This window comes from Dendropsophus ebraccatus, chromosome 3 (assembly GCF_027789765.1).
Source record: "Dendropsophus ebraccatus isolate aDenEbr1 chromosome 3, aDenEbr1.pat, whole genome shotgun sequence".
Taxonomy (NCBI): domain Eukaryota; kingdom Metazoa; phylum Chordata; class Amphibia; order Anura; family Hylidae; genus Dendropsophus; species Dendropsophus ebraccatus.
Window position 1 is genome coordinate 9660712 of NC_091456.1, and position 123238 is coordinate 9783949.

The window sequence follows — 123238 nt, forward strand, 5'->3', positions numbered from 1 at the left end:
GGACTCACATATCTGGCTGTAAATCTCTTAATCTGTGCCCGGGTTATTGTGCTAATCACTTTTTAGCTCCCATGACACGGTTTGCTCTTTGCATATGACCTCAGAACATTTATTATTCCTGTATGTTTTATCTATAACCCTTGTGCATAGAGAGGATATATAAAGGACTGGAATAAGGTTGGAATATCCACCAAAATGAAAGAAAAATATAAATATCCAACCAACAAAGTATAAGTATGCAACATTACTTTTATTTAGCATAAATAAAGCAGAATAACAGACTGAGGTGCTAATAGGACAAAGATTTCTGGCTTTGAGAAGTAAAAATATTACGTCTCATACAACTGTGGACAGTGCTTAACGTACATTTCAAGCAATAAATGTTCTATCTAATGGAGCCCAATGTCGGAAAATTTACCTTGGAATTGTCACTGGAATTTAGAATGACCCAAGGTGTAGACATGAAAATCCAAGACACTGCTATAGGTGGCCATTATAACATCCCTGACCTCATCTGGAAAGTTAAGCCGTCATTTGCTGTTGTGTTCTGTAAAGCATAATAAAAAGCTCAAAGTAAGTGATCTCACACCTCCTCTCAAAGACACTGATCTTGCTTCCTTTAAAGGGGAACTATCCCTATTGTGCACAGGGCACAGAGGAGGAAGGTATGTCTCTTACCTCCATCCTCTGTGCTGTTTCTGTGCATTTTAAATGTAGTGTTATGTCCCATCAGGCCATTTGGAGCACTGCCCCGGTGATCGGATTACCAGGGGAGCCGGCCAGCTGGTGGCGGCCCAGATCAGCGCTCTGGGAGAGGTGTGCACTGCTCCAAATGGTCTTATCGGACAGAGTACTACATTAGAACTAGAGATGATCGAACAGCGGAAAATCTTAGGTTCTACAGAACTTGATCCTTGTCAAACCTTCCGCATTTGATTCCTGATGCCTTCCCGGTCCATGGGGAAGGAGGAGACAGCCCGGGTACCGCCTGGAATTCTGGGATACAGCCTATTACCTGGGCTGAAACCTGGAATTCCAGGCGGTACCCAGGCTGTCTCCTCCTTCCCAGCGGACCAGGAAGGCATCGGGAATCAAATGCGGAAGGTTCGACAAGGTTCAAGTTCTGTAGAACCTATGATTTTCCGCTGTTTGATCATCTCTATTAAGGACATAGCCCATGAGAGCAATGCGTTACAAAAGCTGACAGGGCCTAGCCTTATTCCTGGTGGTGAGGCAACGATCCATCAATCATTCATGGGGCCTGGCCAGCAACTGACTGAGCTGTGTGAAGGCTTATTAAAGTGCTGATCTCATAGATTACTCTGCATTCACTGGCCCGTGTAAAAGGCCTTAAACTATGCCCTTTGACTAAGCTCACTTTCTTCTTTGCAGTTCATGAAGGTTGAATATCTGGTTTGTACATCACATACATAGGAAAGAGACTATTAAAGCCTATAAATAAAAGTGGGGGGGGGGGGGTCAAATTTTCCATGTACTATAAAGACACCCTACTACTTTCTTTGACAACTAAATAACTGGTGATGCAGAAGATGGATGGGACACTTGCTGCCTGTAGGAAACCCTTTTACCAGCTCATTGATGGAGGAAAGTTCCTAGTCTAATTACAAGTTGTCACTACAGTGTTCACACATAGATACCTTATTGATCTCTTTATGTCGATCTTTTGTTACAATTTCTTCAAGCACTTCACCATCTCCTTTAATAAGTCTAAAGAAACAGATACAAAGCTGGTCAGTAACTGTATATGTTACTGTTGGAGCATAGATTAAATGTTTATAGTTTGACACACACACACACTGACACACACACACACTGACACACACACACACACTGACACACACACACACTGACACACACACACACACACACAGCTGTGTAAATGTTTCACAGAGATCAAGTACCAGACACATTGTAACATCAACTGATCATAGGAAACTGTGAGAATCAGGCCTTTATGGTTGAATTGCCACAAACAAGCCACTACTGCGAAACAACCAGAAGAAGAAAATTGCTTGGGCCAAGAAACACCAGGAATGGACATTAAATCAATAAAAATCTGTACTTTTGTCTGACGAGTCAAAATTTTTAATGTCTGTTCCAACCGCCATGTTTTTGTGAAAAACAGAAAAAGTGGGAGCATAGCTTCAACATGTCTGGTTCCCACCATGAAGCACAGAGGAAGTGGTGTGATGGTACTTTGATATTGACACTGTTAAAGAGATATTCCAGGAAAAATTCACTTTTCCCCTATCCACAGGATAGGGGAAAAGTAGGAGATCGCAGGAGGTCCGACCGCTTGTCTCCCCCACCAATCTCTGTATCAAGTCCCGCCGGCTTTGTTCTGAATAGAGCTGCAAGTACGGCGTGTGACCTGCGGCTCTATTTATTCCTATGTAGCTTTGGAAAGAGCAGAGTACACCGGAAGAGGGCTGTACTCGGCTCGTTCCGCTGGGTCAATAGGAATGAACAGAGCTGCTGGTCACGCGCCTTACCTGCAGCTCTATTCATAACAAAGCCGGCAGATCCCGATACAGAGATCAGTGGGGGGTACAGAGGTCGGATCCCCGCAATTTCCTATTTTTCCCCTATTCTGGGGAAATTTTCCTGGAATATCTCTTTAATGGTTCCTTCAAAATTCAAAGCACACTTAAACAGTATGGCTACTATAGCATTCTGCTGCAACATAATATCCAATCTGGTTTTGATATTAGTAGAACTATCATTTCTTTTTTAGGGTATAAACCCACACACCGTATACACAGCAAATGTGATGGTGAAGATTTGATGCTGTGTTCAGCTATTTAGATCTAATCTGCTGCGTATTTGCTGCGTATCGCAGTAGTAAATACGCTGCATATACGGTGTGTGGGTTTATACCCTTAAACAGGAAAATAACCCAAACCGAAGATCCAGGCTATGTAAGGACTATGAAGTTCTGTGTCAGATAGCCTTAAAAAAAAAAAATAAACCCATTTGGGAATTGTTTTACAACAGCTAGAGGGCTGCAATTGAGAACCTATGGCCTAAGGGTCACGATCAATACTGTAAAACGAGTGCCGATCTGCTAGAGACGTTTTGCCAGGATATGAAGTTATCAAGTACTGAACCCCAGATATAGTAGGGGAGCTGGTTACATCTATGTATCACTGCTGGGAGCGTAATCAACACAAATGTTCTTGAATTAAATACTATGAATAGAAAAGCTGCTAGAATTATTTTAATAGTTCCAAAAAAAAAAAAAAAAAATTGGGTATGCTGATAAAAGAAGTTACAGTGCTTGGTCACAAGTATTAGTCACCTCATTCTACCGGTCTCTGGATCCACCACTCGGCGGATAACACTCTGACGGGCATCCCACTCTTCCTTGGTCATAGGTTTCATCGCATGAATACGAGTTTTTTGTTCATCTGTCAAAGCTTATGGACAAACAGAAACAATATTATTATGGGGTCTGTTATTGAGATGAACAGAATTTCATATGAACATTCTAGAACTAAATTTACAGAAATTCTCACTAAAAAGTAAGTGAAGCAAAATGACAGACTCTACCAGGGCCAATATTTTCCATAGACTCCTCCTGCCACAGATCTAGAGAGGGTCCCGGATGTAATTCCTCGGTCCTGCTTAGAGTTTCCTGGGGTTCCACTTTGACCAAACCTTTCTTCGTATGTTTTTTGTTTTTCTTTTTAACTTTTTTCTTCTTTTTTATCTTTTTATCTTTTTTCTTTTTCTTCCTGTGATCAGAGCTATCACTTGATTCCTCTGAACTGCTTGATGATGATGATGATGATGATGAGCTGCTAGAAGAAGTACTAGCCTTCCGCTTTTTTCTTTTCTTTTTCTTCTCTGATGGGGAGGAAGATGATGAGGATGAGGATGTGCTCGCCCTTCTCTTTTTCTTCTTTTCTTTCTCTGAAAAAAAAAACATAGCATATTGAGGGTCAAACATTAGGGAAAAAAATACTACCGATTTTGTGAAATATAAGTACAGAATGCACCCAGGTCAAAATTACTGTTACTGGGAACAGATAAGCAAGTTAAAGATGAAATGATCTCCAAATCTCCAACTTTTTAAGCAAAATCACTGTGTTATTTTGGCTTTATCCAATATTAGAGTGAAAAGGGAAAGCACTAGAAATGAGCAAATTTTTCAGAAATTTGTTTTGCCAGTTCACTAATTTTTGGTGCAAACTTGCAAACCAAACCTTAGCGTACCGTATAATAACTTAAAGGGGTATTCCAGGAAAAATCAACTTTTCCCCTATCCACAGGAAGTAGGAGATTGCAGGGTGTCCAACCTCTGATCTCCTATTATGAATAAAGCTGTGGGTACGGCACGTGACCCGTGGCTCTATTCATTCCTATGGAGAGACGGAAAGGATTCATTCATTCCATAGGAATGAAAAGAGCTGTGGGTCTTGTGCCGTACCCGAGGCTCTATTTATTACACAGAAGACAGACTCTGATACGGAAATATGCTGTATGAACTAAATATATAGTAAAATAACTGGCAGCTTCAATGCAAGAGTATCGTGAAACGAAAATATACTACAAATATAAAATATATAAGATTTCATTCATAAATTTACCTGCAATTGCTTTTTCAGTGAATTCTATTGTTAAGAGTTTACTGAAAAGGTAATTGCCAGTAAACATATAAATGAAATATAGAAATGTGAAGAAATCGTAGGGTCTCAAGATCACACTTAGGGTCTGTTCACACATACAGACTCGCTGCGAGTTTCTCGCACATAAATCCGCAGCGATACTGATTGCTATCAGGTCAATGTATGTGTATTCTCGCTGCATGTTTGGTGCGATTTTTACATGTGAGTTTTGATTTTCACAGGCAAGTTCTACACCACAAAAAAACGCAGCTACTTTCATGCGAGTTTGATGCAAGTTCTGTGCGAGTTTTACGCAGCGAATCTGTGCGTGTGAACAGACCCTTAAAAGGATTACTGTAAATCCTTAAAATGTATTGCATAACTTTATAACATACACAGTATAATACAATGTATAGAACAAAGGGACACAGTTTTAGTATTATGTATCTGGTGAGTCTTAAATTAAAATAAAATAGTTTGTCCCAAATATAAATTACACAATGAGCAGATTTGTAAATAGTTCTGTAGAATTTTGTATACTATTTTTGTATACTGTTGCAATCCTGTAATAAAATGCCGGTAATAGACACTCATGTAATATACACCAATATACACTGTATCAGGCAGTGTTCCCACTTTGTAGGACACCGGCCGTTCTGGGACCCCACCCCCTTGTGTCCTCCATAGGCATCTACAGGCTTAGCAGTGGACACTGGGTGGGCAGTGCATGGTCACATGCTTTTCCATGTTGGGCATCTTATGGACAGAATCACTACAGAGCAGGACAGCACAGCCTGGAGAAGGGGAGCCTCATGTTAGTTCTCTGGAGTATACAGGGAGCTGCTGTCAGTATACACACATGGGGAAGCCGGTGCCGCTGTCCGTTTTTCGCACCGCGGCCCGGTTCCCGTATACTGCGTTGCTCTATCCACGGGTACCGAGTTGGGTCTAAAGCATAGGAGGCGGGCAGGGCCGTCCCCAGTGGGCGGAAACCACCGCCCCTCTATGATGCGGCTCCATTGATTTTAATGGAGCCGCATCATAGATGGGAGGGAATTCCCTCCCACTGGGAGCGGCCCGGTCCACCTCCAGTGCTTCAGCCCCGGCCCGGGACCAGTCGATAGAACGGGGCAGCACACGGGAACCAGGCAGCGGCATCGGCTTCCCCATGACATCGCAGTTCTATCCGTGGGTCATATTAAAGAGGATGTACCTGATGGTACATCCTCTTTAAAGATGAGCACACTTGAGTCCGATTGTTCGGCCTTTCAATACAGGTGGCTAAAGAAGTTGGATGCAGCCCTTGGGATCCTGGAAAACATGGATACAACCTAAAAATAATAATAATAATAATAATATTTATTTGTATAGAGCTGACAGATTATGGCTGTTTCTAGGCTTTTCAGGCAGCATCCAATTTCTGCAGCCACCAGTAATCAAATGCCCCACACATCAGACGTACCTGAGCGTGCTCCAGATTGGCTCATCTCTTCTTTAAATACAGCAGGAAGGTGACATCTTTATATGCATTTTAGAGATTGGTTCATCTTCAACTGATCACAATAACAGTCATTTTGACCAGGGGTGCCCGATCTTTTGAATGCCGCTGTAAATGCAGTGCACTATACTCCAATGCACCGCTACTCATTGTTTCAAGCATAGCCACAAGCCAGACACCCCTGCCCTAAGTGCATCAGCCACTCTACACACAGATTATAACGTGACTTTCTTTCACCAAGATGTGGTGTAGCGTGAGGACTGTGTCCCAGGTGTTGCACCACCGACCTTTCCTGCAGGTATCAGCATGATACTTGACATGAGTCGATCTCTTCCGTTGAGGTGAATTGCTGCCGCTGCTGTCTCTATGGCGAGAAGTAGATTTCTTTTTCACAGATTTGTGATGGGACTCCGACCGACTTCTACTACGGTGCTTTCTCTTTGTATGGCTTCTGTCCATGATGGCTCCTCACCGGGGATCACTGCAAACTAAATACATTCTGTTATCAAACGACCGCTAGTAGTAGCTAATAGTCCAGAAAAGCCAGTGATGGCGCATCACTATATTCCATTCAATAGTATTACTCAGCAGGATTGTGGATGGACTGTAATCAAATGCAGCTGCTTAATATCAAGTTAAAGGGGTAGTCCAGCAAAAAAAATTCAATTGGGGCCAGAAAGTTATATAGATTTGTAATTTACTCCTATTTAAAAAAAAAATCTCCAGTCTTCCAGTACTTATCAGCTGCTGTATGTCCTGCAGGAAGTGGTGTATTCGCTCCAGTCTGACACAGTGCTCTCTGCTGCCACCACTGTCCATGGCAGGAACTGTCCAGAGCAGGAAAGGATTACTCTGGGGATTCGCTACAGACAGCTGGGGTGGGGGGGATGCTTAGGGCTCTGAGAGTGGCGTGGCATAGCTACCATGATGGCCGAACACACTTTGCCGGGCCCTGTAGCAGCTGCGTGGTCTGCCTTTACGGTTGCTATTTCACTGACGCCAAGCAATAGCCTGAGCAGCTGCTGGACTATGATCCCTATGGAAACAGTTCCTGTTGTGAACGGTGGCACGCTTTACTGCACTCAGAAATAAATTGGTGCTACACAAATTATTGCCCCCCCCCCCCCCATGTCATGCCCCTCACTGGTAGCACGTCCAGACAATAAAGAGGATTTTAACCCTTTCCTATCCTCTGATTCAGGACACAATGACATAAACCAGGGCTAAATGCCCAGAAACCTTCTAGAAAGCAAAGACTATTAATAATAATAAGAATGCTAATACATTACACAGCTATACCCAGCAGGCAGTGCATAGAGAGTCCCCCCCCCAGCCTCTGCAGCCACCGCCATGTACCTCACACGACGACTCAGGAGTCCTCCCCCCCTCAGCATAAATGTCCCGCCGGCGCGCATGCGCAGTGACACAATCACTTAGGTTATGATGCGCGCTGATTTATAACAATCCAGATAACAGGGCCGCCTCACCCGGAAGGCTGCGGGATGTAACACTGATGGCGCAGACCGCGCACGCGTTGTTTAATACCTTTATTTACCTGACGGACTCTGTGTGCAACAGTCCTAAATGTCCCCGGGTACAGAAAACCTTTACGCACAGTTCCGCCTCACTGACGCGTCTAATAGGAGGATTGCTGCTGATTTCCTACAGCTATAGGGACTCTGTAATGTATCTACATGCAAATCGTACTGCAGTATTTGTCTACAGCAAAGATGGGGAACCTGCAGCCCTCCTGCTGTTACAAAACTACAACTCCCATCATGCCTGGACAGCCAACGCTAAAGCTTTGGCTATCCTGGGCATGATGGGAATTGTAGTTCTGCAGCAGCAGGTAGGCCAAAGGATCCCCATCCCTTGTCTACAGCTCAAATACAAACCTATGTATCTCCATGGTTACAGAGAATATCAGTATGACCCTGCAGTCACATTGACATCTGTCTCCTGCTTCTTCGTTGCCTACCTAATAAGTGACTTATTTATAAAGGGGAACTCCGGGGAAATCTTTGTTTCTTTTAATCAACTGGTTTCAGAAAGTTATATAGATTCGGAATTTACTTCTATTTAAAAAAATCTCATCTTTTAGTACTTATCAGCTGCTGTATGTCCTGCAGGAAATGGTGTATTCTTTCCAGTCTGACACCGTGCTCTCTGCTGCCACCTCTGTCCATGTCAGGAACTGTCCAGAGCAGCAGCAAATCCCCATAGAAAACTCTGGTTGGGAGGAGAATAGTGGCCTACAGAGGGCACAGGCTCATCTGGCATGTACCAGAACTGCCAGATGGCCAGTCCGGCCCTGCAGCCTCTGCCTCTAGTATGTCTTTGTGAACACGTGTGTGCTTTATTAGTATGCATGGTGCAGACACGTGATCTCCATACAGGCCTTAGGGTATGTGCACACTGAGTAATTTAGATGGAAAGTCCGTCGAGTAATCCGTCCCTCGCCCCACTCGCGGATAGCTGCAGGCGCACGTCTCCGCCTTGTGTCATAGACTCCATTCTATGCATGGGCGGATTCCTTCCTCCATCCAAAGAATGATCGAGCAGGCGCGAGGGACGGATTACGCGACGGACTTTCCTTCTAAATTACTCAGTGTGCACATACCCTTAGTGTTGTGAACCAATCCCTGTATGTCTACCATTTATGGTGCGTTTATACAGACAGATTTATCTGACAGGTTTTTGAAGCCAAAGCCAGAAATAGATTTGAAAAGAGGAGAAATTAGAGTCTTTCCTTTATGACCTGTTCCCTGGCTATAGTCTGTTTCTGGCTTTGGCTTCAAAAATCTGTCAGACAAATCTGTCTGTGTAAAGGCACCATTAAAATAGGGAGATAGAAGGCGGCCAAATGCTTTTGCACTTTAGCGGCTCAGTTTACATTGGAAGTGGCAGTGATTAGCAGGGGACTCAGAGACTCTGTAGGTGGACAAGGGGGGAGGGGAGCATTAGGGGCATTTAGTCCTAGAGGTTAGACCAACTGGAGCATGGTTAGATACAGCCCTAGAGAGTCCTGGAAAACATGGATACAGCTTATGGCCTATGGCTGTGTCCATGTTTTCCAGGACTCCCTACCTAAACCATCCTGTAAAGTATAGGCTGTGCCTTGTGCCTGTTACTGTGCTAGTATTAGTGAGTGCAGAGTGAGAAAGCTTGTGGTGTCCTACCTCTGGTGGTGGCAGCTTACGAGTCTGTGGACTGGTCTTGGGGTGCGTGTAACTTATTTGGGCCTTTTGCAATAGGTGGGAGAACCAGGGCTGTGGAGTCGGTAAGCCGCAGCTCCGACTCAGACTCCTGAATTTTATCAGGACCGACTCCGACTCCTGCTCCTTCATAAATGGCCGGTCAGATATCAGGGGAGTTATATATCACACTGGCTCAGCAGCTTCTCCCTAATGTCCTACATGATCCTGGGGCGACTTCTGAGGGAATATATACTGTATATACAGCAGCTTCTCCTGTGTGTGCAGTGGATGCAGCCAGTCTCCAGCCTCCATGTCCTGAACTACTCACAACTAGACTAGAAGGAGCAGGTGGTCTTTTCCTGCTGACAATCTTCTATGTTTCTAACTAATATTCACCATACTTAAAGAAACACTGTTAACACTGCCAGATACCTGTAATATAGAGGTCAGCCATAGTGATATAGAGAGAAGTCACACATAGTAATATAGAAGGTCACTGTGGGGGCACGCAATAGCACGCGCACACACACACAGCCTGCTGCAGCCATAGCGCACACCACACACACACACACACACACACACACACACACACACACACACACACACAGCCTGCTGCGGCCATAGCACACACACACACACACAGCCTGCTGCGGCCATAGCACACACACACAGCCTGCTGCGGCCATAGCACACACACACAGCCTGCTGCGGCCATAGCACACATACACACAGCCTGCTGAAGCCATAGCATACACACACACAGCCTGCTGCAGCCATAGCGCACACCTCACACACAGCCTGCTGCAGCCATAGCACACACACAGCTCGCTGCAGCCATAGCGCACACCTCACACACAGCCTGCTGCAGCCATAGAGCACACCACACACACACACAGCCTGCTGCAGGCATAGCACACACACACAGCTTGCTGCAGCCATAGCGCACACCACACACACACACAGCCTGCTGCGTCCATAGCACACATACACACAGCCTGCTGCAGCCATAGTGTGAACACACCCACACACACCCAGCTTGCTGCAGCCACAGGCACACATACACACAGCCTGCTGCAGCCATAGCGCGCACACACACACAGCCTGCTGCAGCCGTAGCATACACACACAGAGCCTGCTGGAGCTAGAGCACACACACACAGCCTGCTTCAGCCATAGCACACACACATAGCCTGCTGTAGTCATAGCACACATACACACATCCTACTGCAGCCATAGCACACACAGCCTGCTGTAGCCATAGCATACACACACAGCCTACTGCAGCCATAGCACACACACACACACACACATACAGCTGCAGCCATAGAACACTGAAGAAAATCACACAATCTTCTCACAGAGAGAAAACACCACGCTGAGGACAGAGGTTACTGCTACACTACTTATGTCTTCTCCTTCTCCTCCTCTATATTACACAGGATATCTTCATATACCACTGCTGCTTATATACAGTCATCCAGCATCCAGGAAGAGAACATCACAGATCTCCCCCCACACAATGGACTCTTCCAGCTCAGAAACAAACTGCCAAATAGTGACCGACAACTTTTCCATGACCACCCTTATGTAATAGGGCCAGTGTCCTATTACTGGTATATTCCCCGACCACCCTTATGTAATAGGGCCAGTGTCCTATTACTGATATATTCCCCGACCACCCTTATCTAATAGGGCCAGTGTCCTATTACTGATATATTCCCCTGACCACCCTTATGTCATAGGGCCAGTGTCCTATTACTGATATATTCCCCGACCACCCTTATGTCATAGGGCCAGTGTCCTATTACTGATATATTCCCCGACCACCCTTATGTAATAGGGCCAGTATCCTATTACTGATATATTCACCGACCACCCTTATGTCATAGGGCCAGTGTCCTATTACTGATATATTCCCCCGACCCCCCCTTATGTAATAGGGCCAGTGTCCTATTACTGATATATTCCCCGACCACCCTTATGAAATAGGGCCAGTGTCCTATTACTGATATATTCCCCCAACCCCCCCTTATGTAATAGGGCCAGTGTCCTATTACTGATATATTCACCGACCACCCTTATGTAATAGGGCCAGTGTCCTATTACTGATATATTCCCCGATCACCCTTATGTAATAGGGCCAGTGTCCTATTGCTGACATATTCCCCGACCACCCTTATGTAATAGGGCCAGTGTCCTATTACTGATATATTCCCCGATCACCCTTATGTAATAGGGCCAGTGTTCTATTAGAATTTTGCTCACAATATATATTCATGAGCAAAACTTGTAAAATTCATATCAAAATTCAATTCTACATTTTTTGAAGCTGGAGTCGGAACATTTTTTTCCGACTCCAACTCCGACTCCTGCCAAAGCTAGCTCCGACTCAGACTCCACGGCCCTGGGGAGAACAAGACTGCTGAAGGAGCGTTCCGCCTTACAGTCAGACGTCTCGGGCAATGTGAAAAATATGTTCACCTTTTATTTAAAAAAAAAAAAAGAAAAAGCCACATGAGAAATGTTCCTTTTATTAAAACAAATAGTGCATTAAAATTTTTTGTTAGAAAATTTTAGTGTTAAAGAGGTACTCCGGCAAAAAAAACCCCAAAACTTTCAAATCAACTGATGGCAGAAAGTTATACAGATTTGTAAATTATTTCTCAAGTCTTCCAGTACTTATCCGCTGCTGTATGTCCTGCAGGTAGTGGTGTATTCTCTCCAGTCTGACACAGTGCTCTCTGCTGCCACCTCTGTCCATGGCTCTGTCCATGCTGGCTATGGAGCTTCAGGCAGGTCGGTAAGATGGTTGCTTTAGAAGCTGACGGCAGAGCGGCGGGAGTTTTGAAGGTATCCTGCCGCACACCTACCCTTTAACAATGTAGGCCTCCATTGCATATAAGGTGCAAAAATCTAGCAGCACCGATAACTTGTGAACATCGACGGTGCTACAAAAGATGCATTGAAATGCTTGAGGCAGTGGTTCCATATAAATAGTGATGGCCGCCATTTATGGAGCCCCTTTAAATGTGTTCAGATTAAAGTGCAGACATCCACCGTTTCTCTTCCGTCGTCCTGTTCTGTCATTGTAAATCCGTCTCCTTCTCCCACCGTCTCCACTAGTCGGGGTCTCTTGCTGCACATGGGACACTGTTTATTCCGTATGGACGATGCTCTCATCCATATTATAAGATTCCATCTTTCCCCAGAAGTAATAGGAAGCGCTCCATGAACCTGCTGACCTCTGTGAAGAATTCCATGGCCAATGGTATGCTCCACCTCCGCATACCGCCTCTCATTGGATGGCACCTGAGGAATAGGGCACAGATTGGTTGATGTGGTTTTGGATAGTCAAAGGGTTTAAAAGGGTACTCCGGCATCATTTTTTTCTTTCAAATCAACTGGTGTCAGAAAGGCATACGGATTTGTAATGTCTATTTAAAAATCTCCAGTCTTCCAGTACTTATCAGCTGCTGTATGTCCTGCAGGAAGTGGTGTATTCTATCCAGTATGACACAGTGCTCTCTGCTGCCACCTCTGTCCATGTCAGGAACTGTCCAGAGCAGCAGCAAATCCGCATAGAAAACCTCTCCTGCTCTGGACAGTTCCTGACATGGACAGAGGTGGCAGCAGAGAGCACCGTGTCAGACTGGAGAGAATCCACCACTTCCTGCAGGACATACAGCAGCTGATAACTACTGGGTTTTTTTTTAAGTAAATTACAAGCCTGTATAACTTTCTAACACCAGTTGATTTGAAAGAATTCTTTTTGCCGGAGTTCCCCTTTAACAGTCTTATCTATGGCAATCTAGGGCACCTAAGGGTTAATGCATCTATAATTTCATTGTACATAATAAGCAGGTTGTACATTTACCTCCTTCATGTCAGAAAAATACAGGTTCCCATCAGTGAACTCTTTTCCCAGTGAAACATTGAGAGTGACCTCAGAATTGTCATAGTGGCCGCTCAAATCGACGTCCTTCTCCACTGAATATTGTACGACAAAGGCTTTGTGACTATCCAGGCAGCCCCCTCCCCAATCTGGATATAACATAGAGGCAAGGGGGCGTAGATATTTCTCACGGAGCGGAGTGATAAAGGTCTCGTCTAATCCAAGCTCATTCAGAAGGACCTGGACACATAGAACAACAAGTAACATTTATTGTGTGTTAGATTTTTCCTGATGCTGAAGGTTGTGTTCACATTGTACATTGTGTTTCTCTCTTTTTATTGTTTTCTTTTATTTTGGTGAACTCATTAAAGGGGTACTCTGGTGAAAAATCAACTGGTATCAGAAAGTTAAGACAGATTTTTAAATTACTTCTATAAAAAAATCTCCAGTCTTCCAGTACTTATCAGCTGCTGTATGTCCTGCGGGAAGTGGTGTATTCTGTCCAGTCTGACACAGTGCTCTGTGCTGCCACCTCTGTCCATGTCAGGAACTGTCCAGAGCAGCAGCAAATCCCTATAGAAACATCTGCTGCTCTGGACAGTTCCTGATATGAACAGAGGTGGCAGCAGACAGCACTGTGTCAGACTGGACAGAATACACTGCTTCTTGCAGGACATACAGCAGCTGCTAAGTACTGGAAGACTGGAGATTTTTTTATAGAAGTAAATTACAAATCTCTGGCACTTTCTAGCACCAGTTAATTTGAAAGAATTTTCTTTTTTACCGAAGGACCCCTTAAACTTTATCATGTTTACACAGGAAGATGGGCCGGCAATGGTTTTAATGTGCGTACAAAACGTAGTTGGCCGACAGATGAGAGATTTCTTGTTTATTGACTCATCGATGTTCGTGTACGTTGCTGATTATGGTCAATGAACGTTCCTGCCTGGTGATTGGTGTAATAGGACCCTCACGCCGCTCCTGTCTATAACTTCTCATTCACACAGGCTGCTTTGTCTATATTTCGCCCAGCACTACAGACAGATCCATATTTTACATTTTATACCTTATTATTTAGTCCAGGTTTTATTTAATATACTAAACCAGGGATGGGGAACCTTCAGCTAAAGCTTTGGCTGTCCAGGCATGATGGGAATTGTAGTTTTGCAACAGCTGGAGGGCAGAATTGTATTATAATATATATTTAATTTGAGAGAATGAAAAAATAAAAACAATACCCCATAGTTATTCATTGTGTTTGGCCGTCCCTTTTCTAAGTGTGATTTCTCAAAGTTTTCAAGTTCTTCCACAAAGTCCTTACAAAACTGAGGAACAAATACCGGGAAACAATATATCCTTTTACCTAATAACATAAAAAGAGGTAATAAATATATAAACTCACAGAGCCACATAACAGTAGTAGATACACCAGGGCATACTCTACTGTACAATCGTTTAGACCTGTGGTCATCTACGTCAGTGGTATCAAACTCAGACCTTCCAGCTGTTGCCAAACTACAATTCCCATCATGCCTGGACAGCCTGGGAATTGTAGTTGTGTAACAGCTGGAGGGTCTGAGTTTGACACCTGTGATGTACGTACTCCGCCAGCAATAACCTGAGCGTGCCTGTTGTCACTCAGAACCAGCACCGTCCCTTGTAGGGTTTATCTTGGATGCAACAAATACTGACGCAGCTCTCTACCGATCCACACATGATGCTGCCTGTGTTCTCTCTGATACCGCCAGTGTACACACACAGCGGGGACCGGCAGCACTACTCCCTCATTCTAGTGGCTGGTGGTGGTCTGAACAACAAGGGCCTTTTACATGGGCAGATTATCGGGTAGGAGAGCTCCTGCGGCTGATATACTCCCCATGTAAAAGTGACTTTAGAGCAGGCTTTAAAATTTATTGCTATCGGCCGCACATCTCCCTGTGTTAACAAGGAATGTAAGGCCAATAATGATAGAGAGAAACTGATGGCACGGATATGTATATATAGGGGTCATAGAGACAGGTCAAAAGTGTTCAGCCTTGTACCGATCAGGAGATAGAGCGGGGAGGGAACTGTGCTGTAGCATGTCCACTATCTGTTCAGAATATTTTTTTTTTAAATAGTCGGACTTATAATGGGCTCCTATGGAGTGTAACTCTTTTTTCAAAACTCAGAGCGGGGAGAGGAAGTGCTGCAGTTGTGAACTTCTCCTGATCGTACGGGTCTGAACACTTCGAGCTGGACCAATCAAAACTTTTGACATATGTTGAAAAAATTTTTTATAACAACAGCAACACTTCATTGTTTCGCTGCAGGTATGCTGTAACATCTGCTTTATCCCCAAATATTCTATCTGGCTTAAAGGGGTTGTCTTTTTATTTCAAATAAACTGGTGTCAGAAAGTTATATAGATTTGTAATTTGCTTCTATTAAAAAAATCTCAATTCTTCCCATACTTATCAGCTGCTGTATGTCATGCAGGAAATGTTTTATTTTCAGTCTGACACAGTGCTCTCTGCTGCCATCTATGGCCGAGACAGGAACTTGGTCTGGATTTTCTATGAATTCCCATAGAAAACCTCTACTGCTCTGGACAGTTACTGTCTCAGCCAGAGGTGGTAGCAGAGAGCACTGTGCCAGACTGAAAATAAAACATTTCCTGCATGACATACAGCAGATGATAAGTATGGGAAGAATTGAGATTTTTTTTTTAGAAGTAAATTACAAATCTATACTTTCTGACACCAGTTGATTTAAAAGAAACACCTGAACAACACCTTTAATACATAAATACCATACAAAAGCTTATTACCTGGGACTGACTGCAGACGGTTTAAGAGACCTTCCAGACTTGCATCACGTGACTCACAAAAACGAACAGCTTCCAAAAATTCTTCAGCTAAAAAAGACTCCTTGTAATAAAAATGCAACAGAATTCCTGTTACCACCATCATACGTGTAGCTGATAAAAGGGTTTCATGTATTTATTCCAAGAATCCTGCCACATTATGTTATAGGGAATGAGCAAGAGGCTAGAAGCTCTGTCTCCATTGCTGCCGCTACCCTTAAAGGGGCTATCCAGCAAAAATATTTTTCTTTCAAATCAAGTGGTTAAGTAAGTTATATAGATTTGCCATTCACTTCTATTTAAAAATCTCCAGTCTTCCCATACTTATTAGCTGCTGTATGTCCTGCAGGAAATGTTATTTACTTTTCAGTCTGCAGTGCTGTACAGATCACTTTACAGCAGCCTCCTCTTACCACCACAGACACAACAGGAAGTCTCAGCTTAGTTTTAGCCCCAGTGGTGAGAATGAGAACTGCAAGATCTCAGGATTATTTTAAAATATAGATAGAAAAATGGGAAATTAGAAAAATCTGTTTAGACATAAAAACAACATTTACACAATAAGTCATTTTCTGATGGCACATTCCCTTTAAGTTTGTGGCTGCATTCAACAGCCTTTTAGGTAGTTATTTTTAAAGGTTCATTAAATTTTGTTGAAAAAAACGTAAAACGGCCAAAAAAATTGGTCTGTGAACAACTTAAAATAATGCCCATTGTTCTCTAAATAACGTCTGCCAATAAATGTCCTGATTAATTTGGCTATGGCTGTGAACAACGGCCGCTATTGTATGCATCGTGTGAACTAACAGCCGTTGTTTCCATAGACTTCAATGGACATCACTGAAGACTGAAAATAGTGGCTGTTATTTTACTAAAATAAGAGTGTGTGTGAACACGGCCTAGAGATGTTACCTGTAAAACATACAGTTCAGGGTGCAATGGTTTATAGTAGAGGGAAATGTCCGCCTTTCTTTGCATCGATTCTTCAGCCAAAGTCATCCTTCTATGCACCTCTTTCTTAACCTGAAAAGAGTTTTATAAAGATTTTTATGAAACAATAACAGCAGAGTGGGGTGTAAGCAATCTGTTGTGTTGGGCACAACCCATCTGATGCCACCAGCTGCCCCCATGCAGGAGGTAGATGTAAAGTAATGATTATAATGGGCCACCATTGCTTCTCTACTATATAATCAATAGATTGTTATCCCCCTGGTTACTGATCAATACCCCAGACCTGGGCAGAGGGCAACAGACCTCATTCTGACACCGCTCTTGTTTTCTTTGTAGGTCCCGCTATTTTGCAGAACTTTAATCCAAATGAGCTTGTTAGTAGCACTGTGACGAACTGGGCACTGGGGGGGACAAGGAACGCCCCTGGTGCTTCTAATAAGCAAGACCGGCGCAGAAAGATGAGGTAGGCGGCGATCCGCACTAGGACATGTCCTATGTTTTCGCAGTGGGGGTCCTGGCACGGATCATGTGAATGGCTGCATTCATTTGAATGGTTCCTAAAATTGTCCGTGGTCCCGGATCCGCGACCGCGGACAATTTTACAGGATGTGTGAATGCAGCCTGAGAGTCTGTGAAAGTGTCACTGTCGTTTAAATTTTTTTTTTTTCAGAAATTAATAGTCCAGGCGATTTTAAGAAACTTTGTAATTGGGTTTATTAGCCAAATATGCCATTATCTGCTTCAAAAAGACTTTCCCCAGGTCCCCCCCCCTCCCTCCTTTCTCTCTCATTCACTGCTCATTATCAGGAAATCTCAACTCTTTTTCATCAGTCTTGTGTAACCTATGGAGAGGGGAGGGGGGAGGAGGGATATTAGTCGGCAGCAGAACAGCAGAACCTGTGTGAAAGCCGGTATTCAGAGGTCAGAGGAGACTGTCAGAGGAGATAGCGGGTGATGTAGCTGTAAATTAACTCTTTGTTGTCCTGTTTTGGTGCCCCATCTCCCCCCACCCCTCCCCTCTCCATAGAGAACAATGAAGACAGGGGAGAGAGCTTCATACTGCTTTTTCATGATAAAAAATGCATTTTTAGGCTAATAAACCTAATCACAAAGTTTCTGAAAATCGCCTAAACTATTGATTTCTGCAACAAACATTTAAACGACAGTGACACTTTAAGCTTTAATACACAGTATAAAAAAAGACCTGACCTTTTCCAATACGTCTGCAAACTTCTCAGCACTGCGGCATCCTCTGCTCTGTAAAGCCTAAAACATCAGGAAAATGCAGGTTAGTAGCCCCTCTAACCTCATGTGACTGTGCCAGCTCAGCTCTTTATGGAAGAAGGGGACTATCAGCTGAAAGGGAATGTACCAGCGGTATATCGCTTTTTTGTTTTTACCATGAAAAGAACCGATCCGTTAGAATCAATGGGGCGGCGTCATAGAGGGTTTCCTCCCACTGGAGGCTGGCTGGCCCTCCTCCAGTGCTTCAGGCCCGGCCAATGCTCGCTTCAAGGACTGTGGGACCGTCGCCCGGTCTATTCATGGTAAAAACCGAAAGGCGATAAACCACCTGGTACATTCACTTGAAGCATTTTACTTCCTTTCCCCTGTGTTTTAATATGGACAAACCGCACCAGTTGGATATGTACACAGCGAAATCTTCAGATATTGTATCAGTATTTGTAATGTAAAACCAATAAGAGAACAGAAACAGGGAGAAAGTATAATAGAAAGATCTGCACCTCCCATGTATCAGCTCCACATCTACTTTTGGCTTAAAGGGGTTATTCACCCCCAATTTTTTTTCTTTCAAATTAAATGGTGCCAGAAAGTTCTAGAGATTTGTAATTTACTTCATTAAAAAAAAATCTCGTCTTCCTGCACTTATCAGCTGCTGTATGTCCTACAGGAAGTAGTATTTTTCCAGTCAGGAGGGCAGGAGAGGTTTTCTATGGAGATTTGCAGTTCCTGACATGGACAGAGGTGTCAGTAGAGAGCACTTTGTTAAACTGGAGAAAATGCACCACTTCCTGCAGGACATACAGCAGCTGATAAGTATTGGAGATTATTAAATAGAAGTAAATTACAAGTCTATATAATCTTCTGGTACTGGCTGATATGAATAAAACTATTTTTTCGCTGGAGTTCCTCCTTTAACCCCCTTAGATCCTTCGGGGACCATGACAACCAACTGCTGCAAAACTCCAATGAGACCTGACTGCGCCGTAAAGCACACAGTACCCTCTCATAGTCCCTGGAGAACTGCTGCTCGTCTATGAAGCTGACATGCAGCTGGTACTCCTCTATGAAGATGTTATCCGTGAAGAAGCAGGCGCAGCTATACGCGGCCGCCATTACACCCGGCTCTGTAGCCCGACTACCGCCGCCATACTGTAAACACAGCCACTTCCGGATACAACACGTGACCATCCGCCTCCAGGCGCTAAGGGACCGTCTACAAAAATTCTCACGCGGAGATCCGGCCACACATCCCTAATATTACCTGTGCGCCTGATTCAGCGGCTGTATACTTTGACACGGACCCTTACCAGCCAGCCAGTGTCCCAGTAAACGAGGTCCCCCGGAAACATCTGTAGGCGCAGGAAGGTGCCGCGTCTCCTCTCAGTCATTGTAGTCTATAGGCTCAGGTATCACTGTGAGGCGGCCCACGCAGCTGCACACGGGCCGGTGCCGGGCATGGAGCCTCTGCAGGTGGCGGAGGAGGTGGTGGAATCCAGCCCTAACAAGCTGGAGGATATATACCGGCTGCTGGCTGAGGGATCCTTCCCATCATCCTTCTGCTCCATCAAGAAGAAGAACCTGAAGAGATATGCCCGCAAGTTTATCCTGGAAGGTGAGTGAGATGATGTGAGGGCACAGGTGGCATCTGCCATTCTATCTATCCAGCTGGCAGTCATAGCCCCAGTCCATCACTGATGACCCTAGGAGCCCATATCACCCGCTCCTGTGACACTGGATGGTGCGCCATGTGTAGTACTCACCCTCCCCCCCTTCCCCCAAGTCGTGTACGGTCATACAGTGTACAAACCGCCATACCTTATAGTGCCTGGTTATTGGCGTCGTACAGGATGGTTCTCAACCCTGTAATGACACAGCCGCACAGTCATTCAGTTTCCTCGCTCCCGGCATGATATTAGTATATCTAGTATATGGGGAAACACTTGGGTACAGGGATTCCTTCACAGAGCGGATGTGGGTTGTGTGAACGCAGCCTTACACTATTCACAGAAGAGGATTGGCGTTGCCTTGAAGGGGTTGATCTGACAAAGTAATTAAACTTTTACCTGATGTGGTCATAAAGTGAGAATTATGTTCATTCGTTTTACATCCACCAGTAGTACACTAGGCGCGCTCCCTCATGCAGATATCTTATATTTATATGCTGTAATTGTGGCAAAAAAACTGTTTTCACACTGTACTGTTTTTCTGATAAATTTTATATATTGCCCTCACAGGAGGATAGAATAATGGGTTTAGGGTCCTATTACACAGGCCAATGGGGGTCCGATAATTGTAAATGAGCGTCGATCTGCTAGATTACTGGGCCTATTACACAGCCCAATAATCGTTTAACAAGGGCTGCAGGGACATCGTTACCAATGTCCCTGCAGCCCTTGCTTAAACTGTATACATTACCTATCCATGCTGCAGGGCCCCTCTTGCGCTCTGTTTCTCCCTGGGTCCCGGCCAGTGATTGGCTGAGTGGCCTGTCAGCTCAGACAGGCCGCTCTGAAGCTGAAGCGCGGGACCCGGGGAGAAGCAGAGTACAGGAAGAGCCTTGGACTATGGATAAGTAATGTATGCAGTTTGGAAATCGTCAGCCGCGCACAGCTGTTACACGTAGCTTTGTGCGGTTGTCGATAATCGTTCTGTCTAATTGCAGGCAATAATCGAAAAACCGTTCGTATGTCGTTGATCATTGATTTAGATCTAGAGATGAGCGAACCTGGAGCAGCTGGAGTCCATCCGAACCCGAACTTTCAGCATTTGATTAGCGGTGGCTGCTGAAGTTGGATAAAGCCCTAAGGCTATGTGGAAATCATGGATATAGTCATTGGCTGTATCCATGTTTTCCAGACAATCTTACAGCTTTATCCAAGTTTAGCAGCCACCGCTAATCAAATGCCAAAGGTTCGGGTCGGCTCGAACCCGAACCCGGTTCGCTTATCTCTATTTAGATCTGAACCTAAAATTATTGTTAATTGTTCACTGTAATTCCACATTCGTTCGTTCAAGTTCCACATTTGTTCACTAATCGGTCAGTGTAATTGCACATTGTACATTGTTTTGCTGGGATCAGAAGGAATAAACGATCATAGTAACGATCGCAATAACGACTATCGTTTTGTGTAATATGGTGAACAATTTCAGGTTACCGATAAACAATCTAATCGTTAAAAAATCCCTCCATATAATAGGACCCTCACGGTCTTTTGGTGCTTCTTCAGGTGCTTGCCTTTACTACGTTGGACCTAAAAATAAAGAAAAGAGGGAAGTGGTTGTGGACCCAGAAAAAAGACACCACATTTTCTTGGAGAACCATCTCACAGAGTCCGGTCATCATTTGGGACAGAAGAAAACCGTGAACAGGATTCAGAGCCGATATTACTGGCTAGGGGTAGTGAAGGATGTAATAGACTGGGTAAGCCGACACAGAATGATTATTGGGGCTGAATGGGAAAAAAATACTTTAGTGTTAACACTTTATCATTGTGCTGCAGATCAAAGTGTGTGAAACGTGTCAGAATGCCGAATATCACAAATATCCCTCTAAGAAATGCAAACCTGTGAGAGCGGACAGGCCCTGGGAGATCCTCGGTATGGCTCTGCATGGTAAGTAGCTTTCATGCTTACACTGCTGGAGAGCAAATGCAGCTACAGCCAAGTATAAGAGAAGATGTATTTAAAGCGAATGCACATTCAGGTACATCACATTTTGGTTTGTTTGTTTTTAACCCCTTAATCGATTGGCGCCAACACTGGGATGCTGGTGACACAGTTGTTTTTTTTTTAACCAGTTCCCTTGCTCTGCGCCAGTTTTTTATCGAAGCACCGACCTGCCCTGCAACACTGGGAGCAGGCCCACCACCCCCTGTGTGACCATTTCCACTCTGTGAAGCAGCTCTATTGATTATAATGAAGCCGCGTCACAGAGGGGAGGGGATATTGCCACACTGGCGTGCCTCTGGCATCCCCGCACTGGCGCTAAACCGTTAAGGTAAGAAAAAGCACAGCAATGTAACTGATGGTACATTTGCTTTAAATGGTACCTATCAGTGGGGGTCCAGGCACTGAGACCCCCACCACTCACTAGAATGAAGGCGTAGATGCACTCTGTGCGCTCTGCCCCTTTATCTCCGCGCTCACTGCAATACCAGCTGTCCACAGAATTATAATGGAACCTATATATGTTCTGGCAATTCCACCTAAAGGAAGTTCCACAGGCTGCCATTATAACCATAGACACTCGCATTGGCAGTTAAGCTATTTTCCCACAGCGCACACGGTAATGGGGGGTTTGTGACTGTGGTTTGGTACAAAGCACATGAAGTGGGAGGTTATAAGGGTCTGATTCTCTCTGTGCTTCATTACGGTCTGGATCTACTTGTCCAGACCGTAATGCGGGGCGGGGGTGCTGCACCTAAACTCCCACCGATACATACCTCTAAGATGTCACTATGACTTGTCAGAAGTTTGTCTAAAAGATACGTACCCTGTCACGTACAGTACACCTTGTGCTCAGTGTTCATCATATATCTGAAAAAAATATTTTCATTTTTAGTTCTTATGATGGCCCGGGATGTAATCTGACTATTGGAACGGGCCGCATGCATTTTGCCTCTTATGGTGCCTTCACACGGACAGATTTATCTGACAACGATTTTTGAAGCCAAAGCCAGCAACAGACTATAGACAGAGAACAGATCTTAAAGGAAAGACTGAGATTTCTCCTCTTTTTAAATTAATTCCTGGCTTTGGCTTTAAAAATCTGTCCGATAAGTCTGTCTGTGTAAAGGCACCATTACATTCTGCAATTATAACCAGCAGTTTTTTTTTTTATTTCTTAGGGCCGTTTCCTCCAACTTCCCAGCTCAATGCCTATGTAATAACAGTAACCGACTTCTTCACTAAATGGACTGAAGCTGTGTCTGTCCCCACCAGTGATGCACTCAGTGTCGCCAAAGCGCTATCTTCCATTTATTTCAGGTATGCACACTGTTTTTGTTTTGTTTTTTTAAACAAGATTTTTTTTTTATTAACTTTTTTGCACATATATTATATATAGCAATACAGCAACAAAAAACCCCATAAAGAACTTTCTGTTCCATAATGTTACATGTCGGGGAAAAAAGACTGTGGCACTGGAATCCCCGCGAATGCTGTCTATTGATGTAAAAATTTTAAAGCAAACGTACCTTATCGCACGTTCGCTTTAAGGCTAGATTCACACTTAACGGATCCGCAGCCACTGATTGACTGAGCGAGACGTCAAGATGCCGGGAGCCACAGAACAAGCCGGAGCGCAGACCAGGTAATGTATACACCGGGCCACCGCGGGTTTAAGGTGGGGGGTGGGGAGTTTACATACTCACAGCGGGATGAAAATTTCAGTGACAGTACGGGAATCACATCGGATTTAGTGTAAAACTGCCTTATGAGCTTCCATTGATATATATATACACACAACATTACTCATTGTAATTCTATTGTTATGTTCTTGTCAACACAGATTCGGGGCGGCCAAAAACATTTATTTCAATGAAACCTGGGACTTCTGTGAGGAGGTATGAAAATTGGTGACATAGCAAGGAATAAAATTGATGTGGTAAAGTATCATTTGGAAACTCTCAGACTATATAGAATATATAAAAGAAGAAAGAACCACGCCTCTGATTGTCTTTCTAGATGCTACATTTTAAGAACTGGTAATACAATATGTATATATTTCTTTTTTTTTTCTGTTCCTTGAAAGAATGAAAGTGTCTGTCTTAAACCAAATGCTCCCTGCTAGGGTTATAAAATAATAAACTACACTGTACTCACAGGCACAGTCCAGCCCTCTGTCTCCTGATGTTTTATAATGCACAGCAGCCAATCACTGAGGCTGCTTTATGTTTAGCACGCCATCAGCGGAGCAGGGAGAGCATGTCATCAGGGTGAGTAAACAGAGGGCAGGATTGGAGCAGGCAAGGTGAGTACAGTGTAATTATTACTTTATATTCCCAGCTGGCAGTATTTTTCTTTTTTTAAATTCAATGGTAGACCCCTTTAATGTCTGTCTAGAACAAAGGAATAACACCATGCAGAGGTCTCAGAAAAAAAATTACCAAGTAAAGGTATGCCTCTGCTATAGTTAGTGTATATATATATATATATATATATATATATATATAAGCTGTGAGTCAGACTCCTCGCGCCCTCTCGCCACACGCCGACCGACATCAGCTCTGACCGTTTGCATTTTTTTACCATATCAATGTTGGGCATCACAATACTTTAATAGTTTAATACCTAAGACCGCATCCGATTACTACTACTACTACTACTCCTAGCATACAGTTGTGCACACAAGATACGGGGAAGATTCCATTAAGTGAGAAAACTACTCAAACCAATTTCAAGAAAGCTCATGCTTTATCTCCACACAGCCCCCTGAGGAACCCATGCACACCACATAGGGGGAAACATGTTGGGAGTGGAATCCTAATCTGTCTGAAGACTCCTTTATGGAACACTGAGTGTGACTTTATTAACCAGTGTTCTGACAAGCTTTCTCTTATTGAATAGTGATCAGACCGTATGGGGTTATTGTATCTTTCCCCCTACTCACCTTAAATGAGAATTCCGGCCAAACATATATTTAAGTTAATGTTATTGCCCAATAAAAATTCTACAAATTCTCAATATATACTGATTATAGAAATGCACATATAGAGCTTTATCCCTTCAGTTACTACAGCTTGAAGTCTTGTGTTCCTAGCAAAAATGGAGATGTCATAACCGACTGTCTAACATACAGGAGTGTAAAGCAGGGAAACCTCCGGTAGGAGTTCCGATGCGAGAAGAGAGAGACCACTGGGATGATGTAAAATGTGAATCATCATCTCTGTGGTCTCTTTCCCGTCCCTGCACCGGAGCTGTCATTATCTGTATTGTGTGGGTGGTCAGTAGACCTCCTTCATCTGACCTGTCAGCAGTTTTCTATCCAGGCCTACAATACAAATAGTGACATCTCTGGTGCAGGGACAGGAGAGAGACCACCAGGATGATGATGATTCACATGTCACATCATCCCAGTGGTCTCTCCCCCGTCTTGCGCCAGAACTGTTACTGGAGGTTCCCCTGCTTCACACTCCTGTCCCCGTAAAGCCCAGCATGCACCTCTCTATGCTAGTTAGTGGGTCGTGACATCACAATTTTTGCTATGAACAGACGACTCCAAGCTGTAGTAAATGAAGGAATAAAGCTCTGTATGTGCATTTCCTATAATTGGTGTATAGTGAGAATCTGTATAATTTTTGTTGGGCAATAGCTACTTATTTCTTCTCCTACCTCATTCTGACCCTACACTTTAGGGCCCTATTCCACCGGACGATTATCGTTTGCATAATCGTTAATGATTAACGATCTCAAACGACCGCTATTGCGAAAGACCTGAAAACGTTCACTCATTTCCATGGAACGATAATTGTTACTTATGATCGTATTTGCGATAGCTTTTTCTTCGCTATTTCTTCGCTATTACGTTCGTATCTACTAAGAACGACCGAACAATGTCTTATTCAATGCCAATGATTTGCAAATGTTTTGGAGCAATGTTGAACGAGCAACGATAAAATAAGGTCCAGGTCTTATAAAGCGATCAACGATTTCTCGTTCGGTCGTTAATCGTTAACTGCATTTCAACCGAACGATTATTGTTTAGATTTGAACAATTTAACGATAATCTGAACAATAATCGTCCGGTGGAATAGGGTCCTTAGTGGTGGTCTTCCATTGAGGGGATATCTCCCACCTGGTGAGGGGTCCCCTGATGACATAGTCCGGGTCTAACAGGGCAACCTCCTAGACCGTATATTGGCCTTTTGCTAAACTAATTTACAGTTTCTTCTTTAACCATGTTGGACACAGTTAGAGGTACTGTATAACACGACCACTTGATGGAAATTCTCTTCTATTCCTGCTAGGTTAGTCGGCTGCTTTGTGTAAGATGGAACATTTCTCAGACTCTGACTGCAGCGGACACGAGCGAGCACACGGGGCTGGATGATCGGACCTTTGAGGTGCTGCAGACTGCAATAAGGAGAGCTGTGAATGACAACCAGGATAACTGGGATGAGCAACTGGATCCCATTTTATTTCAGTTCCGAACACTGGTTAATCCAGTAACCAAATATACACCATATTTTCTTATGTTTAATAGAAATGTTCAGATTTCTAGCACGGTAGGTCCCTCATTATGTTGTTTTTTGTTACTATTCATTTTTTTTTAACAGGTTTCGAGATATTCAGTATAGCTAAATCCCAGTAGGTTAGAGAGTCCAGTACTGGTGAGATGATATCGCTGCCATGTTTCTCCAAAAATAAGACCTGGCGTCATTTTGCAGGCTTTCTGGGGTAAACTTAAAATAAAATATAAGCCCTATTCCAATAATAAGCCCTATTCCAATAATAAGGCTGACCAGATCCCTAACACTGGGTGCCGAGCATCAGTACAGATGCAGTACGGGACACTTAAGATGGGGGGGGCTAGAGGGTACATGGGCAACTACAGGGGGGGAGGTATAGAGTATGTGGACTACCTGCAGAGGGGGGAGGTATACAGTATGGGGACTACCTGCAGAGAATGGAGGTATAGAGTATGTGGGAACAACTACCGGGGGGGGGGGGGGGTATATAGTATAGGGACTACCTGCAGGGAGGGGACAACTACAGAGGGGAGGGAGCTATACATTATGGGAACTACCTGCAGATCAGGGAGCGGTACAGTATGGGAACTACCTGCAGATCAGGGAGCGGTACTGTATGGGAACTACCTGCAGATCAGGGAGCGGTACAGTATGGGAACTACCTGCAGATCAGGGAGCGGTACTGTATGGGAACTACCTGCAGATCAGGGAGCGGTACTGTATGGGAACTACCTGCAGATCAGGGAGCGGTACAGTATAGGAACTACCTGCAGAGGGTGATGCATACATTGTGGGGGAACAACTACAGACAGGTATACAGTATGGGTACTACCTGCAGAGGTGGGATCTATACAGTACAGGGGGTCTTACTACAAAGGGATAATGTATACAGTATAAGGGAACATCTACAGAGGGAGAAGGGAGGTATACAGTATGGTGGGCCTGGTGGGAAAATGGGTATACGATATGGGGACTACCTGCAGAGAGGGGAGGGATGTATACAGTATTGGGGATTTTCTACAGAGAGGAGAGGGAGGTATACAGTATTGGGGGCCTTACTACTGTATAGAGTGGGGTACAGTGTTGGAGTATACCATGTTTTTCTGAAAATAAACCCTAGCCCTTTTTCAGAGAAAAAAACCCATAAGATGCTGTCTTTTCAGAAAAACACAGGTAATTGATTTGTAAAAGCATCTCAAAGGGTTAATCTTCTGCAATTAAACTTTAACATGTTGCTGCCCTGGCACAGAACATAACAATTGGCCTATTCTTACCTTTTGGTGCTCCCCCGGTGTCCTCCTGCGTCATCTTCAGGTGGTCGCCTCCACTTCAGAGATGGACTTGTCTGTCAGTTATAGCCTGCTCAGCCAATCATGGCTACGGCGCTGTCCTATCTCCGTCAGTGATTGGCTGAGTGGGCTGTCACTGCCGTGTTAGTCTCTGAAGTGGAGACGGGATTGTTTATCCGAGGACCTCAAGATGGTCCAGGAGGACACGGGAAGCGGGAAAAGGGATAGGCCAATTGTTATGTTCTGTATGAGGGCAGCAGCATGTTCAAAGTTTAATTTCAACGGAATACCCCTTTAAGTTGCTTTTTTGTTTATCACTTGCCTTGGATCATAATGTTCACAACTTTAGGAACCAAGAAGAACTGTGTTTCATGTGTTCCAGATTGATTTATTATTCTCTGCCCACAGTCCAAGCTAGAACTAAAGTTAAAGCGTAACTGTCATGTTTTTTTTTTTTATTGCAGAAATCAGTAGTATAAGCGTTTTTAAGAAACTCTGTAATAGGTTTTATCAGCCAAAAAAGCCTCCTTCTGTACTCAAGAAGCAATCTCCCAGCCTCCCCCCCTGACTTCTTATCTGTGCATTATCAGGCAAATCCGTCTTCATTACAGAGAAGCCAGTGAAGACGGGCTCTGCTCTCTCCATTGTAAGCCTATGAAGGGGGGAGGGGCTGAGGGAGATGAGGGAGCAGGAAGAGGTGACATGAAGGTCAGCTGTTTATAGACTCTCTGGGCACCTAAAACGCTAAATTCAGGGGTCAGAAAGGTCAGTGTTTTATCTATGAACTTACTGAGAGAAGATTGCAGGGTGTTGTGCTGTGCAGGACTGCTCCGTGCTCAGTCACTCCTAACAGCCCCTCCCCTCTCCATAGCCACATAATGGAGACAGAAATCCTGCTTCATCTGATGTGAGGGGGGAGGCTGGGAGATTGCTTTTTCACTACAGAAGGAAACTCTTTTAGTACATAAAACCTATTACAGAGTTTCTTAAAATCGCTTGTACTGTTGATATTTAATGTTTTCAGAAAAATGGCCCTGAAATGACAGTTACGTTTTAAAGTTTCCCTGTCGTTTAATTTTTTTTTTTTTAGTACAATAGTAAGAAACGTTATTGGGTTTATTAGCCAAAAAATACATTTTTATTATGAAAAAGCAGTTTGAAGCTCTCCCCCCTGTCTGCATTGTTCTCTATGGAGAGGGGAGGGGTGAAGGGAGATGAGGCTTTCACACAGGTCCAACTGTGTAATCCTTTGTTCTCTGCTGGTGACTAATCTCCCTCCTCCCCTCTCCATAGATTAGACAGGGCCCGACTGATGTAAAAGAGTCGTGATTTCCTGATAATGAGCAGTGATTGAGAGAGAGCAGGGAGGGGGCGGGGACCTGGGAAAAGTCTTTTTGAATGCAGATAATGGCATATTTGCCTAATAAACCCAATTACAAAGTTTCTTAAAATCGCCTGGACTATTGATTTCTGCAAGAAAAAAAAAGTGACACTTTAATCATTCCTTTTTCTCTATACAAAATCTGTATGAATCTTTTGTATCTTGTTCTACTGTTGATCAGAGTGAATCTGCGGAGGACTCCAGTGTTCTTGAAGATCTATGTCCCCAGAATGATGATTTGGCCCAACACACCTCTAGAGTGCAGCTACAGAGGACGGCGGTAACACAGATGGTAGGTGCAGCAAGGGTGCTAGCATTAGCTATGGGAGGATCCAGATGCTTTATCTGCTTTATCTTCTATGGTGATTTGCTACTACTCTGTACAGTTCCTGACATGGACAGAGGTGGCAGCAGAGAGCACTGTGTCAGACTGGAAAGAATACACCACTTCCCGCAGGACATACAGCAGCTCATAAGTATTGGAGTACTGGAGATTTGTACTTTACTTATAATAAAAAAAAATCTCTAGAGCTTTCTGGCACCAGTTGATTTGAAATGAAATCAACAAAAAAAAAAAAAAACACATATATACTCCTATATAATATCAATGCAAAGTACAGCTTATCCCACCAGAAAAGAATCCTTGAAACTAGAATGTTTTTGAATGTAACAACAGGTAAAATGCATTGTCTAGGCCGGCCCTAAAGGGGTTAAAGGACAACTCCGGCCAAAACATATTTTTTATATGTTATTACATAAGGAAAGTTAGACAAATTCCTAATGTACATTAACTATGGGAAATGCACATATACTGCTATTTCCCTTAATTTAGTAGATCAGGCAGGCTTCTAATTCTCAAAAAAAAAAAAAAAAAAAAAAAAGTGATGTCACGAATCAGGTGTAATGCATTATGTGTCCAGCAGGGGGTGCACTATATGTAGAAGTCTATATATTGTATATGGAATTGTATGTAATGTAGTGTTTGTGAGTGGTTACAGTACACTATCACAGGGACACTTGCATCTCCCTCCCTATGCTGCCGATGACCAGGCTCACAATGGGACAGAGGGAGATGGACGGCACCTAGCAGGGAGCGAGAGAGGTGTCCAGGCGTGTGTGGGACAGATACATGCTGTACTACTCCCCCATCATCTGCTCATACTATGAGCACACCTGACCCGTGCTCAGTCCCCAATGTCATCCCCGGCAGCTCTCATAATCTGCCGCCCGCCCCCTAGCGACATGGGGACTGAGCACTGGTCAGGAGCGCTCATAGTATGAGCAGATGATGGGGGAGTAGTACAGCATGTATCTGTCCCACACACCTCTCTCCCGGTGTGAGATGCAAGTGTCCCTGTGATAGTGTACTATAACCACTCACTAACACTACATTACATACAGTTCCATATACAATACAATACTTAGACTTCTACATATAGTGCACCCCCTGCTGGACACTTCATATAAATTACACCTGATTCGTGATGTCACAGTTTTTCTAGAGAATCTGAAGCCTTCCTGATGTACATTAATTATGGGAATTGCACATATACTGCTATTTCCCCTAATTTAGTAGATTAGGAATTTGTCTAACTTTCCTTATGTAAAAAAAATATGTTTTGGCTGGAGTGGCTTCAAGATGGAGCTTTGCTTTAGTATCACCGGTCGGCTGATCAGTATGCAGTAATATCATGTACCGTACCTATGCCTCTATGTTTAGTGCATCTCTGTATGTGAAAGAATTCTCCTGTTTTTTCTGTGTTTTCGTCTGTAGGTTTTGGCAAATTTATCAGCCGTTGACGTCCAACAGAGGAAGACTGCTCCGAAGTCCAGGAGAGGCAACGTGCCTATAACTTTCCAAGCTCAAGAAGACGACTTTGACAGTGTTGCAGACCAGGCTCTGAAAAAGTTTAAGCACAACCACATTGTTTCCTTTAAGTTTGAGACTGTTTTATCCCCAGATGGGAATGCCGGAAAGGAGAGTTAAAGTAGTGATGAGCGAACTTGCTGAACGTTTGGGTATGTCCGAACCCGAATGCTCAGGATTTGACTTCCGGTGTCTGGAGAAGTTTGATGCAGCCCTAGGGATATATGGCCATTGGCTGAATTCATGATTTCTAGGACTCCCTAGTGCAGCATCTAAATTTTTCAGACATTGGGACATTCGCTCATCCACTATGAGGGCCACTTTCAATCTTTGATCACATAAGTACAACATTAAAGGGGTACTCTGGCCAGCATGTTTTATTTTTTTTGTTTTTTTTTTTCAAAATCGCATGGGAGGGTGTGAGCGCTGACACCCGCATCAAGCTGCTGTTGTCCCTCAATCTCTAACCGCTTCCTGGTCTGAGACAGGACTTGAGACGAGAAATTTCGGACCCACTCAGCTATTCAGCAGCGGAGACGGATCCCCACTACAGCCGCTGAATTGCTGAAGCGGGTCTGTCAACTTCACGTTTCAAGTACTGTGTGAGACCAGGAAGTGGCCGGAGATTGGGGGAAAAGAGCAGCTGGATATGGGCGGCACTCACCCTTTCCCTGGTAATTGTGAAGAAAAAAGTGTCCTGGCTGGAGTACCCCTTTATAGGGATAAATATATTAAATGTACTGGCACTGTTACAGGAAACTCTGTGCCATATCAAAAAGTGTCCTGGCTGGAGCACCCCTTTATAAGGATAAATATATTAAGTGGGCACTGTTACAGAAATCAAAAGGTTTTTTTTTTTTTTTTTTTTTTTTTGCTCGCTCAGGGTCCAAACCCTGTTTAAACTCCAACTAATTGACAGAACGAGTCAGGAGAAGAACGTGCTTGGTGCGTTTTCTCCCGTATCAATGTCACATGACTGCATAATGGAAGTCTATGGGGCAGTGACGCTCACATAGACACAAGCAAGGAGAGAGGCGTTCAGAAGTGCATGTGACACCCGACTCCCTGATAAATACTTTTGAGATGTCTCTCTGAAGTCAAAACTTTTTATATGTGACAGGTACACTATACCCATTGCTCTGTCCTTCTACCATTGTCTATTCGGAAAACAGTCCCACCCCATATGGGATTTTACTGTAGGAATGGTGAAATCGTTTTGACCTATTGAACTATTTTGGTTTTATTGATTTTTTTTTTGTATAAATATGCATACACATAGCCTAACATAGACGTAACTTCAAGGCCCAACAGTGGGCCACCTATTGAACTATGAAACACCAAAAAAGAGATATGGGGAACCCCAATGAGAAAAATCAGACCAAACTGATAATTACAAATACCAAAATTCATTTTATTAAATAGTATACAGAAAAAAACACATGCAACATTAAAAACAAGACCTGGGGAGGCGGGGGACCAGATTTCTGGGACTCATTGTAACAGTAACACTCCATCCACATACATACTAATGTAGGGCATATGTAAACATTCATACAGCATAAAGTGCAAAAGGTAAAGTGCTAGTGCTATGTTGCTACAGTATGCTGCTTAGAATAAAACACATGTGTAAACCCAAACAAGGATGCTGGTTACCAATACCAGTAGGTACTATATGTCCCAGTCCACTGGTCACCCACCTCACACTCCAACGCCGTTTCGCACCGCTTCGTCAGGGAGTAATGAGGTGGGGGTCCAGGGATCTTAAATATCTATCCCCATGTGGTGATTGGCTGAATGTAAATTAACACCTGGAACTGTTTAGTACCTGGCGGTGCAGGAGCGCCATAACGCGCGGTGCGGCAAACAGCGCCGTCGGCGCCGGACGTGACGTCAGGCGTGATGACGCCATCCGCCACGCAAGCGCCGCCAGAGCCGGCCGCCGCCCCGCGCATGCGCACCGCACCGCTCACATTCCGGCGGCCATTTTACCTAAGGGAACAGTTAAGGGCACATGTGATGCAGCCATGCAATGAAATACAGAATAGGACCAAGGCTCAAAAAGGGAATAATAAGTAATAATCTATAATACAATGTCATGTAGTCATATACCATCCTAATCATAATGATTTAGATTGTAGTAACGAATATGCATATTGAAACTAATCGAATTCATAACCATACTAAAACAAGCCAAACACCTATTGAACTATTTTGGATATTCTGCACAAGGTTTCCCTCTGCTTACGTTTTAGAAAGCAGCAGTGCATAAGACATGAATTTAAAGGGGAATTCCACTCAAACAGGACTTTTGATATGTTGCTGCCCATGATGAGACTAACAATTCCCTCCATAATTGTTATTATCTATTCAGTCTCCTTCCCCCAGTTCTGAACTGCTGCTTTCTGCTGAAGACACAAAAATCTGTGTGTGAGCTATTTTCTCTATCTCCCACTCCTCCAACGGCTGATGTAAACAAGTCCCTGACTGGCTTTATCTGCAACTTTGTAGCTTCTTAGAAATGCTGAGAGGGTTATTCTGAGGTCAAGTTGCTGATAAACTCACTGTGATTAACCCTTCCAGCATTACAAAGAAGCTATAACGTTGCAGATAAAGCCAGTAAGGGACTTGTTTAAATCAGCCGTCGGAGGAGTGGGAGACAGAGAAAAAAAGCTCACACACAGATTTTTGTGTTTTCAGCAGAAAGCAGCAGCTCCGAACTGAGGGAAGTAGACTGAATAGATAATAACAAGTATGGAAAGAATTTTTAGTCTCACTATGGGCGGCAACATATCAAAAGTTATGTTTGATTGGGGTGTACAGGACGTTATATACTACGACTGATGCACCATACAGTATTACCTCTTCTGTACCTCCGTATGCCTCCGCTATCACACAACAGTACACAGTTTTATGGTAGATTCTGTATAAATCCAACAGAAAAGATATACAAAAAGCTGTATCAGTCTACAATATGGAGGCACCGCGCGTCATCGTACACAGCGCCTGAGGTTCTGCAGCTGACCGTTAGTTTGCCTGCACATTAATGCGCAGATGATACGGCAGCAACTTCCATCAGGTCGTTATAGTGCAGGTAATCCGGGTGAACGGCCATGGTGGGGCCCGGACATATGGGTGTAGATATATATATATATATACCTGTATTATACCTCTTATTTGTGTTTTGCAGAGCACCTCTTTAACATTCTTGTATATCACCTGTTTATGACGGCGTTTCTAAAGTTTGATACTGGCGACAATGTTATCTGATAGAATATTATTACACTGAACTCATCCTGACATGTAGTCTGCACCAGCTTGCTTGCTTCCTAGGAATTTCCATACACATGGAGGTGCAGCCCGATGGTGTAAATAATAATATTCATAGATTTTATAAACTTTTATTATTAGATCAACAGTAATAAAAGTTGTGTTTTTGCAAGTTACTGTTATTTGTCTAGAAGGTTCTATTAAAGGAGAACTCCGGCCAGGGGCAAAAAATCGTTACGGCCAGGTGTCCACTTCTCCTAGTTTCCGGGTACGTCACAGATGGGCGGGATTTAGCCTCCTTAGCCAATCAGTGACAGCAGTGGTGTCCCACCCCAGTCACTGACTGGCTGAACAGGGCATCTGTCAATCGGATCGGGATGTGATAGGAGGGGACTAAGAAAACAGCCGGCTGGTCCAGGAGCAGCGGCACTGCGCCGGCATCTATACATGTGAATAGAACATCGAGAACTAGTTTATTCTTTGAGCGGAGAGAGGAGGCGCACGAGAAATCCCATTGAAGCAATAGGAGAGGTTGAATAACAAGCCAACTCCACGGGGCGGATTCCACTTGGAAATTCCACCCCTTGTGCTCTGTGTGCACAGGCCCTAATAAAGATGTCATACAGGCGCTCTCCTATTAGACTCTATTCACATTAGCCCCATGTGTCTGATCCACCAGGATTATGCCGTCCCATCCTATTCAGCTGTACTACTAGTATAGAGCTGTCATATGACGCTGATATATTTCAAGGAACTTAGAGGTAACTTTCGATATTCTGTATAATAAGGAATACAGTATATATGATAATATGCATCTTACTGGCTCTGGAACCTCTTTCTCTAGACATAGTGGAACTCCCTGTCCGTCTCTGAATGATATACATCAACCAGGACAGAAAACTGTATAATGCGTACTGCAGCTGCTGAAGAACCTCTTTTTAAGGCCAGTTTCATACGTAACGGATCCGCACCAGATTTCACGCTGCACATTCACTGCGGATCCCTTGCCTGTCATTTTCAATGACAATACAGCTGGATTTACATCTAACGATGTCCGTGCAGCCCTTACTGCCCGATTATCGGGCCAAGTAATAGGTCCAGTCAACGAGCACCGATCTAGCAGATCGGCAATCGTTTACTGAGATGATTGGGCCGTAGTCGGCCTGTGTAATAGGACCCCTACCTTCATCCTCATGCGGAATGGGGGGGGTATCAGCAGGTTAGATTAGTCTCCCTTTAAAGGGGTACTCCGGCCCGGAGGTATTTTTAAGGGGGGCGGTTATTGACAATGGCGATCACTTACCTCCCCGGTTCCAGCGCCGGGTCTGGGATTGCGCCGCCCCGTACACCCCATGAGACGTGACGTCTCAAGGCAGCTCAGCCATTCAGCGGCCGAGGCATGACTCCACTACGGCCGCCGAATGGCTGAGCTGCCATGAGACGTCACGTCTCATGCCGCAGCTGACATCAGGAAGCGGCCACGGGGCGGCGCGATCCGGGCAGGTAAGTGATCACCGTCGTCTATAACCACCCCCTCCCTGGCCATTGCTTAAAAATACCCCTGAGCCGGAGTACCCCTTTAAACCATACCCCCTCTTCTGATTCATATACAGATCTGTGCTCAGAAAAGTTGAGAAGCGCACACATAGTGGAGCTGGACAAGCTTTGTTGGTGCCCAAGTAGTTTAAAGGATAAGTCCGGGTCGGCTTTTTTTTTTTTTTTTTTTTTTTAAATGCTGACCCTGGACTTCTCCTTTAAGAATATCCCCCCCCCCCCCCCCCCTTCTCTGAAAACGGCACTAGAGATGAGCAAATCGCTAAGGGCCCTGTTCCACCGGACGATTATCGTTCGCATAATTGTTAACGATTAACGATCTCAAACGACCGCTATTGCGAAAGACCTGAAAACGTTCGCTCATTTCCATGGAACGATAATCGTTACTTATGATCGTATTTGCGATCGTTTTTTCTTCGCTATTGCGTTCGTATCTACTGCAAACGACCGAACGATGTCTTATTCAATGCGAACGTTTTGCGAACGAGCAACGATAAAAATAGGTCCAGGTCCTGTAAAGCGATCAACGATTTCTCGTTCGGACGTTAATCGTTAACGGCATTTCAACCGAACGCTTATCGTTTAGATTCGAACGATTTAACGATAATCTGAACGATAATCGTCCGGTGGAATAGGGCCCTAAGGTCAACGAAGCGCTGAGTTTGATCAGCGTTCCGCTCATAAAGCCCGCAGGAACCTTCAGCCCTCCAGCTGTTGCAAAACTACAACTCCCATCATGCCTGGACAGCCTTCGGCTGTCCAGGCATGATGGGAGTTGTAGTTTTGCACCAGCTGGACGACTGAAAGTTCCCCATCCCTGCTCAGTAACTACATGAGTGATGGGAATTGAAGTTTTGAGTAATCTGGGTGTGCAACACTGAGGGTGGTATTACACGGAACGATTATCGTTCGAAAAATCGTTAAATTGTTCGGATTTGAACGATAATCATTTCGTGTAATAGCAGGCAACGATTAAACGACCAACAAGAAATCGTTGATCGTTTAATAGGATCCGGACCTATTTTTATCGTTTGATCGTTCGCATATCGTTCGGTGGAATAAGAATTCACAGCTGAAATGTACGCAATATCGACGACTAAACGACCGCAAGAACGATCATAAATAACGATCATCGTTTCGTGTACTTGGGCGAACGATTTTGGGTCGTTTGCTTTAGCGGTCGTTTAAGATCGTTTATCGTTAGTCGTCGAAAAATTGCTTGGTGTAATAGTACCCTGACTTACACCCTAGCACATCATCTGCCAGTGCTCACCCTCCCCCATTCCTGTAATATATTTTTAGAGCACGTTCACACGCTGCAGTTTTTGCCCAATACTCTTTATAGGGAATATAAAATGTGCAAATTACGAGCCTATGCAGCAGTTATATACTAGTCCAGCTCATATAGGAAATACACAAGACCTATATGGTGTTTAAAGTCGATAAAAACAATTTATTATTATTAAAAAATAAAAAAATTCTTGACCTGCGCTAGCCGGGACTCGAACCCGGGTCGCAAGAATGGGAATCTTGCATGATACCCCTACACTACTAGCGCCCGTGGGAGCTGCACACACGCGCCCTTTAATAGACGCCGGGCGGGCAGTAGCTATACAGGTCTGTGAGGGGGCGTGGCCTTGTGACGTCACGCCGGGTCCTTGCTGCAGCCGGAGCAGGTTGAGCCGGGTGAGCGGCGTCTGCAGGATAGAGGTGAGTAGCGCTGCGCTGTCTCCGCTCATGGTCACGTGACCCTGCCTCATCACCGCCGGCGGATGCTGATGTAGTGCGGTATCTTGACTGTGCGTTATTACATCTGCGTTGTGCCGCTTCTCCCACAGGGGGGCGCTGCCGGCCGACCAATGATTATAACCAGCTTAGTTTAGGAGCAAAGTTTAAAGGGACAGACCTGGCTGGTGACAGTGTCAGTTATCCTATCTAGGGCTCTGTTCACACCTGTCCGACTTGCACTTGTATGTGATTTGTGTTACAGATGTTCAGCATTAGTGTTATCAGGGGGGAGAGGAGTATTCAGGTTATTTAGGCAGTCTTCCTATAGTATATACTGAAAGCAGAGGGGTGGGATGCAGATTGTCATCCTTATTGGAATTAAAGGGGTACTCCGGCAAAAAAATGAGTTTCTTTCAAATCAGCTGGTTTCATAAAGTTATACAGATTTATAAGTCACTTTTATTAAAACATCTCCAGTCTTTCAGTACTTATCAGCCGCTGTATGTCCTGCAGGAAGTGCTGTTTTCTTTCCAGTCTCTGCAGCCACCTCTGTCCATGTCAGGAACTGTCCAGAACAGGAGAGGTTTTCTATGGGGATTTGCTGCTGCTCTGGACAGTTCCTGACATGAACAGAGGTGGCAGCAGAGACTGGAAAGACAACGCCACTTCGTGCAGGACATACAGCGGCTGATAAGTACTGGAAGACTGGAGATTTTTAAATTGATGTAAATTACAAATTTGTATAGGAAATAAAAAAAAAGCGTTTCACCAGAGTTCCCCTTTAAAAACAGAATTAGAGGATGTTCACTGCTGGCGGCCTCCCCGTATTTCCCCCCATTTGTGCTGGCAGATGAAGTGTTAAGTGCTCGGTGACATCCCGGGGTCAGGTGACAGCTGTCCTCTCTGCCGTATCTCCAGTGTTGAGTTTCCATACTACCCGGAGAGCTGGTGTCCTTAGTGCTGAAGAAATACAGAAAGATTCTTCCAATAAATAATGCATGTCCCTGAGGGTAACCCGACCCCGGAGGAGAGGATGGAAGCGCAGCTGGTCAGTAGTAATGGCAGCCGTGCGTGTTCATCCAGCAACGCATCAGCTCAGCTAAATCGCCAGAGATATGTAATTTACTTCTATATAAAAAAAAAAATCTTCAGTCTTCCAATACTTATCAGCTGCTGTATGTCCTGCAGGAAGTGGGGTATTCTTTCCAGTCTGACAGTGCTCTCTGCTGCCACCTCTGTCCATGTCAGGAACTGTCCAGAGCAGGAGAGGTTTTCTACGGGGACTTGCTGCTGCTCTGGACAGTTCCTGACATGGACAGAGCTGGCAGCAGAGAGCACTGTGTCAGACTGGAGAGAATACACCACTTCCTGCAGGACATACAGCAGCTGATAAGTACAGTAAATTACAAGTCTATATAACTTTCTGACACCAAATGATTGTTTGTTTGATTTTTGCCGGAGTGCTCCCTTAACCTCTTAAGGACATATGACGTACCGGTACGTCATATGTTCTCATTAGCACTTCAAAGCGGGGCCCGGGACCACCGCTATTAGCGGGCACGGTCTGATCGCCGTGCCCGCTAGTTAGCTAAGCCAGAGGCAACCTTTCCCTGGTGTCTAGTGGGGGAGATCGCTCCTCCGGGACATCTCCGTTACTGATGCCGGCCGGGGACCGCTCCAAGATGGCGCCGTCCCCGGCTCGGCACTCGTTTACTTCCGGCTGCAGCAGCCGGAAGTAAACGAGTGCCTATCTCATGGATCTCTGCAGCATATCTATGCTGCAGAGATCTCTATGAGAGATCAAAGTGTATATACTAGAAGTCCCCCAGGGGGGCTTCTAGTATATGTGTAAAAAAAAAAGTGTTGTTTAGGGTGCCTTCACACCTACCGACTCGCAGCGTTAATAACGCTGCAAGTCGGCTAGGTCCTGGCAGATCACTGTCAGTACATACACGCAGCGGTCTGAACGACCGCTGCGTGTATGTAAATCTGCCGGCTGCTTAACCCCTTCTGATGCCGCCCGCCTCCCGCTCAGCTCTGTATACATTACCTCCTCGCTCCACGGGGTCCCGGCGTCCTGCTCTCCCGCCCGGCCAATCAGTGTTTTGCCCTGCCGCAGCCACTGATTGGCCGGGCGGGAGAGCAGGACGCCGGGACCGGTAGGTGTGAAGGCACCCTTATAGTAAAAAGCCCCGTCCCCCAATAAAAGTCTGAATCACCCCCCTTTTCCCAGGTTTTAAATAAAAGTAAACAAATAAATAAACATGTTTGCTATCGCCGCGTGCGTAATCGCCCGAACTATTAATTAATCACATTCCTGATCTCACACGGTAAACGGCGTCAGCGCAAAAAAATCCCAAAGTGCAAAATTTTTGGTCGCATCAAATTCAGAAAAAATTTAATAAAAAGCGATCAAAAAGTCATATATGCGCAATCAAGGTACCGATAGAAAGAACGCATCATGGCGCAAAAACTGACACCTGACACAGCCCCATAGACCAAAGGATAAAAGCGCTATAAGCCTGGGAAGGGAGCGATTTTAAGGAAAGTATATTTGTTAACAATGGTTTGAATTTTTTACAGGCCATCCGATACAATATAAGTTATACATGTTACATATCATTGTAATCGTAACGACTTGTGGAACATGCATAATAAGTCAGTTTTACCCCAGGGCGAATGGCGTAAAAACACAGTTCCCCCAAATAAAAGAAATGTGTTTTCTTTTTTCAATTTCACCACACTTTGAATTTTTTTCTGGTTTCGTAGTGTACTTAATGCAAAAATGCAGTCTGCAGTTGCAAAGTACAATTAGTGACGCAAAAAATAAGGGCTCATGTGGGTCTCTAGGTGGAAAAATGCAAGTGCTATGGCCTTTTATGCACAAGATGGAAAAACCGAAAACGCAAAAACGAAAATGGGCCCGTCCTTAAGGGGTTAAAGTGTACCTGTGTTTTTTTTGGTTTTTTTTTGCAGAAATCAATAGTCCAGGCGATTTTAAGAAACTTTGTATTTGGGTTTATTAGCCCAAAAATGCATTTTGTATCATGAAAAAGCAGTTTGAAGCTCTCCCCCCTGTCTTCATGGTTCTCTTATGGAGAGGGGAGGGGTGGAGGGAGATGAGGCAGCAAAACTGGACAACAAAGAGTTAATTTACAGCTACATCACAGGGCTATCTCCTCTGAAGTCAGCACTGACCTCTCTGACCAGCTTTCACACAGGTCCTGCTGTGTAATCCTTTGTTCACTGCTGGTGACTAATCTCCCTCCTCCCCCCTCCCCTCCCCATAGGTTACACAGGGCCCGACTGATATAAAAGAGTCGAGATTTCCTGATAATGAGCAGTGAATGAGAGAGGAGGGGAGGGGGGACCTGGGGAAAGTCTTTTTACATGCAGATAACGGCAGATTTGCCTAATAAACCCAATTACAGAGTTTCTTAAAATCGCCTGGACTATTGATTTCTGCAAAAAAAACGACAGTGACACTTTAATATTATAAACTGTGTCTTATGTTCCTCTTACAGGAGTATCTCAGAAGATGCGTCTTACAAGGTTCCTATAAGAAGCAGCCACAATGAATCCTTGCCATGTGGTGATTTTCAGCCTCCTATTCACGGCCTGTGACCTGACTGTGTGCACTGTGCTGTACAGGTGGAGCAGTAGGAGGGTGAGTATTATTCAGGACATAGTGCAGTTTGATGTGTTTCATTCGATGCTGGACGTCTGGGCCTCCTCCTTGCTGCGGGCCGCTATATCTCTTGGAGCTGTATTGGGAGTAGCCTGGAATCCGCTGGCCGGTCCCCGCAGACTGCAGGCCTCTCTGACCCCCATGACCCTGCTCTGCTACCTCATCGCCTCCTATACTGTCATTAAGCTCTTGCTGTTCTTTGAGGAGGAGAAGCCGGTGCTGGATCCCTGGTTCTGGAGCCTTCTGGTGTGGACGTGGGTATCGTCAGCCGTCACGCTCCTCACCTGGAGGCAGATGGGTGAGAACGTCCCTGGCCGTCGGGAGGGGAGATCTTATTCTGAAGTGCTGGAGGATCAGGAGGGCGGACAGAAGCCGGAGCCGGAAAGTGAGATATCGGGAGCGACTGTAGGAAGATTATTGGCGTATTCTAAGCAGGACTCCGGATATCTGACCGTGGCGTTTGTATTCCTGGTGCTGTGCACGTTAGGTGAGTGACCGGTGAATCCTACAATGCGCTGTGATTGGTTATTACACTGCTGCACATACTGTCACAATGGGGGCATTTATTAAGACCGGCGTACTCATACTTAAAGTGTCACTGCCGTTTAAATTTTTTTTGCAGAAATCAATAGTACAGGCGTTTTTAAGAAACTTTGTAATTAGGTTTATTAGCCTAAAAATGCATTTTTATCATGAAAAAGCAGCTTGAAGCTCTCCCCCCTGTCTTCATTGTTCTCTATAGAGAAGGGAGGGGTGGAGGGAGATGAGGCACCAAAACAGGACAACAAAGAGTTAATTTACAGCTACATCACCAGGCTATCTCCTCTGAAGTCAGCACTGACCTCTGAATACCGGCTTTCACACAGGTCCCGCTGTGTAATCCTTTGTTCTCTGCTGGCGACTAATCTCCCTCCTCCCCCTCCCCATAGGTTACACAGGGCTTGACTGATGTAAAATAGTCAAGATTTCCTGATAATGAGCAGTGGATGAGAGAGAGGAGACAAGAGCTGTGCTGTCTCTGGAAGAAAGCGGCCATGTTTTTCTTAAGCTGGGGAACTCCTTATTGCATTTGTGTACATCTTTCATATGGAATTGCTGTTTTTTTTTTTAAAAAGTTTTTCCTTGGCCAGGACCACACACGGAAGCGTTGTCAGTTGTCAGATGACATATGCCGTTTTCCTTTATCACAGGAGAAATATTCAGCCCGTATTACACAGGACTGGTCATAGACGGTATTGTGGTCCAGAGAAGTTTGAAGCAGTTTTCTGAGGCGGTTGTAATACTGGCGGTGCTGGCTGTGGGGAGGTAACGTCCTTTATCCTTTCTCTGGTGTGATACGGCCTGATATAACATATATACTATACTACAAGAGCTTTTAGGAGATCCCACCCTGAATCCACAGGCAGTGATACGGAGCTGCTCCTCTTTTGCAGTTGTAATAACGTCCGCTCTTCTGGAGAGACTTTATACAAGATTTCGCACTGTGTCTGTGGAATTTTTTTGTCCGTTCATCCAGAATAGGAGACAGTGATATTGGACAAGAGGGTCTGTTCCAAATTTATTTTCTAGTTCATCCTAGATAAGGTTTAGGTAGGGCCGGCATTAGGGTAGATGACACCCTGTGAGAAATTTACTTTAAGCCCCCTTGTGCAGTCCCCATATAGTGCCAGTTGTGCACCCCAATATAGTGTGAGACCCCTCTCTGCAGCACACAAATAGTATAGACCCCCCTGTGCAACCCCCCCCCCCCCACCTTTGCAGCACCATATAATACATATATCAACTCCCCTTCACTGCAGCCACCATATAGTATTAGTCCCCCCCTGCAGCCCCCATATAGTATCAGTCCCCCCCAGCAGCCAGCTCCCCCTTAAGCCCCCATATAGTTTCAGTCCTCCCCCTCTGCAGCCCCCATATCGAATCAGTTCCTCCCCATTCAGCTCCCATATATGATCACCACCTCTCCTGCAGCCCCCATATATGATCACCACCTCTCCTGCAGCCCCCATGTAGTATCCATTTTCCCCCTGCAGCCACCATTTAGTATCAGCCCATTTCTGCAGTCCCCATTTTGTATCAGCCCCCTCCCCACAGCCCCCTTATATTATTACTCCCCCTGCAGACCCCATTTAGTATCACTTTCCCTCCTGCAGCCCTCATGAGTCTCTATTTATCTAGTCATCATATAGTCAGTCCACCCATTTCCCCCTGCAGCTCACATTTAATATCAGCGACAGATATTGCATATTTGCATACATAAGCTGATGGGCTGGGCAGCTTATCTAGCACTATAGTGCCCAGGCTCAGGCAACCCAGGCTATGCTAGATTTCTATAGTGCTTCCTCTAATCATTACATTGCATTTCCTGAACACTAGAGGGCAGCAGCTAATTTGATGTTCATGTCCCAACAAACCAGTGTCGACAAATTATTGTATATGCATCCTGCAGCCAACTGATCACCGACCCATCTGACATTTGCCGAAACTGCCAGATGGTTTGTCTGACCCTGCATGAAAATGTAAATATGCAAAAAAAGAGTCTGAGGAGCCTTATTTAAGAGTCTTGAAACACAGGACTAGCCAGATATCCCTCTGGGAAGGACCCAGCCAGGGGGATGGCTACTGTAAGAAAGGCAACCGAAACCACCATATTTCGGTCAATATTTAACTCAATTACGAGCACAAGGACATGACAAGGGAAATACCAAAGCCAGGTATCCATCCACAGCCAGCTGTTTCAGAGTGTTGCCCTTCATCAGTGTGGAGTAATATTCTGGCTAAGTGGGAGCAATGCCTAGTATCCCACCTAGTAACATATTCAGAGGAGGATTATAATAGTATACATAAAGAGGCTGCCGTCTGATGGCATTTTCCCCCCAGGTTGGTTTAAAAATGAGTTAGAATTTACACTCACTGTTACTGGGTGACTCTATCCCTCTGTCCGTGTCCTTTTAGTTATTCACATGTCACAACTGTAATACTATATGGATACAAAAGAAAGGTTGCTAATTGCAGCATTAAAGGGGTATTATTCTTAGGTAAAATACATACTGAATCATCCCCCCTCCTGGAGACTAACAATTTGTTTTATACTTGTTGTTACCTTTTCTGTCTCCTTCCCCCAGTTCTGAACTGCTGAACACACAGAAAACGGTGTGTGAGCTTTTATTTCTGTCTCCCCTTGCTCCCTTCTAAAACAGCTGATGTAAACAAGTCTCTGGCCGGCTGTCTCTGCGCTTTGTAATGCCTGGAGGGTTAATCTCAGGTTAAATTGCTGGTGACCTCACTATGAATAATCCTCCTGACAATACAGAGTGCAGAGACAGTTAGCCAGGGAGCTGTTTTTATGAGCCATCTCGAAAGGGGTGTGTGTGGGAACGGAGGGAACCGCTCACACACTGTTTTCTGTGTCTACAGCAGAAAGCAGCAGTTTAGAACTGAGGGAAGGAGACTGAAAAAGTATTAACATATAGGGAAGGAATTGTTAGTCTCCAGGAGGGGGGATGATTCAATATGTATTTTACCTAACTGGAATACCCCTTTAAATGATAGGCAAACCCTGTTACTGTACTGTGTGTCAAGTTCCCGGCTCATCTTTTCTGTTCAACAATAAATGTGAATTTTTCTTCGTGGAAAAATAAGACCTAGCACATGTTTGGGAGCAAAAATTAATATAAGACACTGTCTTATTTTTGGGAAACACGGTACATATTTATGTATAGATAGATAGATATAATGTTATTGTATAATGAGCATGCACTGTTTTATTTGAGGAGTATTTAGTAAATTACCATAATAAAATGTATATGTATAACCCTTCGATACATTTTTCAGCTCCTTTTCTGCCGGAGTGCGGGGCGGCCTTTTTACTTTTACATTTGCAAGATTAAATATCCGAATCCGCAACCTTCTATTCCGCTCCCTGGTTTCGCAGGAGATTGCCTTCTTTGATGAGAATCACACAGGTCAGTATTTTTTATTGTAACATTTTCCAGTCTTTTTGACAGGATAGGCCAAGAATATTAGATCTGCCTGGGTTCCTGAGATCACAAAGGTCCCGTGACTGCTGGAGCCACTTTACAGATGTGTGAATGCAGCCTAAGTAAATGGTCTGTTGGGAATTTAGTTGTGTTGTAGTTACAACAGTCGTCCACTAGGTGGCAGCAAAAGCCTTTCTTTCATCTCTGGTTTCGATTACTGACGAGAACTGTATGTTTTTTATATAAATTAAATAAGTTGCCAAAAAAAAACCCCATCACTGTGTGTTATAGGGTGTAAAAATGAATGACGCGTATATTTTACTTCTAATCCTAGGTGACATCATTTCTCGTTTAACATCTGACACAACCATCGTAAGCGACGTGGTGTCTGAAAACGTCAATGTCTTCCTGCGCAGCGCTGTCAAGGCGGTGGGAGTTATAGTCTTCATGTTCAGCCTGTCCTGGCAGCTTTCATTGCTGACCTTCTTGGGATTCCCCATCATCATGTTGGTTTCCAGGGTATATGGCAAATATTACAAGGTGTGTGGTGTTTATTTCACGGATGACTAAATGAGATCTAAAAAGCTCTATGTGATGCTTGCCTAAGGAGGAGATCCTGTTGAAATGATAAAATAAAAGGGGATTAGTAATTTCTAATAAAAAAAAAAATAAAAAAAAAAAAATCAATACTTATCAGCTGCTGTATGTCCCGCAGGAAGTGTATTATTTCCTGTTTGATACAGTGCTCTCTGCTGCCACCTATGTCCATGTCAGGAACTGTCCAGAGCAGCAGCAAATCCCCATAGAAAACCTCTCCTGCTCTGGACAGTTCCTGACATGGACAGAGGTGGCAGCAGAGAGCACTGTGTCAGACTGGAGAGAATTTTCCTGAAGACTAGACAGGCCAAATCCAAAGGGCCCAATCCTTCCCTGTCCTGACATCATCTTCCATTGTGGGGCTGTTAGGAGGCCGATGAGTCTGACGCTTCTCTAATGTGTATTCATTGCTGTAGCCCTTATTCACACGTCAGACAAACCCTCTGTGCATTAAAAAAAAAAGCTAGAAAGTTGCAGATACAGCCGGACAGGGACTTGTTTACATCTTGGAGAAGGGGGGGGGGATGAAGAGAAAAGCTCACATTTAGTTTTTCTGTGTCTTCAGCAGAAAGCAGCAGCTCAGAACTGGGGGAAGGAGACTGGATAGATAAAATAGGAAGGAATTGTTAGTCTCACTATGGCAGCAACATATCAAAAGTTATGTTTGAGCGGAATTAAGAATGTTCGGGTTCAGAGAAATTGCCAATCCTGGACTTACACTTGAAGTGGTAATTTCTATCAGACCGATCCTTGCTGCTGACAGGTGGCAGCCATGCTGTTAATAGCGGCTCTTCCCGCCATGCTATATACCTGGTGTATATGATGTCAGATATGAGCGGTTCTATTTATTGGCTCTGTTATGGCAGTAATATTGTCTCCTTTTCTTGGATGAATTATCTTCACGATGACACGAGGATGTGGTAAGAAAATGGCCGTCAGGATATGGAGATCTGTGCATGATGAGCTCTATGGTTTCGTTTCATTCACCGGCATTAGATGTAACGTGTGAGCAGCGGCGTCTCTGCGCCTCCCCGCCGGTCGCAGTCTGTGTAATAGCTACCTGGGTGTCGCCACCTTCTTCCTGTTATTAGTCAGCAGCCAAATATAACTTCTGTATTACAGCGTGTAATGTGAGAGGCAGGAGCCGCACCTAGAGAGGGCACACAGGGCCCTCAGCTCTGTCCTCAGCGTGTATATATATATATATATATATATATATATATATATGTCCACCTTATAAACATGAGTTACCGTATACACATAGATATAGGGGGAGATTTATCAAACATGGTGTATAGTGAAACTGGCCCAGTTTCCCCTAGCAACCAATCAGATTCCACCTTTCATTCTTCACAGACTCTTTGGAAAATGAAAGGTGGAATCTGATTGGTTGCTAGGGGCAACTGAGCCAGTTTCACCTTACACCATGTTTGATAAATCTCCCCCATAATGTACAGAAGAAGCCAAGTCATTTACTACATTGCAGTAAAGTCATAAATCTGATATTCAGGAACGATCACTAACGGCCCAATAAACCATCCATAACTGATGGCCGAACCATCATCCAGTTATGTCACCTGCCCGCCAGCCGTCTTCCTCATACCGAAGGATGTTTGCACGGCGAACGTTCTTGTGTTTTCTATTGGGGGGGGGGTAAGCTCATAGTAACATAGTAAATAAGGTTGAAAGAAGAGTCCATCAGGTTCAACCTAGGGAAACCCTACTGTGTTGATCCAGGGGAAGGCAGACGACAACCGCCCCACCCCAGGGAGAAAACTCCCCCCCCCCCCGACTCCAATGGCAACCAGAATAATCCCTGGATCAACGTATCACCGGAAATCTAATGCCCATAACCTGTAATATTATATCTTTCTTTAAGGGGTACTCCAGCGAAGAAAAAAAAAAGTATATCAAATTCAGAAAGTGCCAGAGATTTGTAATTTACTTATATTAAAAAAAATCTCCACTCTTCCAGTACTCATCAGCTGCTGTATGTCCTGCAGGAAGTGGTGTATTCTCTCCAGTCTGACAAAGTGCTCTCTGCTGCCACCTCTGTCCATGTCAGGAACTGTACAGAGCAGTATCAGTATCGGTGGTTGATCGGTTATATAGTCACACTGATCATCATCATACCTGGTGGCTGAGAGCCACAACACCTACTATATGGTTCAGAAGTCACATTCTCTATGCGTTCCTATGAGACTGTCAGAAAGGTGTCAGCAAAGCCAGCGGCTATGAGAATGATTAGCGCGGCGACAACAATGCCTGGAGTGTTACTTTCTGCCCCGCACAGCTCTGCCCATAGGCGGGGGGGGGGGGGGATACCTCATATATGAGTTATTTATAGTAGTAATGATGCAGATATCCGCTCAGTCCCAGTAACCTACAGGTTTAGCTCTGAGATGAATGTGTCTATTGTGCTGGTATATATGTATACATCCTGAAGGGTTGCTGCCTATATGTTGTGATTGCCCTTCAGGGTGTGGACGGCCGTGTTGTCAGGTATCACATTACCTGCCTGTATTCCTGGGACACACTGAGGCTTTGTTTGCTGTAAGCAGTGGAGAATGTCAGGCTGGCGTTCAGCAATGCGGATCTACACCAGCAGGAATAGACCGGCATTAGGCCTTGTTCACACACAGGATTATTGCTCAGTATTTTGCAACCAAAACCAGGAATGGACTGAACATGCAGAAAGGCTATGTTCACACACTGCTGAAATTAAGTCGACAATTAGTGGGAAATAACGGGCAATGTTTTAAAATAACAGCAATTATTTGCCGTTAAATGACGGCCAACCACTAAATATCAGCAGTGTGTGAACATAGCCTTTCTGTGTTTTCAGCCCACTCCTGGTTTTGGTTGCAAAATACTGAGCAAAATTCCTGTGTGTGAACATAGCCTTGGGGCCCTATTACACGGAGCGATAATTGGCTGAATCAGCGCATTATCGCTTCATGTCATAGAGACAACGATCAGCCGATGAAAGGATCATCGGCTGCTCGTTTCTTTAGGCCCAGACCTCAAATCAACAACCAACGACTGTGCACGGCTGACAGCTGAGAAGACCGGGAGCATGGACCGGTAAATTATTAACTGTTTGAGCAAAGTCTGCACAGACATCGCTAGCGATGTCCATGCAGCCCATGCTAAATGATTATTGGGCCATGTAAATGAGCACCAATCTAGCAGATTGATGCTTATTTACAATATTGATTGGCCCGCCATCGGCCTGTATAATAGTACATGTACAATAGTACCCTAAGGGTCCTATTATTAGACAAAGCGATTTTTAACGATTTAACAATAAACGATCGCAAACGAGATCATTTATCGCTAACCTGAAATAGTTCACTATATTACACAGAACGATAGTCATTAGTTACGATCGGATCCCAGCACTGAAGGAACGATGTGGAATTATGCTGCGTTTACACGGAACGATCATCGTTCAAATTTGCACAATAACGATCGAATTGGAACGATAATCGTAGGTGTAAACGCAGCGAACGATCAAACGACGAGCGAGAAATCGTTCATTTTGATCTTACAACATGTTCTTAAATCGTCGTTCATCGTTCACAAAAAATTCGCAGATCGTTCCGTGTAAACAGTCGTTCACCGATTTAACCTATGTGCGAGATAGGCTTAAGCGATCGCTAAATGATTTTTCCGTACGATATATCGTTTCGTCTAAACGCTGATCGTTATTAAAAAAAAATTGTTACTTCGAAATCGTTATTCGTACGATCGGGCGAATTATCGCTGTGTGTAAATGCAGCATTACACTGAATGATTAGAGATCGAATGTGGAAATACAGCGGACGATTAGCGATGATTTTTTATTTGGCACCAAACGAACGATAAACAATTTCTCATTGGTCGTTTGATCGTTGTCTGCATTTACACGAAGCGACTATCGTTTATATTCAAACAATATAACGATAATTTGTACGATAATCATCCCGTGTAATAGGGTCCTAAGATGTCGGGAGTCTTTTGTACGTGTCGTCTTTAGTGCTCCGCACACCAATCCATAGACCGGAAAAGATCCCAAAGACACCACCACTTGCTCTGTATTCCCTGGAATGTGCTGATATTTAGTGGGACGTTTCCAGTGACTGACACGTGTGGATTTATGGTGTACGCCGCGTAGTACGCATGCTTCCTGAGCCGCAGAAGCCGATAGTAATGGAGATCTGTGTATGGAATTGGTTCCAAACTGAGAAATTTCACAGATGTGTCCAAACCTTTTTTTTCTTGTTTTCTGTTCTCTCCAAAGAAACTCGCCAAAGAAGTCCAGACCGCCTTAGCAAAGGCCAACAGCACGGCCGAGGAGACCATTTCTGCCATCAAGACTGTCCGCAGTTTCGCGAATGAAGAAACGGAGGCGAATGTGTATAGTGAAAAGCTGCAGCAAGTTTACTCCCTGTACAAGAAGGAGGCGATGGCGTATACTTATTATGTGTGGTCTACTGGGGTCAGTATATATACTGTATACATGCAACATTGGCGTATACTTATTACGTGTGGTCTACTGGAGTCAGTATATATACTATATACATGCAGCATTGGTGTATACTTATTATGTGTGGTCTACTGGGGTCAGTATATAAACTGTATACATGCAGCATTGGCGTATACTTATTATGTGTGGTCTACTGGGGTCAGTATACATACTGTATACATGCAGCATTGGCGTATACTTATTATGTGTGGTCTACTGGGGTCAGTATACATACTGTATACATGCAGCATTGGCGTATACTTATTATGTGTGGTCTACTGGGGTCAGTATATATACTGTATACATGCAGCATTGGCATATACTTATTATGTGTGGTCTACTGGGGTCAGTATATATACTGTATACATGCAGCATTGGCGTATACTTATTATATGTGGTCTACTGGGGTCAGTATATATACTGTATACATGCAGCATTGGCGTATACTTACTATATGTGTGGTCTACTGGGGTCAGTATACATACTGTATACATGCAGCATTGGCGGATACTTATTATGTGTGGTCTACTGGGGTCAGTATGTATACTGTATAAGTGACGTGCCACATTGGCTTATACTTACTATGTGTGGTCTACTGGGGTCAGTATGTATACTGTATAAGTGACGTGCCGCATTGGCTTATACTTATTATGTGTGGTCTACTGGGGTCAGTATGTATATGTGCCACATTGTAACACCGGACTGTAGAATGGATAATAGATGAATCACGTCTTTACATTCAGTGATTTTGTATAAATACTTTCTTTTCTTTTTTTTCTGTAGTTTACTCAGTTAGTGTTACAGATCAGTATCCTGTACTATGGCGGACACCTAGTCATATCAGGACAAACCACAAGTGGCAACCTGATATCCTTTGTTATCTATGAATTTCTGCTGGGTGACTGCATGGAGGTAAGAACAGATTACCTGCCGCCACACACAGACACATCACACATCGCCTTTCCTGTTATTTCTCTACTTCCCCGATAATTCTGAGATGAGAGCGATAATTCTGAAAACTCAAACTATGAATTCGGCATTAAAGAAGTACTCCAAATAATTTTCTTTTTCAAACCAACTGCTGTCAAAAAGTTATATAGATATGTAATTTACTTCTATTTAAAACTTTCCAGTCTTCCAGTACTTATCAGCTGCTGTATGTCCTGCAGGAAGTTGTGTACTCTTTCCAGTCTGACACAGCGCTCTCTGCTGCCCCCTCTGTCCATGTCAGGAACTGTCCAGAGCAGGAGAAGTTCTCTTTGAGGATTTGCTGCTGCTCTGGACAGTTTCTGACATGGACAGAGGTGGCAGCAGAGAGCACTGTGTCAGACTGGAAAGAGTACACAACTTCCTGCAGGACATACAGCAGCTGATCAGTACTGGAAGACGTGAGATTTTTAAATAGAAATAAATTATAAATCTATATAACTTTCTGTCACCAGTTGATTGGAAAGAAAAAAAAATGTCTCTGCCACCCCTCCCTCAAGTCCATCCTCTATTGGCCCAACTTCAGAGTCACCACACATCCCTCCCTTATGATTGTAGGATGTTGACGGCAGGGACTCACTTACCTACCCACCCTCTTTCTTCGGTCTTTCTGACTTCTCCCCCTTATCTACCTACTTCTCCTCTACCCTCTCTCTTACATCTTCCCCCTCTTCTTCTCCTCTCTCCCCCTCTCTCTGTTTCATCTCCCACTATTCCTGACCCCTCATCTTATATCCTTTTTTCTTTTCTCCTTCTTTCCCTAATACCTCCATTATCCCCCCCTATATTCTCCCCCCCATCCCCTCCCCTATATCATCCCCCCCATACCCTCCCCTATATCATCCCCCCCATACCCTCCCCTATATCATCCCCCCCATACCCTCCCCTATATCTTCCCCCCATACCCTCCCCTATATCATCCCCCCCTATATCATCCCCCCCATACCCTCCCCTATATCTTCCCCCCCCTATATTCTCCCCCCATACCCTCCCCAATATCATCCCCCCTATATCATTCCCCCATACCCTCCCCTATATCATCCCCCCATCCCCTCCCCTATATCATCCCCCCCATACCCTCCCCTATATCATCCCCCCCATACCCTCCCCTATATCATCCCCCCCATACCCTCCCCTATATCTTCCCCCCATACCCTCCCCTATATCTTCCCCCCCCTATATTCTCCCCCCCATACCCTCCCCAATATCACCCCCCCCTATATCATTCCCCCATACCCTCCCCTATATCATCCCCCCCATACCCTCCCCTATATCATCCTCCCCATACCCTCCCCTATATCATCCCCCCATACCCTCCCCTATATCATCCCCCCCATACCCTCCCCTATATCATCCCCCCATACCCTCCCCTATATCATCCCCCCCATACCCTCCCCTATATCATCCCCCCCTTACCCTCCCCTATATCATCCCCCCCTTACCCTCCCCTATATCATCCCCCCCATACCCTCCCCTATATCATCCCCCCCATACCCTCCCCTATATCATCCCCCCCATACCCTCCCCTATATCATCCCCTCCCCTATATCATCCCCCCCATCCCCTCCCCTATATCATCCCCCCCATCCCCTCCCCCCATCCCCTCCCCTATATCATCCCCCCCATCCCCTCCCCTATATCATCCCCCCCATCCCCTCCCCTATATCATCCCCCCCATCCCCTCCCCTATATCATCCCCCCCATCCCCTCCCCTATATCATCCCCCCATACCCTCCCCCTCATCCCCTCCCCTATATCATCCCCCCATCCCCTCCCCTATATCATCCCCCCCATACCCTCCCCTATATCATCCCCCCCATACCCTCCCCTATATCATCCCCCCCATACCCTCCCCTATATCATCCTCCCCATACCCTCCCCTATATCATCCCCCCCATACCCTCCGCTATATCATCCCCCCCATACCCTCCCCTATATCATCCCCCCCATACCCTCCCCTATATCATCCCCCCCATACCCTCCCCTATATCATCCCCCCATACCCTCCCCTATATCATCCCCCCATACCCTCCCCTAAATCATCCCCCCCCATACCCTCCCCTATATCATCCCCCCCCATACCCTCCCCTATATCATCCCCCCCCATACCCTCCCCTATATCATCCCCCCCATACCCTCCCCTATATCACCCCCCCCATACCCTCCCCTATATCATCCCCCCCCATACCCTCCCCTATATCATCCCCCCCCATACCCTCCCCTATATCATCCCCCCCCATACCCTCCCCTATATCATCCCCCCCCATACCCTCCCCTATATCATCCCCCCCATACCCTCCCCTATATCATCCCCCCCCATACCCTCCCCTATATCATCCCCCCCCATACCCTCCCCTATATCATCCCCCCCATACCCTCCCCTATATCACCCCCCCCCTACCCTCCCCTATATCACCCCCCCCCATACCCTCCCCTATATCATCCCCCCCATACCCTCCCCTATATCATCCCCCCCATACCCTCCCCTATATCATCCCCCCCATACCCTCCCCTATATCCTCCCCCCCATACCCTCCCCTATATCATCCCCCCCATACCCTCCCCTATATCATCCCCCCCATACCCTCCCCTATATCATCCCCCCCCATACCCTCCCCTATATCATCCCCCCCCATACCCTCCCCTATATCATCCCCCCCATACCCTCCCCTATATCATCCCCCCCCATACCCTCCCCTATATCATCCCCCCCATACCCTCCCCTATATCATCCCCCCCATACCCTCCCCTATATCATCCCCCCCATACCCTCCCCTATATCATCCCCCCCCATACCCTCCCCTATATCATCCCCCCCCATACCCTCCCCTATATCATCCCCCCCCATACCCTCCCCTATATCATCCCCCCCCATACCCTCCCCTATATCATCCCCCCCCCATACCCTCCCCTATATCATCCCCCCCATACCCTCCCCTATATCATCCCCCCCATACCCTCCCCTATATCATCCCCCCCATACCCTCCCCTATATCATCCCCCCCATACCCTCCCCTATATCACCCCCCCCATACCCTCCCCTATATCATCCCCCCCATACCCTCCCCTATATCATCCCCCCCATACCCTCCCCTATATCATCCCCCCCATACCCTCCCCTATATCATCCCCCCCATACCCTCCCCTATATCATCCCCCCCATATCATCCCCTATATCATCCCTCCTCCATATCCCCCCTTCCGTCCCCCCCACCCCATGTTTAAAAATAATAATAATAATAATAATAATAATAATAATAATAATAATAATGGTTTTATTTGTATAGCGCACACAGATTCCGCAGCACTTTGCACTAAATCCACCTATCTGTATGTTTTGGGTGTGGGAGGAAACCCACGCAAACACGGAGAGAACATACAAACTCTTTGCAGATGTTGCCCTTGGTATACCCCAACACCTAATTTATGTTTGGATTCAGTGTGATTTTGGAATACTGACTATTAGACTGCTTGGGGCTCATTGTCGCCATTTCTGTCCCTCAGGCTTCTGTTTCTATAGCTCTTTTACTCTATTCCCCCGGGTTATGTCATTTTCTTCTCTATGTAATTACTTTCAACCAGTTTAGTATTTACGAGGGACTGTATCTATCTGACTCTTATCCTTTATATATATTGTCACATGTTTTGATATTTTTAATACAAAATAAAAATGAGAATTAAAAAAAAAAAATGTCACGGGAGTTCCCCTATAACAAAGATATGTACGGATTATTTTATCAGACAAGGTGCAGTTTTAGGCTATGTTCACACTGCGTATGAGTCCGGCCGTATTTCGTACGCCGCCGTACATGTGCGGCTGAAACTACGGGCGTGGGAAAAATCGACATGCGGCCAGATGCGTACGAACTGCGAACATGCGCCCGTAGTACAGTTCTGCTTCCCTAGCTTGATTCGAAGCGATCTGAGACAGGTCATTTACTTGCAAATCTTCACCCAGCCCCGTAAACCACACAGAACCTTTGGGATCGAAAAATCAAGATCAATTTGGCTGAAATAAGTACTTTGTACGGGACCGCATGGAAATCCACGGCCGTGAGTTTCAACATTTCCGTCCTCAATGGTCTTGTTCATTTTTCACGGCGCCGCATATGATCCGGCCGTAAGCTCATACGTAGTGTGCATTGTATATCGTATACTTTCAAGCGAACGCATCCACCTCAAAACTAGGTGCGTATATTCACGGTTCGCACTACGGACGGATTCATACGCAGTGTGAACATAGCTTTAAACAGTATTCTTTACTTTACTACCGTATATAATGTATCGCAAAACAAAACAAAAATCTGCGGGTGAAATGGAAATAAAAAAAAGCAACAAATTTTTGCTTTCTTCATTTTTGTTTTCTTTTGTCGTTTACTGTTACAGTACAGCGTTACCCTATTTAAATAGATTTTTTAAATATTTGAAACACATGGTCGGCTCTTAGGATGGCCAAATGCGGCTGCTTTATGTAAATTAATAATTTAATAATTAATAATTCGCTTTTTGGTGCCAAAATGGCTTCTGCCCAGAAAAAATGGCTGCCAAACGGCCATAAAAAAGGCATTGTGGTAACATAGCCCAAGACCATGACGCTGCACACTTTTACATTTGCTTGGACACTGTTAATTATTATTATTTTGTTATCATTTCGTACTGCAGTCCATTGGATCAGTATATGGAGGGTTAATGCAAGGTGTCGGGGCTGCCGAAAAGGTGTTTGAGTTCATAGATAGAAAACCTAAAATGGTTAATGATGGAACCTTCGCTCCTGAGCATTTGGAGGGGAAAGTCGAGTTCCGGAATGTTACTTTTGCGTATCCCACCCGACCAACAGCGCAAGTGCTAACGGTAAGTGAGATAATGCTGTGTATATACCATATGCTGCTGTATAGTACGGCAAAACATTTTATGGCTGTGTTCACACACTGTCGAAATGACGGCTGTTCAATAAAAAATTGTCAAAGGGGTTGTTCACCATTTGTTTTCTCTTTTAAATCAACTGGTGACAGAAAGTGCTGGAGATTTGTAATTTACTTCTATTAAAAAATCTTCAGTCTTCCAGTACTTATCAGCTGCTGTATATCCTGCAGGAAGTGGTGTATTTTCTCCAGTCTGACACAGTGCTCTCTGCTGCCACCTTTGTCCATGTCAGGAACTGTCTAGAGCAGCAGCAAATCCCCATAGAAAACCTCTCCTGCTCTGGAATGTTCCTGACATGGACAGAGGTGGCAGCAGAGAGCCCTGTGTCAGACTGGAGAGTATACACCACTTCCTGCAGGACATACAGCAGCTGATAAGTACTGGAAGCCTGGAGATTTTTAAATAGAAGTAAATTACAAATCAGTTCATTTAAAAGAATTTTGGGGGTTAACTACACCTTTAAAGTATCTCAAAGTAAGCAATGAGTATAAAACAAATAAATAATATGTAGCAGATAGACTCTTGTGTACCCACAGCGGTTAGACCAGTCTCCAGCCTAGCTGATTCTACATGTTTACATAGGCCGTCCTTATCATCAGTCTGGTTAATGTTAGTCAAGGGGGTTAAATGACTCCAATATATATATTGTAAACTGTCTATATACACAGAGGTCAGGTATGTCTAAGCTGCTGTGGTATAAATAGGTCAACCAGAGAAAGATGCAGCTAGATACAGGTTATATCTCTGAGTAAACTGTAAATGAATTGCACATAGTAGTGGCGTGTGAGTATATCTACCATCTAGTTGTGCACATACTGCAGGCTTCACTATACTGGTTATAAACATTGATTATAAATTTAAGACTAACTGAAGTAGATTTAAAGGGATTGTATCTGGGGTTTTTTGGGGTTGTTTTTTCTTTTACGATTTAGATACTAAAACGTTCTATTTTTCTAATCATTTTGTATTTACTGTTTATCAAATATCTATATTTCACTTTTTGTACATTATTATGGGGGCAGCCATCTTGCCTGAGCTGTTCTGCATTTAGAGATATGCCTTACAGCAAGCCCCGTGGGCATAGGCAACAATTAAAGCTTCACATACATAACATGCATTACAAAGTTGTATAACTTTATAATGTGTGTTATTTTGTGAATAATTTCTTAGTGCCGCACTACCCCTTTAAGTATTTATCAGCTGCTGTATGTCCTGCAGGAAGTGGTGTATTCTTTCCAGTCTGACACAGTGCTCTCTGCTGCCACCTCTGTCCATGTCAGGAACTGTCCAGAGCAGGAGAGGTTTTCTATGGGGATTTGCTGCTGCTCTGGACAGTTCCTGACATGGACAGAGGTGGCAGCAGAGAGCATTAGACTGGAGAGAATACACCACTTCCTGCAGGACATACAGCAGCTGATCAGTACCGGAAGACTGGAGATTTTTAAATTACAAATCTATTTAACTTTCTAGCACTAGTTGATTTGAACAGAAACTTTTTCGCCGGAGTGCCCCTTTAAGAAATTAAAGAAGAAAAATTCAGAAAGAAGGTAGAACCAGAGATTATGGCGTCTAAATGTAAAGCTAGAACTGTAATATAGTGAGATCCCTCAGTGTGCATGAGAGACTGACTCTTCCTGTTCTTCATCTATGGCGGACTTTCCCCTGGGAATCCTGACTGCCCTCATCCATTCATTCCCAGTCCGATGCCATTGGTGTAGGTCTGCAGCAGGACAGACGTGTCTTTCATTGCAGGAACCATCCGCATATCTTTCTGTGGCTGAGAGCACAAAGCCGAGGTTCATTGGCTTCCCGTCTCATACAGAGAGCCTTGCACAACACACAGGACTTGTGTTTCGGTCCTGGCGACACTTGATAAAAGAAACCTGTTTTTTTTGTTTTGTTTTTTTTTTCCTGGCCACATAAAACTACTGTATTCCTGAGGATTATATGTAACGTCTCGCCTATTCATCCACAGATGAAACTATTATGTTTGCAGTCGGTAATAATGATAATAGGCCTAACAATGGCGGCCATAGCTAGAAAACATTATAGGCTTTGTTCACATTGTGTGGAATATTTTACATCAGGTTTCTGTTACTTTTCAATGATCAGAAGTTCCTTTTTTTTTTTGCTATAGATTTCCAATCAGTTGAGAAAAAAAGCGGTAACTCCCAGAATCCCAGTCGTCTCCTTATAAGTTATTGGGTGACTGCGGCCGATGATCATATCTGTTATGGATCTGATAGAAATGGAAGCCATGACACCATTGTGTACAGAGCCTTAGTTATAGCAGCAGTTATATCGTATATGTTTATGTATTTGTATGTATGTGTGTGTGTGTGTATATATATATATATATATATATATATATATATATATATATATATATAATTTTGGCTACCTATAGGACTTGTCTTTCACACTGTATCCTGGAAAAGTCACTGCACTGGTGGGGCCATCCGGTAGCGGAAAAAGCTCTTGTGTGAACATTCTGGAAAACTTCTATCCCGTGCAGGAAGGAGAAGTCTTTCTTGATGATCAGGCAATACAATTGTATGAGCACAAGTACCTGCATGCTAGGGTATGTGACTCTCTAGTCTATCTGTCTTATGTAAACTGTAGATTCCCTATCCCTCCTGGAGACTAACAATTCCTTCGATAATTTTAATTATCTTTTCAGTCTCCTTCCCCCAGTTCTGAGAATGCTGCTTTCTGCTCAAGATACAGAAAACTGTGTGTGAGCTGTTCTCTCTGTCTCCCCATCCTCTCTTCCATGGCAGCTCATGTAAACAGTGACCCTGAGCATCTGTCTCTGCACTCTGTAATGCCAGGAGGGTTAATCTGAGGCCAAGTTGCTGGTAACCTTGCTGTGATTAACTCTTTCTGGCATTTATTACAAAGAGCAGAGATAGCTGACCAGGGACCCTGTTTACATGAGCTGCCTTGGAAGAGAGGGGGAGACAGAGTGAAGAGCTCACACATAGTTTTCTGTGTTTTCAGCAGAAAGCAGCAGCTCAAAACTGGGGGAAGAAGACTGAAAAGGTGATCACAAGTATGAAATGAATTGTTGGTGTCCAGGAGGGGAAATGATTCAATATGTAATTCATCCGACTGGAATACCCCTTTAATATCTTTATTATATTTAATGTAAAGTACATACATGAAATCCTAGAGACTATTTAATAGAAATTAAAAACTTATACTTTATACATTAAAGAAAATGTGTTTGTTCTGTTAGTTTTTGTGTTTTAAGGTGGTCATACACATCTATTGGTTATCCATTCACATTCCCCCATATACATACAGTATATGCTCATAGAGTTTATGCGCGTTATTCAGGTGAAAAAAAGAGAAAGCCGCTGAGCAGCACCTATGGCAGCAGCTTATCTTCAGGGAAAATAAACTTAGTCCTCTCTTTTCACATATACTGGGTTGGGAGGCCCCCATACACCTTAGAGTTGGGAAACCCTCATACACATTAGACTGCCATCTGTTCCTGTCGAAACCTGCAGATTCAGTAAACTCTTCTCTAATATGTATGAGCGCCTTTAGTATTATTCATGCTTACATGTCATCTTTGGTTTCTATAATAGGTGTCGATGGTAAGCCAGGAGCCAGTGCTGTTTGCCCGGTCCATTCACAGTAACATTTCCTATGGTCTCAGTTCTGTCCCTCTGGAAGTAATAGTAACTGCTGCCAAAAGGGCCAATGCACATAATTTCATCATGGAACTTCCGAATGGATACGACACAGGTATCGACTTTATCATATGTCGATTTTTATCTCTGACTATACATATCATACAGACTGTATTTATAGGGGTTACCTGGGCAGCACTATTTTTTGTATTCTATCTTGCCACCTTACCTTGCTCCCTGCCAGCACCAGTATAATGGAGCGTGGGTCACCGATCGGCCTATGACTATATATGTGTACAGAATCGCTGAGCAGCAGGGACTGGAGCTCCTGCCATCCGGTAACACAAGGGCCCCTACACTATTGTCTAATAGCCCAGGCTGCAATGCAAAACGAATAAAAATTTTTTTTTATTTAATATACAACTTTATTGTTTTTTTGTGCTTCAGAAACAGGAGAGAAGGGAGCGCAGCTCTCCGGGGGTCAGAAGCAGAGAGTCGCTATAGCAAGGTCTTTAATCCGGAACCCGAGGGTGCTTATTCTGGATGAAGCTACAAGTGCACTGGATGCAGAGAGTGAGCATGCGGTAAGTCAAGTGCATTTTTGGGCTATGTTCACACAACATATTTTTTTTATGACAATTAACATGTCAATTAACGGCCGTTGTTTTGCATTGATTTTAACACAACACTTTCTGACAAGAACGGCCAATTTTAATCGGAAACAACGTCCGTGATTCACACAGTGTATTGAACAAGGGCCGTGGAATTAATTGACTTATCAATTATTTCCGGACGTTGTTTCCAAACAGCAGATGCAAATAATTGACACACCGTGTGGCTGTTGTGCCGGCCGTACTGTGCATGGAAATCAATTGTTAATTGATTTCCAGGCATATCCATACAGCCGGGAGAACATATTAATCAGCGGCCGTTGTTTTACAGTGTCAACATAGCCTAAAGCTGCTTTCAGGTACATTTACACATACAGGGGGACATTTATAAATGCTGCACCCCTGGTGTACACTATGGAGGTGGTGCATACCTTTTCTGTGGCATACGCCAGCTACAACCCCCGCTCACCTGATGGGCAACAAGTGGAAACTATGAAAAAATCTTCACCTGCGCTGGAGGAGGATCCCTGGATCCTTTTTGTACTATCATGCACTTAGAACTTTTTTTGATATTACATGGGACCAATGTGCAGTATATACTGTGTTTTCCCAAAATTAAGACAGTGGCTTATATTAATTATTGCTCCCAAAGAGGCACTCTGTCTTATTTTTAGGGGATATCATTTCACATGTCACATGTTGGCGGCCTCCGGCCACTAGGGGGAGCTCACCACAGCACAGCAGGGACAGAGTGTACGGTATGGCAGCTTCTGGCCACCAGGGGGAGCTCACCACAGCACTTATACAGCACAGCAGGGTCAGTAAACGGTTTGGCAATGGGATAGCGGCAGATGACGGGCCTCTTGGTGCCTTGACTGCACACTTACAAGTGACGGCCGCGGAAGAGTGTTTGCACCTGGTGACGGTCTCTCTGCAACGGACAGTGAAGGTAGGGGATAACGGCAGCGAGCTAAAAAGAATCCCAGCTGCATGCCCTGGTGTTCTGTGCGGCAGGCATGCTTCCAAACAAAAACTTTGCTAGGTCTTACTTTCGGGAGAGGCCTTATATCAATTCAGCTTTAGCTTTGGCTGTCCAGGCATGATGGGAATTGTAGTTTTAAAACAGCTGGAGGGACTGAGTTTGACACATCTGTTTTGAGTAATGCCAGAAGCAATGGGGCTCAATACGCTGTATGTGTCAATGTACCCTTCAGCAGTATGAATAGGTCAATGTTCTTTTTTTTTTAGCCTTTAAGATATAATAACTATGAATCTTAATATCCGTTTAGGTGCATACACATGTTTGCTCAGTATACACATAAAAAGTGGGGTGTGTTTCAGGTCCTCTCTGGGTCACCCTCCCAGTAAATAAGCTAAAGTTATATTACTGCAAGTTAGGGAGCGGCTTTATCATCGCTCTCACAATAGCTTCTTCCTGGCAGCGTGCTCTGCTGGGTGTTTTAGTCTTGCACAGTTAGCATATATATGTGTTTACTATTAGTTGACTATGGTCCTCGATAGACCTGATGAGAGTTCCCCCCAATATGATGATATCCCTTTCTTTTAATAATAAGATGCCCATGTATACCCCAAACATACCAACAAATTGTGATGTGAACAGCCCCATAGACATGAGTGTAAGCAAAAGCATCATTTCCCTAAAATACACATACAGATACCCTGGGCCCAGTGGCAGATTATAGTGGCGGGGCCTTAGCTCCTGGGGGGCCCATGGCTACCCAAACAGACTTATACTTTCAGTGGTGTATTGTCCCTGGCTACAGTTCTGCCATGATTTGCAAACAATCACTGCTTTTTTTATCTCGATTTTGCACAAATCAGGACATCATGACATTATCTATCCTGTACTATGAACACCAGGCTAGTGCTGCTATAGTTACAGTGGGGTGGGGGGCCCAGGCTTGGCGAAGAGCCCGGGGCCTATGGTAAAGTTAATCTGCCCCTGCCTGGGCCTGTACATTATATATGGATACCCTGGGCCTGTACATTATATACGGATACCTTGGGCCTTCTGTACAGTATATACAGATACATTGGGCCTTCTGTACAGTATATACGGATACCTTGGGCCTTCTGTACAGTATATACGGATACCTTGGGCTTTCTTTAAATTATATACGGATACCCTGGGCCTTCTGTACATTATATATGGATACCCTGGGCCTTCTGTACATTATATACGGATTCCTTCGGGCCTTCTGTACATTATATACGGATACCTTGAGCCTGTACTTTATATGTGGATACCTTGGGCCTTCTGTACATTATATATGGATACCCTGGGCCTGTACATTATATACGGATACCTTGGGCCTTCTGTACAGTATATACGGATACCTTGGGCCTTCTGTACATTATATACAGATACCTTGGGCCTTCTGTACAGTATATACAGATACCTTGGGCCTTCTGTACAGTATATACAGATACCTTGGGCCTTCTGTACAGTATATACGGATACCTTGGGCCTTCTGTACAGTATATACGGATACCTTGGGCCTTCTATACATTATATACAGATACCTTGGGCCTTCTGTACAGTATATACACATACCTTGAGCCTGTACTTTATAGACAGATACCTTGGGCCTTCTATACATTATATACAGATACCCTGGGCCTTCTGTACATTATATACGGATACCTTGGGCCTTCTGTACAGTATATACGGATACCTTGGGCCTTCTGTACATTATATACGGATACCCTGGGCCTTCTGTACATTATATACGGATTCCTTCGGGCCTTCTGTACATTATATACGGATACCTTGAGCCTGTACTTTATATGTGGATACCTTGGGCCTTCTGTACAGTATATACAGATACCTTGGGCCTTCTGTACAGTATATACAGATACCTTGAGCCTTCTGTACAGTATATACACATACCTTGAGCCTGTACTTTATAGACAGATACCTTGGGCCTTCTATACATTATATACAGATACCCTGGGCCTTCTGTACAGTATATACGGATACCTTGGGCCTTCTATACATTATATACAGATACCTTGGGCGTTCTGTACAGTATATACGGATACCTTGAGCCTGTACTTTATAGACAGATACCTTGGGCCTTCTTTACAGTATATACGGATACCTTGAGCCTGTACTTTATAGACAGATACCTTGGGCCTTCTATACATTATATACTGATAACTTGGGCCTTCTATACATTATATACAGATACCTTGGGCCTTCTATACATTATATACAGATACCTTTGGCCTTCTATACATTATATACAGATACCTTGGGCCTTCTATACATTATATACAGATACCTTGGGCCTTCTATACATTATATACTGATACCTTGGGCCTTCTATACATTATATACAGATACCTTTGGCCTTCTATACATTATATACAGATACCTTGGGCCTTCTATACATTATATACAGATACCTTTGGCCTTCTATACATTATATACAGATACATTGGGCCTTCTATACATTATATACACATACCTTGGGCCTTCTATACATTATATACAGATACATTGGGCCTTCTATACATTATATACAGATACCTTGGGCCTTCTATACATTATATACAGATACCTTGGGCCTTCTATACATTATATACAGATACCTTGGGCCTTCTATACATTATATACAGATACCTTTGGCCTTCTATACATTATATACAGATACCTTGGGCCTTCTGTACACGTTTTGAGGATTGTTATATTACAGATCTTCTTGCGTGTTTAGAGTGTACCATTTCCTTGCACGTTTTTGTGTCGCTGATCATCTTGAATAAACATGAGGTTGTTGGTGTTTTAGAGATTTCACACATATGTACAACACATAAGTAACTGTGGATGATTCATTCTTCGCAGATCCAGCAAGCGATGAATAGTGATCTGCAGGGCCGCACGCTGCTAATAATAGCTCACAGGCTGAGCACTGTGGAGAAAGCACACAACATCATTGTTTTAGACAGAGGCCGAGTGGTGCAGCAAGGGACTCACAAAGATCTGATGGAAGAAGGCGGACTCTACTCCCAGCTTGTTCAGCGTCAAGTTCCCGGCCTTGGAGCAGAAGAGAGAGATCATACTAGGTCACTATGTGTTCCTGCAAAAGAGTCAAGATTGATAAAACCTGCTGGTGATCGCTAACATGGACTGGTATAGCCAAGTGCTCTGATATAGACACTTACTGGATCACAACTAGAAGACTTTAAAAACTCTGTCAGTAGGTTTATGGCGTCCTATCTCAATGTAACATAAACTAGTGACAGAGAAGCTGAACAGAATGATGGATCACTTACATTGTTCTGTGCAGCTGATCCAGAGATCTCCTCCTGAATAACATGGACAATAAGTAGTCCTCTCCATTATGTGCATGAGCTCAGTAGCCCTGGATATTCATGAGAAGCAGAAAACTCTGCCCACCAGCTGCTGATTGGCAGTTATCTATCCATGCTGTGTATAGGCAGTCAACTGTCAATCAGCAGCCAAAAAGCGGGGGGGGGGGGGGGGGGGGGGGGGAAGGGAAGGGGTGTGGCAGGAGAACGGCTGAACAGAATGATGTCAATAATACACCGATCTGTTCAGCATTTCTGTCACTAGTTTATGCTGCTCTCATTTAGGTGGAATAAACCTAACAACAGATTCTCTTTAACAATTCAGTTTAGAGTATATCCGATTTGCTGCAGAACCCTGTGTGGCTTCCATTATTCATGTCTTGGCACTGTACCAGGGTTATTGATGTTATCACTTCCTGTGCATGACTGCTGCAGCCAATGCGAAAGTCACTATAATAATGTAAGTATAGGTAATAAATTATCTGTACAGAAGTATTTATAAATGAATTTGTGAAAGCTGAAATACGCATGATGCCACGCCGGCTACCAATGCTGTGGGTCAGATTGTCTAAAGTATTCACGTACACATGAACAATCAGCCGATCCTTCCTTTCCTTCACAGATAATGTTAAGGGGTGGTCAGTAGAGATGAGCGCGACTCAAGCATGATGGGGTCGGATCATTCGCCATTTGAATATCAATGGTTGACGAAGTTGAATGGAGCCCTATGGAGTCCTGGAAAACATGGATACAGCCTATGGCCTATGGCCTACCAGCAGTCCCCCTTGTGTACAACTCCTATTATGAGATGTAGTCCTGCATACAGTATAACCATTCACCATGCTGGGAGATGTAGTCCTGCATATAACCACACACCATGCTGGGAGATGTTATCCTGCATATTACCACACACCATGCTGGGAGATGTAGTCCTGCATATTACCACACACCATGCTGGGAGATTTAGTCCTGCATATAACCACACACCATGCTGGGAGATGTAGCAACAGCTTACCTTATACACCATGCTGGGAGATGTAGTTGTACTGTGCCATTGCCTCCCCCTCGTATACTGTCATCCTCTTATCTGGGGCAGAACTACAACTCCCATTATGAACTGCCAAAAGGGCATGATGGGTGCTGTGGTTCTGCACTACTTGTAATAGGTAGCATGGCCAACATCTGATGATGTGTATAGAATAATAAAGCTATTACTTACCTGTCCAGGATCCGCTGGTGTCCTCCAGCCTTGTATTTGAGATTCCCTGGTCTCCGCAGCTACAGCTGTCACTTCTGGTCCTGTCTCTGAAGTGACAGGCTATTCAGCCAATGACTATAACTGATTCTAATGGAGCTGCATCATAGAGGGGGCGTGGGGTTTCCTCCCACTGGGCCTGATGGTACATTCACTTTTAATTGTTTTTTTTTTTTTTTTAGAACCCTCCCTTTAAGGATATGGAAGACTATAATGTAAAAAAAACACACAAAAAAAATGCTTCTGCATGGTACTAAAGCATATTGTCTTTTAAAGATCATGTATTGCAGCCACCGGGGTTTTTCTGTGCACAGGTGTTTTTACCATTCTGCTTGTTGAGATACAAGAAGGGTTGAGGAGCTTGAATCGATGCGGCCGCTGACATCAAGAATCCCGACCACTTACCAGATAAGACTCCTCAGCGTTTTCAGCCTATTGAGCTTTGTGGTACTGTATCTGAATTGCCAAAGTCCACTGGTTATCAGACTACATTGGACCAGGGAGCGCCCCTATCTTTTTTAGTTCTCCTTACTCACTGTATAAGAAATAAAAAAAAAAAATAAAAAAAAACAGACAAGGACTAAACATCAAAATAATCACATAAAATTTTTTATGCCGATCAGCGTCAAGACAAAGAGATAAACCGTTCCAAAAAAATAGTTTTTTATGATCGCTTATGCCATCCCATACATCTGGCTGAATCTGAGAAAGACTGTTTAGACAAAGCGATCTGCAAATTACCAGCGAGCGACCAGCGATGATTTATTGTTGCTTGATCCTCAGCTATCTCTCAAATGAGATTGTTATTGTGCAGATTTGAACGATAATTGCTGTGTGTAATGGTGCGTTTACACGAAACGATAATTGGGCCGATGTCGGAGTAACGATTTTTTTTTCATAACGATCAGCGTTTAGACGGTACGATATATCGTACGGAAAAATCGTTTTGCGATCGCGTTTGAAATTCCCGACTCCCCTCTTCAGCCAATCAATGAAAGGCAGCACTGATTGGCTGAAGAGGAGCCGTTTGAAATTCAGTGCACTGAAGAGGGGAGTCCGGGATTTCAAAGACCTGCTATGCGGAGCAGGTAACGTATGCTCACGGCCGGGGCGGCGGGGGCGATCGGCGCGGCGGCGGGGGGACAATCAGAGTGGGGGCGGCGGGGTGGCGATCGGAGCGGCGGGGGTGGCGATCGGGGCGGCGGCGGGGGTGGCGATCAAGCCGGCGCAGGGGGCTGCGGATGAGCGGCGGGCCGGGCTGCGAGCGGGGGGCCGGGCGGCGGGCAGCCGGACTATCGCGCGACGACTGTTTACACCAAACGATCGGCTAATTTTTTGCGAGCGACGAACCACGATTTGGTAACATGTTGAAAGATCAAAATGAACGATTGGTCCATTTCACCATTATGCTACGTTTACACGGAACGATTCTTGGGCGAATTTTCGCGATAACGTTCGAATTCGAACGATAGTCATACGTGTAAACGCGGCGAACGATTGATATATCGTTTATTTTGATCTTTTAACTTGTTCTTAAATAGTTGTTTGCAAAAAATTTGCTGATCGTTCCGTGTAAACAGTCGTCGTGCGATAGTCCAGCCGTCCGCAGCCCCGCCCGGCCCCCCCCCCGCTCATCCGCAGCCCCCTGCGCCGGCTCGATCGCCACCCCCGCCGCCGCTCTGATCGCCCCCTCCGCGAGCATACGTTACCTGCTCCGCGTAGCAGCTCTTCAAAATCCCCGACTCCCCTCTTCAGTGCATTGATTGGCTGAAGAGGGGAGTCGGGAATGTCAAACGGTTCCTCTTTAGCCAATCAGTGCTGAAAAGGAGCACTGATTGGCTGAAGAGGAGCCGTTTGAAATTCCCGGCTCATCTCTTCAGCCAATCAATGCGGAGCGGTGGGGGTGGCGATCGGAGCGGCGGGGGTGGCGATCGGAGCGGCGAGGGTGGAGATCGGGGCGGCGCAGGGGGCTGCGGTTGAGCGGGGGGCCGGGCTGCGGGCGCGCGATCGCAAAATGATTTTTCCGTACGATATATCGTAATGCCTAAACGCTGATCGTTATGAAAAAAAAAATCGGTACTCCGACATCGTTAATCGTATAATCGCCTCGTGTAAATTTAGCATAAGGGTCCATTTACACAGAATGATTATCTGACAGATTATCTGCCAAAGATTTGAAGCCAAAGCCAGAAACAGACTATAAACAGAGATCAGGTCATAAAGTAAAGCCTGACATTTCACCTCTTTTCAAATCCATTCCTGGCTTTGGCTTCAAATCTTTGACAGATAATCTTTCTGTGTAAATGGACCCTAATGCTGGGTTTACACGGAGCAATAATTCGCCCAATCGTACGATTAAAGATTTCTAAGTAACAATTTTTCTTTTATAACGATCAGCGTTTAGATGGAACGATATATCGTACAGAAAATTCCTTTTCCGATCGTTTTGCAATCGCTTAAGCCTATCTCGCACATAGGAAAAATCAGTGAACGACTATTTACACAGAACAATCGGCGAATTTTTTGCGAACGACGATTTAAGAACCTGTTAAAAGATCAAAATGAACGATTTCTCGCTCGTCGTTCGATCGCTGCGTTTACACGTACGACTATCGTTCGAATTCGATAATTGTTCTGTGTAAACCCAGCATAAGGGTCCGTTTACACACACAGATTATCTGACAGATATCTGCCAGATTTTTGCAGCCAAAACCAGAAATGGATTTGAAAAAAAGAGAAATCTCAGTCTTTCCTTTATGACCTGTTCCCTGTTTATAGTCCATTCCTGGCTTTGGCTGCAAAAATCTGTCAGATAATATGTGTGTGTTTTACACAAAGAGATTTATCTGACAGATTTTGGAAGCCAAAGCCAGGAATGGATTGAAAAAGATAGATCCCAGTCTTTCCTGTATGACCTGATCCGTGTTTATAGTCTGTTTCTGGCTTTGGCTTCAAAGATCTGTCAGATAAATATTTCTGTGTAAACGCATCATAAGGGTCCATTTACACAGAAAGATTATCTGACAGATTATCTGCCAAAGATTTGAAGCCAAAGCCAGGAACAGACTATAAACAGAGATCAGGTCTTAAAGGAAAGACTGAGATTTCTCCTCTTTTCAAAGCCATTCCTGGCTTTGGCTTCAAATCTGTCAGATAATCTTTCTGTATAAATCAGGGATGTCAAACTCAGGCCCTTCAGCTGTTTTAAAACTACAAGTCCCATCATGCCTGGACAGCCAAAGCTAAAGCTTTGGCTGTCCAGGCATGATGGAAATTGTAGTTTTAAAACAGCTGGAGGGCCTGATTTTGACACGTCTGGTGTAAATAGACCCTAAAGTATCATTAGTGCCCTAGTACACTGGATGATAATTGTGCGAATTATCGTTATATTGTTCAAATTTAATCGATAATCATTTCATGTTAGTGCACCAACGTTCAAACAACCAATGAGAAATCGTTCATCGTTCGCTGACATCAAAATCATTGTTCCTTCATTTGATGGGATCAGGTGGAGTAAACTATTGTAGAAACGACTATCTGTGTAATAGGGTCGACAATTTCAGGTTAATGATAAATTATCTGATTTGCAATTGTTTATCGTTGGTAAAAATCACATTGTCTAATAGGACTCTTAGTAAAAGAGGCGGAAATTACGAGTCCATGTGACGATTTCCGTTTGTCTTTCTGTCCGTCCTGTTGCTTCAATGGGATTTCTCACGTCTACTCTCCGCTCTAAGAGTAAACAGATGGAATTCCACAGCGGAGCCCCTTCGGCAGACTCCACTCGGAATCCTGCCTGTCTCGGTGTAAGAGGCCTCGCGCACTTCTGCTCAAAGAATTTACATGTCAGTTCTGATAGAATCTGCCTGACCATAGAATGGAGCCTATGGGACTTGCAGAACTTTAAGCGGGAGGGAGCATGGGGGACGAGATTCCGCCATCCGCACAAAGAACAAACCCGCTCATTCTTCAGGTGGACGGCAGCAAACTATAGAATGAAGCCTATGTGACCAGCTGAGGTGGGCGCGGGGGCGAGCTGCGGAATCCACGGCAGGTGATCCACCGGGATTCCGTAGTGTGCACATTGAGGGTGGTGCACACTGCGTATGACCCGCGGTGTATTCTGTCGCTCGTAACCGCACATGGCGGCGCGCATCTCCGCCATGAATGAACAGCATATATCTGGAGTGCAAAGAGCAAGGGGCGTTTGTACAATAGAAACCGATTGGTAATACCTTATCCGTCCAAGGTACACCTGGAATGAGTAGGATACATAGTCGATGCAAGGGCAGAGAGATCCATCCTTCTGGACAAATAAGAACCCTGCTCCAGCTAAAGAGGAAGACTTTCGGAAGAAGCCCTTTTGCAGGTTATCCTTGATGTACGCAGACATGGCTTCAGTTTCCGTATCAGAGGGTGGATACACTCTACCACAAGTGGGCGTAGCACTGAGAAGTAAATTTATAGGGCAATCTTATGGCCGATGAGGTGCTAACGTGTCAGCCTTCTTTTCGGTGAACACATCAGCAAAGTCCTGTTACTGGTCTGGGAGACCAGACAACGGCTTGGAAGAGTCAGAAGGTGGTGGAGGTACCCGGTTGTGAGAGGTTTGCAGACATCGTCTGAAGCAATCTGGCCCCCAACGCAAGACCTCCCTGGTCTTCCAGTCAAGGCTAGGGGCGTGCAGCTGTAGCTAAGGGAGACCCAACAGGGTGGCAGAAGAGGAACGGGACAGAATGTAGAAGGTGATCTTCTCTGTACTGGGACTTGCCAGAAGTTTGTCGAGCAGGACCACAGGGAGTAGCCACTTCTGGACCAAGGATGCTGCAAGGAAGTTGTGTGCTGAGCCAGAATCCATGAAGGCGGTGGACTGGAATCGCTGTCCAGAAGAAGCAGAGATCGTAATCGCCAAGGACAGGCGTGGAGAGGAAGCATTCACACCTAGGGAGGCCTCTCCTACCTGGCCTAGGTGTAAGAGTTTCCCGTCTGCTGAGGATGTTAAGCACAATTCAGGTGGAAGTGGTTGGGTCTAGCACAATAGAGGCACAGGTTTTGCTCCCGACAATAAGTTCTCTCTTCTGCCGTCAAACGACCTATGTCCACCTGCACGGGCTCATCGGAGGCTGGCGGGGACAAAGCAGTAGGTGGTCTTTTGAAGGCAGTTGTATACGGCGAGGACATACCAACACGTTCTTGACAAAACTCCTCTTCCCTTACGGAGAAACGAACATCGATCTAAGTGGCCAAGTGGATCAGGTCATTCAAAGAGGAAGGGAGGTCCTGGCTGGAAAGCATGTCCTTTGCCCAACTGGAAAGGTGGCGACTAGGCAGCATTATCCCTGTCGAGTTTGTGAGCGAGCGTGCTGAACAGTTTTGCATACTACCTGACAAAGGAGTTGTTCTTTGTCCCCGCCAGCCTCCGATGAGCCCGTGCAGGTGGACATAGGTCATTTGACAGCAGAAGAGAGAACTCGTTGTCGGGAGCAAAACCTGTGCCTCTATTGTGCTAGACCCAACCACTTCCACCTGAATTGTGCTCAACATCCTCAGCAGACGGGAAACTCTTACACCTAGGCCAGGTAGGAGAGGCCTCCCTAGGTGTGAATGCTTCCTCTCCACGCCTGTCCTTGGCGATTACGATCTCTGCTTCTTCTGGACAGCGATTCCAGTCCACCGCCTTCATGGATTCTGGCTCAGCACACAACTTCCTTGCAGCATCCTTGGTCCAGAAGTGGCTACTCCCTGTGGTCCTGCTCGACAAACTTCTGGCAAGTCCCAGTACAGAGATCACCTTCTACATTCTGTCCCGTTCCTCTTCTGCCACCCTGTTGGGTCTCCCTTAGCTACAGCTGCACGCCCCTAGCCTTGACTGGAAGACCAGGGAGGTCTTGCGTTGGGGGCCAGATTGCTTCAGACGATGTCTGCAAACCTCTCACAACCGGGTACCTCCACCACCTTCTGACTCTTCCAAGCCGTTGTCTGGTCTCCCAGACCAGTAACAGGACTTTGCTGATGTGTTCACCGAAAAGAAGGCTGACACGTTAGCACCTCATCGGCCATAAGATTGCCCTATAAATCTACTTCTCAGTGCTACGCCCAATCGTGGTAGAGTGTATCCACCCTCTGATACGGAAACTGAAGCCATGTCTGCGTACATCAAGGATAACCTGCAAAAGGGCTTCTTCCGAAAGTCTTCCTCTTTAGCTGGAGCAGGGTTCTTATTTGTCCAGAAGGATGGATCTCTCTGCCCTTGCATCGACTATGTATCCTACTCATTCCAGGTGTACCTTGGACGGATAAGGTATTACCAATCGGTTTCTATTGTACAAACGCCCCTTGCTCTGTGCACTCCAGATATATGCTGTTCATTCCGGGTCTATCTTGCACAGGGAAAGAACTACACCTCTTTTTATGATAGAATAAGCCTTAATTTCACTATTTATCCTATTCATTCCAGGTGTACCTTGCACAGGTAAGGTATTACACATCGGTTTCTATGGTATATACACTCAGTACACTGAGCACTACAGAAAAATGCTGTTCATTCCTGGTCTTTCGAACTAATTAAACCAATTAAAACCATATTTTAGATGTCTCCCCATAGGAAATAATGTTCATTCTTTTTCTTCATTCTTTTTGTTCATGCTTTTTAGTATGTCCCCACTATTCTATGGATTCCGCATTCCGCCGATTCCGGATTCCGCCCGTGCATAGAATAGTGTTTATGGCATGGGCGGAGATGTGCGCCGCCACGTGCGGTTACAAGCGACAGAATACACGCGGGTTGTACGCGGGATTTCCGTAGTGTGCACCACCCTCAGTGTGGATACCTAGATGGCAGATCACATGGCAGAACTTGCCTCCACTGTCACATCTGATAGCCAGGTATTTGCTGCTGTATCTTCCCTCACCCCAATGATTAAACCCTGCAGCCTACTATATTCATAGACATAACCCTCTTAGCTCTGCACTCTATAGAGCTTTACGTTTCCACCGTAAAGTGAGGCCGCTTCCAGCTCTGCACCTGGCCTTATTACCTACCCAGACAAGTGACGTCACGCCGCACCGTAACGTGATGACGCAGCCGCCGCCGCACCCGGCTAACCTTGTACGCATTTTTTCCATTGCTCTGTGTGGTGACGTCCACAACATGTGATTCCCTGAGAGGCCACACCCCTCAGCTGACAGCTGCCAGCTTAGCCCACGCCCTTTCCTGCTGTGGGCGGGGCCAGGGGAGGGGTCGCTGGGGACGTCGCCATTCTAGGCGGCCAACGCTGAGTGACGGGACCGGGGACTCGCCAGGCCGCCGCCGCCAGAGCACAGCCAGCCCGGGAGTCGCTCCGGGGGGCGGGGAACCATGGCCGTCGATAGCAGCAAGTTTAACCATTTGACGCTGAGTCAGCTGCACGAGCTCCTGGAGGATGACGCCAAGCTGGGGCAGATGGCCCAGGAGATGGATGAGGTGGGTGCTGCTGGCGGATCACTCCCCCGCCTCCGCATTGTTCTCGCCCCTTTGTGTACATGGCTGCGGTATAGGGGGCACATACTGACTATAGAGCAGGGGCAGGAAAGCACGGCTCTCCAGCTGCTGCAAAACTACAACTCCCAGCATGCCTGGATGATAAAAGCTTTAGCCGAGGGCTGCCCAGGCATGCTGGGAGTTGTAGTTTTGCAGTAGCTGGAGGCCCCATGTACCTTATACCCCTCTTATAGAGGACTGCTGAGCTGTTACCTGCCTCCCAGGTGTCCTGTCTACCTGCCTGCTGTATATTATTACACTGTGACCCTAAGGGGGCGCTCTGCTCACTCCCATAGGAACCCTGCAGAAGGAGGTCCTCCGCCTCCACAACCTGTAGCTCTCTGGGCATGCTGGGAGTTGTAGTTTGGTGACAGCCGCATACAGGGAAGCTGCTATAGAACACCTTTGTGTATGTTATATATATTGGCGGTGCTGGTGGTGAAGGATCCTCATTGATTGAATGATGGGGGTAGTAGTATATTTAAAATAGAACGTGTTTATTGTAGATAAGGAGTTTCCAGGGGGTTTCTCTTCGGATTGTAGGGGGACCCCCCTTGAAATTTGTTAGTTACAATAAACGTGTGTGTGTGTGTGTGTGTGTAATATATAAATATATATATATATATATATATATATATAATATACACACACAGCTGCAGTGACTGTGCCCGGCCTCTAGGTGGAGTCATGTATGGCGATGCCAATATGGGGCCCAGTGCTTGCACTGTCCCATTGGTTCTCTCGGAGCTTATGTCTTTTTTTTTTCTACAGTCAGAGATGATCTCGGGGTGTCAAACTCACGGCCCTCCAGCTGTTACAAAACTATAACCCCCATCATGCTAAAGCTTTGGCTGCCCAGGCATGATGGGAGTTGTAGTTTAGTAACAGCTGGAGGACCTGAGTGTGACCCACCATAGAGATCAGCCACCAAGCACTTTTTAGCTACTGGCTAAAGACACCCAAAAACTTTTGTCAAGTCAATCAAACGCGTCAACTTCAGGACCAGATGTCGGGTGTATGGCGGCCTCCCGAATCTTCTCGGACAGAGGATGTCAGGGGAGAGAAGGATTGGGCGCGTTGGATTTCAACTGCTTGATCGCATTGATCTTGGAGAGACAAGCTGCCACCGGAGGAATCCGGAAAAGACTTACCCCTCCCCTCTCTCCCCATTGGGAACACATGACCCTTTGGTCAAGGTGAATGTATGGAGACCTCATGGCTGACTGGACACCACTACATTCTTCAAGGCTTCTAGAAACTGAAATGCGCAGTACTGTGTTGTTTCTGTGCAGCGGGTTTCCATACTATTCCCCCTTCCCCAGGGCAGCATGGTGGGGTATTTGCTTAAAGGGGGAATCTAACAAAAATCTTTTTCTTTCAGATCAACTGGTTTTAGAAAGTTGTATAGATTTGTAATTTACTTCTACTTAAAAATTTCCAGTCTTCCAGCACTTATCAGTTACTGTATGTCCTGCAGGAAGTGGTGCATTCTCTCCAGTCTGACACAGTGCTCTCTGCTGCCACCTCTGTCCATGTCAGGAACTGTCCAGAGCACCAGCAAATCCCTATAGAAAACCTCTCCTGCTCTGGACAGTTCCTGACATGGACAGAGGTGGCCGCAGAGCGCTCTGTGTCAGAGAATACACCACTTCCTGCAGGACATACAGCAGCTAATAAGTACTGGAAGACTGGAGATTTTTAAATAGAAGTAAAATACATATCTATATAACTTTCTGAAACCAGTTGATTTGGAAGGAAAAGTTTTTCTCCAGCAGAGTGCCCCCTTAACCAGCTCTGCTACATCCAGGTATGAGTACAGGCTTCTGCTCCGGGCAGCCTCCTGGGTCATGCATAGTAATGGTGAAGCAGATGGCGTCATATTTGCTGTAGTATAAGTGATGGGCGTTGCTGTGGCCGATGACTCATGTGCATGGTTCCTATAACCTGTCTGCTGACATTGTTCCTGGTGTCACATTCTGCTTGCGTCCTAGGGGAGACGTGCCGCAGCCGTGTCATGTGGAGTCCTGTCATCTCTTCATATGATTTCCGACCACATACACTTATGTTTCCTGATTCCCGTGTTTCTTCTGGTTACAGTGATGTATGGGCTTCAGTGTTAGGCAGACGGCCAGGACTTGTGTCCTCTGCCCTCCGTAGTATACAGTATACGGCAGCGGCTCTTTGACCTTTTTATATAGGGCCATTTACACGGGCAGATTATCGGCGGGGGGGGGGGGGTGTGTGTGCTAGAAACGTTCCTGTAGATAATTGGGCCACGTTAACGGGAAAGCGATCCGCTGAGGATGGATAAACGCCTGATTATCTACTGATCACGACTTTAGAGCAGGTGTTAAAATGTGTTATCGGCTGCACATCTTCCTGTGTGACCGGGGTTATGTACGGCCGATAACGATAAAGGGAAACTGACAGCACACATATATACATACACACACATCCCAGACCCATATATATATATATATATATATATATATATATATATATATATATATATATATATATATATATATATATATATATATATATATATATATATATATATATATAGCCCAGACCTCAATATATATATATATCTGTGCTATCGGTTTCCAGGGCTGCACGAACAATACAAGGATTGATCCTGCAGCCCGGCCGCCTTATTTGTCGTACCGTGTACAGCAAGCGAGCGCTGATCTCGCTAATCGATGCTGCTGACAAAAAAAACGTCCGCGTATTGAATGTAAGATCTGAACATGTCTAATTATTGCTGCTTATCTGGTTCAATTACCATGTAAACAAGTGCGGGGTTTGTTTTCCCCATGCATATCTGTACTTTGTTTTGAAAACTTTTTAATAAACGCTGATTTACACAAAAAAAAAAAAAAGAACGTCCGCTTTCTTCCACAGACAGCACCACTCTTGTCTCCAGTTTGGGTGCAGGTTTTGCAACTCAGTTCTAATAAAGTCAATGGAGCTTAATTGCAAACCACACCTGACCTGGAGACAACAGCAGTGCTGTCTCTGGAAGAAAGCGGCCATGTTTTTCTAATGCTGGATAACCCCTTTAAAGGACCCTCAGTCCTGAAGAACCCCCGACCCCCCAAACATCAGTAACGGTACAGAAAGCAGCCCCAAAACTACAATTCTCTCCCAAGTGGTGGCACTCCCGCCTGCTAGTTCTGATTCCCCAGCCGTTTATCACACAGGATCACATGACCTTGCACTCGCTCGGAGGCAGCGGCTGGTGCAGGCTTGGCAGCCACTCTGTCTAATGAAGTATTTTTTCTATAATCTGCTTCCCTATTACTGCGGCACACGTGGGGTTTTCCCTTTAATATTTAATCTTCCTGAATAACATCGCTGATAGTTTACACGGCCGCAGTGTCTGTGCTTATACTGCCGGTGACCACTGTGTCCTATACATTATCATATACCCACAGGCTGCCGTACCACGGGGTTATACAGCGGTTAGGAGATACAGCCGTGATCATGGATGGGGGGCTTGTGTCTGATAGTAATCCCCCTATCCTTTAATAGACACTAGTAGACCACACTGTAAAGTACATCACTACATTTAAAGGGGTTGTTCACCAATTTTTTTTTTTCTTTCAAATCAACTAGTGTCACAGATTTGTAATTTACTTCTACTAAAAAAAAAAAAAAATCTCCAGTCTTCCAATACTTATTAGCTGCTGTATGTCCTGCAGGAAGTGGTGAATTTTTCCAGTGCTCTCTGCTGCCACCTCTGTCCATGTCAGGAACTGTCCAGAGCAGCAGCAAATCCCCATAGAAAACCTCTCCTGCTCTGGACAGTTCCTGACATGGACAGAGGTGGCAGCAGAGAGCACTGTGTCAGACTGGAAAGACTATACCACTTCCTGCAGGACATACAGCAGCTGATAAGTACTGGATTTTTTACTAACGCTCTGGCTGTCCAGGCATGATGGGAGTTGTAGTGTTGCAGCAGCCGGAGGGCCGTGAGTTGGACACCGCTGATCTAGAGACCACAGGACTTCTGACATCTGTAGAAATGTATTAATCTCCTTTAAGCTCTTGCCTTTTCCTGTGCTAGGATCACCCGGGGCACACTCACACTTACTCACTCACACTCACTCGCACTCATACACACCATGTTTGCTAAATGATTGAGCACATGAAATATTCAGCGTCAGATCTGCAGCAGATACAGTGCGTGTGAATAGATATACATGGTGACACCATGAGCAGAATTTATTCCCGGGAAGGTGTTTGTAATCCAAACCTCTCGTATATTAAGGCAAATTTTCTTATAAGAAATAATAGAAACGCAGAAGATTTGTTCAACAAACCAAAAAGGGTGGGTAAGATGTTCTGTATCAGTAAGGAAGGGGTTAATCAGTTAACCCTCCCACCACACACTACTCCCCAGGGGGGCTGCAAACCTGCTGGTGCTGGTACTAGTGCCGGCTGCCTGGAGCAGCTATCAGTGAAGGGGTTAATTCGGGGCTCAGAGGCAAGCAGCAGTGACACTGACAGGCACAAGAGGAGAGCCGGAAGGCTAGCCAGAGGCAAGTAGCAGTGACTTAAAATGAGACTTTCTACCCAGTACAGTGTCAGGATGGGAACACTGGGGGCTTTTATTAAAGAGGTGGTTCACCCCCCCAAACTTTTTCTTTCAAATCAACTGATGCCAGAAAGTTTTATAGATTTGTAATTTACTTCTATAAAAAAAAACAGTCTTCCAGTACTTATCAGCTGCTGTATGTCCTGCAGGAAGTGGTGTATTCTCCCCAGTCTGACACAGTGCTCTCTGCTGCCACCTCTGTCCATGTCAGGAACTGTCCAGAGCAGCAGCAAATCCCCATAGACCCATAGAAAACCTTCTCTCCTACTCTCCAGACTGGAAACAATATACCACTTACTGCAGGACATACAGCAGCTGATAAGTACTGGAAGACTGGAGATTTTTTTAAAGTGGTAAATTACAAATTTCTGGAACCAGCTGATTTGAAAGAATTTCTCTTTTCCTTTTGCTGAACTACCCCTTTAAATTGAGTCTTTCTCCCCAGTACAATATCAGGATGAGGACACTGGGGGGGGGGGGGGGGGGTTCTCATTCCGCTGATCTCTCGGTTCCCTTAGTCTCCATCCTCAGACTCCTCGGGATATCTTGGGCTCCTGTCCCGGCCTTTTCCCACAGTGTTCGTGAGGTTTTGTTCCTCGGTGACCAATGTGGCACTTAGCGGGTTGGATGAGGCTTTTTTACTAAACCATCGTCCTTGGCAGAAGTTGTTCCCGGCGTCATATTCTATAGTCGTCCAGTAAAAAGCAGCAGAGCGGAGTGATCGGCCATCGATAAGTGAAGCCTTGTCGGCTCTTATCCTTTCCATCGGGCCGAATCAGTAGAAAAACAGACAGCAGTGTATGTACTCATGGGCAGCGGACACGCAGCAGTGTATGGGCTCATGGGCAGCGGACAGACAGCAGTGTATGTACTCACAGGCAGCGGACAGACAGCAGTGTATGTACTCACAGGCAGCGGACAGACAGCAGTGTATGTACTCACAGGCAGCGGACAGACAGCAGTGTATATGCTCACAGGCAGCGGACACGCAGCAGTGTATGGGCTCGCGGGCAGCGGACACGCAGCAGTGTATGGGCTCGCGGGCAGCGGACGCGCAGCAGTGTATGGGCTCGCGGGCAGCGGACGCGCAGCAGTGTATGGGCTCGCGGGCAGCGGACACGCAGCAGTGTATGGGCTCGCGGGCAGCGGACACGCAGCAGTGTATGGGCTCGCGGGCAGCGGACACGCAGCAGTGTATGGGCTCGCGGGCAGCGGACACGCAGCAGTGTATGGGCTCGCGGGCAGCGGACACGCAGCAGTGTATGGGCTCGCGGGCAGCGGACACGCAGCAGTGTATGGGCTCGCGGGCAGCGGACACGCAGCAGTGTATGGGCTCGCGGGCAGCGGACACGCAGCAGTGTATGGGCTCGCGGGCAGCGGACACGCAGCAGTGTATGGGCTCGCGGGCAGCGGACACGCAGCATTGTATGGGCTCATGGGCGTACTCATACGGTATGAGAATAAGACCTGACTAGAATCTTTATATGATGCCCTGTAGGGAAATGGATCATGAACTCTCCTGTATTTCCCATAGTAAATAGTTGTGGCTCATCTGAGGGGTTCAGCCTCTGGGACCCCCGACAATCCCAAAATACAAATAGACCTTGGTGGCATTTTTGCTGTATAACAGTGATATGGACCTCCCACCACACGGGGAGCTGCAGAGCATCTCCATTCAGATAAAGCACACAGTGACCAATCCGACCCAATAGCCGCACAATGATGCAGATTTCTCACTGATTGTCCTCAGGGTGGGGGGTCCCGGGGGTCCCTGCACCGGTTAGGAAGCCATGGCCTGTGTGGGTGATATACAATCATATATGGTGGAAAAATAAGTCCTCATATAGTCCAGTAGGTTCTGAATTAGAGGGATTCTCCTATAATAAATCTCTGTGAGAAGGATCCAGAGACCCCATAGTACAGGGGAAGGAACCTTTTCCCTCCAGCTGGTGAAAAACTACAACTCCCATCATGCCTGGACAGCTAAAGCTTTTGCAGCAGCTGGAGGGCCGAATGTTCCCTACCCCTGCCATAGGAGAACATGTGATGCCCACCAGCTCGGTCAGGTGACCCCCAAACCGTCCCTGAGGTGTAAACGGCCCTTTATGCTGCGTTCACACTACAATAATACGGCTGCTGGTCTGATGACCCAGTGTGGCGGCTATCAGTCCGGGTCATCGCTCCTGCGGTCCGGCTGTCGGTGTGAATCCGCCCTTATAGGAACCCTGTAGTTCCTGTGGTTTATTCTGCCGGCAGTTTTGGGGTCGTCGTCGTGTTTTGTACTTTTTCGGTTGTGTCTAAAGCTAAATGCAGAGTCCATCTGGTTTCCTGTTGGCAGTGAGTGATGCATTGTGGGGGTCAGAGGAGATGTTAGGGGTTGGGTGACACAGGGGAGATAAACCGCTGTCTCTAAGGAAAGCGGCAGAACTGTGATAGCAGATCCTTCACATGACGGGAGGAGGATGATGATAAAGGCTTCAGCGGTTATTTAAAGGCAACCGAGCAGCACACAAGGCCATATTGTTATACAGGAGTAGGCTTATAAAGGGTCACTCTCTAACGCACCATTCGCTGCCTGGTCAGGGGTCCCAGCTGGCGCCAGTATCCCTCACTTCACTGCAGATGTGCCCAATGCCTCTAGACACTGATTGTAAGCCATGACTACTCACACGACTGGAGCGTCCCCCCATGACTGTTAAAGGGGCACTCTGGCAAAAAAAAAAAAATTTCAACTCAACTGTTGTCAGAAACTTGTATAGATTTGTAATTTACATATATTTGAAAATATTCCAACACTTACCAGCTGCTGTAAATCCTGCAGGAAGTGGTGTATTCTTTCCAGTCTGACACAGTGCTCTCTGCTGCCACCTCTGTCCATGTCAGGAACTGTCCAGAGCAGGAGAGGTTTTCTATGAGGATTTGCTGCTGCTCTGGACAGTTCCTGACATGGACAGAGGTGGCAGCAGAGAGCACTGTGTCAGACTGGAGAGAATACACCACTTCCTGCAGGACATACACCGAACGAAAACAAAGTGACCAGAGTTCCCCTTTTAATAGGCAGTGTGTGCTACTTTCTTATCATCTTTGCACTGACGGTGACATTTTAGAGAACAACATCGTTCCAAACCCGGTCCCATCCTGTATAACGCTAGGGGTCCCCTTTAAGTTGGCAGGTAAGTGTTCTTACTGTATAATGTCCGGGCACTGGCGGCAGGGTGCGGTCGGTCTCGCTCGCACAGTTCTTTTCTGCGTACGTGTAGCTAAGTGTTTTATGTTTCATTATTTATCATCTGGAAGGTGTCGGAGTTCACAGATCACCTTAATGCCAAAAGCGGCATCGTGTAATGGTAAGACGTCACATGTTGTGTAACCCTCGGATTCCCGTGATAACCTGCAGCCCCAGCCAGCGGTGGCCGGAAACCACACGGACGCTTGGGAGGATCTTAGAGCAGTCATACTATGTGTATTCTGGCATGTTCCGTATAGTCACAGTGACGTTCCCTCCCAGCCATATCCCCCCGGGGGGCTGTACATGTAATGTGCCGTGTGGCCGATGCTGCAAGCGGGATTTCCCCAGTATTGCAAAACCGCATGTCCCCTGCGCCAGCCTGTAATGCACCAGGAGACCATAGTAGTTTGCTGTACAGTAGTATCTATACACGGCCCACTACTGCTACATGCACTTGGGGCCCTTAGGCCTGTGGGGCCCCATTTTTATTTCATGCTCCAATATGGGGGTCGGTAACAGAGAGGAGCTCTTGGCTGATGCAAGTTTTTTCTTTAAATTCAGAACGGAGAGCGGACGAGCTGCAGCGCAGGGAGTATTCATTTCTTATAATTCTGCTATAGTCGGTACTAGAAAACTCTTCTATACCCACCTGCCTTCTGCTATCAGGGAGCTCCGGCCTGTGCTGTGCATAGGGGGTCAGAAAGATATATATATATATATATATATATATATATATATATATATATATATATATAAATTTCCCAGAATACCCCTTTAACTCTTGTGGTTCTCGGCTTCTGATTTGCAGAGCCATCTTTCCATTGACCGCTCCTATAATAATATTGGTTTTCAGGTAATCTGTATATAGTATATGCTTTGCAGACACTGGCAGTCATTCGTGTACCCTGGCAGTGCCATCAGTGCACACAGGCCAGCTGCTGCCACATAATGTTTCATATATTTTCCTATGTATGTAGAGGCGGACTGCCTGTTACGGCTCCATCATTTGCATTGTAGGACAAAGAAGTCCTGTTACTTAAAGGGGAACTATCAGCAGGTTAGAGGAATCTAACCTGCTGCTATGTCTCTATTGCAGAGGAGACGCTGAGGAGGAAGGTATGTCTCTTATAGTATGTCTCTTACCTTCTTCCTCTGCACTGTCCCCATGCTGTTAGCTGTGTAATCCTCGCTCTGAAGGATTGGCCACTGCCACAGGCTCAGCACTCTGGGGGTGGGCAGTGCTCCTAATGGTGCTCCCAATCGAGGATTACACTGCTAACAGCACAGGAACAGTGCAGAGGAGGAAGGTGAGAGGCGCACTATGAGAGGCGCACTATGAGAGGCGCACTATGAGAGGCGCACTATGAGAGGCGCACTATGAGAGGCGCACTATAAGAGACATACTGTCCTCCTCTGCAATAGGGACATATCAGCAGGTTAGATTTGTCCAACTTGGTGATAGTTTCCCTTTAAAGAATAAATAAATAGTTGTAGACAAAGTGGTGGGGTAATGTGTCATACAAGTCGTACAAGCTGCAGATTATCCCCAGAAGGGAATGATCCAGAATCTGCAGCAAATCTACATCTGAAGCCTTACAGTCCTGGGTGAGTATAATAGATTTAGTCTGGGTTCCTACACTGTCGTCTTCCGTCCATTGGACAGACGTCTTTTAGGTCGGCCGTCATTTTGAGACCAAAGATCGGCCGTTATTTTGTAGTCATGGACGCTGTTTGTACAATCGCAGCCAGGAAAACATAGATACAGCCACAGGCCATATTCTGATCCATGTTTTCCAGACAGCCCAACTTCTGCAGCCGCGGAGAAATCAAACACTGAACATTCAGGTTCGGAGAACGTTACTAAATCCGAACAGTTTCACAGTCCTCTCAACACTGATGGCTATGTCCCCGGCAGGGTAACACTGGTGAGTGTATATATATATTATATATATATAATTACACACACACACACCCCAGTGTTACCATGCCGTCTGCACAGGGCACGGCCAGAGGATCACAGGTTATACACTCATCTATAGGATCTTAAAGGGGTATTCCCCCCAAGCGCTAAAAAATTAAATGCTCTCAAACCTAGCTGGTCTCACTTACCAAGTCCCCCTGAGTATTTTGAGCCGTCCCCCGTCTTTCTAGCTGCTGACGTTCCTGGTTCAAAAGTTTTTCTAAAAGACCTGTTAATGTCCAAGATGGCGCCGACCAGGAAACTACATTTCCCATCATGCAGTTCTTCTCCCTTAGCTTTCTTTCCTGCCAACTGCTCCTCATTACTACATTGCATGAGGGAAGGGGGGCTAGGTGTCATTGCCATAGAGCAGTCAGAGAGGGAGACTGATGTGCAGCAGCTCCTGGTCAGGTCTCTCTGACAGCTGACACCCTTCCCAGTCCTGCTGCAGGATCACTGTCTGGCCTGTGTAGCCCGTCCATGACAGCAACCACCTCCTCCCCTGACCCGTGCTTCTCACTGTGTCATTCTGGTCTCCTGCAGTCCGGTCCCTGACAGCTAACACTCACAGCTATATGCAAATGACAGAGTCCGGGGCTACACACAGAGAGAGTGAAAGAGATAAAAGCCAGGGGGAGGGGGGAGAGCTGCCCAGAGCGGGATACACCGTGAGGGAGAACGTTATCAGCATGGGGGGGAGGAGGGGGGGAGAGCTGCCCAGAGCGGGTCACACCGTGAGGGAGAACGTTATCAGCATGGGGGGGAGGAGGGGGGGAGAGCTGCCCAGAGCAGGATACATACACAGTGAGGGAGAACGTTATCAGCATGGAGGGGGGAGAGCTGCCCAGAGCGGGTCACACCGTGAGGGAGAACGTTATCAGCATGGGGGGGAGGAGGGGGGAGAGCTGCCCAGAGCAGGATACATACACAGTGAGGGAGAACGTTATCAGCATGGGGGGGAGGAGGGGGGGAGAGCTGCCCAGAGCGGGCTACACCGTGAGGGAGAACGTTATCAGCATGGGGGGGAGGAGGGGGGGAGAGCTGCTGGGGACGAGGGAGAAGGAAACTGATCAGCACAGGCTGTGAATGCTGACAGAAAGAGACACAGTGAGGAGGCTGAGGGAGGTGGAGATAGACTGTCAGGTGTCCTCACTTCAGCCTATTGACGGGAGGGAGGACACGTGACAGCCGACTCGGAGGGTGGGGGCCAGGAGAGGGAGCGTGTCGGGGTGGACTGGACTGAGCTCATTCTCTGCATGCACATGGGGTGAGGAGACAGGAAAAGCAGCAAAAGGACACAGAACACATAACAACTTGTATTAGCCAATATGTGAAGCTGTGGTGGGCTTTTACATAGTGTCAAAAAGATTTTGGGGGGGAATACCCCTTTAATGTGGAGATACAAACCTGAAATATGTTGCAGAGCTGCTTATGTAATATATTTATATGTTTTTTTTTTTTTTTTTTTTTTTTAAATTACACGGTCTGTGTATGTAGGTATATATGTATGTATGTACTGTATATACTATATATGTAGGTTGGCTTGCCTTATGTTCCTGCTTTTTGCTTTCCATAGGCTCAGAATGTGCAGCTGAACAAGGAAATGACACTCGCTGGGAACAGGAGCCTAGCCGAGGCGAACCTGCTCTACCAGCCCAAGCTGGAGAACCTAAAAGCCACGCTGACCCAGAAATACCAGGAACTGCAGACGCTTATGGAATCGCATCAGTTAAAGAAGACAAAGCTGGGTAACATCTCCTATTATATAGTGTATTACCATTACCTGCTGTCAGTGAGGGAGATGATTTACCATTACCTGCCATTCATGTATGTGGTATCATCTCTTCTTTATGGGTAGCTGCCTAGATGCCCCAGTTGCCATTGACCATAGTATCGGAGCACACACATTTTCTGGCTGTGGTTATCGTATACTGGAATCAGCCGCTAGTTTTAGAACTGGCTTAGAAACTGAGCAAAATGTCATAAAGATTTATATGGAATCTATACAAATCAATAATTAAAGGGGAACTCCAGATAGGAAAGATTTAACCCTGTCCAGTCCCCACCCATAATCTAAGCTTGTGTGTAATAGGTTTCTATTACATGAACACCCTGAAGCTGCTGAAAATCCTCACTGCCTGCTCTACTCCTCTGTCCTCCCCCTCCCTTCTGAGACAGAGGTCACATGATCTGTCTCTTCTGTTGCCAGGCAAGTTGTAACGCCTCATCTCTGTTGCCCACTCTAGCCCCCCACTGACATCACACAGTGATCACCTGGCCAAGGGCGGGGAAACAATAGCCTCTCCTGAGTAGTATTGGGGAAAGGAGACACTGTTGTTTCATCTCTGGGATCATTTGTAAAAGTGTGAATCTGGGGCTGGGAGCAGCGTAGACAAGTGGGAAAGGTGTCAGCCATCCCCACTAATTGTCTGAGTGCACCTATATGCTTTTTGTGCATTTTATTTTTTTATAGGATTAATGGAGTTATAAAGGTGTCCAGTCTTTATGGATGAGCTAATTAAGACCTTCAGGAGAGAACATTTTCTCTTGAGTTTTCTGTATTGTGAACAGAGGATCAGACATGTTGAACTTTAACCCATCATGCCTGATCCTTCCCCCTCGGTATCTAACAAACAGATGTCGGCCAAACCCCTAACCTGAAACCTTTTACTGTGCTCATAAGGTCCAAATAATCAAAGCAAATCCACATAGAGGTTTACCTGGGGGGTCAACAATCAAATGATGACGAAACCAATGGGTAATATATAATTTAGGCCATGTTCCCATTACTTACTGATAAGCGGCTGGAATTAATGATCATTACCATTACATTCCATCCTCTGTTACCGCTTATCAGTACGTAGAGGGAACATGGCTTCAACAGCTTGTGTAGTATGTTCTGTGTTCTTCTTTATATTCTCATTTATTTGCGCCATCATTTTTTTCCCGTTGCAGATCAGCAGTCTGTTAATGCATCACTGGAAACCTTATTAGCACTTCTACAGACCGAGGGAGCCAAGATAGAGGAGGAGACGGAGGTAACAATGGCTGGTAGCAGGAATCTTTGCATTAGGCTTTGTTTACACTACTAGTAAAGTTTTACATAGTAAGAAGAAAAAGAATTCCTTCATAAAATTAAAATTCAAAAATACAAGTGCAGGAATGGCGCAGTAAAGGAAAAACTCAATGTCTGTCAGGAAATCTAAATATCAGAGTCTCTTAGTAAAGAGAAGTTCTAGAGAAAAGGGGGGAGAGGTTCTAATAGTACAGATACTGCCTAGGCCCATCAAATACAGTGCTATCCCCCATTAGGAGTCAATATGGCTGTCAGGTGCCCCTTATGGAAGTCATGTGACAAATCTGGCAAGTAGAGTTGAGCAGACTTTGAGCATCCTCCAGTCCATCCAAACCCGAGCGTGCGGCATTTGATTAACGTTGACTGCAGCCCTAAAGGCCCTATTACACAGAGAGATTTATCTGACACATCATTGAAGCCAAAGCCAGGAGTCTATCCATTCCTTCAAAAATCTGTCAGATAAATCTGTCTGTGTAATAGGGCCTTGTGGCTGCCTGGAAAACCTGTATATGGCCTATGGCTTAGTTTTCTAAGACTCCTTAGGGCTGCATCCAATTTCAGCCACCGGAAATCAGATGCCGCACGCTTGAATAGATCATGCTTGATGTTCGCTCAACTCTATTGGCAAGGTTTCCATCATTAGGGTGGGTTTACACTACGGAATCCGCGTGAAGAAGCACCGGAATTTGCTAAAATATTTAACTCAATGAGCCCTACAAGTATAACTATATTAGTTGGGATGAGAATACCCCTTTAAGTTGTCAGTCTCTTATAGTATGGTGCCACCTGGTGCCTAGCAATGTGCACAGTCAGTCACTAGTGCTGGGAGACATAGCTGCTTAGTCTCTAATGGTGTGTTTACACTGAGATTTTTCTGACAGATTTTTGAAGCCAAAGCCAGGAGTGGATTTGAAAAGGAGAAATCTGTCTTTCCTATATGACCTGTTCCTGGCTTTTGCTTCAAAAATCTGTCAGATAAATCTCTGTGTAAAGGCACCCTTACAGTCAGGTCTTTGTGTACTGATCGTCTGTTCTCAACCCAAAGAAATAGTATTCTGCCTCAGTTGTAAGGGAAGCACCAGCTCATAGAAGTAATATGGAAGTAAGAAGTTAAAAGGAGATGAATGATTCTGGCCATACATAGAGATTTTAGCCATTCATTCAGAGGCCGAGCGTTTGGGTTCATTCATCCCTGATTTCCGTATTGTGGGGTCATTGCTGTACGGCATCTATAGGATTGGACCCATTTTCTTGCTCTATTACTTCCCAGCAGCCTATCCTGAAGGGGGTTACCATGTCTATTCCCTGTATATACTCACACGTTTCGTGTTTTCACAGAATATGGCTGAAAGCTTTCTTGACGGCGGTATCCAGATGGATTCCTTTATTGATGAATATTTAGCCAAGCGCAAATTGGCGCATTTACGGCGCGTGAAAATCGAGAAACTTCAAGAGATGGTGCTGAAAGGACAGAGACTCCCTCAGGTTTCTATGCAGCCACAATCAAGACCACCTGAAGCTGCCCAAGCCCCTACATCCTCATACCCAGCTGCTTTCAATACCCCTCCTGCAGTCATGCCTAGAAGAGCCGTTCCACCACCGCCACCCGCGCAGGCTGGGATGTATCCGACTCCTTTTACAGTGGCCGGGCAGCAGCCTCCGGCTGGGCTCCCGTATGCGGCCTCTCCTTGTCCTCCTCTTCCTCCACGGATAGGATATCAGCCTCCAGGTCAGATGCAGCAGTCAGGCTACCCACAATACACACCTCAATATCCCCCAGCTGTTCCTCAAAGACCACCTCAGCGGCTGCCTCCGAACCCTGGCTTCATTTTGTAGTGATCCAGCATGAGCTTGCCTCAGTCAAACATTGGTGCTCCCAACGTCCCACCTGTTATCTTGGTTCTGTGAGCTGGATATGTATGAAATGTATACGTATTTGCTTATGCAGCGAGCCACAGGACTACCGTTCTCTTTAAACAACTGGCCGTTCCTACCGTTTCTGTTCGGGAGAAGCTGATAGACCTTTTGGCTCCTAAACTCTGTGTGTTGGGTGGTTGGAGAGGGAGTTTTTTCTTTTTTTTATAGGTTTAGGTTGAGAAACCGAGATCACGTTTCCTGAAAAGGATTTCGACTTCCTGTGCCACTGTGTCGCTTTTTTATCCATGCTGAATTATACTTGCGAAAACTGTTCTGCAGCAGTGTCGCAGCCATCGGTAACATTAAAATCGGACGCCAGCGTATGAAATCAAAACAAAACTAAAAAATCCTGCACCGGCCCATTGCCAAAATCCTCAGGTTTCCTGTGACCTCATGAGAGGCAGAGAGCGGGGGTGTACACTGCATATCCTGTACCCAATATTCAATATGTCTAACAATAACCTAATAAAAGATCAGCGTAATGTTACCGTAAGATACCTAGGACGATAACGGGATCATTCAGGGATTAGAATGTTACTAAATCTGTAATGCGTCAACTAAATGCAGATTGCGTGGATGCAACACCCCCCCCTCCCCCTCCCCCGTCTGACAGCGATGCATTTTGTAACTTTTCTGCACGTGGCTTTGATGTGCCTTAGACTAACTGCTTACCCGTGGACTCTGACAAACAGAGAGACTGCATATCTTATCTGAACCGCTCATTGCTTGGCTAGGATTGCTGGGAAGGGCTGCGTATGTTTGGGAAAACAGTTTAGCTGCGTTATCTGCAGCTGTCGTCTTTACCGGCGATCACAATAGAGTTTTTTTTTTTTTAACTCGTGTTAAGGCTAGAGATGTATAGCCGGGCAAAATTGAGATAGGGATGTCCTGCTGCTAAATGTGAATGGCGCCAGCAGGTTTACCCAATGGTGGGATGCGTCACCATATTCACCAGTTTGGTTGCAACTTTAGCAGCAATCTTAAAGAGGCACTCTCGGCAGGTTGGACAAATCTAATACATCACAGCACAGTGCACATGTGGCGCTGAGGAGGAGGAGGGAAAGTCTCTTACCCTTACTCTGTGCCGTTCCCGTGCAATTTGTTTTACTCCTCAGTCCGGTAAGACCGTTTGGAGTACTACCCAACCCCATAGTGCCAGCCCCCCCTTTTATTGATAATCAATGGAGGAGGAGGCCCGGATTGGTGCTATGGGGGTAGGCAGTGCTTCTAGTGGTCCTACTGGACTGAGGAGTAAATGACAAACTGCAGAGGAGCTGCGCCGAGGATGAAGGTAAGATACTTACCATCCTCAGTGCCCCATGTGCAATAGGGACATAGTAGCAGGTTAGAATAGTCTAACCTGCTCATAGTTCCCCTTTAAAGATGTCTTGTAACCTTAGTCTTAACCACGTTTAAGAAGAGGTAAATGGTAACTGCTGTTTTATTTATGCAAATTGTCCGAGACATGGCCGCTGAGTGCTGGTGGTCATTCCTGAGATATCGAAGCTAGCGCTCTAGAGTCACTTTTTACTAGCCATAGAGTGTGATTGAAGAATAGGTTTACCTTTTTGGACACCATTTTATATTTTCTTGATATCATCCAAATTTAAAAAGTTGAATATATACCATACACTCAGTTCCTGGCTTGTTATAATTCTGAGCTGCAATCATAATTCTGCTGGTGGACGAGAGGCGTCATGAACATGTTCTGCCTCGTATATGGACTTTATGTGGCACGGAATGCAAATCACCAAATGAAATGATGGAAGCTGTAAGATTGCAGAATTATGAATGCAGCTGTGGAGCACAGATCAGTACAAGATGATACCATGCATTTTTTTTTTTATTATGGTGTTTCAACTTTAAGTGCTAATTAGATTCAGTGGAAAAAGAAAGGGGGCATTTTGAGGTAGGGTAAAGCCATAAGTTTGAAGCATTTAGAGAACCTGTATGTGTTGGTGTTACATTGCACTACTGATGGAGCACAACTGTTTTTAAGACTCGTTGTCTATATCCTGTCCATTAAACAGTCTACCATTTATTTGTACAGGGTATCTTTGCTGATTTGTAACCTTCCCTGTGATGTGGGGTATATAGCACCAAGATGCTCTTATTTACAACATGTTATACATCTATGGCTTTATATATATTTGTATTATTCCACGACTAATTGAAAGATCTTAGTGTATATAGAGAAATCAGACAATACTGTAAGATTATTCAGCCCTGTTCTATAGAAACCACTGATGTCCACACAAAGCCAAGGATGGGGAACCTTCAGCTGTTGCAAAACTTCAATTTCCATCATGCATGGACAGCCAAAGCATGATGGGAATTGTAGTTTTGCAACAGCTGAAGGTTCCCCATCTCTGCTGTGATAGCTTTAGCAGCGAACCCTTCCGGCTCTTGGACCTTTCTTTTTCACCACTTCTCCGTCGAAGACTAAAAAGGGGTTTGTGGTGTCCAAACCAGGAGACGGCTCAAGTTAGATGCTTCATTCTGAGACCCTGATCCCTCCATGCAGACACTACACTAGGACATGTTTTATAGTGTAAAATTAATGTAAAGGTTTGTTTATTAACAGATAACTGCAGTTGTTAAATGACCTGGATATTTTCAATAAATTACAAACTCTAGATTTGATTTTACATTCTGGAATCCGCTTGTGATGTCTTTGGATACTGTACTTTTTTGGCCATACACAATAGATCAAATCTAGTTTCTATAGGACCATATCATCACTCTTCTATAACTACCCTGATATGAATAACCCCAACTTTTAGGGTTGCATTTAAAACTACTCTATGTAAATTTTCTAGACATTGACAAGGTTAGAAATAATGATTTGTATGTGAAATAACATTGTTCTTACATCACACTTTGCTTTCATCAGAGAATCCACCTTTTGCAGCAATTCCAGCATTGCACACCTTTGGCATTCTAGCTATTAATCTGTTGGGGTAAGCTGGAGAAATTGCCCCCCACGCTTCTAGAAGCAGCTCCCACAAGTTGGATTGGTTGGATGGGCACTTCTGGCGTACCATACGGTCCAGCTGCTCCAACAACAGCTCAATGGGGTTCAGATCTGGTGACTGCGCTGGCCACTCCATTACCTATGATAGAATACCAGCTGCTGCTTCTGCTGTAAATAGTTCTTGCACAATTTGGAGGTGTGTTTAGGGTCATTGTCCTGTTGTAGGATGAAATTGGCTCCAATCAAGCGCTGTCCACTGGGTATGGCATGGCGGTGCAGAGTGATCACCTTCCTTATTCAGAATCCCTTTTACCCTGTACAAATCTCCGACCTTACCAGCACCAACCCCAGACCATCCCATTACCTCCACCATGCTAACAGATGGCGTCAGGCATTCTTCCAGCATCTTCTCATTTCTTCTGCGTCTCACAAACGTTCTTCTTTGTGATCCAAACACCTCAAACTTGGATTCATCCGTCCACAACACTTTTTTCCAGTCTTCCTCTGTCCAATGTCTGTGTTCTTTTGCCCATCTTAATTTTTTTCTTTTATTGGCCAGTCTCAGATATGGCTTTTTCTTTGCCACTCTGCCACCCTGAAGCCCAAAATCCCGCAGCCGCCTCTTCACTGTAGATGGTGACACTGGTGTTTTGCAGGTACTATTTAATGAAGATGCCAGTTGGGGACCTGTGAGGCATCTGTTTCTCAAACTAAAGACTCTAATGTGCTTATCTTCTTCCTTAGTTGTGCAACGCGGCCTCCCACTTCTTTTTCTACTCTGGTTAGAGCCTGTTTGTGCTGTCCTCTGAAGGGAGTAGTACACACCGTTGTAGGAAATCTTCAATTTCTTAGCAATTTCTCGCATGGAATAGCCTTCATTTCTAAGAACAAGAATAGACTGTCGAGTTTCAGATGAAAGTTCTCTTTTTCTGGCCATTTTAAGCGTTTAATTGACCCCACAAATGTGATGCTCCAGAAACACAATCTGCTCAAAGGAAGGTCAGTTTTGTAGCTTCTGTAACGAGCTAGACTGTTTTCAGATGTGTGAACATGATTGCACAAGGGTTTTCTAATGATCAATTAGCCTTCTGGGACAATGAGCAAACACATTATACCATTAGAACACTGGAGTGATAGTTGCTGGAAATGGGCCTCTATACACCTATGTAGATATTGCACCAAAAACCAGACATTTGCAGCTAGAATAGTCATTTACCACATTAGCAATGTATAGAGTGTATTTGTTTAATGTTAGGACTAGTTTAAAGTTATCTTCATTGAAAAGTACAGTGCTTTTCCTTCAAAAATAAGGACATTTCAATGTGACCCCAAACTTTTGACCGGTTGTATGTATGTATATATAATTATATAGAGAGAGAGAATATGTAAATATTCTATATGTAAATGATACATTTACACTATTAACATAAGACAGGAAACAAAAGCTGGAATATTAAAGTACATAATAGCAATTATACCATGCGTAGGAGGGAAACAATAACGTGACAATGATGCACAAGAAAACAAGTATGAATTTACAACATACAAAAGCAGAAATGCAGCCTGAATAAAAAAAAGTAGTCATCGGATACAGAAACAATGGGAATAAGGAGTATGATACAGTAAAATAAGATTGGTTAAAGGGAGAATTCTGGAGAAAATAAAAATCTTTCAAATCAACTGGCATCAAAGTTATAAATTTGTAATTCTGTTAAAAAATTTCCAGTCTTCCTGCAAAACATCTGGTAAGTACTGGAAGTGGTGTATTGGTTTCAGTCTGACAGTGCTCTCTGCTGCCACCTCTGTCCATGTCAGGAACTGTCCAGAGCAGGAGATGTTTTCTATGGGGATTTGCTGCTGCTCTGGACAGTTCCTGACATGGACAGAGGTGGCAGCAGGGAGCATTGTAATAGACTGGAAAGAATACGTCACTTCCTCAAGGACATACAGCTGTTGGTAAGGACTGGAGATTTTTAATCAGAAGTAAACAAAGTCTACATAAATTTGGTTTAGAAAAAACAAACAAACAAAAAAAAAAAAAAATCATTTTACTGGTGTCAGAGTTTCCCTTTAACATACCAAACTTTGCAAGACAACCCCAAGCCTCATATGTGAGTTTGTATAGAGGTACGCCCACCTAACCTCCCATGCACTCTTGGTTTCTTAAGGCGTTACCAGTTAAGGAAAATTTTTTTTTTTTTATTTGGAAAATTTGGACGAGTTAAACTTACTAAGGAGGGAATTGTTCATATTAATTTTTTTAGCTCATCCAGGAGCCTTTACCTAGTAGTGTTTAGTAAAAGAAAAAAGTCCATAATCATTAAACAGTTTTTGTAGTGGAGACATTTCTAAGCATATGAGATTTAAAAAAAAAAAAACAAAAAAAAAAAAAACCACAACATGACAATTAGGCCATGCCGCTTATTCCGAGTAGTTGAACCATTTATGAGGCTTGTTTAAAATAATAGTTCACAAGTGGCATTTTCAGTGCGTTCTGCTGCGAGTTTGCAAAAAGAGCGGCTAAAACGTCATCTATAAACGCAGCCTTAAAGGGATAGTGCGGCGGTAAAGAATTATTCACAGACTAACACACATTACAAAGTTATACAACTTTGTTATGTCTGTGAATGGCCCCCTTCCCCGTGTCCCACCACCCCCACCCGTGTACCCGGAAGTGTGGTGCGCTATACTCACCTGTCACGTGCCGACACCAGTCTCAGATCTTCAGCGAGTGACGTCTTCTTCAGGCGGACGGCGAACAACTCTGACTGTCCCAAGTGCCGGCCGCCCTCTGCAGCGTCATCCGATGCTCAGCCGCGATTGGCTGAGCATAACTGTGCTCAGCCAATCGCGGCTGAGCAGCTGATGACACGGCCGCATCATCAGCCGCAATTGGCTGAGCATAACTGTGCTCAGCCAATCGCAGCTGAGAGCAGATGTGACGCGGCGGAGGGGGGACGGGCGGCAGCGACTCGGCCGTCCGTCGATGACGTTTGGCTCAAGATGGCGGACGGCCCTCGACACGGATCAGGTAATGTATAATGCACCACACTTCCGGGTACACGGGCAGGGGTGGTGGGACACGGGGAAGGGGGCCATTCACAGACATAACATACATTACAAAGTTGTATAACTTTGTAATGTGTGTTATTCTGTGAATAATTTCTGAGCGCCGCACTACCCCTTTAAGGGATTATCTAGTGGACAAAAACAATTAAATCTACTTACCTACCTGGCTTCTGCTGCCCCCCATTCCCCCAATGTGCTGCCCTTTCTGGGTGTTGAGACCTGACATTGCAGACCCTCTTAGCCATTCAGTGGCTGTAGTAGTGTCCTGCCTCTGCCATTGAATGAGCCTGCGAAATGGCTGCACACCGGGGGACCTGAGCAGTGGAATGTGGGTAGCAGCACTGGAGCCAGGTAGGGAAGTGTATGTAAAGAAGAGGAAGGGTGACCTGGCTGGATACACCTATTAAATTAATTCATTCTGTGGAATAAGAGGTGTAAATGTTTGCTTTTATTAAGGTAGGGGGTGGCAACTGTACATCCACTGGTGTCGGGCAGGAACGGCTAAAGCAGAAAAGTCTAGGTACCGCCTCGGTGAGAATCACCCCTCTAGTACAGTGCTTCTCAAACTGTGAGGCGCCCCCTAGTTGTTGGGGAGGCCCAGCTGGGGAGGCAGTTTTCACAAAGTATAATCTTCACAGTGCTTTTTCTGTTTTCAGAAATCTCTGTTTTAACAATAGGAGGAGTTTTTACTCACCGTAAACTCTCTTTCTCGTAGTCTTCATTGGGGGACACAGACACCGTGGGTATAGGCTGCTGCCACTAGGAGGCTGACACTAAGAAAAAACAAAACAAGTCGGCCCCTCCCAGCAGGCTATACCCGCCCACTGGCACTGAGCTAATTCAGTAGTGAAAAAGCAGTAGGAGGAGCCGAAACAACCATAAAGAAAAAACAGTCCACACTCAAAATCTGAAAAAAAAACACCGGCCAACAGGCAACCTTAATCAGACAACAGAGGGTGGGTGCTGTGTCCCCCAATGAAGACTACGAGAAAGAGAGTTTACGGTGAGTAAAAACTCCTCCTTTCTCGTGCGTCTTATTGGGGGACACAGACACCGTGGGACGTCCAAAAGCAGTCCCTTGGGTGGGAAGAGACAGAGTGGAGCTAAGAAGAGGAAGAAGCCACTGCTGCCTGCAAGACCAAGCGGCCCAGACTCGCATCGGCCGATGCAAACGTGTCCACACGGTAAAACCTAGAAAAGGTGTGCAGCGAGGACCACGTGGCGGCCTTACAGAGTTGAAGAGCTGAGGCCCCATGACGAATGGCCCAGGAAGCCCCAACCGAACGAGTCGAGTGAGCTGCAATCCGGAACGGGGGCGACTTACCCTTACTCCGGTAAGCCTGCGCGATGGCGGAGCGGACCCAGCGAGCCAGGGTCGCCTTAGACGCTGCTGACCCCTTTCGAGGACCCTCAGGGATGACAAAGAGTGAGTCCGAGTGTCGAAGAGACTTTGTCCTGGAGAGATAGATGCGCAGGGCGCGAACCACATCCAGCTTGTGGAGCGCGCGCTCCCTTGGATGAGAGGGGGCCGGGCAGAAAGAGGGAAGAACAATATCTTCGTTGAGGTGGAAAGGCGAAACCACCTTGGGCTGAAAAGAAGCCACGGGCCTAAGTACCGCCTTGTCCTGGTGCAACACCAGCAGGGGAGGACGGCAAGAAAGGGCTGCCAATTCCGAAATCCTCCGGACAGACATAACCGCCACCAGGAAAGCCACCTTAAAGGACAAGATGGCCAAAGGCACTTCCTGGAGGGGCTCAAACGGAGGAGACTGCATAGCATCCAGGACGAGATTCAGATCCCACGGGGGAACTGGGTGCCGATAAGGAGGTGCAATGCGCGCCACTCCTTGGAGAAAAGTCCTGACTTGAGGAACTGACGCCAATGGTCTCTGGAAAAAAACTGAAAGGGCAGACACCTGGCCCTTAAGAGAGCTCAGAGCTAAGCCTGCGTCCAGACCTGCCTGGAGGAAGGCCAGGAGTTGCGCCAGAGAAAAGGGAAGTGGAGGCGCAGAACAGGCCTCACAGTGACGGAGGAAGGCCTTCCAACAACGATAATAAATCCTTGCCGATGCAGGCTTCCGGGCCCTGATCATGGTTCTAATGACCGCATCAGAGAAACCGCGTGATTTCAGAATCCAGGTTTCAACAGCCACGCCGTCAAACGTAGCGTGGCTAAACGCGGGTGGCAGAGCGGACCTTGAGTGAGAAGATCCGGTCGGTCTGGTAGACGCCAGGGGACGTCGGCGGCGAGGTTCACGAGATCCGTGTACCAGGCGCGCCGTGGCCAGTCCGGGGCCACGAGGATTACCGGAAGTCCTTCCGACTTTATCTTTCTCACCACCCGCGGCAGAAGCGGGAGAGGAGGAAAGATGTAAGGGAGGCTGAACCGACGCCAGGGAATCACCAAGGCGTCCGAGGCCAGAGCCAGCGGGTCCCTCGTCCGGCAGACGAACTTCGGCAGTCTGTGGTTGAAGCGAGACGCCATCAGATCCACATCCGGTGTCCCCCACCTGCGACAGATCTGGGAGAACACCTCGGGATGCAGGGTCCATTCCCCTGGATCCACCCGTGCACGACTCAGATAGTCGGCCATCCAGTTGTCCACACCCGGAATGTGAACAGCGGACAAGGCAAGCACGGTTTCCTCCGCCCAGGAGAGGATCAGCGCCACTTCCATCATGGCGGCCTTGCTGCGGGTCCCGCCCTGATGATTCACATAAGCCACTGCAGTGGCGTTGTCTGTCTGCACCCGAACGGGGAGACCGTGGAGCTGTGTCTGCCAGTGCAGAAGGGAGAGACGGATCGCCCGCAGCTCGAGGATGTTGATGGGGAGGCAAGCTTCCTTGGCCGACCAGGTTCCCTGAACCGTCAGATCGTTCCAAACTCCTCCCCAGCCCCGCAGGCTGGCATCGGTGGTCACAATCTGCCAATGAACGGGGAGGAAGGAGCGACCCAGAGAGAGGCTCGGAGACCGCAACCACCACTGAAGGTCTTGGCGTAGGCGAGCCGGTAGTTTCACCCTCCGATCTAGAGAGGGGAGTGACCTGTCCCACCGTGACAGCAGGAAGAGCTGCAGGGGGCGGGAATGAAACTGGGCAAAAGGGATCGCCTCCATAGACGCCACCATCTTTCCCAGAACCCTCATACAGGAGCGTATGGACACAGGGCGGTGGCTGCAAAGAGCTCTGATATTGGCCTGCAGGGACTGCAACTTGTCCTCTGGAAGGAAAACGCGGGCCTGTACTGAATCCAAACGCATCCCCAGAAAAACGATGGACTGGGCAGGGACCAGGGAGGACTTGGAACGGTTGAGCAGCCAACCGAAGCGAGAGAGCGTATCCAGAGTGATATGGAGGCTCTCTAAATTCTGGTCCCTGGATGGAGCTTTGACGAGTATGTCGTCCAAGTAAGGGGTTACTGAGACACCTCGAGCCCGAAGGAGAGCCATGACAGCCGCCATGGTTTTCGTGAAAACCCGCGGCGCCGAAGCCAGGCCGAACGGGAGAGCCACGAACTGATAATGCTCTTCCCCTACTGCAAAACGCAGGAAACGTTGGTGAGGAGGATAAATCGGCACGTGAAGATACGCGTCCTGAATATCCACCGAAGAAAGGAACTCGCCTGGCTCCAGAGATGCGATCACAGAACGCAGGGACTCCATCCGGAAGTGAGATAGTCGGACGTAACGATTCAGACGCTTGAGATCTAGAATCGGACGTACCGAACCGTCCTTCTTCGGAACCACGAATAGGTTCGAATAGAACCCGCGGAACCGTTGAAGAGGAGGGACGCGAACAATCACTCCCTTCGAGAGGAGTGAAGGGATGGCCTGGAAAAAACCGGCCGCCAGGGCAGGGGACCTGGGGGGACGAGAAAGGAAAAAACGATCGCGGGGAACGGAAACGAACTCGATCTTGTAACCCTGTGAGATCAGTTCTCGCACCCAGGCATCCTGAACATGAGCAAGCCAGACCTCCTGGAACAACAGGAGGCGGCCGCCCACCTGAGGAGATCCGGGTGGGGAAAAACCTTCAGGAGGAGGAGGGCTTGGAGGTGCCAGGCTTAAAGGGGGGACGGGAGGCGGCAGATCGCGCCTGCCAGGAAGAACGGTTTTTGGAGAACCCGGACCTCTTGTTCTGGGGGGCCGCAGTCTTCCCGGAGCGAGTCGGCGGGAGCGACCGAAAGGAACGAAAGGAGCCTGGTTTGCGACGGGAATCCTGACGCTTGGGGCGCTGCTGTGGAAGATTGGTACTCTTCCCCCCTGTGGCATCAGAAATTATGTCATCCAGGCGTTTCCCAAAGAGACGAGAGCCCGCAAAAGGGAGGCTGGTGAGAGACCGCTTGGAAGCGTTGTCAGCCCGCCACTCACGAAGCCACAAGGACCGGCGAATAGCAACAATATTGGCCGACGCAAAAGCCGAACAAGCTGCAGCGTCCAGGGAAGCCGAGCAGAGGTACTGAGCTGCGTCTTGAATCTGTTGGGCGAGGTCGGTCAAGTCCTCGGCCGATACGCCAGAAGTAATGCCGTCCCTCAGTTGCTTAGCCCACACTGAAATGGACTTGGACACCCAAGTGGAGGCAAGAGTGGGAAGGAGAGATGAGCCAGAGGCCTCAAAAGCCGACTTAGCCAAGGACTCGGTGCGTCTGTCAGTGGAATCCTTAAGAGACGACGCATTGTCCAGCGGAAGAGTCGTGACCTTGGTCAACCGAGAGATCGGGGGATCCACAGCAGGTGGACCTGACCAGCGAGAGACGAGGTCCTCGGGGAAAGGATAAAGGACCGACAAGTGTTTAGGCTTTGAGAAACGCTTGTCTGGGGTCTTCCAAAATTTGGAAAACAGGTCCTCAAATTCCTTGTGACTGGGGAAAGTGCTGCGGACACGGTGGCCGCTTTTATGGAAAAAAACCTCATCAGCAGGCGAGGGGTCCGGAGAATCCTTCAATTGGAAGGTATCGCGGACTGCGGCCACAAGGCTGTCAACAGTGGAAGCCGCGGGGGAAACATCCTCAGGATCAGAGTTGGAAGCCGACTCCGAATCCGACAGATCTCCAGGCGAATGGGATCGCCTGTTAGGAGAGATATGAGTAGGGGCCAGGCTAGTTCCAGGGGAGCCAGAGGAAGAACGAGAAGAGGCACGGCGAGGACGCTTGTGAGAGCGACTCCTGCCGGGTCGTACGCAACTGGCTGCCGGGCGGGATTGGGCAGGCGCTGAAGAAGCAGACAGGCGATCAAGGGCGGCCGCCACAGACTGGGACAACTGAGCCATCTGCGACACTGACTGGCAGAGAGAGCGCGCCCAGGCCGGAGCAGACTCCTCAGACTCCGGTGGGGGGTCCTGAGTAGGGGACATAGACGAACAGGACTGCATGGAACAAGCAGCGCAGATAGGCTGAGAGTGGCCAGAAGCAGATTTAGTGTTACAAGACGTACAGAAATAGTAGGTAACAGAGGAAGAGGGAGGATGCTGGCGGCGTGTGGATTCAGATCTTGAGTCAGACATAATGAAAAACTAAATATATATATATATCTATTAGTAGAAAAAAACCACAGCCAGCTAGTGTATTCCTACAGGCAGATAACTGATGGAGCAGAGAAGAAACCTGTAGAATGACAGAATACACACAATGAGAAAACTCAGAAAGGACAGAAAAAATATGGAATAAAGTCCCAAAGAGACCTTACCAGGCATGAATCTGTGGAAGGAAGCAAAGGTCCGGGCAGGGCACAGGACGGCTGCTGACAGAAGAAGCAGACTGGCCAGGGAGAACAGGCTGGGGGTTGTAGTCCCACGGCTAAGGACTCCTAACGACCGCGGAGCTGCGCAGTCTGCCGAACCGACCGGGCTGTACAGAAGACCGCGTCACGTGCGTAGTGACGCGTCACGTACGGCGTGACGTCAGACGTCGGACCGCGCGGGAAGAAGCCCGCGCGCGGGAAATTTAAAAGGACCGGAAGAGAAGCGGCGCGCGCGGGAAGAAGAGGCCCGAGAACCGGAAGTCACGGCCGGACCCGGAAGACGCGGTCCATAGGAGAGAGGAGGGGGGCCCCGCAGCCGGCCCCTAAAGCGGCATCCCAGTTCCCGACCCCCCCGCGTGCGGAGACGGTATGAGGACCGGAACGCAGCGGGGGAGGGAAAAAGGTGCAGGGAACGGAGCAGGTGCCCGGAGGGACGGACGGGGACTTGGGCTCTCTACCCCCCCAGATAGCAGAGCGGACTAGAGACAGACCGCGGGAGGGAACGGGGGACCCCAGGGGGAGGGAGAGGAGTAGGGGATCTATTACTTACCCCTGTGAATGACCCCTTGATCTTCTGCCGGCACTATGCCGCGCTGCCGCGCGCAACTTTGGGAGGCTGGGCGGGCAGGGGCTGGCGGAGCAAGTCCGCATTAAGGAGCAAGCAGACAGCAGGGCTAGTCTGTGTCCTGGGCGCTGGGTCCGGCCGGTGGCAACCTAGGGTAAACAGCCCCTTTCCAGTTAGGTTCTGTGCCCTGGTTGCATAAGGGGGGATCAGGGCGAGTCTTTAGTGACCCACCGTGCCCCAGACCTGTAAAAAGGAAAAAAATTAAGCATTTTAAAAAAACACAAGCAGAAACTGGTCTGGAGTAACCAGACCTGCGTCTGCCTCCTACTGACACTAAGCTAAACTGAATTAGCTCAGTGCCAGTGGGCGGGTATAGCCTGCTGGGAGGGGCCGACTTGTTTTGTTTTTTCTTAGTGTCAGCCTCCTAGTGGCAGCAGCCTATACCCACGGTGTCTGTGTCCCCCAATAAGACGCACGAGAAATACATTTTTTTGCACTTGCTTTATTAGTACAAAGGGCTAGGGAGGTGGGTGAAACATAGCCCTAGCATTGGTTTCAGCTTTTAAATGGACTTTCACCACAGATAATGAGGCTCATGCACCCTCTTGGTCAGTCTGGTGAGGCTCCAATAGAAAAAGTTTGAGAAGCACTGATGTAGTAGCCAACAATAACTGTGTAGCAGCAGGTGCTTTGTTTTTGTTTTTTTTAGACTCCTCAATACGCACCAGATACTCAGCAGGTGTAAATGGGTCCCAGATTTCCCATACAATCAGAATGACAAGCCAGGCCACCTCCTGTAGCAGTGTTCTCTATGGGATATCTTCATCTGATGTGTTGGGTCGCAGGTAAGGGGCCTCTGCAAGACATCTGGAGGAGTCCTGTAGAGCCCAAGAACATCCAACTGAATGTCAGGACCCAGTCTCCCAACAAACCATTGTCCAGAGCCTCACCCTGCTGCTATAAGCTTCTCTTCCCATAATACATCTTGATGCCACCTCTTCCATGTATAGGCAATGTACCCACACCCGGCTACATTCTTTTAAAGCCCTTTTAGGTTATGGTCACACTTAGGATTTTCGCTCTGAATCTTCGCTTAATTTTACACATATTCCACTTGAAACTGCGCCTGTAAAATATGTACAGAGCAATATCCTATTGTGTTTAATAGCAATCGAGCAAAATCCCAGCAGCGACCAACTGGGACAGGAGAGAACCTTCCAAATGAGCCTGGCGCAGGTGTGGGAAAATCCAGTGAACCATACACCACAAAGGAGATACTCCAAGCGGTAATGTAAAATAATAAACAATATTTATTGGCGGACGGTTGCTCAGCAGTCGGTTTATACACCGGCTGCCTTTGATCTATGTGCTGTTCCTCTCCGGGTGCCTGGAAAAGCTGGATCCAATTTTGGGAAACTTGAAGTTTGCCAGGACTGGGGGCGGGCAGTGTTCCTAACCGAGGATACACTGCTAACAGCACGGGAATGGCTCCAAGGAGGAAGGTAAGAGACAGAGCCACATATTGCACGGAGCACTGAGAATGTCTCTTCCCTTCCTCCTTGGCGCCATCTCGTTTGGTTAGCAGTGTTACCCTTGGTTAGGCGCACTGCGCTGCCCCCAGAACTCGGGCCAGTCTGATAATTTAAATAATTATTGGGGTGGGCCAGCTCGCACAATAGGGGCGATGCGATGCTACTAATAGTGCTCCATTCGGTCTTCCTTTTTTTGGCTGCAATCTGGTTTTCAGAACAAGTCTTGACATCTTTCTTCTTGTAATAGAGTTCGCTCCACAGAAAGTTTTCACTGGATGTTTTCCCTTAAAGTCCCATGTCCCCTCACCATCAGCGAGAGGCAGGACCCCAGTACAGCTGCTGACTGGCAGAGCGGGCATAACATGTCCCATGTCCCCTCACAGTCAGTGAGACGCAGGACCCCAGTACAGCTGCTGACTGGCAGAGCGGGCCTAACATGTCTCCTCTCAGACCAGGAAGTATCTGAGGATTGGGGAATCGGTAAGCAGACACCAGCACTGGAGCCAGGGAAGTAAGTGCATATTTTTTTCATCCTCCCCCTCCCCATTGGTTCTATGGGATGGGCTGCCAGGACAATCCTTAGATCGTCCAGGCCCTGGGTGGTCCTGTTAGGGTACTATTAGACGGGCCGATGGAGGCCTGATTAAAGTAAATGAGCCATTTACTGGGCCTATTACACGGCCCGATAATCATTTAACAAGGGCTGCATAGACATAGTTACCGATGCCCGTGCTAAACAAGCATACATTACCTATCCATGGTCCAGGGCTCCTCTTCTCCCCGCGTCCCACTCGCTGCAGCTTCACAGCGGCCTGTCTTAGCTGACAGGCCACTCCCATCACTGGCTGTGGCGGTCCCGGCCTGTGATTGGCTGAGTGGCCTGTCAGCTGGCAGCTCTGAAGCTTCACCATGCAGGACACGGGAAGAAGAGGAGCCCTGGACCATGGATAGGTAATGTATTTATTTTGCAAATCGTCAGCTGCTGGCCGCACACGTGTCGGTGGCTGACAATTATAGGTCAGGACCTATATCAACGATCAGCCAATGACAACGATCATCGGCTGATCGTTGCGTTTATTACACGGAACGATAATTGGCCAGAAATGGACGATTATCGTTCCGTGTAATAGTACCCTTACACAGAGCGTCAGGCAGCAGACCGCCGCTGTCATGATTGTTGTGATCAACATGTTGACAGACAACGATCAGCATGTTGGCTGATTTACAAGACCCATTACACCAAACGATTATCGCTCTGAATAGTTGGTAATCGGCCAAATATGGCCAATAATTTCTTGGGGTAAAAGGGCTCTTAGTGTTCATACACGGAAGCTGCAATCGTGAACAGGCCGGGTTCTTTAATAAAGTGACCATTCCATGCACAACACAAAGGAATAATATACTATAGAGCAGGGATGGGGAACCTTCAGCCCTCCAGCTGTGGCAAAACTACAATTCCCATCAATTCCCAGGCATGATGAGTATTGTACTTTTTCCACAGCTGGAGGGCTGAAGGTTCCCTATCCCGGCTATAAAGTGGGTCACACAATTCAGACTGGACATCAAACACCTGCTGAAGAGAAGATGCTGGATTACCTGGAGCTTTCTGTATCTCCAGATCAAGGATAACAAATGTAAATGGCTGCTTTAATACCATATTATTGGAATGACATCAATAGAATCACCATGATACATCAGAACCAGTTTTACAATACACACCCACATTGTCCGATCCTTTCTGCTATACAAGATGGAGACGACTCTCTCGGGCCTACCTGTAAGTACACGGCCTTCACACAACATGTGGACTTAGAGTTTTATTGCTTATTTCACATTTACAAAGATACAAAACTGAAAAGACATTCAGCCTAAAAGGTGGACGAGAAGTTATGAAAAGACTACAGCTTAAGACTGACAACCCTGTATCCCAGAGGGAGTATAAAAAGGTGAAGAACTCTCCTAAAACAAACGTCCTGCAACACAGTGTACAAGAATAGACATGGTAGGCGGATCACTAGTGAACAAAGTGTACCCTCACAAGGAATACATCAAGAAGGTCACCATCTTCCGTCACTGTAATAAGTGGTAACTAACGGACTTTGCTTCCTACCAGACTCACAATGTCCTCCCTCATATGGAAAGCTGCCAGATTAAAGGGGTACTCCAGCGAAAATCTTTATTTCATATCAACTGGTTTCAGAAAGTTATATAGATTTGTAATTTACTTTTAGTTAAAAATCACCACTATTCCAGTACTTATCAGCTGCTGTAAGTCCTGCAGGAAGTGGTGTATTCTCTTCAGTCAGACAGAGGTGGCAGCAGAAAGCACCGTGTCAGTCTGGAGAGAATACACCACTTCCTGCAGGACGTACAGCAGCTGAAAAAGTACTGGAAAACTGACGAGACTTAAATTAAAAGTCTATAAACCTTTCTAAAACCAGTTAATTTGAAAGGAAAAGATTTTTGCTGGAGTGCCCCTTTAACGGAAAATAAAACCAACAGGGGACAGAGAGTGAAATTAAATCGGTGAAACATTCAGCTGTGTGTAGAAGAGCACGATATTCCCTCCTCATTGGTGCACACATTCAAGATGACAGCAATTTGATACTAGGCCGTGGAAGACTAGATACAACCCACTTACCACAACCCCTTCACCAAAATAATTTTTTCCTTTCCTAAAGTGCCAGAGATTTGTAATTTACTTCTATTAGAAAATCTCAAGTCTTCCAGAAGTCATCAGCTGCTGTATGTCCTGCAGGAAATGGTGCAGGAAACACAGTGCTTTTGCTGCCACCTCTGTCCATGTCAGGAACTGCCCAGGGCAGCAGAGGTTTTCTATGGGGATTTGCTACTGCTCTGGACAGTTCCTGACATGGACAGAGGAGGCAGCAGACTGAAAAGAATACACCACTTCCTGTAGGACATACAGCAGCTGATAAGTACTGGAAGACTGGAGATTTTTTAATAGAAGTAAATTACAAATGTGTATAACTTTCTGGCACCAGCTGATTTCAAAGAAAATCTTTTTTGGTGCCATTTTGGGCAGCCATAGGCTGGAGGCTCTACTACAAGAGTAGTGCCCTCAAATTATATTACTCTGATCTCCCCCCCCCAGCTCAGGTGCTAAGAAAAGGAAAAAAAACCCTTAAACATGGAAAGTATTCTACAGCAAACATAATGCACGCAAAAATTAAAACCATTTAAAAGTAATATATTATAATTACATTATTTTTAACGTTTCTTGAGACTTCCATAGATTTGTCAGAGAAGACATCTCCTTCTATAAGACATCCATGCAGCCATAATTATAACCTGTAGATTTCTGTTTAGTCAGGTTCTATAGGAGCTTCACTAATATTGGCTCCGGTTATTTTACATTCTACATGTCAACATTTTAGGACAAGTCCTTAGGACAAGTCACCATAAAAAACTTTTGACAGGTCAAAAGTTTTGATTGGTCCAGGTCTGTGTGTTCAGAGCCGTACCGATCAGGAGAACAAGCCAGGAGAAGACAGCACTAAGCGCGAACCTCTCCCGTCTCCCTGTCACATGATCAGTCTGGCTCGTTCTGATGTTCTGTACAGATCTGACTACTCAGACCCGGACCAATCAAAACATTAATGACATGTCAAAAGTATTCTATGGTGACAGTGGCATCAGCTGATGTAGTGGCATAGGACATGCTCTATCCTGGCCTGTAAGGGCCCCCATGTGTTTTTTAGTATTGACATCTATAGAAGGAGGTGTCTTCAGGTGTCACTATAACTTACTCTGAGAATGAAGAGTTGTGTGCCAGCCTTCTGCACCTCTTATAAAGGCAAAAATAAAATTACAATAAAATAAACCTAAAATAAAAAGTCGCCATTTGTAGATTTTCTTACACTAGTATAAATAAGCAGCCAAGTGGGAAAAGGCTAAAACTGACCACCCAAAAGGTATCAGAAGAGCAACTATATCTGTATAGAACACAGATGTAATGGTGCAAAAGTGCCAGCGTTACAGTATTTCCTGCACACCCTGGAGCACGTAGCTGTGCGCACAGACGTCATGGTGGACAGCCATCCCGACTAGGAATCCTGGGCTAGAAGTTGATGAACTGAGCTTGATAGACACCATCATCTTTATCAATCTGAAAAATAAGCATAAAGTAACCATAAAGTCAATATAAGATGTGCACACAGGATCTAGAACAATAAAACCATTGGCCTAATATTGTCTAGGCGCCCCCCCCCCCCCCCCCTTTGGGCTGCCAAAACAGGTGCGACTCACGGAGGCATGGTTTCTACAAGACCTCGGAAGGTGTCCTGTGGTATCTTGGCCTCTAAAGTTGTACTACTGAGTGACTCAGCGTTTTTCCAAGAAAGTAGCTGTGTTTTTTATAAGTATGGATACTCCCTTTGAACTGTACCAGTCATCACTTCAGGAGAATAATTTTTTTTTATTTTTTTTAAATCAACTGGTGTCAGAGTTATACAGGACATACTGTATGTCCTGCAGGTGGCAGCAGAGAGCACTATGTCAGACTGGAAAGAATACACCACTTCCTTTAGGACATACAGCAGTTGATAAGTGCTTAATTAAAAGTTATACAGATTTGTAAATTACTTATAACACCAGTTGATTTGAAAATATTTTTTTAGCCACAATCACCAGCCGTGATTGACAGATCTCTCCCTGTTTAGGTATAGGTAGGGAGAAAACTATCAATCATGGCTAATGGAGCATGGAAAAGCTACTGGGGACCATCCTGATAATGTGCGGTAAAGTAGTAGTCTGGGCTCAGACATTTTTTTTCAAAAGAGCCGAGGAGGAGGTGGCTGAACATAACATGCACTGACCTCCCTGGCTCCAACACGGGGGTCCGCTGTCTCCCACTCCAGTTTCCCCCGCCATCTCCTGGTCTGAGTAGGGACCTGGGTCGTGACGTGTCAGGCCCACTCAGCCACTCAGCCAGTCAGAGGCTAAGGCGGGACCGCAGTACGGCCACTGACTGGCTGAGCGGGTCTTACACATCACGACCCAGGCACATGTTATGTTCAGCCACCTTCTCTCTGGCACTTATGAAGGGGGAAAAAAAAAAAATCAGAGCCCGGACTTCTTTAAGGCTCCGTTCACACAGAGAAAAACTAGAGGAATTCTCCACCGCGGAATCCCGCCAGCCTCCCTGTCATAATGACAGTCTATGTGCCTCCTCTCTCCGTGCTGAAGAAGCCAGTTTTGCTCCATGTGAATGAAGCCTAAGGCAGCATGAAAATGATGACAGGTTCCCTTTTAGCTAATGTGAATTCATCCCACTCCCAGAGACCATTGCCATTTGGTATAATTTGAGGGGCTTATTATTATACATTAAAAGTGGAAGGAGATGAAATACCTTGAAATCAGTCTTGGGCGGGATGTTCGGCTTCTGCGGTAACTGCGGCTTCTTCAGGATCCCAGGCTTCTGAGCTAGTGCTGGTTTTACATCTTCTGTTTCCTCACAGACTCCTGCCAGGGCGTAATGTTTCTTCCGGAGCTCTCCTAGACGCAGCCTTTCATTCTGCAGGAAACTCTCCAGTTCCAGGACCTTAACCTTGATGACAAAAATGTAAAATCAGTCACAGCCAATGAATGGTTAAAAATAAATAATAAATCTCCACCTCGACATTGCTGGTTTGTACACAGTTTGGTGACATCACTCACCAACAACTGCCCACTTATTATGGGACGCAGACTAAACCTGAAGGTATTTTAACAAGACAGCAGAATGATGTCCAGCCTGGAGGTTGGAGGACCACTGAAGAGCTTATCCAGTTCTATAAATATCAAACTAATGGAAGCTGGAATATCAGCACGCCCAGTGTCAATGAATATTAGGCACAGCCAACCTCTTCAACGCCACAACTAAAAGGGAAGAGCTGGAAAGTGAGGGACCAGCATGGTATAAAAGGGCTGAATTCTTCTCTATTTGGGACACAGGATTGCTGGGATCATTATTTTCTCTTGCTGGCTTTCAGTCCTGGAGGATGTGGACTTCAAAAGGTTTCAACTAAAGCAGTAGTGTCCTAGCATTCCCATAATGTCCATATAGAATGCGCACAGTATGTTACCTGGCTTTCCATTTCTTCCTTCTTTAGCTTGATGAGAGACATTCCAGAGAAGTCCATGGTATCTAGAAGGTGAAGGCCAGTGGTGATACCATTAGGACATTTCTAAGATTCCCAGTGGAGATTAAAGGACTAGGAAAAATACCTTTCTCTTCTATCTGTTCTTGGCCTGATCTCGTAGAGGCCACCACATTGGCCGCCATCTCGTTCACACGACGTGAGCACTGCTGCAGCTTCCCCAGGTTCTTGCTATCTTTATCAGCTTTCACCTGTGGATGTATCATCAGCTTATATGATGGAGCATACAGTGGGGGCACCTTCTGCTGTTAGTTAGTATTTGTCCGATTTACCTTGGATGCAGCAACCAGCTGTGCTGTACTGGCAGCAATCTCATGGGATCCGACAATCAGCTCCTCATATTTCCCTTTATGGAGCACAACTTTATCTGCAGACTCACTAAAAGATGAAGTAGTAACAATAAGTACAGTGCTTACCTTTCATTCTACAACATTAAAGGGGTACTCCGGCAAAATTCCTTTTGTTTCAAATCAACTGGTTTCAGAAATGTATATAGATTTGTAATTCACATTTATTTTAAAATCTCCAGTCTCCCAGTACTTATCAGCTGCTGTATGTCCTGCAGGAAGTGGTGCGTTCTTTCCAGTCTGACACAGGTCTCTCTGCTGCCGCCTCTGTCCAGAGCAGTACCAAATCCCCATAGAAAACCTCTCCTGCTGTGGACAGTTCCTGACATGGACAGAGGTGGCAGCAGAGAGCACTGTGTGTGTTAAACCAGTTGATATGAAAGAACACAATTTTTGCCAGAGTACCCCTTTAAGTAATGGTGGTTTTTGGCCATGTTTTCTTAAAAAACAGTCTGCATGAACAATAGAAGCAATGATATTAGAATAAAGTTGAGATCATTACACAAGCTGGGTGGCTCCCCATCCCACAGCCTTTGATGCGGAGATCAGGCCTTCTGTCCAGCGGGAGTTCTTGGCGTAGAATTCTTGTGTGGTAGCTGCACCCTGTAAAGGATTTTGAGAATATTTCATTGAAAACCCATCACTATATACATATAATTCAAAACTGGTTGTGGTGAAGGTATTGTTCGAGTTAATATGACAAATTACCAAGTAAGGGAAGAAAAAAAATACAAAAAATTAAACATCTTCTGTCCATGAGCAGATCCTCCAGATTAAAAAAGGAAAGGCCATATAATAGGGATCCTTGGCTCTCCAGTTCTCCAACTACAACTCCCATCATGCCTGGACAGCCAAAGCATTGTCCAGGAATGATGCAAGTTGCAGTTTTGCAGCACCTGGAGAGCCAAGATTCCCTACTCCTGATATAATGGCTACACAAGAGAAAGGTCTGCGGCCCTGACCTACAATAACACAGATAGGAGATGCTAAATGGTAAATTGGTAAATTAAATAAAAACTAAAAAAAACACAAAAAAAACCAGACAAATAATAAGGTAACATACTCTTCCGCTCTCAACTATTTCCTTCTGTAAGTCTGTAGAGGTTATGACCAGCTGTCTGATGGCCTGTGTATATACAAAAAGAAACGAGAGAGAGAAACGAGAGAGAGATCACCATCAACATATATACAGAACAAATCTGCGAGACGCTGAAACAAAAGTGGGATCACACATGGCTCTGCGTGCAGTTGTTAGCCGAAGGTTCCTTCACATTGTTACATTCAGGGCAATTTTGTGCCCATGTGCCTATGACTATTTGTTTCCCTTTGAGTTTCTTTAAAAGCACCCCCCCCCCCCCATCAATCTTGACGTGTTATGTCCTATCCATAGAGTAGGGAATAACTAAGATCGTGGGGGGTCTGACCACTTGGAGCCCTGAAATCTTAACAGGGGCAGAAAACCCCGCTGGAGGGAGAGGCTTGTGATGAATGTCACTGCTCCATTTATACTCCATGGAGCTGCCAGAGAGAAACGAATGCAGCTTTCAGCCATTTTTTGACAGCTTCATAGAGAATATAAAAAAAGGGCTGTGTACAAACATGGTCGGCCTTCAGATTTTGGGGTCCCGGGTGGTTGGATCACCCACAATCTCTTAGTTATGTCCTATGCCGTGGGTACTTTGCATAGGGCATAGTTGAGAATACTCCTTTAGGGTACAAAACACACACACACACACACACACCGTATAGGCAGCAGATTTGATGTTGTGTTCAGTTATTTAGATCTAATCAGCTGCATATCTGCTGCGTAGCACAGCAGAAAATACGCTGCGTATACGGTGTGTGTGTTTGTACCGTTAGGGTAGCTTCAAACGTCCCGTATCGCAGCAGATCCGCATTAGATTTGATCTAAATTAACTGAACACAACATCAAATCTGCAACATCAAAGCTGGTGCGGATCTTGTACGTGTGAATGCACCCTTAAAGGGGTATTCCACTCAAACATAACTTTTGATATGTTGCTGCCCATGGTGAGACTAACAATTCCTTCCATACTTGTTATCTATTCAGTCTCCTTCCCCCAGTTCTGAGCTTATCTCAGTCTCCTCCTCCCTTCTGAGCAGACTGATGTAATCAAGTCCCTGACTGGCTTTGTCAGTAACCTGACCTCACAATATCCCTCCCAGCATTACAAAGAAGCTACAATGTTGCAGATACAGCCTGCTAAAGTCAGATAAATGAGAATTCTGTGCAAAATGATAATCATTGGAAACGACAAAGCAATTTACTGCCTTAAAAAGAGCACCCCCCCAAAAAAATAAATTAATAAATCAGGCAAAGATCCAAGTAATAATCTAGCACCATGTCCAGAGGATTGCTCATCCATTACTTACCTTCATCAGGTCAGTGCAGGAATTCAGAATCCTATACAAAGACATAAAACAAACAGCATTGAAATTTTTAAAAATGGTTAAAGGTTCAGTTCACACTGAAGTTTTCTGCCGCATTATAAACGCAACAAAATGGAAAAAAAGAGGCAGTGTCAAATCTATTGCACAATAGACTTCAATGGCACAGATCATACTGAATCCCTCCACGTCCATCAGGGTGATGCTTGCTACACTACAGAATTCGCCAGCAAATATCATTGAGTCTATAGGATGGGCCGAACTTCAAGTGTCTGCTGCTTGGCCGAATCCGCTTAAAGTCTCCGAGCGAATTCCGCAACGTGCACATAACCTAGAAATGCATACCTCAGGGCGGCATGGTTCATTTTTGCAACATACCAGCCAGTTCCCGTGATCGGTGCCAATTTTTTCATGTGCACTTTGGCTCGCTTTATGCACTGGAGGCAAGCCCAGAGCACCAAGTGTAACAAATATCCCCTCTCCTTTGATACTAAGGCCAGTCATCGAGGGGAAGGGATATCCTAACACTGGAAGTGCGGAGCCCGCCTCCAGTGCATAGAGCAGGCAAAGTGCATATGAAGAAACTGGCGCCGTTTGCGGGCACAGGGCAGCGTTTTGAAAAATGGACCGTGTCAAGGAAATTTCTGCGCCGGAGCAGACTAGGTAATGTAAAAAAAAATTAAAATATTCGCTAAGCGAATTTGCTTTAAAAAAATCTTTGCAGGTCATTGTTTCCTGGCCGTTGCAAAGTCAAATATACTACAGTGCAATACATTACTTGTATGTGACCATATCAACATGTAAACTGATGATTACATGTACTAATACAGCAACACTGTAACGTTACGGCTATGTTCACACACACAAAAATACCACCAAAATACAGCTGTAATTTTAAGCAAATTGTGTTAACAGATAAACGGCTGTATTGTGTAATTTCCCACTTTAACAGAGAGCATTATTACATTGAAGACCTGGCCGTATTTTACGGTTTGTGAACCTAGCCTAAATCCTTTGTGAAGACACAAGTTACACAGACCTCTCATTTACTTCAAGCTTAACTCCAGAACTGTCTTTCCGAGCTTGGTTCATCATTTCCTGTAAGAGAATAGGATAGAAGTGGCTCAATCAATAGCAGTTTACATAATAAACTATTACATAATAAACTAAAGCTTATGAAAGAATTATAGATACTTGTGTTTTAGGGCAGCTTCCCCCAACACTGCATCGCAGCAGATTTGATCCTGTACGTGTGAATGCACCCTTAAAGAGACTGATCCACAATTTCACCAAAGGACATTTGAAGGTGAAAAAGTTATTGCAAGGTGCCCAATACTGGGACTCCCATGATCAATACAGCCTCCATTCCTGCACACTACATGACAGCAATGAGATGTTTGAACGGAGAAGTGGTTATGTAAACACCCTGCTACTCTGCTACCTAGCATCCAAGAGCCTGTCTTAGCTGTATCTGTCTGCCTAAGGGTACTATTAGACCGGCCGATGGGGGCCTGATAATAAATGTAAACAAGCACCGATCTGCTAGATAGGCGCTCGTTTACTGGGCCTATTACACGTCCCAATAATTGTTTAACAAGGGCTGCAGGGACATTGTTACCGATGTCCTTGCAGCCCTTGTTTAAACGTTATAACATACCTGTCCAGGCTGCAGGGCTACTTTTGATCTGTGCTTCTCCTCGGGTTCGCACGCTCCAGCTTCAGAGTGGCCTGTGTCAGCTGACAGGCCACTCAGCCAATCACTGGCCGCGGCGGTCCTGGCCAGTGATTGGCTGAGCGGCCTGTCAGCTGGAGTGCGCAAGACCCGCGGAGAAGTACAGAGGAAGAGAAGCCCTGCAACCTGGACAGGTAATGTATATCGTCAGTCACGCACCACTACGTGTAATGACGGTGGCCGACAATTATAGGTCAGAACCTATATCAACGATCAGCCGATGACAACGATTATCAGCTGATCGTTGTCTTTATTACACAGAACGATAATCGGCCCGAGTATAGTAATAGTACCCTGACTGCATAGTTACTCTATTTGCGCTTCTATTCTTCACAGTCACGTAGTGAGGAGGAATGTTCGACTTTGTCAGAAAGTATTCTCCCCCCTGTATAAATTGCTTCACATGTCCAGGAAAAGATGTGTCTCCTTGGACCGTGTGTTGCTACTAATGTGGAGTTCAGACCCTGCTGACTCCACTTAAATTAGTGTCTAATGATCCTTTTACACAGAGCGATCATTAGAATTTTCACAATAACAAATAGCATTTAAGCGATAATCGGCTCGTGTAAACACCGCGAACTATCAATCGATGAGCGAGAAATCGCTCATTTTGATCTTTCAACAAGTTCTAGTCGTTGGTGGTTTGCTGAAAATTTGCAGATCGCGTGATGTAAACAGTCTTTCACAGATTTACCCTATGTGTGAGATAGGCTTAACCCCTTAACGACATCGGGCGTAAACTTACGCCCTCGCGCCCTGGTACTTGGCGCATCAGGGCGTAAATTTACGCCCGATGTTTCCCAGATCGCTGCGTGTTCACACACAGCGGTCGGGGAAGATGGCCTGCTATAAATCATAGCAGGCCATCTTAGCTTCACGGCACGGGGGGTGGTTAACACCCCCCGTGCTTACGATCGCCGCTATAGGCTGATCAATTCAGATCAGCCAATAGCGGCGATCGGAACCTTTCCGGGTCATCGGCGACCCGATGACCCGGAAAAAAATGGCGGTCGGTGCTGTCCGAGGACGGCACCGACCGCCATTACTGTAAAAAGTAATGGTGATCGCCGTGCCACCGGCCCGATCGCCGTGAACGGCCGGCCGGTACCGGCCGGCCATTCACGGCGATCGGGCCGGTGGCACGGCGATCAGAGTCCCACAATATAGTAAATACCTGCCCTGGACCCCTCAGCTAGGCAGCCGAGGGGTCCAGAGCAGGTATTTGTACATTACTCACCTGTCCCGGGCTCCTGATCGGCGTCTTCCGGGTTCGCGGCATCCTCGTCTTCGTTCGGGTCTTCGGCTTCTTCCGTGACGTCACGTTCGGCTTCTCTCGGCTATTTTCGGCTCCAGCGTCGGCTCTTTCCGTATTTTGCGCTCTGCTGCCCTCTAGCGGCTGATATGTGTAATACACTTATCAGCAGCTACAGGGATGTTCAGAATTTTTTTTTTTTTTTTTTCAAATTTTTTTTTTTCTATTTTCCGCACCCTATCGCCGCTGAGTGTTGATCAGCATCGCACGAAAGTGCGCTGCTAATCAGCAACTCCTCCTTTTTGGCGTAGGGTGTTTTTTTTCTATATTCTACTGCCACGGTCTGCTTATAAGTGCCGCACATAAGTGCGGCATTTATCAGCAACTCCTTTGTTGGCGTAGGTTTTTTTTTTATACTTACTGTAAAAAAACACGTAAAAAACACTACATTACACCACACTACATTGAATAAAGTTTGACACTACACCACTACATACCCCATATACTAATCCCCGTATAAAGATGGCCCCCTGGGTGTTTTCGGCGTCAGAGGGATACGTTATTATTACCTCCGACACCGAAACAGCCAGTGAGGATGAATGGGGGGTCCTTCGTTCCTCCATTCATCCTCATCATCCTCATCCTCCAGTGACGTGTCTGGGGGTAGTGTAGCGTACGCTGCCCCCCAGACACATCTTTTCTGCCAGTACCGTCCCAATAAGAGATGACGGTATGGAGTGAAATTCTACAAACTCTGTGAGCGTACCTTAGGGTACACTTACAGATTTCGGGTACGTGCACACTGCGGAATGGCGAAGGATAACCCTTCGTGCATTCCACAGCTGGCACCCACCGGCGGACTGATGCAGGCATGTGTCTCCACCCGTGTCATAGAATCCATTCTATGCACGGGCGGATTCCATCGTCCATCCAAAGAATGAACACGTTGGACGGAGAGCGGAATCCGCCCGTGCATAGAATGGAGTCTATGACACGTGTGGAGACGCGCGCCTGCATCAGTCCGCCGGTGGGTGCCAGCTGTGGAATGCACGAAGGGTTATCTGTCGCGATTCCGCAGTGTGCACGTACCCTTAGAGTGTATGTAGGAAGGGACACCCGAATCCAGCCCCCAGATGCCCCCCCATCCTCGGAGTTAGTGGGAAGATCGTCCGGGAACTGATCTTCCCACTGCTGGATAAAGGTCACCACCTGTACGGGGATAACGTTTATACCAGCACCCCCCTCCTCTGGTCTCTCGCTGCCCTGTAGCTTGCGGCACGATCCGAACATATCAGAAGCAGTAATAGCGCCCTAATATTTAGCAGCCATGGAGCGGACCCAGCGCTTCTGGATATGAAGGACCCCGTATCGCACCAGGACAACATTTTCCAGGTGACGTCCCCCACACAGGAGAACAGGAGACCCCAGAAGAAGTGCAGAGTGTGGGGTAACAGGGGGATCAGGAAGGACAACATTTTCCAGTGTGACGCCTGTCCTGATCACCCCGGCCTCTGCATACTGGATCGCTTCAAGGCGCACCACACGTCATTGGGGTTCTACATTATCTAAATTCTGTCCCTTATTCCTATTTCAGGGGTCACGTTGATCCAGGGATTATTCTGATCGCCATTATGGAGTCGGGAAGGAATTTTTCCCCTGTGATGAGGCTACTGTCTTCTGCCTTACGAGGGTTTTTTTTTGCCTTCCTCTGGATCAACACAGGTTGAATTTGATGGACACCTGTCATTTTCAACCTTATAAACTAATAATTGGCCTAATACCCCCAAAATAAATTAGAATTGTCCCTTTTCCCCAGCTAAGTAGGTATGGCCGCCATTCCCATTAGAGGATGCCACGATGCAATTACAAAGCCTCTGTGCGGCCAGGACAGTAGAAACCCCCCACAAGTGACCCCATTCTGGAAACTACACCCCATAAGGAATCTAAGAAGGGGGGCAGCGGGGATATGGCCCCCTGGTGACGGCCACATTTGGGACGTGAAAATGAAAAAAATTGTATTTTTTATTTTCTCGGCACATGTTCTACGTAAGTGCCCGTCACCAGTGGGGTCCATATGCTCACTGCACCCCTTGTTGGATTCCTTATGGGGTGTAGTTTCCAGAATGGGGTCACTTGTCGGGGGTTTCTACTGTCCTGGCAGCACAGGAGCTTTGTAATTGCGACATGGCCTCCATCCTCCATTCCAGCCTCTAAATGGCGCTCTGTCCCTTTGGTGACTTGCCCTGTGCCCATATGGCACATTATGTCCACATGTGGGGTATTTTCGTACTCAGGGGAAATTACCCTACACGTTTTGTGTTCATTTTCTTTTTTAACCCCTTGTGGAAATGGAAAAAAATCAAGGCTAGACCAACATTTAGTGTAATTTTTGTAAAATTTTTACTCTAAATCATTAATCTTGTCATGTTTTTTCATTTTCACAAGGGGTTAAAAGATAAAAAAAACATTTAATGTGTAGAGCAATTTCCCCTGAGTACGGAAATACCCCACATGTGGACATAAAGCGCCATGCGGGTGCAGGGTAAGCCTCCAAAGGGAAGAAGCGCCATTTGGTTTTTGAAGGCTGGATTTGGATGGAATGGATTTCGAGGGGCCATGTTGCATTCAAAAGGCCCCTGTGTTGCCAAGACAGTTGAAACCCCCCACAAGTGACCCCATTATGGAAACTGCACCCCTCAAGGAATGTAACAAGGGGTGTAGTGAGCATATGGACCCCACGGGTGACGGACACAAATGTGGAACAATGTGGCGTGAAAATGAAGTATTACATTTTTTACACTATAATGTTGGTTTAGCCTTGAATATATCATTTTCACAAGGGGTTAAAAGAGGAGAAAAAAAACTAAATGTGTAGCGCAATTTCCCCCGAGTCCGTAAATACCCCACATGTGGACATAAAGCGCCATGCGGGTGCAGGGCAAGCCTCCGAAGGGAACGAGCACCATTTCGTTTTTGAAGGCTGGATTTGGATGGAATGGATTTTGAGGGGCCATGTTGAATTCAAAAGGCCTCTGTGTTGCCAAGACAGTTGAAACCCCCCACAAGTGACCCCATTATGGAAACTACACCCCTCAGGGAATGTAACAAGGGGTGTAGTGAGCATATTGACCCCACTGGTGACGGGCACAAATGTGGAACAATGTGGCGTGAAAATGAAATATTACATTTTTTACACTATAATGTTGGTTTAGCCTTGAATTTATCATTTTCACAAGGGGTTAAAAGAGAAAAAAACACACAATATGTGTAGAGCAATTTCCCCCGAGTCCGTAAATACCCCACATGTGGACATAAAGCGCCATGTGGGCGCAGGGCAAGCCTCCGAAGGGAAGGAGCGCCATTTGGATTTTGGAGGTTGGATTTGGCTAGAATGGATGATGAACGCCATGTCACATTTACAGAGCCCTCCTGCTGCCAAAACACTGGAAACCCCCCACAAGTGACCCCATTCTGGAAACTGCACCCCTCAAGGAATCTAACAAGGGGTGCAGTGAGGATATGGACCCCTTGATGACGGGCACATTTGTGCCATGAAAGTGAAAAAATGAAATTTTTCCCTTTCACGTCACATTGTTCCACATTTGTGCCCGTCACCAGTGGGGTCCATATGCTCACTGCACCCCTTGTTAGATTCCTTGAGGGGTGTAGTTTCCAGAATGGAATCACTTGTGGGGGGTTTCCAGTGTTTTGGCAGCACGAGGGCTCTGTAAATGCGACATGGCCCTTGAAATCCTTTTCAGTGAAATTCAGCTTCCAAAAGCCAATTGGCGCTCCTTCCCTTTGGAGGCTCGTCCTGCGCCCCCTTGGCACTCTATCGCCACATGTGGGGTATTTCTGTACTCGGGAGAAACTGCGCTACACATTTTTTGTCTTTTTTTGCCTCTTATCCCTTTAAGAAAATGAAAAATTGAAGGCTAGAACAACGTTTTAGTGTAAAAAATAAATTTTTCTTTTTTCACGCCATATTGTTCGGAAAATCTGTGAAGCACCTGTGGGGTCCAGATGCTCACCGCACCCCTTGTTACATTCCTTGAGGGGTGTAGTTTTCTAAATGGTGTCCCTTTAGGGGTGTTTTTTTAGGTTTTGACACCCCAGAGCCTCTGCCAACCTGAAGTGGTACAGTCAAAAATGACCAAATATAACGGAGGCGTTGAAATTCACTAGGCGCTCCCTTATATCTGAGGCTTGTGGTTGCGTCAAATAGCGCAATAGGGCCACATATGGGGTATTTCTATAAACTGCAGAAACGGGGCAATAATTATTGGGGTGCATTTCTCTGGTAATAGGTTTATAATTATGAAAAATATTGGATTACAATAAAATCTCTGCACAGAAAATTAAAATTTTCAAATTCCTTACACACTTGGCTTTTATTTCTGTGACTCCCCTAAAGGGTTTAAACACTTTCTGGATGTGCTTTTGCAGAGTTTGGGGGGTGCAGTTTCTGAAATGGGGTGCTTTGTGGGGCTTTCTAACATACAGGCCCCTCAAATACACTTTTAACCTGAACAGGTCCCTAAAAATATCTGATTTTGAAATTTTACTGAAAATTTGGAAATTTGCTGCTAATGTTTTAAGCTTCCTATCGTCATATAAAAATGAAAGATAGTTTAATAAATGCCGCCAACATAAAGTAGACATGTTGCTAATGCTATTTAATATATAATTTATGTGGTATAACCACTTTCTGTATACGCAAAGAAGTTTCAAAGTTGGAAAAATGCATTTTTTCACATTTTTTCACCTTATTTGGGTTTTTTTCATAAAGATTTGTTATGAGTATCGACTCCAATTTACCAGAAATGTAAAGTACAATATGTCACGAGAAAACAATCTCAGAATCAGCCGGATAGGTAAAAGCATCCCGAAGTTATTAATGACTAAAGTGACACTGGTCATATTCATAAAATTTGTCTCTGTCATTAAGGCCATTTCAGGCTCTGTCCTTAAGGGGTTAAGTGATCTTAAAACGATCACAATAAAAATTTATCTCTTCGTCTAAACGCTGATCGTTATGAATATAAAATCGTTGCCTCAAAGTCGTTAAACGATCAATTGGGCGTCAGTCGTTTCATTGCGATCGTTTTAAGATCGCTGAAGCTAGTCTCACACATAGGGTCAATCTGTGAAAGACTGTTTACATCACGCGAGCTGCAAATTTTCAGCGAACCACCAACGACTAGAACACGTTGAAAGATCAAAATGAGTGATTTCTCGCTCGTCGGTTGATTGTTCGCTGTGTTTACACGAGCCGTTCATTCAAATGCGATAGTTATCGTGAAAATTCGAATAATCGTCCAGTGTAAAAGGACCATAAGGCAATGTTCACAAACAGCATTTCATTAGTGTTATCTTGCAACAAATTCACAATTCTGAAGAAAAATAGCAATGTTTTTGTCATGATTTTGATGGATTTGCTGCAAAAAATTTTAATTGCTCAAATCCGAGCGAAATAGAGCTAATTAACACTAATGAAAAACACATTAAATGCTTTGTGTGAACTTTGCTTAAGGGCCCTATTACACGGAACGATAATCGGCCCGATTCAGTCAATTATCAACTCTGTGTAGTAGAGACAATAATGAGCCAATGAAACGATCACTGGCTGATCGCTATTTTAAGGTACAGACCTAAAGTCATCGCCCACCAACCATGCATCACTATGTGTAATAGCTATGTGTAATGGAGATGCGCTGCTGATGACTGAACAGTTAATACATTACCTCTCCATGTTCCCCGTCTTTCCCTGCGCTCTGCATGCGTTCTGGCACCGCGGCTGCAGCTTCAGGGCACCGGAGGTCCCAGCCAATGACTTGCTGAGCAGCTTGTCAGCTCAGACAGGCCGCTCTGAGCTGCAGCCACGGGATCCGATAGCAAGCAGAGGGCAGGAGAAAAGTAGGAGAGGTAATGAATTTAAACAGGGGCTGCACTGACATCCCCAACATAGTCTGTGCAGCCTTTGCTAAATGATTATTGGGTCGGGTAATGGGCCCAGTAAACGAGTGCCAATCTAGCAGATTGGCACTCATTTACAATAGTGTGTGGGCTGTCATCATGTCATAGGATCAGTCATCGTGTAATAGAACCTTAACACAATGAAATAATACAGGCTTGCAATGAAATGAGTGTGTAATTAAATTATGCAATCACGTTATGCTACTCTATGTGTGAGCACGGCCTCAGTGACCTCTCTTACTAACAGTCCTCTCAGATTCAGTAGTGCTTCCCATCAATTGCTTCAGGATACCGTTTATTAAAAATAGATAACTAGTAAGTTTATGATAAGGAACTGTGAACCCATTTAATTTCCGTTATATTTGCCATATAGCACAGGGAAATAAACCCATTATGAGGTGTATAACACATTACAGGTTACATCCTCCTCACCTCAATCCTTCGAACGGCAGCTTCTATGGCGGCAGATGTCGCAGCCATCTCTTTATCCACCATGTCTCCCAGTTCTTCCTGCTTGATATCCAAGCTCTTCGGCCTCAACTCCTAAAATATAAAAAAAAAAGAACAAAAAGACGAACTCTGAGCAATGATGGAACAAAACAAAAAGGTCAGTTCCTGAACATAAATACATGGTAATTGTACCTTGCTACACCTATATGGGAGGATCACAAAAAAGTACAACTGGCCACTTACACTAGATGTGACAAATGTCTATAGATTGCAATAAATACATTTCCTTTGTATTGCAGCTACTGGTCTTGCAGACAAACATATCACAGATGATACAAGAGTAACCGATAGAAACCTTGAACACAATTTTTTAAATTAGATTTAAAGTGACTGTCAGTAGTTTTCTGCTGTCCTAAGGGTGGCATTAACTAGTGGCAGAGAAGCTGAACAGAATGATGGATCACTTACATTGTTCTGTGTAGCTGATTAAGAGATCTCCTCCTGAATAATATGGACAATAAGTAGTCCTCTCCATTATGTGCATGAGCTCAGTAGTCCTGGATATTCATGAGAAGCAGAAAACTCCGCCTAGCAGCTGCTGATTGACAGTTATCTATCCGTGCTGTGTATAGGCAGTCAACTGTTAATCAGCCGCTGGAGGGGTGTGTCAAGAATCCTATTCTCCTGCATATTAGGAGAACAGCTGAAAAGAATGATGTAAATAATACCCCGATCTGTTCAGCATTTCTATCACTAGTTTATGCTGAACTTATAAAACCTAGTATAAAAGGGAATAAACCTCATAAAACGGAATAAACCCAGTGACAGATTCCGTTTGAGTGACCGAAAGGTTGCTATAAAAAGGTTATTTATACCTCTCCCAGTCCAAGGATATTCTGCAATGATCTTCTAACATTTGTCAGGTCAGCACCTGTCATAGACTGCTTATCCTTCAGCTCATTCAGATACTGTAAACTCTCGCTTCCACAATCCCTGCAGCTGTCAACAAGACCTAGAACATAAAAAAACAAAACAAAAAAAAACAACAAAACACATGTATTAGAAAGGACTAATATGTTTAAGGGTCAAAAAAAAAATCTTTAAAAACACAAAATCTTTACTCACGATCTCCATGGTCAGGTGGCGCTAAGTGAGATGTGGCACTGCCATTTACAATTGTATCGGCTGCCAAGTGTGCAAATTGTGCCAGCGCTCCAACTAAATCAGAGGCATCTGAGGGAACAATAAGATTTTTGTAACTAACACGCCATGTCATTCTTAAAATGATCAGAAATGTGACCAGCTGGACATTTTGCAACTTTTAGTCAAATAGGTCAGGAGCAGGGGTGATAAAACGCTTGCACACACCTGTCATATTCTGTATGTATTTAGAATGTCCGCTTGCTAGGGATGTTAAGGAGTCTATAGCGTTTTTTGCTCTGTTTACAAGGTAATCTGTGAAAATAAAAAGGTCATTAAAACATGACATGCAAAGTAATGTTTAACTGGTTATAGCTAGAGATGAGCGAATTTACAGTAAGAATGAGGCAAATAGAGAAGTGTGATGTGGAAGATACCTGGTGAACTGGTGCAGCGGATATGTAAGGGATCATCAAGTTTAGCAACAGCATCCTGGATGATATTTTCTGCTTCCCTCACACTTCCCTGAATGATGTTAAACTGGTCATCCAGCATCTTCTGGTAAAGCTTCTGCTCCTCTGCAGTCTAAGAACGGATCATAGCTTGTTGGAAAACACAACTTTTAAAGATACTATCGCAGAATGACATTCTTGCCTGGTTCCATAATTTTACAACAGAAGATCATTGGCAGAAAAAGACCTTATGGTCTCATCTAGTCTTCCCTTATATTAGTTTTTTTATTTATCATCTTAGGACAGATAAGTGCCTCTCCCAGGGCCGCTTACATTTACCTAATGTGAACTTAAGGCCATATTGCACACAAAAGATTAGCTGGCTAAAGCAAGCACCAACCCCTCAGTTCAGCACTAGCTTCCCCCTTGTTGTCCGCTTGCTGGCTGTGCTATAACACACACATAGGGAAGAGCAGAGAGCAGCCCAGATGCCACCACTCCTATTAGACGAGTATCAGATTGTCACTGTCATGATTGGGCCATTTCAACACGTTCAAAGACCACAATAAGCAGACATTGTCCATGTCAGCTGATGGTGGTCTTTACAAACGGATAGGGCCTTTACAAACCACATCTGCTGGCATTTTGCTCCAAGCACCAACTACTATTTAAGCAGAAAAATAATTTTCTCCCATTGCTTACGATCTCTCCCCTTCCCCTGGAAATATCCTTTCGGTACCTTTTTGTCAAGTTTTTCATTCAAGTCCCGTATCTCACTGGCTCTCTTTTCTTGCTCTTGGTTGAATAAAGACTCTGTTTCTTGAGCCACATTTTTAACTGATGATAACTCGGATTCTCTAGAAGATAACAGGCTTTGGAGAGAGTCTCTCTCCGCTTCCAGTGCGGTCAGCTTTGACGATAATGAGGACGCCGACTAAAAAAAAGACAAGAATATTAGTGAAGGAAAATGCAGAATGTTGGAAAGCAGATATAACCCAGATTTTAAAATATAAACTCGGATGTACTGAGGAAATCAAAGACATTCATATACAGAAAGAAGTGACAACAACGACAACAAAATAATATCAATAT

General features: G+C 45.5%; 5 protein-coding genes and 1 non-coding gene across 11 annotated transcripts in view; 2 read left to right on the top strand and 4 right to left on the bottom strand.

Annotated features, from left to right (window-relative positions):
* Positions 1 to 231: 231 nt before the first annotated feature.
* Positions 232 to 7688, bottom strand: ARL6IP4 (ARF like GTPase 6 interacting protein 4). 4 transcript variants are annotated; one of them, XM_069963988.1, is made up of 6 exons: positions 7614 to 7688; positions 6414 to 6614; positions 3571 to 3933; positions 3320 to 3437; positions 1659 to 1728; positions 232 to 547 (listed from the first exon to the last, which is right to left on the bottom strand). In XM_069963988.1, the coding sequence occupies exons 2-6, from the start codon at positions 6583 to 6585 to the stop codon at positions 494 to 496; spliced, it is 777 nt and encodes a 258-aa protein (XP_069820089.1). In that variant the 5' UTR covers positions 6586 to 6614; positions 7614 to 7688; the 3' UTR covers positions 232 to 493. The 4 variants fall into 4 exon arrangements, with proteins under 4 accessions (XP_069820089.1, XP_069820087.1, XP_069820088.1 ...); XM_069963986.1 differs by lacking the exon at positions 7614 to 7688 and adding an exon at positions 7483 to 7590; XM_069963987.1 differs by lacking the exon at positions 7614 to 7688 and adding an exon at positions 7416 to 7502.
* A 4146-nt stretch (positions 7689 to 11834) lies between these two features.
* OGFOD2 (2-oxoglutarate and iron dependent oxygenase domain containing 2) lies at positions 11835 to 19441 on the bottom strand. The gene is made up of 7 exons (XM_069960863.1): positions 19256 to 19441; positions 18221 to 18277; positions 16973 to 17083; positions 16025 to 16124; positions 14454 to 14578; positions 13198 to 13455; positions 11835 to 12632 (listed from the first exon to the last, which is right to left on the bottom strand). The coding sequence occupies exons 1-7, from the start codon at positions 19367 to 19369 to the stop codon at positions 12357 to 12359; spliced, it is 1041 nt and encodes a 346-aa protein (XP_069816964.1). The 5' UTR covers positions 19370 to 19441; the 3' UTR covers positions 11835 to 12356.
* Positions 19442 to 37290: 17849 nt separating this feature from the next.
* TRNAG-CCC (transfer RNA glycine (anticodon CCC)) lies at positions 37291 to 37361 on the bottom strand. The gene has a single exon. It is a non-coding gene; the product is annotated as a tRNA-Gly (tRNA).
* Positions 37362 to 37454: 93 nt separating this feature from the next.
* On the top strand, positions 37455 to 64908 carry ABCB9 (ATP binding cassette subfamily B member 9). Of its 3 annotated transcripts, none has more exons than XM_069963990.1 (12): positions 37455 to 37513; positions 41056 to 41706; positions 42410 to 42524; positions 45054 to 45184; positions 45534 to 45739; positions 50079 to 50276; positions 51087 to 51215; positions 55953 to 56141; positions 58621 to 58794; positions 59807 to 59966; positions 60299 to 60435; positions 64328 to 64908. In XM_069963990.1, the coding sequence occupies exons 2-12, from the start codon at positions 41106 to 41108 to the stop codon at positions 64604 to 64606; spliced, it is 2319 nt and encodes a 772-aa protein (XP_069820091.1). In that variant the 5' UTR covers positions 37455 to 37513; positions 41056 to 41105; the 3' UTR covers positions 64607 to 64908. The 3 variants fall into 3 exon arrangements, with proteins under 3 accessions (XP_069820091.1, XP_069820093.1, XP_069820092.1); XM_069963991.1 differs by lacking the exon at positions 37455 to 37513 and adding an exon at positions 37561 to 37602; XM_069963992.1 differs by lacking the exon at positions 58621 to 58794.
* An 8364-nt stretch (positions 64909 to 73272) lies between these two features.
* On the top strand, positions 73273 to 90998 carry VPS37B (VPS37B subunit of ESCRT-I). The gene is made up of 4 exons (XM_069960864.1): positions 73273 to 73511; positions 84934 to 85105; positions 86313 to 86395; positions 87772 to 90998. The coding sequence occupies exons 1-4, from the start codon at positions 73407 to 73409 to the stop codon at positions 88267 to 88269; spliced, it is 858 nt and encodes a 285-aa protein (XP_069816965.1). The 5' UTR covers positions 73273 to 73406; the 3' UTR covers positions 88270 to 90998.
* Positions 90999 to 104031: 13033 nt separating this feature from the next.
* The window catches only part of HIP1R (huntingtin interacting protein 1 related), a 74107-nt gene continuing 54900 nt past the window's right edge, over positions 104032 to 123238 (bottom strand). Inside the window, exons 18-32 of the mRNA XM_069960865.1 lie at positions 122886 to 123080; positions 122132 to 122279; positions 121923 to 122009; positions 121680 to 121787; positions 121430 to 121566; positions 120537 to 120647; positions 112184 to 112242; positions 111130 to 111160; positions 109799 to 109861; positions 109238 to 109338; positions 108661 to 108766; positions 108456 to 108579; positions 108314 to 108375; positions 107599 to 107796; positions 104032 to 106356 (exon numbers count right to left, since the gene is read on the bottom strand). Of these exons, the coding sequence (XP_069816966.1) occupies positions 106309 to 106356; positions 107599 to 107796; positions 108314 to 108375; positions 108456 to 108579; positions 108661 to 108766; positions 109238 to 109338; positions 109799 to 109861; positions 111130 to 111160; positions 112184 to 112242; positions 120537 to 120647; positions 121430 to 121566; positions 121680 to 121787; positions 121923 to 122009; positions 122132 to 122279; positions 122886 to 123080 (1578 nt within the window). The 3' untranslated portion in view covers positions 104032 to 106308. The remainder of the gene's footprint in view (positions 106357 to 107598; positions 107797 to 108313; positions 108376 to 108455; positions 108580 to 108660; positions 108767 to 109237; positions 109339 to 109798; positions 109862 to 111129; positions 111161 to 112183; positions 112243 to 120536; positions 120648 to 121429; positions 121567 to 121679; positions 121788 to 121922; positions 122010 to 122131; positions 122280 to 122885; positions 123081 to 123238) is intronic.

Coding starts and splice junctions, on each gene's coding strand:
- ARL6IP4 (XM_069963988.1), bottom strand. CDS start 6,585: ATGGACAGAAGCCATACAAAGAGAAAGCACCGTAGTAGAAGTCGGTCG. Junction 3,934..6,413: donor TGCTGATACCTGCAGGAAAG/GTCGGTGGTGCA, acceptor TTTTTTTTTCAG/AGAAAGAAAAGAAGAAAAAG. Junction 548..1,658: donor GACATAAAGAGATCAATAAG/GTATCTATGTGT, acceptor TATGCTTTACAG/AACACAACAGCAAATGACGG.
- OGFOD2 (XM_069960863.1), bottom strand. CDS start 19,369: ATGGCGGCCGCGTATAGCTGCGCCTGCTTCTTCACGGATAACATCTTC. Junction 17,084..18,220: donor TTGCAGACGTATTGGAAAAG/GTCAGGTCTTTT, acceptor AACTCTTTTCAG/GTTAAGAAAGAGGTGCATAG. Junction 16,125..16,972: donor CTGAACTGTATGTTTTACAG/GTAACATCTCTA, acceptor TTTTATTACAAG/GAGTCTTTTTTAGCTGAAGA.
- ABCB9 (XM_069963990.1), top strand. CDS start 41,106: ATGAATCCTTGCCATGTGGTGATTTTCAGCCTCCTATTCACGGCCTGT. Junction 42,525..45,053: donor GCGGTGCTGGCTGTGGGGAG/GTAACGTCCTTT, acceptor TACATTTTTCAG/CTCCTTTTCTGCCGGAGTGC. Junction 50,277..51,086: donor ATTATGTGTGGTCTACTGGG/GTCAGTATATAT, acceptor TTTTTTCTGTAG/TTTACTCAGTTAGTGTTACA.
- VPS37B (XM_069960864.1), top strand. CDS start 73,407: ATGGCCGTCGATAGCAGCAAGTTTAACCATTTGACGCTGAGTCAGCTG. Junction 73,512..84,933: donor TGGCCCAGGAGATGGATGAG/GTGGGTGCTGCT, acceptor TGCTTTCCATAG/GCTCAGAATGTGCAGCTGAA. Junction 85,106..86,312: donor GTTAAAGAAGACAAAGCTGG/GTAACATCTCCT, acceptor TTCCCGTTGCAG/ATCAGCAGTCTGTTAATGCA.